The 123,134-nt window shown below is 42.3% G+C and overlaps 34 protein-coding genes across 34 annotated transcripts in view; 17 read left to right on the top strand and 17 right to left on the bottom strand.

Moving 5' to 3' along the window:
• Positions 1 to 2,190: 2,190 nt before the first annotated feature.
• Positions 2,191 to 2,902, top strand: BDB00DRAFT_850274 (uncharacterized protein; the record flags this gene model as incomplete). Its single annotated transcript, XM_053125425.1, has 1 exon — positions 2,191 to 2,902. One exon carries the CDS (start codon positions 2,191 to 2,193, stop codon positions 2,740 to 2,742), a length of 552 nt encoding a protein of 183 aa, XP_052974350.1. The 3' UTR covers positions 2,743 to 2,902.
• Positions 2,866 to 3,829, top strand: BDB00DRAFT_877855 (uncharacterized protein; the record flags this gene model as incomplete). Its single annotated transcript, XM_053127663.1, has 3 exons — positions 2,866 to 3,457; positions 3,543 to 3,634; positions 3,773 to 3,829. The coding sequence occupies 3 exons, from the start codon at positions 2,866 to 2,868 to the stop codon at positions 3,827 to 3,829; spliced, it is 741 nt and encodes a 246-aa protein (XP_052974349.1).
• Positions 3,830 to 4,829: 1,000 nt separating this feature from the next.
• BDB00DRAFT_850265 (uncharacterized protein) lies at positions 4,830 to 5,103 on the top strand (the record flags this gene model as incomplete). The annotated part of the gene is made up of 1 exon (XM_053125424.1): positions 4,830 to 5,103. A coding segment is annotated over one exon (252 nt), but the record flags the coding sequence as incomplete, so codon positions are not given.
• Positions 5,104 to 11,579: 6,476 nt separating this feature from the next.
• Positions 11,580 to 16,147, top strand: BDB00DRAFT_850246 (Nrap protein). The gene is made up of 11 exons (XM_053125423.1): positions 11,580 to 11,684; positions 11,761 to 12,060; positions 12,147 to 12,263; positions 12,331 to 12,531; positions 12,607 to 12,778; positions 12,854 to 13,303; positions 13,374 to 13,429; positions 13,507 to 15,306; positions 15,381 to 15,566; positions 15,650 to 15,805; positions 15,911 to 16,147. Exons 1-11 carry the CDS (start codon positions 11,625 to 11,627, stop codon positions 16,037 to 16,039), a joined length of 3,627 nt encoding a protein of 1,208 aa, XP_052974347.1. The 5' UTR covers positions 11,580 to 11,624; the 3' UTR covers positions 16,040 to 16,147.
• A 672-nt stretch (positions 16,148 to 16,819) lies between these two features.
• Positions 16,820 to 20,650, top strand: BDB00DRAFT_947755 (Retinoic acid induced 16-like protein-domain-containing protein). Its single transcript, XM_053129538.1, has 3 exons — positions 16,820 to 16,888; positions 16,969 to 17,195; positions 17,369 to 20,650. Exons 2-3 carry the CDS (start codon positions 17,091 to 17,093, stop codon positions 20,291 to 20,293), a joined length of 3,030 nt encoding a protein of 1,009 aa, XP_052974346.1. The 5' UTR covers positions 16,820 to 16,888; positions 16,969 to 17,090; the 3' UTR covers positions 20,294 to 20,650.
• Positions 20,651 to 23,462: 2,812 nt separating this feature from the next.
• Positions 23,463 to 25,574, top strand: BDB00DRAFT_850242 (ubiquitin fusion degradation protein UFD1-domain-containing protein; the record flags this gene model as incomplete). Its single annotated transcript, XM_053125422.1, has 9 exons — positions 23,463 to 23,597; positions 23,727 to 23,904; positions 24,039 to 24,071; positions 24,158 to 24,279; positions 24,378 to 24,508; positions 24,606 to 24,759; positions 24,872 to 24,943; positions 25,028 to 25,125; positions 25,244 to 25,574. Coding segments are annotated over exons 1-9 (1,055 nt in total), but the record flags the coding sequence as incomplete, so codon positions are not given.
• Positions 25,575 to 25,960: 386 nt separating this feature from the next.
• On the bottom strand, positions 25,961 to 28,377 carry BDB00DRAFT_850236 (Alpha/Beta hydrolase protein). Its single transcript, XM_053125421.1, has 10 exons — positions 27,996 to 28,377; positions 27,727 to 27,886; positions 27,581 to 27,648; positions 27,364 to 27,497; positions 27,154 to 27,240; positions 26,948 to 27,086; positions 26,783 to 26,851; positions 26,429 to 26,704; positions 26,276 to 26,331; positions 25,961 to 26,193 (listed from the first exon to the last, which is right to left on the bottom strand). Exons 1-10 carry the CDS (start codon positions 28,237 to 28,239, stop codon positions 26,092 to 26,094), a joined length of 1,335 nt encoding a protein of 444 aa, XP_052974344.1. The 5' UTR covers positions 28,240 to 28,377; the 3' UTR covers positions 25,961 to 26,091.
• A 318-nt stretch (positions 28,378 to 28,695) lies between these two features.
• BDB00DRAFT_850234 (diacylglycerol acyltransferase type 2B) lies at positions 28,696 to 30,617 on the top strand (the record flags this gene model as incomplete). The annotated part of the gene is made up of 5 exons (XM_053125420.1): positions 28,696 to 29,090; positions 29,214 to 29,365; positions 29,436 to 29,806; positions 29,877 to 29,921; positions 30,057 to 30,617. Coding segments are annotated over exons 1-5 (1,022 nt in total), but the record flags the coding sequence as incomplete, so codon positions are not given.
• A 1,392-nt stretch (positions 30,618 to 32,009) lies between these two features.
• Positions 32,010 to 32,625, top strand: BDB00DRAFT_850226 (uncharacterized protein). Its single transcript, XM_053125419.1, has 2 exons — positions 32,010 to 32,147; positions 32,234 to 32,625. The coding sequence occupies exon 2, from the start codon at positions 32,246 to 32,248 to the stop codon at positions 32,447 to 32,449; it is 204 nt and encodes a 67-aa protein (XP_052974342.1). The 5' UTR covers positions 32,010 to 32,147; positions 32,234 to 32,245; the 3' UTR covers positions 32,450 to 32,625.
• A 602-nt stretch (positions 32,626 to 33,227) lies between these two features.
• On the top strand, positions 33,228 to 34,056 carry BDB00DRAFT_749907 (P-loop containing nucleoside triphosphate hydrolase protein; the record flags this gene model as incomplete). Its single annotated transcript, XM_053118597.1, has 3 exons — positions 33,228 to 33,307; positions 33,401 to 33,538; positions 33,648 to 34,056. Coding segments are annotated over 3 exons (627 nt in total), but the record flags the coding sequence as incomplete, so codon positions are not given.
• Positions 34,057 to 34,825: 769 nt separating this feature from the next.
• Positions 34,826 to 35,842, top strand: BDB00DRAFT_850222 (uncharacterized protein). The gene is made up of 3 exons (XM_053125418.1): positions 34,826 to 34,926; positions 35,091 to 35,213; positions 35,362 to 35,842. Exons 1-3 carry the CDS (start codon positions 34,891 to 34,893, stop codon positions 35,533 to 35,535), a joined length of 333 nt encoding a protein of 110 aa, XP_052974340.1. The 5' UTR covers positions 34,826 to 34,890; the 3' UTR covers positions 35,536 to 35,842.
• Positions 35,843 to 38,694: 2,852 nt separating this feature from the next.
• Positions 38,695 to 40,860, top strand: BDB00DRAFT_69255 (uncharacterized protein). Its single transcript, XM_053118171.1, has 2 exons — positions 38,695 to 39,788; positions 39,869 to 40,860. The coding sequence occupies exons 1-2, from the start codon at positions 38,834 to 38,836 to the stop codon at positions 40,750 to 40,752; spliced, it is 1,839 nt and encodes a 612-aa protein (XP_052974339.1). The 5' UTR covers positions 38,695 to 38,833; the 3' UTR covers positions 40,753 to 40,860.
• A 439-nt stretch (positions 40,861 to 41,299) lies between these two features.
• BDB00DRAFT_792175 (uncharacterized protein) lies at positions 41,300 to 43,698 on the bottom strand (the record flags this gene model as incomplete). Its single annotated transcript, XM_053121101.1, has 4 exons — positions 41,300 to 42,596; positions 42,699 to 42,771; positions 43,027 to 43,303; positions 43,483 to 43,698. 4 exons carry the CDS (start codon positions 43,696 to 43,698, stop codon positions 41,300 to 41,302), a joined length of 1,863 nt encoding a protein of 620 aa, XP_052974338.1.
• A 1,350-nt stretch (positions 43,699 to 45,048) lies between these two features.
• BDB00DRAFT_850212 (4-dihydrotrisporin dehydrogenase) lies at positions 45,049 to 46,268 on the bottom strand. Its single transcript, XM_053125417.1, has 4 exons — positions 46,040 to 46,268; positions 45,842 to 45,942; positions 45,596 to 45,761; positions 45,049 to 45,458 (listed from the first exon to the last, which is right to left on the bottom strand). Exons 1-4 carry the CDS (start codon positions 46,232 to 46,234, stop codon positions 45,219 to 45,221), a joined length of 702 nt encoding a protein of 233 aa, XP_052974337.1. The 5' UTR covers positions 46,235 to 46,268; the 3' UTR covers positions 45,049 to 45,218.
• Positions 46,269 to 52,002: 5,734 nt separating this feature from the next.
• On the bottom strand, positions 52,003 to 56,377 carry BDB00DRAFT_792173 (uncharacterized protein; the record flags this gene model as incomplete). Its single annotated transcript, XM_053121100.1, has 5 exons — positions 52,003 to 53,549; positions 53,634 to 54,537; positions 54,629 to 54,704; positions 54,789 to 54,937; positions 55,016 to 56,377. The coding sequence occupies 5 exons, from the start codon at positions 56,375 to 56,377 to the stop codon at positions 52,003 to 52,005; spliced, it is 4,038 nt and encodes a 1,345-aa protein (XP_052974336.1).
• Positions 56,378 to 58,721: 2,344 nt separating this feature from the next.
• On the bottom strand, positions 58,722 to 59,345 carry BDB00DRAFT_773235 (60S ribosomal protein L24; the record flags this gene model as incomplete). The annotated part of the gene is made up of 3 exons (XM_053120084.1): positions 58,722 to 59,018; position 59,163; positions 59,257 to 59,345. The coding sequence occupies 3 exons, from the start codon at positions 59,343 to 59,345 to the stop codon at positions 58,722 to 58,724; spliced, it is 387 nt and encodes a 128-aa protein (XP_052974335.1).
• A 164-nt stretch (positions 59,346 to 59,509) lies between these two features.
• Positions 59,510 to 62,260, bottom strand: BDB00DRAFT_68954 (Cation/H+ exchanger). Its single transcript, XM_053118170.1, has 10 exons — positions 61,993 to 62,260; positions 61,744 to 61,862; positions 61,485 to 61,628; positions 61,357 to 61,401; positions 61,195 to 61,277; positions 60,882 to 61,067; positions 60,729 to 60,777; positions 60,454 to 60,636; positions 59,950 to 60,354; positions 59,510 to 59,873 (listed from the first exon to the last, which is right to left on the bottom strand). Exons 1-10 carry the CDS (start codon positions 62,102 to 62,104, stop codon positions 59,826 to 59,828), a joined length of 1,374 nt encoding a protein of 457 aa, XP_052974334.1. The 5' UTR covers positions 62,105 to 62,260; the 3' UTR covers positions 59,510 to 59,825.
• A 2,859-nt stretch (positions 62,261 to 65,119) lies between these two features.
• On the bottom strand, positions 65,120 to 67,682 carry BDB00DRAFT_942536 (uncharacterized protein; the record flags this gene model as incomplete). Its single annotated transcript, XM_053129407.1, has 4 exons — positions 65,120 to 66,406; positions 66,485 to 66,576; positions 66,705 to 67,179; positions 67,639 to 67,682. The coding sequence occupies 4 exons, from the start codon at positions 67,680 to 67,682 to the stop codon at positions 65,467 to 65,469; spliced, it is 1,551 nt and encodes a 516-aa protein (XP_052974333.1). The 3' UTR covers positions 65,120 to 65,466.
• A 256-nt stretch (positions 67,683 to 67,938) lies between these two features.
• Positions 67,939 to 70,125, top strand: BDB00DRAFT_850201 (TLD-domain-containing protein). The gene is made up of 2 exons (XM_053125416.1): positions 67,939 to 68,323; positions 68,434 to 70,125. Exons 1-2 carry the CDS (start codon positions 68,039 to 68,041, stop codon positions 70,033 to 70,035), a joined length of 1,887 nt encoding a protein of 628 aa, XP_052974332.1. The 5' UTR covers positions 67,939 to 68,038; the 3' UTR covers positions 70,036 to 70,125.
• A 201-nt stretch (positions 70,126 to 70,326) lies between these two features.
• On the top strand, positions 70,327 to 72,696 carry BDB00DRAFT_942534 (glycosyl hydrolases family 18-domain-containing protein; the record flags this gene model as incomplete). The annotated part of the gene is made up of 7 exons (XM_053129406.1): positions 70,327 to 70,403; positions 70,481 to 70,557; positions 70,634 to 70,879; positions 70,972 to 71,211; positions 71,291 to 71,380; positions 71,489 to 71,915; positions 72,002 to 72,696. 7 exons carry the CDS (start codon positions 70,327 to 70,329, stop codon positions 72,504 to 72,506), a joined length of 1,662 nt encoding a protein of 553 aa, XP_052974331.1. The 3' UTR covers positions 72,507 to 72,696.
• BDB00DRAFT_942533 (uncharacterized protein) lies at positions 72,614 to 74,608 on the bottom strand. Its single transcript, XM_053129405.1, has 3 exons — positions 74,462 to 74,608; positions 73,169 to 74,320; positions 72,614 to 73,104 (listed from the first exon to the last, which is right to left on the bottom strand). Exons 1-3 carry the CDS (start codon positions 74,552 to 74,554, stop codon positions 72,805 to 72,807), a joined length of 1,545 nt encoding a protein of 514 aa, XP_052974330.1. The 5' UTR covers positions 74,555 to 74,608; the 3' UTR covers positions 72,614 to 72,804.
• Positions 74,609 to 78,098: 3,490 nt separating this feature from the next.
• BDB00DRAFT_68803 (uncharacterized protein) lies at positions 78,099 to 79,917 on the top strand. Its single transcript, XM_053118169.1, has 3 exons — positions 78,099 to 78,211; positions 78,328 to 78,481; positions 78,608 to 79,917. The coding sequence occupies exons 1-3, from the start codon at positions 78,209 to 78,211 to the stop codon at positions 79,618 to 79,620; spliced, it is 1,170 nt and encodes a 389-aa protein (XP_052974329.1). The 5' UTR covers positions 78,099 to 78,208; the 3' UTR covers positions 79,621 to 79,917.
• Positions 79,918 to 80,213: 296 nt separating this feature from the next.
• On the bottom strand, positions 80,214 to 82,366 carry BDB00DRAFT_877836 (ATP-NAD kinase-like domain-containing protein; the record flags this gene model as incomplete). The annotated part of the gene is made up of 6 exons (XM_053127662.1): positions 80,214 to 80,707; positions 80,820 to 81,009; positions 81,102 to 81,713; positions 81,825 to 81,969; positions 82,041 to 82,188; positions 82,264 to 82,366. The coding sequence occupies 6 exons, from the start codon at positions 82,364 to 82,366 to the stop codon at positions 80,214 to 80,216; spliced, it is 1,692 nt and encodes a 563-aa protein (XP_052974328.1).
• Positions 82,367 to 82,833: 467 nt separating this feature from the next.
• BDB00DRAFT_773242 (origin recognition complex subunit 2-domain-containing protein) lies at positions 82,834 to 84,096 on the bottom strand (the record flags this gene model as incomplete). Its single annotated transcript, XM_053120086.1, has 1 exon — positions 82,834 to 84,096. One exon carries the CDS (start codon positions 84,094 to 84,096, stop codon positions 82,834 to 82,836), a length of 1,263 nt encoding a protein of 420 aa, XP_052974327.1.
• A 696-nt stretch (positions 84,097 to 84,792) lies between these two features.
• Positions 84,793 to 87,100, bottom strand: BDB00DRAFT_68786 (uncharacterized protein). Its single transcript, XM_053118168.1, has 3 exons — positions 86,981 to 87,100; positions 85,623 to 86,905; positions 84,793 to 85,527 (listed from the first exon to the last, which is right to left on the bottom strand). Exons 2-3 carry the CDS (start codon positions 86,778 to 86,780, stop codon positions 85,039 to 85,041), a joined length of 1,647 nt encoding a protein of 548 aa, XP_052974326.1. The 5' UTR covers positions 86,781 to 86,905; positions 86,981 to 87,100; the 3' UTR covers positions 84,793 to 85,038.
• BDB00DRAFT_68752 (uncharacterized protein) lies at positions 86,879 to 88,047 on the bottom strand. Its single transcript, XM_053118167.1, has 3 exons — positions 88,007 to 88,047; positions 87,240 to 87,896; positions 86,879 to 87,152 (listed from the first exon to the last, which is right to left on the bottom strand). Exons 2-3 carry the CDS (start codon positions 87,622 to 87,624, stop codon positions 86,977 to 86,979), a joined length of 561 nt encoding a protein of 186 aa, XP_052974325.1. The 5' UTR covers positions 87,625 to 87,896; positions 88,007 to 88,047; the 3' UTR covers positions 86,879 to 86,976.
• Positions 87,740 to 90,783, bottom strand: BDB00DRAFT_68721 (fungal-specific transcription factor domain-containing protein). Its single transcript, XM_053118166.1, has 9 exons — positions 90,413 to 90,783; positions 90,287 to 90,314; positions 90,119 to 90,188; positions 90,001 to 90,029; positions 89,617 to 89,901; positions 89,169 to 89,547; positions 88,433 to 89,084; positions 88,007 to 88,342; positions 87,740 to 87,896 (listed from the first exon to the last, which is right to left on the bottom strand). Exons 1-9 carry the CDS (start codon positions 90,654 to 90,656, stop codon positions 87,856 to 87,858), a joined length of 2,064 nt encoding a protein of 687 aa, XP_052974324.1. The 5' UTR covers positions 90,657 to 90,783; the 3' UTR covers positions 87,740 to 87,855.
• Positions 90,784 to 92,245: 1,462 nt separating this feature from the next.
• On the top strand, positions 92,246 to 95,789 carry BDB00DRAFT_850189 (WD40-repeat-containing domain protein). Its single transcript, XM_053125415.1, has 11 exons — positions 92,246 to 92,538; positions 92,629 to 92,742; positions 92,831 to 92,914; positions 93,033 to 93,268; positions 93,347 to 93,683; positions 93,757 to 94,343; positions 94,421 to 94,606; positions 94,679 to 94,775; positions 94,858 to 94,943; positions 95,021 to 95,136; positions 95,196 to 95,789. Exons 1-11 carry the CDS (start codon positions 92,307 to 92,309, stop codon positions 95,401 to 95,403), a joined length of 2,283 nt encoding a protein of 760 aa, XP_052974323.1. The 5' UTR covers positions 92,246 to 92,306; the 3' UTR covers positions 95,404 to 95,789.
• A 1,736-nt stretch (positions 95,790 to 97,525) lies between these two features.
• BDB00DRAFT_850186 (uncharacterized protein) lies at positions 97,526 to 99,876 on the bottom strand. Its single transcript, XM_053125414.1, has 10 exons — positions 99,691 to 99,876; positions 99,525 to 99,594; positions 99,389 to 99,409; positions 99,193 to 99,285; positions 98,922 to 99,106; positions 98,679 to 98,836; positions 98,431 to 98,550; positions 98,263 to 98,347; positions 98,104 to 98,179; positions 97,526 to 98,004 (listed from the first exon to the last, which is right to left on the bottom strand). Exons 1-10 carry the CDS (start codon positions 99,774 to 99,776, stop codon positions 97,681 to 97,683), a joined length of 1,218 nt encoding a protein of 405 aa, XP_052974322.1. The 5' UTR covers positions 99,777 to 99,876; the 3' UTR covers positions 97,526 to 97,680.
• A 1,503-nt stretch (positions 99,877 to 101,379) lies between these two features.
• BDB00DRAFT_68567 (small GTPase superfamily) lies at positions 101,380 to 102,774 on the top strand. Its single transcript, XM_053118165.1, has 5 exons — positions 101,380 to 101,595; positions 101,709 to 101,796; positions 101,936 to 102,171; positions 102,263 to 102,374; positions 102,492 to 102,774. The coding sequence occupies exons 1-5, from the start codon at positions 101,479 to 101,481 to the stop codon at positions 102,542 to 102,544; spliced, it is 606 nt and encodes a 201-aa protein (XP_052974321.1). The 5' UTR covers positions 101,380 to 101,478; the 3' UTR covers positions 102,545 to 102,774.
• A 1,266-nt stretch (positions 102,775 to 104,040) lies between these two features.
• On the bottom strand, positions 104,041 to 107,785 carry BDB00DRAFT_850177 (rab-GTPase-TBC domain-containing protein). Its single transcript, XM_053125413.1, has 11 exons — positions 107,578 to 107,785; positions 107,380 to 107,491; positions 107,080 to 107,259; positions 106,925 to 106,992; positions 106,612 to 106,791; positions 106,379 to 106,514; positions 106,256 to 106,288; positions 106,054 to 106,178; positions 105,834 to 105,976; positions 105,377 to 105,732; positions 104,041 to 105,284 (listed from the first exon to the last, which is right to left on the bottom strand). The coding sequence occupies exons 1-11, from the start codon at positions 107,715 to 107,717 to the stop codon at positions 104,112 to 104,114; spliced, it is 2,646 nt and encodes an 881-aa protein (XP_052974320.1). The 5' UTR covers positions 107,718 to 107,785; the 3' UTR covers positions 104,041 to 104,111.
• Positions 107,786 to 109,738: 1,953 nt separating this feature from the next.
• On the bottom strand, positions 109,739 to 110,571 carry BDB00DRAFT_68488 (uncharacterized protein). Its single transcript, XM_053118164.1, has 4 exons — positions 110,486 to 110,571; positions 110,275 to 110,412; positions 109,954 to 110,198; positions 109,739 to 109,839 (listed from the first exon to the last, which is right to left on the bottom strand). Exons 1-4 carry the CDS (start codon positions 110,487 to 110,489, stop codon positions 109,834 to 109,836), a joined length of 393 nt encoding a protein of 130 aa, XP_052974319.1. The 5' UTR covers positions 110,490 to 110,571; the 3' UTR covers positions 109,739 to 109,833.
• A 9,290-nt stretch (positions 110,572 to 119,861) lies between these two features.
• BDB00DRAFT_773260 (fungal-specific transcription factor domain-containing protein) lies at positions 119,862 to 122,260 on the top strand (the record flags this gene model as incomplete). Its single annotated transcript, XM_053120088.1, has 7 exons — positions 119,862 to 120,307; positions 120,385 to 120,748; positions 120,838 to 120,849; positions 120,913 to 120,994; positions 121,065 to 121,132; positions 121,215 to 121,584; positions 121,656 to 122,260. 7 exons carry the CDS (start codon positions 119,862 to 119,864, stop codon positions 122,258 to 122,260), a joined length of 1,947 nt encoding a protein of 648 aa, XP_052974318.1.
• Positions 122,261 to 123,058: 798 nt separating this feature from the next.
• BDB00DRAFT_773287 (phosphatase 2C-like domain-containing protein) overlaps positions 123,059 to 123,134 on the bottom strand; it is a gene marked incomplete at both ends in the record, with an annotated part of 1,616 nt that continues 1,540 nt past the window's right edge. The window contains one exon of the mRNA XM_053120089.1: positions 123,059 to 123,134. This exon is cut by the window's right edge and continues 703 nt beyond it. Coding sequence (XP_052974317.1) covers positions 123,059 to 123,134 — 76 coding nt within the window.

The following is a 123,134-nucleotide window of genomic DNA, read 5'->3' as shown; positions in this document are numbered from 1 at the left end:
TTAAATGAAAGCGAAAGGATTAGGAGCTAAAGTGTGGCTATATTTTCAAGTAAGGTACCTGCAACGCAACTCTTCTTCTGTATATCTCACAATACTTTGACATCATAAATTGCAAAGCAGTTATCCTGGGCTACATCGTTATACATAATGAGCCATAAAACTACACTTTGTACAAAGATGTTTGGATGTGAAGTAGTAGTCAGAGTAGCCTTCATAAGAGGTGACATTAGGAATGGAGCTATGATATCACTGTAAGAGGGCGATTTGTATGGTTATGATTTTCCCCTAAGAATCCAGTGAAACGACATATCTCAGAACGATGATGATCAATATGTTTCTCACGCAATCAATACTACCATGCTTTCTATGTAACAAAGCAAGAGAATGATTCCTACCATATCTACCACTTGTTCAGAAAATGAGAATGGGAGTATATAATTACATCGCAAGAGTACCGTATAATAGAATACAGACTTCTTGCAATGGCTACTGTAGCAGCATGATGAACGTGCTGCTGTACATATTACGTGGACAGCATACTACGTCTAATCATGAAAGTGTCTTGAGGACTGCACCAAAAGATGACTTTAGGCTGGTAGATTACTAAAAAAAATATGCACAACGCTCTGAAGGGCACGGAGTAGCAGCCTGTGGTGTACTTTGGATGAATAAATGTTGAAGCACGCTAAGAAATCTCAGTTATTTTGCAACACTCACACCAAAGCTGCGTAGCTTAAACGTACATGCATCATCTACACATTTCCAAAATGTCGTCACGAATGTCTTCCAGCGTTTGTGTTATTATTTCACATATAGGCACTGATCCATACTTAATAGCTCTCTTCCACAGCGTTATTCTTCATATAGAATTCCACCGTTGAATTTCCGGATCAAAATGACAGTAGTATCAGTCTATTAAGTAGGATGCCTTAGCGACAGGACTTCCCGGATTATATATCGACATATCATGGTATAAGAGCACCTGCAGCGGTCGCTGTTAAGAACCTGTTATGTTAAATTTAACAGTTTATTTAACAGCCAGACCTTGCAGCGGTTGCTGTTAACGTCCTGTTAAATTTAACAGCCCGAACAAAAACTGTTAAATTTAACAGTTTCTTGAATCGAGAAAAAGGACTTGAAAAATAAAGCTATATCTCACTTCATTCTTTGTTTGTATTCTTCAAATTGAACAACGCTACTTCTAACGCCACTCGCCTGTCTGACGTTTCTGCCGCTGCCCCCTGCTCAGGAGAAAGGGCAAAGCTTTCATTGAAACCAACGACGTGTGAAGTTAACAGCTTCGTAACAGTAACCGCTGCACGAAATGCCCTGTTAAGCTGTTACGCACTGTTAAGCGGGCTGTTAAACTCTGAAATTTAACAGTTTCGTAACAGCGACCGCTGCAGGTGCTCTAAGAAGCTTCTGACTAGTAATTTACTGCGCTTTGTCTCTACCATGTGCTAATTTCGATCGGGAGGAAAGGAATTCGTTGCATGACTCTTATACAATCTCACGACAAGACATCTAGATAGCAAGTATTACATATGTAGCCGTTACATTATACGTTCCAATATGCCCACCCTTTCCTCTTCGCCTTCAGCTCCTTGTTTCCTCTACATTCGTGAACCAAAGGAAGCATTTCTCTTTAAAAACAGTGAAAACTACTGGCATACCTTATAGACTTCGAACGTTTTATATAAATACGTCAGGCCTATAAGATAATTTGAATAATTCAAAAGTGGAAGCGGACGATTTTCACAAGATCTCAAAAGTCCAGTGGTAATAATTCGATCGTTGCTGCTAACAGATGCCTGTGCATATCTTAACTACCCTGACTTGTGGCTAACAACATTTGCGGTGTTTCTATTGTAAAGTTCCCTTCTCGCTGACGCACTGGCCAAGAAACCTTGACACGGTGCCTGGAAGATCTAAGCGGAGACCCGTATGTGAAACATTCCACGCATAAAGCGGCGCCATATAACGATGACAACAATAGCACTCGTCCTTCATTGCCCCTTCTACTTGTTCACTTTTTTTCCCGAACGAGTATCTTTTCTACGCTCAAAACGAGCAAAAAAAAAGTTGTTACGTCACGCGTTCAGCGGGATTTCAATTGTTTTTGCTCTCATGGTCATAAAAAGAGTCGTTTTTCTTTTTTTTTTCTTCTTCACCCGCGTTTTTCAAGTTACCATGTCCCACATGAGCGAATCTACCAAGTCCTCCAAGTCTCACAAGAGCAAGTCGCGCAAGAGCAAGTCGCGCAAGACAAGCAGTAAGTCAATCTTTTCAAGCATGACGATGCCCACCATCACCATCCCCAGCATGACGATGCCGAGCAAGAACCAATGCGGTTTAGCCGCTTTCCGCACCGTTGTTGCCCTCATTTTCCTTCTCGTCAATCTTGCCCTTGCCTTTATTGTGAGATTCGCAGTGTACCACCCCTTGTGGGCCTGCTTTATCAGTGCAATGGTCATCATTTTCACCGTCCCGGGTTACGAGAATGCGCGCTACGATGTGATCTTTGTTGCCAAGCTTGCTGCTCTTCTGGCTTGCATAGTTGTGCTTTTCGTTGCGTTCGTCTTGTGGAAGCTCATCAACCACTTCCATCCCTTGCCTCCGATTACATTCTCGCTCATGTCGCTCCTACCCTACCTCTGTCCCGATTCCTCGCCGCGTCCCTTCCCGCCTCCTCCTCGATCTGATGATGATCAGGAGCTAGGTGCTGCCACAGAGCGCGCCTAAACAGAAAAAAAGTACGACGACGAGAAAGCCGCGAAGGACGACGCATTCCGCGCACAAGTACGACGCCGAAGCCGCGAGGGAGGTGCCGCGCAAAGTACGACGACGAGAAAGCCGCGAAGGACGATGCATTCCGCGCACAAGTACGACGCCGAAGCCGCGAGGGAGGTGCCGCGCAAAGTACGACGACGAGAAAGCCGCGAAGGACGACGCATTCCGCGCACAAGTACGACGCCGAAGCCGCGAGGGAGGTGCCGCGCAAAGTACGACGACGAGAAAGCCGCGAAGGACGATGCATTCCGCGCACAAGTACGACGCCGAAGCCGCGAAGGTCGATGCCGCGCAAAGTACGACGACGAGAAAGCCGCGAAGGACGACGCATTCCGCGCACAAGTACGACGCCGAAGCCGCGAGGGAGGTGCCGCGCAAAGTACGACGACGAGAAAGCCGCGAAGGACGACGCATTCCGCGCACGAGTACGACGCCAAAGCCGCGAAGGACGATGCCGCGCAAACGTACGACGAAGAGAAAGCCGCGAAGGACGAATTCCGCGCACTATGCCACCTATGCCCACCTATGCCACCTATGCCACTTATGCTGTCTTCGTCCCTTTTTCCTGGTGCTGTCCATCACTTTCCGCCGTTACTGCCGTCGTCTCCATTTGCTCCGCTTTTTTTCTTCTTGTTTTCCGGTGTCTGTTTGCGTGCGTTCTGCTGGGGTAAATATTCGATCTTGTGTTGAGCCCTATTTGCTTGATCTGCATAGAATACTAACCAATAATATTATCATCTCGTTTCAAGTAGAGCGTACTCTGTTGTTCGGTGGTGTCTGGCGGTTTCCGCCTTCGTCAGGCGTTGGGGAGCGGTCCGGCCATCCCAGTGGATGTTTCTTCGAGGTAAAGGCAGGATTGAGTTGGCAGTGGCAGTGGCACTGCTACAGCCACCGGGGGTTGAAGGGATGTGGGGGGGCACATGGGGATAGCGATGATGGTAGAGCCGGTGGTGGGGAGGGGAACAACGCTCTGGTTGTGTAGGCAGCAGGAATATACCATCGTGTCACATGTACAGCGGCGATTCTTGACAGCAAATGACAACCCAAGGCGCCGAGCTTGTATAATTACGGTACGTACTTGCTTTCTTTAATACCTACAACCATCTTTATAAGAAGAGGCTTACTAACTGATATAGCCTTTTTCCTTTCATTCTTTCCTTCTTCGTACTGCATTCAACTCGGATGTGGTTTGAAGAAGGCTACTAGAAACTTAAGGAATTTATTCCTTTCCCAGGGTTGTCATTCCAGTCAGTTCCAGCTCATGTGGATGGTGTTCCTGCAGAAGTCCTACCTGTACCAGGGCAATGTTGTTCCTCCAATCCCCGCCACCCGCTCAACCGGAGTTATCCTCGCCCTTTCCATGTCCTGGATCCCCCACCGGTTGTAGTCAGTGTCCTGTCATGTAAGTCCAACTCCTTCCTTCACCTTTGCCTCGGGGATTCCTGAAGCTGGGGTGTCCGGACTGGGGTGTTTGGCCAGCGGTGTGTGTGGTACGCCGCGATGGAAAGTGTCAGCTTTCCAGGCTAGCCGAGTAAGAACTTCGGGGTGTTGTGAGAATCCCGTCTTTGGCTTGATCACATCGTCTCGTGTGGTGTTGGTGGATGAATCATGGTGATTATGCTGCTACAGGTGGCGTCAGACTTCCAGGGCTTGGTTTCGAAACGAGGATTGACAGAATCCCGTCTTTGGCTTGATTATGCCATCTCATGTGGTCTTAGTGGATGAATCAGACGGAAAGTCATGGTGACTATGCTGCTACGGGTGGCGTCAGATTTCCAGGCTAGCCGAGTAAAAACAACCTCTTTTACTTGGTGTCGGTTCGAGGATAGACAGAATCCCGTCTTTGGCTTGACCATGCCGTCTCCTATGGTATTGGTGGACGTATCTGACGAGCAGTCATGGTGGTTATGCTGCTACAGGTGGCAACAGGGTTCCAGGGCTTGGTTTCGAATCGAGGATTGGCAGAATTCCGTCTTTGGCTTGATCAGTCTATTGGCAGCACATTATCAAATACACAACATGCGAAATTTTTTTGACGGTTTTTTTCTGATCTGACGTTCTTGATCATTACAACAACACCAACGACAGCGACAACGACATCGAACAAGCGTGCGTCCAAGGACAAGCAACATCCATTCAAACGACGAATCGACATATTAGGGAAGGAGCAGATTTACTATCTACTGGTGATGCTATGGCGACAAGTACTTTTCAAACGGATGCGGGTATCTGCACTCAAGATCCTCATCAAAAGGCGGTACATACATTCAAAACTTGCATGGGCGAATTAACTGCAAGTCATCGTGTACAAACTCTGACATCAACTATTGTGGGTGGACAAAACGACCGAGACAAAAAAACGACACGTGTCTTTTGCGCGAATCGGACAGCAGTCGTTGACCTGTGGACATCGGCATGGAAGGAATTCTGAGCTGGTCAAAAAAATCGGCAACAGTGGAATATAACAATTATTTCAGTCCGTCGGAAATCAATAAGGTGGCAACAAAACAATGTCATTCGAGGCAACATCTTTTAATATGGTGGCTATTAAAAGCATAGGACATGAACTTGGAAGTCGGCAACAGCATGCATGATAGCTTGTCAAGTTGGTCAACGATGTTTTTGTTATAAAGATGGCAACATTTATTTATCCCTGCTTATGACAACGAAAACAACAGAGATTAACAACCATCAATCAAACCAAGAACAGTACTGTCTGTTGGCAGATAACCTGTGGCTACCGATGTGGCGGCAATCACACACAAGAAGCAAAAGCGACAAGGAATTACGAGAGATAGGCAATGCACGATATGATATGACGTTATCTTGGCGAACCAGAGTTATTACACCACATATACGGCGGGAATACTCATGGCATCAACAATTTAGGCGGCAACACAGGGTCAATCGATTTTACACTGTGTGACAGCACAAATCAAGCAGCAGCAAGGGCGGAAATGGTGACAAATCTACAGGGCAGCAAGGAGTACAAAACTCAAACGACAGAAAAAAGCAACATTGACGACACATTCGAAATGACAACAAGACCAAAGCTTTCATCAACAGTTGCAAGCTATAAAAAGGCAGAATTGACAACAAACGCGAGCGACATGAATCGCACAAAAGCAATGACAGCAAAAGGCAAAAGCATCAGCAAGATTTAGGTGAAACTGACAACATTTCACACGACCGTTTAGTGGATACAAAATAATAGTAAGTGTACAGTACGTGACTATTTGATCAGGCCAATACTTAATTAAACAGGGAATGATACTTATATACATCTCCTCTTAGTAAACAAGGCGGCAAAGGTGGCACAAAAAGTCGGCGATGAAGAGTCATAAAAAACATCGGTATGTGCAGCAGGGATATCACGGACAGCAATGCTCAGAGCTTTTTGAACAAGCCAGTATTCATATTAGCCAGTATCCTTTCTGCTTTGGTGGGTCTATGTAACACGGTGGCAAATGAACAAGCAGCAGGCAGTGGCAGCAAAAACAAAAAAAACCGCCCAAGGGCATTCTACAAGACATTGCCTCTAAGGACAGTATCAGCAAGTGATTGATGGAACGACACGACGGCACTTTCACAATATCAATGGCCGAACGAAGCTGGCTCGTCATTCATATACAACTGTCAAATATACAACAACAAGCAAGCAACGAACATTAAAGCGCGTCCGAAAACCACTACACGACGAGGGAAACAATCAAGGTCTCTTGATGCACAGAAGAACAAGACAAGACATGTGATCAAGATCTACACACTATGGACTTCCAAGCATACTCATTGGTTTACGGCAGCAATACAATCATTAGTAGGAGACTAACAGGTAATTTGAATGTCGATGATGTGAGGCTGAAACAGAAATATGATGCAATTAGTACCACTGGGAATACATACTTATCAAGCTCAAATGAATCTAATAGTGAAAACAGCGACCAATGTAGCCGGGCATGATGCAGACAAGGAAGTACACTTGTTATCATCCTTTCCTTGTCATGCGTTGGCAGCAACAAGAAACATCACTAGAAAGAGATGGTGGCAGTCTCTATTCCAGTTGTGAATAATAGTGCAAATCAAAAAGGAGAACAATCACGTATAGTAGTATCGTGGTAAGGAAACCCAACGCACTTTATGCTCATTACTTTTGTAAACACTTGTGCTCACTGTGATTTTACTCTATCTTCTTTATTAGTGAAGGTCTCTTTCCACAAATCAAGATCCGCCAAAATTTACATCTATTCTTTGTCTGACAGATTGCTAGTAAGTTATTTTCTATGTAATGATGGCCCCCCCAAAAAAAGCAAGAAATCGAAAAAAAAAAAAAAAGAGAACAGAAAAAAAAAGTAGTGTTAGTATAGTTTAAAAAAATATACAGTAATCAGCAAAACCAAGTCCGTGACACAAAACGCGAAGCTCAAGCCGATGTCAAGAAACGAAAAGGCGTCACGGACTTTTGATGGAGCACGAGGCCAAGAAGGCACACAAAAGAGGACATCAGTCGTATCATCGAATGGGCTTATTCATATCACACGCACAACAGCAGCGTTAAAACAAGTCTTGACAGATATGTTATACAAGCATATTCAGGAACCATCAACAAAACAAAGAGAAATCAACACGCAGAACAGCCAATTCTATTATCCACATCATACACAAAAACAACGTCAAGCCATGGCCAACACGAACACGCCATCAAGTTAAACTGCACAGGACGAGCGAAGGGATTGGTAATATTGACAGTACGTACAAACAGAAAACAGCAACAGGTGCTCAAATTTCATCTAATCGTCACTATCTAACATAAAAAGCTCTTTGACGTTCATCTGTTTAGGTCTAAGACTATTTCCATCGCCAAAATAACCTCAACAATCATCAGTGCAAGACATAGATTCGAAGCATAGGAGTTCAACTTTCAAGTCGCAACTCAGGACAACGCCGTCTATGCAAAAGAGCGAAGTCAAGATGATCAACTAGGAAATGCGAAAATACGGTTCGTGGCTCAAAAAAAACAACAGACAAACTGACGGCAATATGGGCTACTGAAAAATCGACAACACATCAAGACAGAAAGGCAGAACCAAGCAGCGAAGTGCCTGTACTAGTACTTTTGTATAGATCTTAAAAAAACAAGCAAAAAAAAAAGAACAGGGGGCTGTCATTACTTAGGACGGAAACTTACTAACATTTGCAGTACCAGCTTATTCCTCTTATTCTAAACTCGAAATATCACTTGGGTAGAAACAGATAAAAATTTCATACATATCATACATTTAAAATAAATTTTTCAAGTACAATACATACTATCGTGCATCAATTATATGGTTTGTAAAAATAAGATTATTAGATTAAGTATGTAAGCGACCTCAGCAGGACGATGTTATGTATCTTTCTCAAAAGCTCATGCATATGAAGCAGTTTACCTCTTTTTAGCTATGTATAGAAACACGCGCTGTGTTATTTTCTGTTATTGTGGAAAGTATAATTATGCTGCTGTCGACATGATTATGACAATTATCCAACTGTTAACTCCCGCTTCCATCACATTTTAAGAATGAATTAAATGAAAAAAAGCAATACAGTACATAAACAGAAACTTAATAAACATGAAACAACTGTTGTATACATGTCAAGTACGTAGAGTGTATGAAGTACGTAAAAGAAAACCATTATCATATCTCTATCAAACCTCCTGTGATTATTCCCACACATGATTAGGAAAAAGGGAACACGCTCAAAGCGATAACTCATAGCTCGATCCATCTTCAAAATAATGCGAAGAATAACGTTGGGATCCCAGGAGGGTGGGTAAACCACTCAGCCACGCTGGTGTCACGACGGTAATAATCAAGAACAGAAACTCGCCGAGAAGAGTACAGGATCTGTATATTTAGGTAATTAACACTTTGATGCATTCAGGGTCGTCTTTGATATGAGAAATTCGAGACACTTACTATACTGTCCAAAAATCCAAGAGTTCACAACACTTGATGGCCAGCTGGGATTAATATAACGAATGTAATTGTGCATATCACAAACAACAACAGCAACTAGCAATTTTATTTAGCATCCACTCAAACCACCTACACATGCTGACGTTCTTTGTATTGTCTGCCCAAAATTTGATTCTGCGTCTCTTTATAATAAGCTCCATATCATAAAATATGCGGAACGGCTACGTTACTCTTTCAGATCCGTACATATATCTGAAGCCGCCTGGTAGATTTTTCTCCAGCACGATTGTCAAAAGTTTCCACTCGTATCCCACAGCGAGATGATGCATGGGAAAAAAAGAAGTTACTGAGAGACAACTTTGGTGCAAGCACCGAAACACCGGATCTTGTTGAGATTATGCCTTTCAACACCTCAAAAAAAACTATCTGGTTTATGTCCAAACATTCAAGAAAATCCAAAAGATATGAGAGAACACACATTCAGTCAAATTCGGTTTGATTGTGCTTTTAAGCACTATGCACTATATAACTATTTGAAAGTACATATGTAAGCAAAGCCAATACAGCAGCAAAATAGATGTACGTGTACTTGCATTTTTAGCATATACTTCTTTTCCCAAGATGCTTGTTTTGAAAGTTTGGGTTTACATAAGCACTAGATGATCACGTACCTCAATGATCGGTACCACCAAATATACCTCACTCATTGAACGTTGTCGGGGTAGTTACGAAGACTGTGGATATGTGGTTTACGTTTGCTTATTGAATAATCTTGCGTTGCTTTCGTTCTTATTGCCGCTGTTACATGGCGATATCTATCACGAGGCACAAGATATGGTCATTTTTTGACAACAGAACAGAAATGCGTACTCTTTGATGAGCTTAAAGTAAAATTACACTTTTAACGACATGACCTTGGTATGCTTCCAATGAATAATTAGCTACATGCAGTATCCAACTTACAAATAATTGTCTCTGCAAAATATTTCTGTGGGTACCTCATATAGGACGCCTATCATATTAAATATCCGTTGCTGCTCAATTCCTAAAAGCAGTGAAAGTGTTAGAATAGCTCAAATAAAAGCGATTGTGTGTATATTATTCTACACTCCTTGTTACGTGTCTGTATGTCTTTTTTCGCTAGATTTTGACCGCTAATACTTTCCAAGTAGATTCCGGTGTCTGACAGATTGGATTTGCCATAAATTGATCGCTGTATTACCATCCTGGCAACTGGCATTTGTCAATCCTAGCCTTTTTGAGTATGGTTTTCCGCTCCTGGTACCCTGGAAGAAGCGGGCGGGTGCTGTATGTTTTTTTACACACACAGAAATTCGCCGATAATTGTACGCTGAAACAATACATCGTCTCCCGTATTGAATACAGTATGTCATAGAATACATAATTTGAGTATGTAGGTTATTGGATCTGCTCGAGAACTATTTCTTGCATTGAGTTTGTCAGGCCAAAGATATGTACGGCAGCATTTCTACTATTAAAATAACGTAGCTCCAGAAGAAGGAGCTAGAGCAAACGGCAGCGTAGTATTATTCATTTATAAATAAAAACATAGAATGGCTGAAGTTAAGCGAGCAATGTACTTCAAGTTTGCTGTCTGGGAAAAAACGGTTATGTAATAAAGGGATTCTCATGCTTTAAACAGGTTTAATATTATATAATATAATCTCTGAACGATCAGTCGTGGAACAGGTTACCCTGAAAGAAGAAGAGAAATTACGTATTCCTTGATGAGCTTCCACTACTCTGGTACATAGCGTGGCCCCTGTAATAGCATACTGCTGACATAATTTTCTTGTACCGGTGAATAAATGATTCCGAACAGAAATATGACCGTGTAGAAGAGAAAAGCAAGAGCTAGAGCACTAACCTATATTAAACTTTATCAGAAAATGATAAAAGAAAGTATATAAACTGTTGCGATTAATGCTAGAACTGCAATAACCACCATACCCAATTTCTATTGTCGATGTTAGTGAAAATTTCAAAACATCTTCGGATGTAGAATTCAATGCACTCTGAAATAATGCTGATCATCATTACTATATAACAGAAACTATACTCTCCAAAAATGGTTGCCTCCCGTGTCAAGAATCTTTTTATAATTACCTTGGTTGCTGTAATCGCCGTCGCTAACGGTCTCGAGACCCCTGAAAAACGTGCTTGTTTGAATGCCGGCCTTGCTTGCAATGTCGATACCAACGGGTCTGGACACGTCTACTGCTGCAGTCTCGAATGTGCTCCCAGCAGCCCAGGTTCTAACTCTGGAACATGCACTGCGCCGTAAAGAGTAGAGTTTTTGTCAACGTGCAAGCGAAAAACTGATGACTTGTATATTTGTCATCTCTTTATTATGCTATCTCTTTTGATTGCAGCACTCATAACGGCAATACACATTCTAGCAACTCAGTAATAAAGCTTTTTGACTGTGTATGTATACAATGCTTTCTCTCATATCAGTGCTGTCACTTTTGCTTATTAGTTCCAGTGGCAGTGCAGATAGTAACATGCTTGAATTTGCATACAGTTTAAGACACTTTAGCATATATGTTACGCTCAACGTAGCATACATTCTTAGGTAGTATAGCAACTTACTTTAGAGCTCATTGGTAACGTTGCCTGCCTGTCGACATGTTGCGTTGTACATAACGAGAAACATAGCGGAGTTACTGTCTAGTAGAAGTGCATGAAAATCCCAGCCAAGCCCTGGGATGAGGAAACCGCGTCACGAAAATCCGGGCAATGGAAGGATGTGTGCCTAGTAATTTGAGATAAAGCGTGAGCGGGCTGAGGAATCCAAAAATCCCGCCTTTTTTTTCTTGTTCTTTTTAACTCTTTGTTTCGAGAACAACTTTAATAATGGCTGCAAAAAGAAAAGTGAATCGCTCGACACCTGCCAATGCTGCTGCAACGAAAAAGGTAACTTACATTTTGACAACAAAGTGGCATGTAAATGGAAATAATTGACTTGAGAGAGTTTTTTTTTCTACTTCAGGCCAAAGTCGAGAAACCTGCAACAACAACGATCGATGAGATCGAAGACGACGACCAAGATCTTATGGCTGCTTCTGCCAATTACATTGACGACGATGACGACGATGAAGGTGACGATGACGATTGGGAAGAACAAACAGACGAAGATGGATCAGACAGTGACGAAGACGCAACAGGTGAGGGCGAGTCTAAGAAAAAGCGCAACAAAACCGACCATGACGACGACGCTGTCGCTGGTGGTGAATTAGAAGGATTGAAGGAAACGGCTGAATTGTACAAGTCGAATATCTTCAAACTGGAGGTGAGATTTTTTATAAATTCACGAGTTTTCTTGCTTATTAGTCGCTGATAAAACTGACCAACAAAACACTGTTTGGTAAATCCCAGATTGATGAACTTTTGCAAGAAGTCAGCGTCGACTACGACAAGCACAAAAAATTGATGAACGCTCTTCATCAACTCAAAACGATCTTTGAAAATATACCAGAAGGAAAAGAAGAGCTTGTAAGTTTTTTTTTTTAAATTGGATGATACATGAAACAAGAATTGACTTTTCTTCCATGTAAATTAGGTCAATGATTATATCATAAAGATGGGCAAAAAGCAAAAGGTGACAGCACCTATCTTGCAGGCACCTCCTTTCAAAGACGCATTGTACAAATTCAAGTTTGAAAAGCCTGCATCTGTCAAAGTGGTAGGAAGCTATGCTCTCAAGACCGTCACGAAGCTGAAGCGTCCTTTCAATGTTGACGTTGCCGTTGAAATGCCCTCGGTGAGTCTGTAATCAAATGGATACTCTATTTCTATGTACGTTTTGTATACGCTAACATCAGAGCGTGGCTCATAGAGCATCTTTCAAGAAAAAGATTATACCAACAACCGTTACTTTTACAAACGAGCATGCTACCTCGCAACGTTAGCCCATGCAATCCAAAAATCCAAAAAGAACTTTCAAGTGGAATTCAGCACATTCAATGGTGATGCCCACCGTCCTATTCTTATTGTGAAACCTGCTGGCGGTAAGTTCCTCACTTTCATTCTTTTTTATTTTGAGAGAGAAGAGAGAATACGTGGTACTTACGGCTTTTCCTTAGACAAGAGCGATGTCGATTTTTCGAAAACAAAATGCACCATCCGTATCCTTCCATCCATTTCGCAAGATCTCTTCCCACCTTATCGTCTCGCTCCTAACCGCAATAATATTCGACATGCCAACGACGACACCTCCACCACCACATTGGCAGATTCACCAACACCACAATACAATGCTTCCATCTTGATGGATACAACATTCTCCTCCAGTCTAGCGTTCTTGTACGAGCACAGTAAAAGTTGTGCTGCCTTTAAGGATGCCATCATGCTTGCTCGGACTTGGCTGTATCAGCGAGAATTAGAGTCGAATCGTACTGGCTCTGGATTTAGCGCATTTTTATTTGCCATGGTGATGGGCTATTTGTTGCAAGGTGGTCTTGCTGAAGGTGGTCGCAAGTTGTCAACAGGTCACAGTTCGTACCAGTTACTGCGAGGAACCATGGACTTTTTGAGTAAGTTTTTATTTTCATTGTCGTCCTATTGCTTACGGTAAAGGAAATTGTAACTCACCGAAACGTACAGGCACCCACGATTTTGAAAAGAACCCAGTGATGATTGGAAAATCAGACCACCCAGATGTATGTTTTCTAGGAAAACGAAACGAGATCCTATTATCATGTATTATATCCCCATGCTAAATATCGATTATAAATAGTTTGCCGTCCATCATTTCCAAGAAAACTACCCGGTCACCATCGTTGATCCTTCCGGCACAGTCAACCTGGCAGCCAACTTGAGCAAGTCTGGCCTTGCTCAGGTACAGTACGAAGCTAAGCTCGCCATGGCTGCATTCAACGACACCGTCGATCGATTCGATACACTCTTCCTCCGCAGCGTCAATGACATCAAGACAAGATTCGACAACGCCTTTACCATTCCTGTCCCAGAAGCACTCAAAAGCTATGATGATGTTGCCAAATCCGAACATCCTTTGCACATTGACTTTTTCGCCAAATCCGTATACGACGTGTTGAAGCGTGGTTTGACCAACCGTGCTGAATTGGTCGCTGTTCAATATGATGCAGAACTGGCATGGGGTACCAATGATGTGGCATCATCTTCACCTTCCCATATCAAAATCGGACTTGTGCTCAACGCCGATTACTCGCCGCGCATCGTGGATCAAGGTCCTGACGCTCAACAGAAAGAAGCATGCGACGCGTTCCGAGCATTCTGGGGCGATAAGGCCGAATTGCGTCGTTTCAAGGATGGCAGTATTGTCGAGAGTGTTGTATGGGAAGTGCAAGGATACGAGAATCGTACGTTGATTGTCAAGTACATCGTGCAGCATTTGCTCCAACATCATTTCCACACCGAGCCAGAGCTTGTTTGGACGGGTCAGCAAGTGTATCCATACTTGCACTTATCGAAACATGTCCCAGCCAGCCTTTTCAGTCGTCAGCTCGAAATCAGCGGATTCCAGCCTGTCATGACTGCCTACAATCAATTTGCAAAGTCGCTTCGTGACGTCGATACAAACTTGCCTCTCTTGATCAGCAACGTGTATCCTGCTTCTTCCGGATTACGATACACGTCCGCTTGTTTGCCTCATCCTATCGATTTCGATCTTGCTGCCAGCTATCCAACAACAGCACGCTACATTGATGCCATGGACGTCATTGTACAGCTCGAACGATCCACCAAGTGGCCCGATGATCTCGCTGCACTCCAAAAAGTGAAGTATGCGTTCTACTTGAAGATTGCTCAAGAGTTGAAGTCCCGTCTCGGTACAGAATCGATCGTGGTGAGTCCGTTGACGGATCCAGAGAACAACAATGAGAACAAGCTGCTCGCCCAAGGGTATATTGACGTGTTCTACTACGGGTACATTTTCCGCTGTCATTTGCACGTGCCTCAAGAAAGCGATGCCCTCAAAAACACCATCACTGACAAGAAAAGTACCGACGTAAAATTAAAGGCCCATGCTCAGGAAGCTTTACGGGTACACGAATTACGCTTCCATTACCAACAACGACACACATTTTACATCCAGGCAGTGTGCGTCAAGTTCCCTGCGTACTCTGCCACTGTACGCCTCATGAAGCGATGGTTTGGCGCTCATTTGTTATCCTTGCAAATCTCGGAGGAGCTGATTGAATTAATATGTGCCCATGTATTCTTGGAGGCCCATCCATGGCAGCCTCCTGTCAATGCAATTACCGGTATGGCCCGTGTTCTTGGGCTATTGGCCACTTGGGACTGGCGCAAGACACCCTTGGTGGTCGATATCGAGGGCGAGCTGACAGAAGCCGACCGCGACACTATCTCACAACGATTCACAAAAAAGAGCGCACACGCTACCCTGGTTGTGGCTACGGCAAAGGATTTGGATGGCTTAAGGTGGTCCAGTCCCAAACCCAACAAGGCTGTGGCTGCACGTGTACAGATGCTGGCACGAGCATCAGTTGCTGCATTGGACCAGGCAATCCAATCAGGCCAAGACAAGGATATCAAGGTAAGATAAAGAAAGAGTTGCTTGGTAACGTTGTCATTTTACTTACTCTGTTTGGTTCCTTTTTACACACACAGAGTTTGTTTGTTACACCCATGCAAGATTATCATGCAGTAATTCAATTGAAAACCGATCGATGCACACGCTACTACCAGAACTTACGCCCTCAGCACAAGCTTTTGGAATCTGAAGAGGATCCCATCTTGGGCGACACTGTACATGCAAAGTTCAATCCTGTGGCTGAATATATCAGCGAACTCGAGGTAAAACTGAATTCAATTGCATTGACAAGGGACTGGATCACTGAAGAAAAAAGGGATTAAACAATGTGTGTGTGTGTAATTAGCGTATATACGGTGACATTGTCCTGTTGTTCCATGACCAATTTGGTGGTGACAAGATCGGTATTGTCTGGAATCCAATGACAGCTGCACCCAAACAATGGAAAGTCAATCTTGGTTACAACAGCATCCCTGTTGATATGAACCAGGATGGATATTTGGTGAGCATTTTTTTATATTCAAATTGAGAGTACAAGAGAACCCGCCATTCCTACCTAGTTACAAGTGAATTCTAACATTTTGGTCTTTTTTTATATATATAAAAGGAACCGGCTAAAGGAAAGAAAGAGATATCCAAACTAGTGAAACCCAACTTTGAAGCCATCGTGCGGGAGATGGAACGTCTCGGCACTGGCATCGTAGAAAGCATTCAGTTATCATCATCATCATCATAATTACATTCAGCAAACACACAAAAAAAAAGTACATGATCATTTCCCCAGTTCAATTTCCATTAATGTAAAACCTTCTATAATTAAAAGTTTAAAGTTCTGTATTGTCTTTCATCATTTGAACTAAATGTTTTATTATACTGACTAATCCCTCTGCCTGATTCTTTGAGTGACATTGGCTGCTTTGAATTTGTTATATCATACTGATTGATCGGAAGGTTGGTACAGAAACAGTGATACTAAGAACTGTGTGTATATGCACTTGTGTGTTTGGGCGTTGCTGGTCATAACTGTTGTTGTTGGCGGCCATCGCTATGTGTCACGGACAACACAGGATTCGCTTATGCTCAAGGATTGAAGGGTTAGGGAATAAAAGTACTCCGATACAAATCATGCAGCTGAAATAAAAAAAGGAAAGAAAAAGATGTGTATGATATGTAGGTCGTTATATTACCGCACCCACGCCAAAAACATGTTTAGGTTACTGATTTCCCGCTGTCAAGAAGCGTTTTGTAAAGAGTTTAACCTCATTCCGCGAGCCCAAAGTTTTTTTATAAGTAAAAATGAAAAACTACCCCTGCAGGGGTAGAGCCGAGAAAACGACAAAATATCATAAACATGTGTTACCATGGTGAGCTTATTGCCATGCAGATATTGCAACCATCCAGTTTCGAAAGTGTATAACATACAGTGAAGACGCATGTTCATTATTGGTGTGTAAGCCGTGCTTCTTATTTTTATTGCAACTATAATTACACTATCATACAGCTAATTGGCCGACAAAGAAAAACACAGTAAAGAATTCATCAAACGAATGTCAACACTATTCCGCGCTACCACAATGGAAACGAAGTAAGAAAAGAGTGTTATTAATTAATTCTGGAAAACATTTCAACACGAAAATATATTAAAGTGTGGAGAGTGCCTTACAGCCAATCATTTATTAGTAATGCAAAAATCCCGAAAGGCACCACACGCAGAGTTAAAGTTTTCTGTCAATTTTTGGTAGTAGTAGTAGTGGTAATAGGTTCTCTTTTTACTTTTTCCATTCTTTATGGACTATTTCGCCAAATTTAAAAAGAGGATTACACCTCTAAGGCAACAGCCGACACCGGCCATGCAATTGACCAAGTTCCACAAGTGTTGGGATTACGTCCATGTACGTCACTTGTTTTATTTTTTACCCTTACTCTCAATCCGAGAAAAAGAAACGAGATGGGGGGCACTACCTATTTGAAACAATCATGAAAACAAAAAGTGCCATTCTCATTATTTGTTTTCTTTTCTTATTCTTACCTGTTTCCAATTCCCCTCCCTCTTTCGTATATATAGAACATCTTGATGGTGGAAGACCGTAAGGCCAATGTACACGTGCAACAAACCGAGATTCCGAGCAAATTGCGACAAATGATGGACATGCTAGTGGATGAAGAGGCACGACAAGAAGACAACACGACGGGTGTGTGTATGGAATACTTTTTAAAGAACGGTATTCTGCAATATCTCGTCAACGTATCCGAGAAATCAGATAATCCTGTGGGTATACATGGCGAGGCCATCCGTACGATCGCGAATATGGTGGATCTGCTTGACGACCGGTTCCTTGTCCACAATGCCGTCCATAAACCGACCATCAAATTGCTGCGCTTCTGCGTGATCGACGAACGGCAAAGCGACTTGTATCACGAAGACCTGGTTGATCTGATGTATATCATTTGCTCGAAAATCCATGGGTTCCCTGCATTGCTCAATATTTTCTTTCACGACAAACAATGGTTGACAACACCACAAAAGACGCATACGCCAGTAAAGCTCGTTGACAACACTCACAATAATAACAACGGCAGCACTGTTGATCCACAGCACCAAAAGCAACAACCACAGCCCAAAAAACCCGAGTACGAGTTTCTACTTTTCACATACTTGTTGCGATTCGTACATCGTGAAGGAAGGACAGGCGATTTTGCACGTACTGGCTTATTATTCCTTATGGAAATGGCAACGCATCAACTCGGCGACTTTATTATTGAATCGGATTTCGCGACCATCATGGCAGCCGGACTGGGCGCGCTGTATTCCCAACTGCCGCGTAAACTCATGATCAAGGACGAGGCCGAACTGAACAGTAACTTGGCATCCTATTTGATCGGTCAGGATATTGTTGATCCACGTTACGCGATGCCGGGCGTTGTCGAAAAGTCAAGCTCGCACGAATTCAAGTACCAGCTCGACTCGTTTTTGAAACTCTTTGAGTTTTGTCAGGACGTATTGACACGATGTCCCAATGCCGAAATCTCGATGCGGTTGTTACAGTCAATTCGGACGATCTTTTTGGAGAATATCCTGTATCCGTCGATTCTCGAGTGTTCCGACACGGATGGCTCTTCGGTTGCAGTTATAAGTTATATCGATTTGATTCTCCAGATATTGCAGCAGGATGATCTGGCCAATGTGGTGGTAGGGTTTTTGATGGACGAGGATAATTATGGGATCCAGCAACAGGCAGCGGATGGGACATCAGCACCGTCTACGCCCTATGGGAACAATGTGTTTGCCGGAATCGAACTCGACCAATTCAAGAGCTCGCCTTACTTTACAGCCGCTGAGCGGTTTACTCTCAAGGACTTGATCTTTAGCCGGCTCAAATCAAGTTCACAACCTACAGTCGTCGCCACGTTAAAGTTGCTCAAAACACTCGTCACTCGACATTGTCGCTACGCGCTCAAGCTGTTGTCCATTTATCCAGACAACAAGCAGCAAACACTCGACGACAAGGCCACCATCATCTCACACCATTTGCGGGAAATTGAGCTGTATTTCTCCTTGATCACAGCAGTCGATCAGACCCACGCAGAGGATATCATGTCGTTTGGATACGAGAATTACTTGCAGGACATTGAGACGGTTATGGACAATGACATGTGCTACCATACATTTACCGGGGTTACGCCAAGTAATGGCAACAAGAATGGTGCAAAGACCACCAAGAGTGAGAGACGGAGGAGCTTCAAGTATGGCCAACGATTTGACCACAAAGAGGTCAAGGAGCAGCAACAACAACAGCAGCAGCAGCAGCAGCAACAACAAATACAACCAAGTAGTCGAACAAAAATGTTCAAACATAGGATCAGATCGACGGATCCATTGCTTCAGATATTACTCGGCTTGTTGAGCCATTTCTTTGCACAGTCGCCCGAGTTGAACTTGGTGTTGACAGGTGTGATTTCGGCACTTGCCGTCTGCCCTTATCGAAGTTTGGAAGGCTGGATTGCTTTTCAAGAAAGTGATCGAACCAAGCCGGACGATGTGCTCGTACTTGACGCAAGCGATCAATTGCAACGCGCACACATTAGCAATGGTATTGACAAAAGTGATGATGGTAAAAACAACAAGAGCGATTCGATTCGTGCCAAAGATATTTACGCACAGTTTGAAACGACGGCTGTGGATGAAGATGCCGATGATGACGACCGGTCTGTGGATTTTGGCGTCGATCGCAACTCTACAAAAATGACGCAGCCTATACAATTCAAATCGTTCCCGCCGTTCTTTACATTGTTCCGTACGCTTACACAACAAATCGATTATTATCGGTCCGAGGTGGATGGGTTTGATCGATTGTTACAGGAACGACGGAATGGATTGATGGTGGGAGATACACAGACGGATGCACAAGTCGGTATGGTGACTTCATCATCGACATCCACACGACAACAGCAGCCACCGTCATCTGTACCACCTAATAACGATGTTCGACGCGCTTCAGTTATGATGCGGCCATCCATATCCAGTTCTACTACCACCACTACTACTACTACTACCGCAGCAGCAGCAGCTGCAGGTGCTGCAGCTGTTAATGGCAGCAGTAGTAATGCTAGCAGCAGCCCGATCAAACCTACCAGATCCATTTCATCATCCACCACATCGTCTCCTCCACTCTCATTACAACAGCATCCAATGTCACCACTCGCCATCCATGCCAAAAGAGCCCAAACGATCCGTATCCAGCCCTTGTTCCCTTCCAATTTCGTCACCGAGATCGAAGAGCCAATCCTGGATCTAGACGAAGATGATGAAGATACGTTTGCACCCAAGGCTGCTAACCCTTCGCAACAGCGCCGTATGGACAAATCCACCGAAATTACATTGTCAACGCTGTTGAACAATGTTGTGATTCTCGAAGAAACTATCAAGGAGTTAGTGGCAATCATGCAAGTTAGACGATCTGTTGGCATTGACGTTATCCGTTATGCATAATCATATATATTCATACAATCATATATTTATTATATTGTTGTTTTGTTGCTTTGTTGTTTGTTGTTTTCTGTCTGTAATAATCCTCTTTATATATATGTATATCACCCATCTTTTTTTTTTCTTGTCTCACACATCCCTTATAACTTTCACAATTCGCCGCCCCTTGGAACAAACCCCATCCCCTCCTTTCAGTAGTAACTACCTACTATATAGCACGCACTCTACAACCTTCAAATCAAGTCAACCGCCCTCTCTTCATTCTTGCCGTCATAAAAAGCGAGAAAAAAAACTTTTGAGTCAAAAGAATTATAGCAATAAAATTAATTGCACAATGACTTTGTGTCTTTTTGATCTGGCGGTGCTTTATCAACCATCACCATCCTCTGGTTCTTGTTCCACATACATAGATCATCACCACCATACGGGTTTAATGTATAACAGTACTAATATTGTATAACAGCAACGTGTCATCAAGTATTATTGGTATTGTTTCTGTTATATAGATGACAAATAGTTAATCGAGCTGTATTATTGTTATAGCGTCATTATTGGTTCCAGCCGCTTTGTAAATGTGTTTGAAAGCAAACTTTGTCCCAGGTTTTTTCAGTGCTACAAGCGAACCAAACTCGGATTGCATCATTTGTATTCTTCCGATATTTAATTTACGAGCCATCTTCTTCATGGTTCTTTTGAGATATTAGAGATGTATAGCAAATCCTTACCGAAAAAAGCGAATCCATGATCATTGCAGTTTTGTAAAAGAACGAGAGAAAAGGGCAAACGTGACTGTACACTATGCGCCGTTATGTAGCATGTATTGCATAGTCAGCCTACTCCTGCTGGGATGGTGCTGCTGACGATGATAAATAAAGTCTTGCTGCATGCTTGAATCATCCTGTATGATTTGCTTGTTTATGCTGTGCGTGCCCGTAAGACACTAAGAGAGGCTGTCCAAGTGTGTGTGCGAGAGAAAAGAAGACCATGCACAGTCCTCCTTATTATGCACACACACACACACACACACACACCCCACTGAATGCGTGTGCGTGATGGTTTTAAAAGCTTTTTTTTCCCTCACTCCACTCCCCTCTTTAACATCTCCTACTCCCACCCCTCCTCATCCTCCTCCTCCTCCCCCTCTCTCTTTTCTCCTCCGTTTCTCACATTGTCTTTTTTTTTTCTTTACGAAAACAACAACAGCCTGTCCTCTCTCCTCTTCTTTCTCTTTCTTTTCTTTTCAACCACGCAACGCACGCTCCCGGTATTCCTTCATCCTACTTCCCCCTTTCTTCTACTACTTTCAGAAAAGCAAATAACCATGTTTTTCTTCAAAAAGAAGAAAAATGAAGGAAAAAGTGAAAAGATCAAGAACGCGTTCCCGCCACTTCCAACGACCCGGGTCATCAGTGAACGATTGCTCGGAACAGCAGTCGACAAGACCAATATTGTGATTAATGGCAATAAATTCACTGCTACGTCAACAACAACAACAACCACATTAGCTGCTACTACATCATCATCATCATCTCCTTCCGATAGCGCTATTGCTGAATGTGTATCGCCAACAAAGTATGGACACACACTCTCTCCTGTATAATATGATTGGGAATGACCGCCCCCCATTCTTATTCCGCTAACAGTAGTAATCTTTCAAAACCTGTAAATAATAGCTTTAGCTTTAAAGAAACAAGTTCAAAAGAGCCTAGCTTGAACGAGCAACACCAGCAACAACAAGATTCGCGATTGGATGAAGAACATCAAGAGCGTCTTGATGATGACCACTGTAACAGCGATAGCAAGAAACAACAACACCACCAAGAAAAGTGTATGGCCAAAGAAGAAGAAGAAAAACCAGTAGTAGACGACGACGACAACAGCAATGATGACAACAAGGAGGACAAGGAGAAGATAGATGAAAAGGTCTATCCAAACGATGACGGCGAGAAGGGATGCATCAACACTGGGAGAAAGACTCCCACTAGCAGTGATGACCGGCTTGACGAGCAAGAAGAGGAAGAAGAAGCCTGTGTTGAACCAGTACTGGTACAAGAGAATCGGGGGACACTGTCAAAGGATTCTTCAGCTCCAAGCTTACGACGAACGAAGGAGGAGCACCCTCCAGTTTGTAAAGCAAGCCCGAGTTCCAGCACTATCGGCAGCAACAATAGCACAAGTAGTAGCAGTAGCAGTAGTACTAAAAGTACTAGTAGCAACAGAAGCAAGGTGTATGCACCCACGCTCAATATGGAAGATATCATGCAGCGAGATGAACAAACAGCAACGCATCAGCTGCTGCTGCTGACGACGACGACGACCACAACGACAACGGCGCCTGCAGCAGCAGCAGCAGCCAAACCAGCTGAGGAATCATCATCATCGTCAGCAACTGAGGAAGAAGAGAACATGATCACCACCAGCACCACCAACGATACAAGTAATGATGAACAAGAAGAGGAGTCGAAAGCACCAATAGCAACCACCACAACAAGTAGCAGTACCACTCGTAGCAACAGTATTGGTACCGCACGGTCTTCACCCACAAGACTCAGGGGACCACCACGGATTCCTAGACTGACAACGAGAAAAATACCGCCACCATCCCCACCACAGTCTCCTGTCACTGCTGCTTTTGCAAACAACACAACAAACACTGCAAACAATAAGGATCCGCTGCTTACCCCCATCACGAATACTTCTACTACTACTACTACTACTGGCAATAACAAAAAGGTCTCATCCACAAGCCATCTTCCAGTACCTATCAATGGTCCACAGAAACGAACGGACATTGTTGTTGCTGCTGTTGCTGCTGCCCGCTCTAATATTAAGAAACCTCCTGGTGTTGTTGCTGCTGCTGCTGCTGCTGCTGGACCACGATGTGGATTACCCGTTGCTTGCAATCATAATAATAACACATCCACCACCAAACTCCCTGTCCGCCGTACTACTTAATCCATTTTTTTTACGCTACTCAAGCCAGTATGAGAAAAAAAAACCACCCTTGTGCCATATAATACTTGTGAACAAATTAAAAATAATAAATTTGCCCTTAACAACATTGCGTCACTGCCACAAAGACCCAAACGGACACGCATGACGGACAAGAAGGTCGGAGTCGGAAAAAAGTAGGACGGGAACAGACACGACACACAAATGCATACATCTCTCTCTCTTCTCTCTCCCCTTTTTGCTTTTTCTTCAATCGTCCTCTTTCTTTTTCAGCAAAGGAAAAAATACACACACATACTCGTACAACAACAAACCCAAAGAAACCCTATCATAAAGAGAGAAAATACACAAAATGGTGAGATAGAGACCTACTTCAAAGATCTACAAAAAGAACGATCGAGTTTTCTTTTTGGGCCGTCGTCATTGAGTATATATACACACAAACTCACGAATATATATATGTATACATGCACGCATACAATAGTATAACGGTGATTTCGACGATGAAAACCCTTTTTCACCTGGATTTTTCGGTAGCTTGGGTCACCCTATATCTGGCTTGATGAATCCTAACCGAGGCTTTTCTGAATTCTATCGTTGCTATCCGATCGCAATGATGCAGAGTGGCAGTGACAGAGAAAACGTCAATTATGGTGGCAAAAGTAAATACTATGAAATAATGGGCAGCTTTATAGATATATATATATATTTCTATTACTACTCTCTCTCTGTGTGTGTCTGATATCTCGTCCTGGGGTTTTTTTTACTAACAATCGCTTGTTAATCATCATTTCAGTTATTCTTCCGCAGTCTGCATTGGAAAAACTCTGTAAGCTTCTCTTAGTTAAAGACGCATGGAGGTGTTCGGTGGGGGGGGGTTATTGGAATCCGTGGATACTGATGATGAATTTATAGCTCAACTCAACATTTCATACCCTATGCTGTTTCGATTGATTAATGCAAGCAAGGGCAAGAGCAGCCATGCTGGTGTGCTTGAATTTGTCGCCGAAGAAGGACGCGCGTACTTTCCACAATGGGTAAAAACAGACACACAGACACACATGCAATATAGACCTGTATTCATTTTCGGGATCACTACTAAACAATACTTGATATTCTCATTGTTCTTGATTAGATGATGGAAACGTTGGATTTGGAACCAAACGATATGATAGAAATCAAGAATACCACATTGCCATTGGGTTCTTTTGTAAAAATACAACCACAATCGACTGATTTTCTCGATATCAGTGATCCAAAAGCAGTGTAAGGAAATTTATCATTTCTCTTTTCGTGTGTGTACGTGTTAAAGTGGAGAGACAGAGAGCCTAATACCGTGATTGGTTTTCTTTTTTTATGATAGACTTGAAAATGCATTACGTAATTTCTCCACACTGACGTTGGGTGACATCATTCAAATCAATTACAACGACAAAGTGTATGCGATTAGAGTATTGGATGTCAAACCTAATTTTGAAGAGCATTCAGGCATATCCATTGTGGAAACTGATTTGGAGGTTAGCAGAATTGTCCAATTTTTCTGTTCTGTTCACTGGGGCGTAATACAAAAATTTAAAAAGTGGAGAGAGGGTTTAACCTGAATGAGCGTGTGTATATATATATATATAGGTTGATTTCGCTCCACCTGTTGGTTATGTCGAGCCCTCAGCACAAAGAGCAGCAACCCCAACATCAACAATGGTAATTTGGACGAGAAAAAAAAAAGAAAAACACGGGTGATTTAAAGATTACTGTACTAAATACCCATTTTGGTATATCTTGTAGAAGAGCCAAATGCTCAATGATGAAAAATTACAGCCAAAGAAGCCGAGATTTGCAGTATTTGAAGGCAAAGGTCAATCATTGCGAGGCAAAGGAAAAGAGTAAGTTATTCAAAGATTTGGATCATCTCAGGGAGGGGTGAGGATTACTATTAGCACTACTTAGATGACACCGCTATTTTAAAGGTTTACTGATACTAATAACGCCAAAACTATTTAGACCTGCTCGATCGAACAAAAAGGCATTCGAGAACGGCAATAATGACAAAATGGATACGGATGAGGATGGCGAGCCACAGTTTGATCCTAATGATGATGGGCCGTTGGCGTTACCGTTTGGTCAGCTGTTCTTTGGATTCCCTGTAGTATTGCCAAAACCTTCAGAACAAGAGGATGAAAAGCCGACACATGTGTTTGCAGGCGCGGGCCAGACATTAAGAGGAAAGAAAGGTGGCTCTTCTAAACGGGATGGGAAACTTAGTAAGTAGTAAAGGTAGCGGGTCAATCTTATGTGTATGTGTATATACATATAATAAAGTGTTATTAACCTGATTTTCTGTTATTATCTTGAAAAAAAACACAATAGGCGGCTCGTCTAGATAGAAGAAAGAGAGTCTTTTCCTCTTCTTTTCTTTTGTGATCTTTCTTTTGCTTTTCATCCTAGATTCCAAATTGGATTGATTTCACACCACTGATAATCATCGTTAGATTACTTTTTTTTTCTTCCTTTCTATTGTCAACACTTACAAGAAAACGACAGCAACAACAACGCTCTTTGGCTCTTATTCTACCTCTCTTTCTCTCTCTCTCATCCTCTCTATCTTTGATCCTATCCTATCCAATCTCCACCGTTGTATAAGGCCCCCAAAAAGAAATAGGAAACACAATTGCACATTTGACCCTCTTTCAACTCACACATTAACAATTATATATAAAGATATAAACCACGCACACACACACACACACACGCACACATGGTACATAAGAAAAAGAAAAAGGAAATGTAATTGTATTGCGATGGGTTTGGGAGGGTGAAGTGGAGGTGGATATACAACGAGAGAGAGGTGATCATTTGTGTTTGTTGTAGAATAGTTGACACCAGACTTGAATCAGGCGTGAAACATAAATACTGCGTGGAGACCAGCTGAGGTGGCAGATGTGATGGGCAGCCTTGATTTTCATAGAAAAACCAGAATATATGAGTTCTTACGTGATCAAAGAGTGCAGAGCGACAATGAAGTTAGTTGCTTACCGGGAGTTCTACTAGTGTGCATTGAGATGCAACCGTGTTTGCCTTTTCACCTAGAGCTAGAAAAAACAACACATACGTTTAATAACAAGACTTTGCTCCCCTCCTTACTTACTTATCCGGTAGCTATACAAATATCTTTATAGTCCCTTTTACCTAGATCATAGTTCTTTTTGAATCGACGTCCAATGGAGCAATCCACAATAGCATCTCTACTTCCAGTGATGACCAGAAAAGGAACGAGCAGACCGTCCTGGTTAGCCTTATCCACAAGATCAACGGGCGAATGTTTGCCCAAGAACTCTGGATCCACTTTGTCCTTCAGTGCCACTTTATGAGAAAAGTATTCGCCTCGAGATTTGTCGCTTTGTACATCCAAAGCTCCATTGATAGTAATCACACCTTTGACAGTTGTGTCTGCATCTTCAAAGCCTATAAAGTGTGGGGGTTTTCCATTGTAAGAAGCAGTGAGAGGACGAAAAAAATAATAATCTTGGCCTAGTTACTAACCAGGTTGGTATTGAGGATCATTTGCTGTGAATGCAGCCATAGCAGCAAGATGGCCACCGGCAGAATCGCCTGATTTAAAATGGGTAGGTTGATCAGACACATCATTGGGTAACATACGTTGTTAGCATACGGATTTTTTTTTTTCCAAAAACGTTAGTTAATTACCTGACAATACAATAAGGTTTGGATCACCACCAAATGCACTGATGCACTTTTTCAGATAGCGTAAAGCACGTTTGACATCGATAAGATGAGTAGGGTATGCGTTCTTAGGCGCCAGTCTATAACCAATGTTGACCACAAGCTATGGTACGTTGTATATGAATTAGATAAGGGGAACCACATATAAAAAGGAGAAATATTATTTTTACCCAGTTTTCCTCAGTCACCAAAGTCTTTTCATGCGGGTACAACCATCCTTTGCCGCCCATCCGCCAAGCTCCGCCATGGATGTGGACCTAGTTGAAAACATGATAAATAATCACATGAGGGTGGGTTCCCATTGGCACAGACACGTTCTGTCAGCATGTATAACATTTTGTGTGTCGCGATGAAAAAAGAAAAAAGGTCATGATCTTCACCAGGACAGGCCGTAATCCCGAGTTTTTGGGTGCTTTAGACCATTTGTAGATATCTAGCGCCATTTTACGCGGTTGGTCGTAATCGTTGGTAAGCTCAATGGCTTCGGTAGTTTCTTCGTTTGTTGCATAGGTGACTTGAAAAAGATAGACAATTAGGGGAGGGTTTTTCCATACACACACACACACACACACACACTATTAGTTTCTTTTAACCTACTATTGGGATACATGACAATATCCTTCGGAGTCCATATAGGGTTCAGGATACGTCTTACATTATTCGCGCTATGCTCGTGGTTAGGAACAGTTTAAATAAAAGCGGCTGACAAAAAGTTCAACATGGAAAATTGAAAGAGTGGGTACCTCATGATACTATCGACCGTATCAGCAGGATCTCCACCCGCCAAATCCTTGATAGCCTCTTCAACAACAGCATCCTCTTTCCAACTTTCAACAAACAGCATGAGTAGAAAACCGAGGATAACATAGTCTACATAAGAGAGCAGCCATGCGAGTGTGTAACCTATTCCAGAAAAGAAAAAGACAGTGCGGTTCCGTTAAACTTTTTTTTTGACATTTTTTTTTTTTTGTAAATAATACAAATGGGTTGGGTTATAAAGACTGCTCCTTACCAAAGCCGCCGACGCAGTGAGTCAGTTGAATAGTGATCCATTTGAGAGCCAAGACATGCAATGGCAGTTCGCTCAATGTCGAAGCAGATGAATCGGCAGCAATAAGGAATTTGCGCATGAACGCATTCCCGCCAAACACTTCTTGCGTCACTTGTTTGTGGAAAGCAAGTGCGGTGAGTAGGCCGGAAACGAGGACATTGAGTACATAGGCCGCTGCTGGCAACGAGGTAATGAAAGCAAGCATGTTCCTTTCCCTGAGAAATAACAATTTCTCTTTTTTCGAATGGTTGGTGTGAAGAGTTATAAAGAGGGGGTGGGTGGGTGTTAAATACTGCAGAACAGGGCAATGGCCGGGCCGTGTATTCTTAAAGGGAAGAGCTGGGATTTTTGTTAAACGGTGTGTGTGGGTGTGTAAAATGCCTTTACGAGAGGGCAGCTTAATGCGGAATAGTGTGTGACATGAGTTATTTTGCACGCGGGTCTACATGTGCCGGAGTATGTGTGCCGTGCAGCAGTAATAAGCTTGTGTCTCTCGTATTATTAGGGTAAGCAAGAAAAGGTTGCTGCTGCTGCTTTGGAAAATCATCATCATGTGAAAACAAGCTATTAATACGATCAGAGCGCTGGGCTGGCAGCAAACGTGAGCCAAGCGTTTCTTGTTCTCTTTCTCCACTCTAACACACTACTCTCTCTCCTCCCTCCCCCCCCCCACCAACAACTTCATATTCTTCTTCTTCCCTTTCCCACTTTTTTTTTATCTGCACGCTTCTTGATTACTGTTCGAGTATTATTATTATTATTATTAGCATGACAGACACAATGCCCCAAGTGCGGTGGGCACCACTCCATGGCATTCCATTCGAACGACGCTTGCAAATGTTTGCCGTCTGCTGCTGGATCTTTATGCTTTTCATATGTCTTGTCATATTCGCCTCCCTCTTCACGCACCCGGTCCTCTGGCCGCTCTTGATAGCCTATATCTCATTCCTCTACACCGACAAGGCTCCAGAAAACGGGGGACGACGCTACGATCGGCCCAGACGATGGAAGCTCTGGACCTACTTTGTCGATTATTTTCCTGTCAAACTCATCAAAGTAAAATGAAAAACCCTTCATTGCTGCTGTTGTTGTCGTCGTCGTCGTCGAGCACTGTACATGTCACTGTATCAAAGAGTCTCTCCTAATTTAATTTGGCAACAATTTTTTTTGTCTCTTCAGGAACAAGATTTGGACCCAAAGCACAACTATGTCTTTGGCTATCATCCTCATGGCATTATCTCCATGGGCGCCTTTGCTAACTTTGCCACTGAAGCCACGGGATTCTCCGACAAGTTCCCGGGCATTGTTCCTAGCTTGTTAACTCTGGCCAGGTAAAAAAAAAAAATCCATTGACTACTACTACTATCATGTTCATGCCATTGCTTATCCAATCCCATACAGCAACTTTCGATTACCACTTTATCGCGACTTGATTTTGTCTCTGGGCATTGCATCCGTTTCTCGACACTCGTGTGAATCCATTCTGTCGTCAGGTCCAGGTCGATCCATTGTCATTGTCATTGGTGGAGCAGCCGAGTCATTGAGCGCGCGTCCAGGCACAACCGATCTGACCCTGAAGCGTCGGCTCGGGTTTATCCGACTCGCTATCAAACATAATGCAGCGCTTGTCCCGGTCTTTTCATTCGGCGAAAACGATATTTATGAACAAGTCGATAATGACAAAGGGACCACGCTTTGGAAGGTTCAAAAGAAAATGCAATCTTTGCTTGGCTTTACTATGCCATTGTTCCATGCGCGCGGGATATTTAACTGTAGGTGTTTCACTATACACAACCTGAAAGATGTATTGAAACAAGTTACTAATAAGTGATATGTTACTAGATGATGTGGGGATAATTCCTTTTAGACACCCCATCGTTACTGTTGGTAAAGTGCCATGACAAGTGTGGGATATGTAATGATGGTCACCAGAGCATTGTCATGCTTCCCATATAAAAACAGCCTTCTTCTTCAGTCAACACTGTTTTTTTTTTCTAATAAGCAATGACGTGTTTTCAATAGTCGGCAAGCCTATTCCCGTACCAAAGCTGGAAAAGGATCAGAAGGAACCTACACAAGAGCAATTACTTGAAGTTCAGAAGCAATATATTGCTGGATTGGAGGACATATTTAACAAGTACAAGGATGAGTATGCCAAGGATCGAAAGCAGGATCTTCGTATCATTGACTAACAATTCCACACACACACACACACACACACCGTATAATCCTCCCACATTACACTCACACACACACTAACCACACCCTCGCATACACATACTCTCATACAACAACACAGTAGCATATCATTTTGATGTATATCCCCCTTTTACCCCCCATCACCCTTTCTCTAATGAAAGCAGCTCAGTCGCTCTCACTCATATACGACGAGTGCACGTACACGCTTTTTAAAAAAAACCCTGCAGACTGGTCTTCTTTTTCTGCTAACTTTTTCGCATAATATTTTAAATCACTATATACAAAGTCTTAAGTATGGTATCTAATTAACCGCACTTGAAATAATGCTAGTATGTCATATCTATTGACGCTGCTGATGCGTTAAATAACTTGCAGCGACGGCATGTCTCTCTCTTTCTTTTTTTATTATTATTATGTGTTAAACGGATGATCACCAGGAAGAACTGTATTTGCAATCTGGCTGGATACAGCTGTGGGGCATCGTCTACAAGACATTGAAGCACACATCCTCCCCATTTTACATTCCTCAAGAAAGAGCTTTTATTGATACAATGATCACACCTCTGTCCATTTAGGTGTCTTTTATGTTGGTAGTCTTTTTATGTTCCTGATGTTCGTCAAACGGCCAACACTTCCTTACGTATGCAGATAAAAACAAACTCATATAATTCTGTTTGCAATGTCACCATCTAAACAATTTGCTGCAGGGGACTCCTCAAGGTCTCTCTGGCGTAAGATCTACACGTGTACATATCTTTGATAGATTGTCAATGTCAGAATTGATATCGGCACATCCTCAGGAGGAAGAACAGCTGTTGGATGTTCTTTTGGCATGTAATTGTTCAATTTATTAGTGTCTTTCTTTTTTTCCATACGTGACCGTTGGTCTATATACACCGCGTGTAAATCAAGTTTTTTACTTGATGGCATGACTTTTGCTACATCTCGTGCTAAAACATAGAAGCATAAGCGCTAGGAAAAACCGACCGCTAATTCTAAGGAAGAAAACATTGTATACAACTCACCAGAGGACTCTGTAGCCTTCGGCGGTCGGTATTATTGAGTCTCTCCACTTGTTGTCGTGTCTTGGATCTATCAGGGCTGCATCTCGACTATGTACTCACTACACATCCACTTGCCTGATTGCTGGTCTGTATAAAATGTATATTAAAAAAGATTACCCAACAAGAGAGAGACCAAATTATATGACTCGCGCTGTCTTCCGCGCCGTCGTTACACATTGCAAAGCAGTGTCACCCCATCCCTATAAGCTCAACGAATTACTCCGTTTCTGTGCTGATATATTATTATCCGGGAGTCGAGCATGCGTACTGTACATTCATCAATATATACCCGGGAGGACTCACACGGTACAACCTAGGCAGTACATACTTCACATTATATCCGAGGATCTGATATAAACGCGAAAATAAAATTTGGACTTATGCAAATACGGTTAGAGGTCATTGCCATGTACAACTTCCAAAACTTTTGACGATGGAGTGTAACATCGTTTTACGGATGTCCCTATCTTTAAAATCACTCAAACATGAGCCAAGAGTACATGATAATAATAACGGATAACTATAGGTTTTCTTTTTTTTTTTACTATTGTCATGCTGATGATTCTTTTCTTTTGAAAATAAAGCAGGACAAGCCGACATTGAGGTAGCTTTTTTTCAAACGCACTAGGTGCCCCTGGAATTTAGCTTGTTCAGGTAAATTCGGTACAAAAGGGCGCATTACGCGGGAATCTATATAAAGATTACATAACGCTTTTATAATAAGCGCGTGTCGAAGGAACGCTCTAATCGAAAAAAAATAATAATAAAAAGGGCGATACATGTTTTTTAGAGGTTTGGAATCGCTACCAAAAGTACCACACTACTACCATCAACTTGCAGCTTTACTTACGTGAGTACAGTATCATCTTATTTTTTACTTTAAATGCGTTCTAGCAATTATTTACACTATAGCACGTTTATTACTGTCACTTGTAGAGAAATAAAAAAATGTTTCCTGTCAAGAGCCTCTTGTTCCTCACTTTGATTACCCTCGTCGCCATTGTTAACGGTGCCGCTATGCCTGTTGAAAAGCGCTGCAAGGCTGCTGGTAATGTCTGCAACCCTGGTGGCGCTGGAGAGGCATGCTGCAGTAACATCTGCCTTCCTCAAGGAGCAAACACTGCTATTGGAACTTGTGCTGCCTCTGCCTAAACAGCCGAACCCTTGCTACTGTGGGCTGCACCAAAAACAGAGCAATTGAGACGACCATGTTCTTTCTCCTTTTGTTTCTCATTCAACCCCGTCAAGAATCATCTTATGTTGCTAAATATGTATCGCTGCACTGACGGTGTCAATAATAATAAAAAAAGTGTTATGAAACAAATGGCTCGTTATTTATATATATACACAATCAGTGGACATGTAATATGATTCGCTGTATGTTATTTGACTTTATACATTACATGTTGCGCCTTACATGTATAGAAGAGGTAAGAGCAAACCCATGTCCCTGGATTGGTAGAAAAATACTTCTATACTATATAAACCGGCTTAAGTTTTGCACATATTCTACACATTGATCGTTATTATTCAGAGCGAAAAAAAAATACACCACGTAAGCATTAATACTGTATGGTGTTTGTGGCCCTAGTTGTTAACATATGCCTATCGGAGATGTATGATGGTCCCTCAGCCCCATCTAAATGCTGTTGTGAGACAATCGATGGACAGAGAAGATGCCATAGATACATAGCGCGTATACCATATGTTCAGTAAGTTCATAACAGCAATGGCTCTTGTTGCAGAAAAGTGGTTACACAAGAAATAAGCTTTGATAAGTTTCAATCAGTTTGGACGATCACCGTTTTCTCACAGTGCTTATAATTGAGTCAGCAGCTCTCAAACTTTTTTTTTGTTTAAAAAAGAGCACAAATCGGGTGCTTGTTCTTCTTTCTGCTTTACTCATTTTACCTCTTGTGCGCACCTTATAATGGCCCCGTTAGAAGTGATAGGTGCTGCCTATAGTAGATCTGGATCAAAAAGTCTACGTGATGCTCTAAACATACTTGGGTATGATATGTAGTTAGGACGTAACAATAGCATAGCTACATATGTACTAATTCTTATTGGACCAAATCCTCATTGTACTATACATAACTGCAGCTACCGCACACTTCACGGCGGAAACATGATCCGGGAACGTGTTGGAAACACTGAACTTATAGAAAACGCGTATGACCATCCCGACAAGTCCGTGGACTGGAATCCTCTTTTCGATGGCTATAATGCAGCCGTAGAATTGTAAAGTATATAGGATGATAACAAGATTAGCATAAGCTAATTTAGATGATTATGTGCTACAGCATTTGCATAAGGCGATTAACCATGCTTTGTATTTCATAATTTTTAGCCCAGCGGTGTGCTTTGTCCAATCTCTTTTGGAAGCGTATCCGGACGCCAAGGTTATTCTTATTGAGCGAGATGCAGACAGCTGGTACGAATCTATCAAGGATACTGTTTGCAAGTTATGTGAAACCACCGGGACGCGTGAACTTACAGAAAATGCTACACACCTGATGCACGTATTTTCGAAATTATGGCTCGATGGTGTTTTGCTCGATTCCAAGTTGATGGCAGATGCAGAGGCAGTGAAAGCAAGATACAAAGCGTATAATGCGTGGGTCAAGGAGTGTGTGCCACAGGAACGGTTGCTGGCATTGAAGCTTGAAGAAGGCATTGACTGGAATAAGATTTGTGCGTTCCTTGGAAAGCCTGTACCCGTAGAACCGTATCCGCGTATTAATTCTCGCAAGCAATTTCACGAGAATATGCCAGACCTTATTGAGCATCTGGATGGTCTGTGATGACATTGTTGTTCTTGTTGAAAATAATAAACTTTTATTTGAGACACTGATAACATTTTTTTCTTTCTAAATAAAATGTGTTTTTAAGCACTTATCATAAGCAATTGAAGAAAGCTACCTTTTTGTTGAAAAGCACCATACTGACATTTGTTCCTTCAGTGGATCAATCTTGGTATAATGTTGTATACTACGGTGGCGCTTGCAATTCTAAAGTATGTAAAAGATACTTTGAGTGAGCTTGATAAAGAGAATTGCGCTGAACTTGTTGATGGTTTATTAGTGTATGATAGAGCTCTTGGCTGGTGCTGCTGGTGCAAAGCCGTCGTTCAAAAGCATTGTTCAGTGCGGATATTTATAATTGCCAAATAAGAAAGCTAAGTAAGCGTGGGGAAACTTCTAGCACTACATAGTACGAGTAATGATATATACATCATCTTTAAGAGTAAGGTGACAATAATAGTAGTTATCAGCTCCAAGTGGTTATTTTGAAAGGAACCTGCGGGTTGTAGAGGGCGTAATTGCATATTGCTGCCGTCGTGTCCGTGGGTTATTGGGTTAGAACAATATCCCCCCCTTTTCTTGTTTGCTGTTAGGTAGTGGCTAGTGGGTGTAATGCTATTGCAGCTGCTGTTCATTAACAAAGCACGTGCTTGGCAAATCACGCCAACACGTCCAGTAAGTAACAAACAAAAGGGATATTTTTTGCATGTGAAAATCTACCACACTTATCACACACACTCACTCTCTTTGTCTCTCCTTTTCTCTTCACATCTTTCTAATTTTTTTCTCATGGCCTCCCAAGTTGCAGGATATACCGTACTTCAAGTAAGAGAGACGATACCTATCCTACCCATTCTTTCATTAATGACGACGATGACCTCCCCTACCCCAAACACACACCTTATTGTAGTCCTCTTTCCCTGTTAATGGTTTTTTTTTACCGAGAGTGAGATAATTAAATGTCCAAAAAAACATCCGCGATACTTTAGAGTACCAACTTGAACTTTAGTGTCGATGAAGCCATCGTCCAAGCAAACCGTTCGGGAACGTTTCTTGCTGAAATGTTGCGAATGCTCGAACCTCAACAAGTCAAGTCGAATGAAACCGTTAAAGTAATTACATTTTAAAAGCAATTTGCTATTTTGTCGCCGCGAATGGTGCTCAAACGATTCTCATGACAACAGCATTTGAAATCGTTTTAAACTTTAAACTCTTTTCTAACGCCACTTTTTTTATACTACCGTGTGTGCGTTAACTTAGGACACATATAACGAGTGCCTTAAACTCAGAGAATTCATGTCGGAAAAGCTGTGGGCTGTGTCAGATAATGAGCGCATCACATCGATGCAAGCTTCAGTCGAATCACTCCAAACAGTTTGCACTCAGTACGAAGCTTTAAAAAAGTGTGCCGATGACGAAGAAGGAGATTGGTAAGGAAAGAAATGAAACTTATATGCAGCTCGCCCCATCTGACACTGCACTTGATGTATGTTGCTGTAGGGAATTCGTCGATATTGCCAAATACAATGCTTGATTATCCCTACTTTTCTACTTAATTAGCTCCATCTCCTGTATAGTCTACCTTCTCCAAACACACACGTCCCCTCTCTAAAGAATCATTTCGTATGAAAGAACACGCTTTCTCTTAAAACCTTAAATTTCTTGGTTGCTGTGCGCATGTGTGCTGTGTCACCTTGACCTCTACTACCGGACATTCACAATTCCGAGGAAAATCAGCTTAGTAGGTACTAGCCAATCTAATTGTCAGTTTCTAAATAGCAACTGTCAATGCAGTGTTTCCAACAACAAATGTCGCAGCCATTGAAGAAATTGGCAGACTTGAACCTATGGATTACATTGTTTATCAGAATCCTTTTGCACTTGAATCGCTCACATCACTCACCGAATATTTGCAAAATATAGTTTCCACCAGTACTACACACGTCAGTGTGGAGCATTTAAATCATATAAGGGAGGAAAGAGATGAAGTCTTGTATATTAGATAAATTACCTGAAAAACGTTCATATACTCTATATATTAATGAGGATAAGGCCAATTGTCTTAAACTGAAGATTGCTTATCAGTTAAAACTCACGAAAACCAGCATCCCCATTGCCGAAAAACGCTTCAAACCTTTTAAAGACGAATACGGAAAATGTCATTTGCGGGACTCACTTGTACCAATCATTGCATTGAAGAAATCAGTCAAAGGCCACAGATCTGGCTGCCATGAATACAAGGATCGGGATGAATCAAATACAAATATTACCGTCGGACAGTTTGAAGGATGAGCAAACGAAACCAAGGCATACAAGGATCGAATCCGTTTTGACTTCAATCAGTGAAGAATGGTTCATGTGTAGCTAGTCCAAAATCTTTTTACATCTTTCAATTTTTGTAATGTAATACATTATTGTTTTTCGTATCTGTTAATACAAAAAGGTGTATCAATGGATAAAAAAGGTATTAACGTGTTCTTTGAACTGGTAGCAACAAATAAAATTTCTGTATGCTATGTGTAGCAGGACATAAGACCCGAAGGGACAAAGAGGAGGGTGGGGGGGCAACGATCAAATATAACGCTTGTTTGGACTACAGTATTATCAAGGGACAAGTGATGCAGTAGGGTCCTAGTCATAGCTGCCGACTTGGATAGTCGGATTTTAGTTGCGGTATTATCGAGGAAGAGCTCGACAAATAGCCGCAACCGCAACCGCAAGTGCGGGGTCTACAGTGTTGATTTTTCGCCAGGGCGAAAATAGGCGAAAATTAGAGGCGAAAAATCTAAATCAGTTGAAAGGAGGGGGTGAAAAGTGTATTTATAAGATTTGTTTTCTGCTGGGTGCACTTGTATGTCAGGAGTTTCAGCTGTTTCGTCGTCAACTTCACCGTCAAGATCCAAGAATCCCTAATTTTCGCCAGGCGAAAATTATGAAGCACTATTTTTCGCCACTTTGCGAAAATTGCACTTGGCGAAATTCGTCAACACTGGTCTACATTATGCACCTGTGCACGCTTGCCATTTGTAGCTGTTACCGCCAGTAGTTTATCATGATACACCCCTCTTATTAAACAATCAAATGCCTGAACTCGGTGAAAACGCAAAAGAATTTTGGAGTAGTCCACAACTATGGGACGAGAAGCTTACTCACACGATCTCTTTGATTAAACCTAATGTTTCCAATACGCGAGCTCAGATCACACCAACTGACACCAACGAAAATGAATGGGTCAATGTCAGTGATAATCTATCCGTCATGCGTAAAAAAAAGAGAGCAGACGAACGTGCCCAGGAATGGGACGAGCTCTCACCTTTAACACTTACTGCAAAAAGTGCCCCAAACATTCGCTGCCACTTGTCATGATGCGCCGTCATCTTTTTCCTTTGACACCATCTGATCCGCAGCACGCTATCTACATTGAGCAAATGCAAAGTTTCCACTTTAAGGTACAAACGGTTTGATAGATGGAAAGATAAGTTACAGGATACATTAAATATGATTACATTCTTATTTGTTTAGCTTCCTATACCTGCATCGTTCAAGCAACGACTGACTGAAGCTCTTCCAATCTATGGGTATCATAGAAGCAGCTACTACATATACTTGCAAACTAATCATTTTACAACGAATACGATTGATGCTAGTTTCTGTGTGATATGTAGTAAAAGATATATGTATATATATATATTATGTATACCATTATCTTTGAATAATAAAGCATCAGACACTTATCTTATTCCTTGTTTCTTCCCTCATCATGTGGTCTCTTACCTTCAGGTTTCCTTCTTGTCTTGTTCTGTTTTTGCTGAAAGCACCTAACGCATTCTTGTCCGGTCTTTCTGTTTTTGTCTTGTCTTGTTTCTGTCCGCACCTTATAAGTATTTACATTTTTTACAGTGCGCAAGTATTCAAAATATTACTTGCTGCCGAGTGACCTTGATAATGGCATACAGCGCTAATATTTACTGGCTGCGACATTTGTTGTTGGAAACAGACTGTAATCGTTCCTGTAACATTTAAAGTTTCCCATAGACCTTGAACAAGTGAAAAATATAGTGTAGCAACAGATTACAAGAAGGATTTATAACTACATATTAGACATTTACGTCGCTCATATCTACCGATATCACTTAGTCATCAATTGCTGGTTACTACTATCACCGCCCCCTTCTTTTGTAAGTGTACACCCACTGTCGTTATCTTCTGTCTTTTCTGACCTTATCAGCAAGTCGCCCAAGAAGAAAGCTTATGATAGCGTGTAATGACGTTAGGCTGTAGTAAGGTACAAGTTGCCCGCATGACGGTCGTAGAAGCAAACCGAACCGGGCCCCATACGTCCCCGGAAAAAAAGTGTGACTTGTTGGTCCAATGAGCAAAAAAAATTAATGACATTTCCAGCGCGGGCGGAATGTCGGCTTTCCTTTTTGTTTTCCCACCGGAACTTGCCTTAACGTACGGCTCGCACCACCCTCGCCAATTCGACGATTAACGCAACGCAACGACAATAAAGTTTGATATCAAGTCCAACCAGACGACCACGCATACAAAGCATAACCGCGTTGACAAGGAACACACAGGCTCTCTTTCTCTTGCTTTTCTTTCTCTGGGCCATCGTCCAGTCACTACAAAAAAAGTTAACACAAACAACGCTCTCAAGAGAGAGACCTTTTTTATCCAACGAAGTCACTCTATACTACACTTCCCCCCCTCCCCTTTATTTCTTTAATAAATGGAACCCGGGTCATCACCACAAGATACGTTCCGCGTCAGCAACATGTCAAATACAAACAATAACAACAGCGGCAATACAGTTGTTGGTGCTAGCGATAATAACAACAACAACAATAGTATCAACAACAATCCAGCAACACCATCTACCCCTTCATCATCAACAAACAATAACAGCAACCCACAGCAGCAACAGCAGCATCCTCAGCTAGACGATTGCCTGTTTTTATCACCCACGCTAGCCGACATTCTCAGCGACGACCGTATCTTGCGCTTCTATCAATGTGTTAAAGACATCAAAACACAGCGCTCGCCCATGCAAACAGCCGCCATGTTCTTTGCCCTCTGTCATGCACTGGGCGACAATGTTGTCTTTTTAAAGGTGCCCCATATGCCCAAAGTCATGTTTCGCCAAGAAAATCAAGTTTATGCCGTCAATGTGAGCGGAACAACAACAACACAGCAGGATCATCATCTTTTCACAAACACCACCACTGCAAACGTCAGCAACAATAGTAATAATAGCCTTCATCACAATCATCAACATGAATATGATCCCTTCAAGATGGCTGCTCTCGCCGCTGCCGCTGCCGCCTCCACCTCTTCTTCATCGACTCCGTCACCGTCACCATCCATGGCAACTTCCATGTTTCAACAAATACAACAATTACAACAACAGCAACATCCGATTCAACAAGACATGTTTTCTGCTGCGGCAGCGGCAGCGGCGGCAGCAGCAGCCGCCGCCGCAGGCACAGAAGCATCGCCCCAGCAATTACTACAGGCGGCATTAGCTTCGGTCTCGTCACCGGCAGCAGCAGCTGCCGTCGGTGCAACCGGAAAACGCAAGATCAGCAATAATGACGACAAGGCCATTACCCCTAATACTACTACTACCAGTACTACCAAACGAACCAAAAAAGCGAGTCCACGCGACAAGGAATATTCTGTTCGAAGTAAAGTATTTTCACTTTCAGGGGTGTGCGAGATATAGGACATGATGACGCCAACTGACAACAACAACTTTACAAATTAGGAAACGACATCATTCAAGACTTACTCAAAGTATCAGAAGCCGATCTATTCCACCAAGCCAATGTCGTTGACAATGACGTCAAACTGATCATTCAAGACCAAGCGCACAACTTGCTGTCCCCACTCCATCGGTTCGCTACATTTGCCAACCTACCAGCCCATTACGATTGTGACTTTGCTCCACGCAACGCAGGCGTTTATTTCAACTATGAGTATTTCCAATTATTCTTGGCTTATCGTGCCTTGGAATTGGAACGTCAACAACAACAACAAGGAGGAGGAGCAGGACACCAGCATGATACACGGCCGATTTTAGTGCAGTGTCGCTCCGAGATTGAAAAAGTGTTGGTGAATACGAATTGGGAAGCGATTCGACGTCGGTTGACGATTGGTGAACGTATTTGGCAAATGTGTTCTGTTGTTGGCCGTGGTTTCTTATTGTTGAGCAAACAAGTCTCGGGCCGAAAGTTGCTGCACAATTTCAATACCGGCGAATGGGCCGAATTCATGCGCGAGTTCCAGCGATCAGAGAATCAGACTTTGTTGCAGACGTTACAAACAAAGTACTCGCCTCATCGATTCTATGGTAGTAATAGTGGTGCTAACGCTGGTGCTACTGCTGCTTCAGCAGTACCTGATTCGTCTGTCATGATACCATCATCATCATCTCCATCATCTCCAGCTACCATAACAACCGCCACAGCAACAAGTGCTACGATACCACCCACTACCACGACTGCTAGTACAGCAACATCTACGCCAATGGCAAGTACTGCCATGAATTTAGGACAAGAAATACCGGTCGTAGTACAGCACCAAGCAGATGTCAAACAACAACAACAGCAGATGACTACTGCTTCACCAATACCACAACAACCATCATGATCCAACGAGCCAGACTATCGGGCCCCTCCGCAATAACAACATTCCAAAGCATGCATATGTCATATATACGTCTTGTCAGTCTGCACTCATATATACTAAACTACATTCCTGCAATCCAGGTACAAATCCTGTTTGTCGATTTCATATTTCGCTTTGTCACCAACTTTTAATAAACCCCTTTGCGCTACATCCACCTACAGGCATCACAACATCCAATGCCCTTTTCTCTCTTTCTCCTCCGTGTACACAATGTATATATAATAGATAAGCTTGCAAAATTCTACATTTTATTTTTTCTAAATAATGGAGCAATAGTAAAGAGTGGTGGCTGGGCAATAAGAGAGAATGAGATAGAGATAGAGAGCTGGGAAGAGAGAGAAAGAGAGAGATTGAGAGTACGACAAGAAGAATAAAGGATCTATACACTTTTGATGGGGCGAGTCTGATGTACTGTATATTACGTTCGAAGAGAAAAGAAAAAGCAAAATAATTGATGGGGAGAACAGTGAGGTTTAATCATGGGGAAGAAGAAGGAGAATATACGCATTTAGCTCCACACATCTTCTTGGTATCGGCCACTGTTTCTGAGGTTCTTGACATAATCATGAGCTTTTTCTTCAGACTGACCGCCAAACTCGATGGCAAAGTTGACGAACGTCTGGTTCACATCACGCGCCATGTTCTTTGCATCACCGCAAACATAGATGTACGCGCCCTTTTGCAACAAGTTCCACAACTCCTGGCCATTCTCCTGTAATCGGTGCTGGACATACACCTTTTGCGGTGTTTCACGAGAGAACGCCGTGATCATGCGAGACTCTTCGCCCAAGGTTTCGAATAAGCCAGGCCATTCTTCAGAATAGAGGAAATCCTGCTGTGAGTTGCGACAGCCAAAGAACAACAGGGTAGGGCCCACAGGCTTTCCCTCGGCCTTTTGAGCAGCACGCTCACGTACGAAACCACGGAAGGGGGCAACACCGGTACCAGGACCAACCATGATGACAGGCACAGTGGGGTTACGGGGCAACTTGAACTGCGATCGACGGATATGGACGGGGACCTTGACGCCCTGCAAAGCATTGCGCGGACCTGCCAAATCATAGACGGGATACTTTTGACCATCGTCAACGTTGTGTGTAGCAGCGTGCATTTGCCACAAGTAGTTGGTGGCGACACCATAGACGGTGCGTTCAGGCGTAGGATCAGGGTTGTATGTGAGCGTGACCGCAGTGACGGCGATTGACTTGGGGGACTCCTTGGCCGAGGACGAGATCGAGTAATAACGCGGCTGGAGACGCGATATGCTTTCGACGATCAAATCAAAAGGCACAGTAGAGAAAAAGCCAGGGCGCGATTCACTGCCGGCTGCAAATTCAAGCACTTCGCCCAGGTTGCGGACAGCCTCGCCCACCTTGAGTCGGTACTCGTCCTTGTCCTTGGACAATGTGCGCAACGTTTCCTTGGTTTCTTCATTTGGCGCGTACTCGACCAATGACATCAAGGTCTGTCGGGATGCAGGTGCGCAGATATCGAGATAGTGGCGGAAAATGGAACGGTATGTGGCAGGGGCAGGGAAGGGGTACTGCTTGGATGCGGTCGAGTCGATAGCTTTCACCATCACGGGCATATCGAGCTTGTCGGCCAGACCGAGAATGGAGGCCAGACGTGTAACTTCGTCATCACTGTTGGTGGGCCAGATGGCAATGTGGTCGCCCGTCTGGTAGCTCAGGTTGGAGTCGGAAACATCCACTTCAATATGCAGACAGTGGCGATCCGTATTGTGGAACAAGTCGCGCGAAGTGATCGGTGCATTGTAAGGTCTCTTTGCATCGTATACGATTTTACTAAAGAAAATCATTCAGGTTAGCCAATTTCTTGACTCTAGTTTGGACCTCTCTCCATTCTGATGCCCTTAAACCACCCAAAATTAGAACAAAGAAACTTACGCGCCCTCCTTTAACTTTTCGCCAATTTCACCCAGATAGATGTTTTCCGACTCATATTCGGCAAGTTCTTCGACTGAATACGTGGCCTGACGAGGACCGCTCGAGGCACTGCTCTCATCCACGCCCAGGGCATCACAAAACACCGGCCACATATTATCCTGCCAGGCCAAGAAATCCTCCTCGAGCGACGCATCGTCATCACCCTCACCACGTTCACCAATCCGTTTGGCGCCAAACTTGGCAAGACGTCGATCCAGGTTGCGAGCCACCTCGTTATAATGTTCATACGTCTTGTTGCCGAGACCGAAAATGCTGTAACGCAAGTTACCTAATGCATCACCCTCCGAAAACTGAGGCTCGTCTTCGGTCACAAGTTCCCAGAAATCAACGGCATTGTCCGTAGGCTCACCTTCACCATAGGTGGCCATGATAAAGAACACAAGGTAATCTTCAGGTACCGTGTCCAAGTACGTCAGATCGTACAGTTCAATGTCGGCCGTCATGCAGCTCACACCGTATTTTTGCTGACATTCCTTGGCGAGACGTGATGCATAGTCTTCAGCCGTACCGGTTTGTGAGCCATAGAAAAAGATGACTTTGCGACCCTACAATTCGAAGGTTGTAGGATTAACATTCTGATATATGTATATGCCTATAGACCCTGGTATATAAACTTCCCTTTTACAACCCATATCCCATACCCTTCAACAACACACCATCCTCCAACACCCATGCCATCACCATCTTGCTAGAAAAACCAATATTCCATTTCGTTATTCTTTACCTGCTCTTGCATGACCTTGACAAAGTTACGTTCTCGTTTAGGTGGGGCGGATGCCTGGCCATTCCCATTTAGCTTTGCAGAAGCATCCTGATCCTTTGATCCAAAAATCTTTTCAGCAATCTGGCGACGAGCAAACCAGGCAATGGTACCGAGACCAATGGTACCAAGGAACACGATATCCAGGGTGTCGAGTAAGGCAGGTGACGGTTGCGCCATTGGTTGTTTTCTTGGTTGTTTCAAAGAAAGTTGACAAAGAAAATCAAAAAAGGGGTGGGTGGGTGTGTGGGCGAATGTGACAAGGCGCTCTCAGAAATTTACACACAGTAAAAAAAACTCAGGTACACTATTATATTACTACTACTACTACTACTACTATCTCAAGTAAGAAGGAGGGACAAAGCGTTCGGCACCTCTGTCCGCTGTCGCGGTGATTAGGTTCGGCTTTAAAAAAAGATTTCTCAGTTTCTCGGGTTCCATGTAAAGAAGAGCATAAACTGAAATCTTTCTTTCCATCAGTCCAAGCCGGTCAGTCGATCGGTCAGCCAGCTAGCTATTGAGCATAACTGTAGTGGCTGCGATCTATTAGTGATAAGGGTCGTTCTTCGTCGGTGACTGCACAATCTATCATGACATGATCTATCATCTTTGTCTTTCGTATTACCTAACGTTATTCCACGCTTTCTCGTGGGGCCCGCAGGAATAGCAAGGCAATTAAGCGAGCATACCTTATTATCTTTTATGCTCATGTGCAGTAACAGAATGATTAATGTATTGCTCGCCTGCAGCTCAGAGTAGAAAGGAGAAGAATCGAGATAAGTAGTTCGGTGTCGTGTGCTCACCCCTTGCAAAGTACGCCATACTTGCATACATGATATTTTTTTTTAAAGTTTAAAATTCATTGTCAGCATACACAAACAGAATGAGAAGAGACACCGTTCTTCGGTTACTACTTATTACTGCATTCAGTGCTGCTGTTCGGATACTGCTTTCTATCATGCTGTCACATGATATTAATATATAGACGCAGCTTGATTATCACTTTAGGGTACTCCCCGTACTATATCTTGCGCTGCGCTTAATTACCAATGTCATCATATGTTTCTCGCACCATTTTGAAATTAAAGGAATAAAGAACGTCACGCACATATGGTAATCTTGTTCATAACATAACGCGATGAGGGCGGTTCTGGAAGAAGAAGAAGAAGAAGAAGAAGAAAAGAGCCGAATTGAATTGTTGTGAGAAGATGTCTAGAGTGAATGAAGATCACAGCAAGTGATGTGACACAACCCTGCTATTATTGCTTATGCGGAGCAAGTGCCCGACCATTGCAGAGGAAGAGTTGGTAAACGGTACGTAGGCGTGCTCGAACCACATCTGACATGTAGTAGAATTGAACAACAAAGTAACGTAGTAGTACCCGATCTCTGCATATAAAAAAAGCCATGCGACCTTATGTATAATGCTTTCCCGCCTATAATGTACATCAGATAACAGCAGTGACGTGTATCACACAGCAACTAGCATCAATGGTATTTATTGTGAAATGATTAGTTTTGTAGTAGCTGCTTCTATGTACTCGACACTCATTTGAATATTCTTCTTTTTTATGCTACTACTACGACCATGGACCGTTGTATTTCATATCTGAGAAAGACAAGAATCAATATATTCATTTTCTATTCTTACTAAAAGTAACATGAACAATCTATTTTATGTATGTATGTCCCTTTCTTTACTACCACTTGAGCTCTTCGCCTTCGAATGACAAGAACTTGCCGTTTGTTTCTTTAGACATGTTTTCGATCACCGAGAGCATACCACTGATCGATTGTTCTGGGGTAACTGGAGCCTTCGATGTGCCCATGTCTGTCTGGACCCATCCGGGATGCATGGCCAAAACCACAAACGATTCTTCGCCAAGTTGACCAGCCCAACCTCTGCTTAGCATGTTCTCGGCCGCTTTGGATATACGATACTAGTATAACATGGAAAAAGGAGAAAAAACAATACAGTTTCGTTAGCAAAATTGAAAGCATCATGTATTGATAGTAGTAGTAGTAATAGTAGTCGTTATAAAGAGTAATCAAATACTACATGTAGAAATAAACTTACGGCTGGAGAACTACCGGTGGTAGTAAAATCGTTAGAGCCAAGGATGGAAGTAATATTCACAATTTTGCGCGTGTTGCGCTTACGGAGCCATGGCAAAAGTGCTTGGGTGACATTCGACGTACCAACCACGTTGGTTTCAAAGACATTGATGTAATTTTCTCCCGTGCTATAAATAAAAAAAATGTGATTGGGGTTTGCTGCTGCCTGTACACAATAACAACTATCATTGCCAAGTTATTCACTTACGCATTTGTTACGTCCTGAGTATGGTCGCCTACAATACCAGAGTTATTAATCAATACATCCACGCCACTCGGGGCCAATTCTTGAATTTTATCGGCTGCTGCCTTTTTAGAATATTTTGTTTGTAAATTGATTAGAAAAGAATGAAACCCGTGACCGAATCAACCTGTCAAAAAATAAAAAATTTCATGCTCTTTTTACCTTGACGGAGTCTAGTTTCACAGTATCCAAGCTGACAGCAAACACGGTCTTATTGTTCACCAAAGCTTGGAGCTGTTCAGATTTGTCAGGGTTGCGAGCACATGCAATGACAGTATGGCCCTTGGCAGAAAGTTGCTTGACGAACTCAACGCCAAGTCCTCGAGATGCACCGGTGACAACAAAAGTTAAAGCCATTTTTTGTTTGTTTGTTCGTTTGTTTGTATTTAGAGATAAATAAGGGAAAGAAATGACGTTTCTTCTTTTTGTTGCGGAGAGGCTCTCTTTTATATTTATACGCGCAGAGCATTACAAAGCGTGAGTTTACGTGCCGAAACGTCAGGTATCAGCATTGAAGAAATTTTTGTAATTGCGTAGCGACGACTGGACGGTTGGGCGGCGGCCGGAGTGTAATATACACGGAGAAACTCCTGCTACCGTCAAATTAAACATTTAGTCGGAATGAGCGATACAAGTAACAAATACAGCTAGCTATACTACAATGTTTGCACGACGACTAGACATAGTCAAATGCCTTCCCGGAAAGAATAGTCGTATAGCGTTATCTTGATCATTATCATTTCGTGAGAGGTGGAGGTGAGTGAGGGGGTGGGGGACTTTCGGGAAACCCCAGGAAACGCAAGCGGAGCGAGTATATTCAAGCCAGCAGTTTCAGACCGAACGAGAAAGACCGCTCTTTATTACTGCTAGAGCGTGCTTATTAATCTACCACGCTACTATATAGTGCACATTGAAAACGATTTCACTTTCTAGCAAAAGGAAGACATGGTTAGTCTTCTGTGTTTTCTCCATTCGGTAGCAGAGTTTAATACCTACAGCCAAAGCTGCTAGGTGCTCGATTTGATGAATCGTGAAGGCTGGATGTACTTTTCAGTAGGTTATTGTGGAAAATTACAGTGGTGATCTGCTGTGCCTAATTAGGCATATATTCGTATATCTGCAGCGGTGCTAACTGAAACCACCTACCACCATTACTGGGGTCAAAAAGTTTGAAGGAAAACGTGCTATTTTTGCATTAACTTGTGTGGTTTCTTGCCATCGTAATATAGGGCGGTTGATTAGTCCGGAAACGTGGTACAAGTGACGCTGCAGAATTGCAATGCTGGATGTGTTTATATATAGGCAAACGTAGACATTAAGCAAACAAATCGTTAATTGGTATTCAGAAATCATCCTGCTATTATCGACCCGTTCAGCTTTTTAGACATAGTTTGCTGTAATAAATGCAGAAGCATTGGTCAGTCAAAATTGTAGTATCATAGCTAATAAGTGTTGATCGCGATAGTGTTGAAATTTACGTTGCTTTCTTTTGATGGCAACATGCAAAGCCTAGAAGATCGCTTCGGAAAATACAATTGCCGTAAATTTGACGTGCATTGCTATAGATCGTTACGTGCTGGTGCTGGCATCTCAGACGATGGGGTGCTTGATTTTTGTGCCCACTATTAAACGAGCTGTTGTTGGGACAAGAACTATTTATTTCTACTGCAGCAATGAAGGCTGGTGGTTTTCTAACGCTGGACGTGCTGGTCCGAGTTGTTTATATGAATTATTGCCGTATTGAGTATGTTTAAAAGTGCATCAGTTAAAACGCGATCTGCAACTTCTCAAAGAACTTCGAAATACAACCAGTGTCTTTATTAATGAGATATGTGTAGGGATATTAATGCTCTACATTCTACTATTATGTTACTATACCATTGAATTGCTATAATAAATTTACTGTTGACAACAAAAGATAAAAGCGACATATAGATTCATGTAGAAGTTGCTGTCGATAGGACGAAATTTTATCATAAAATGAGACCCAACCGGTTTATTGTGTGAGCGGTATGCTGCAATAACTATTTAGCAGCAGTATTTACCAAATCCCAATAAGAGTTTAACAATACCAATCCTCTTTTTTATAGATTATAAACGGATATCAAATTTATTATGAAATTCATAATACGATAACAAGCTGTATAGCAGGTAAAGTCGACGCTGGAGAGCATCTGTTGTTACTGAGATTAACAGTCTACTATTCATATGATAGTACTGCAACCTTATTGGCAGCGACGAACGTTAATGGCGTCGGTGTCATCTGCAACGCATGACAAACCATCGCAGCAGCTGTCGGATCCGGTGAGGGAGCAGATAACTCCGGATGCAAGGCAGCCAACATCTTCAATGCGGTTTTCTTGTTCCTGGGCGCGAACCTGAGCCACCAAACCCATAGCGAAGAAGAGCATCACCATGAAGATGAAAGTGTTCTTGATATCGAAGAGAGCCATTTTTGATAAAAGGTACTGTGGCATAATATCAATTGGACGAAAGCATAGGTTTAGTGATGTAGATCTAAAGTCGATAGTGAGACCTGGTCTTTTCAATGATTGTACTTACGTTGAAACTGTAGTAGTAGTAGTAGTAGTAGTGGTAGTAGTTGTTGTTGTTGTGATATTGATTTTTTTCAACGCGCGATTTAGATCTTTTATATAGTTTTTTTTTGTTTGTGAAAACAGCTGACATCGCTTAGAAAAAAGTAGATTGAACCAATCCATACCATGCAAAAATCTACGGTTGTGGATATGCTTATGGAAGAATTAGAACATAGTTTCTGTTGAGCATTGAGAAAATAAAGAAGAAGTAATGAGCATTCTTTTCCTGTTCTTCTTCTCCTTGTTTAAGTTATTGTTGTTGTACTCACAGACGTGCATATTAGTATCTCAAAAGTTTAAAATACTTACTGGTTGAATTCTAGGTTATGAAAACGGAGAAACATACTTGATAGCCCCGCATAAAAAAGAAATTCTAGTCAAGAGTTAAATGCTAGAAAATATTCTACGCAGATGCAACATACAGCCAATGTTCTTCTTTGCAGCAATAATAAGCTACGTGAAGTGAGAGCTTCCTATACATTTATTTTAAGAGGTGGTCTTAATAGTAATTAACTTGACATGTATTTGCGCGGTATATACAAAGATGCATTCTGTCTTCATGTGTACATTAGGGTTGCATATGAATTTGCCAGTGACTGTTACTATTACTAGCACTATACTGTCAAGCGTCGTGCCTGATATCCGCAGCTACATTATGCATATGGTTAATGCAAAAAGCAACGTTCATCATCTTTATGGTCAAAGAATGCTACTACCATTGATATGTCAACCAGACATTATCCTTCTACTTTATTATCATGCAGTCGCAAGGTGGATTTTTTTGAATTTTAAAGGAGCCTACTGCACAAATATTCCGCTGTATAACAACAGCGCACAACAAGACCCACATATATGCTGTTATATTAAGTTGACTGTATTCAAAACGAGAACTCTACTTCCAGTCAATTTGAAAAAAAAAACACAGCGCCTAAAGCAAAACCTTCTATTAGGTCTTCTCCTTGGAAAGCGAGCATAGGAAAGGCTCACAAAGCGTGGACCAATAAGAGTCAGAATGCTCATGCTTGTAACTAAAGCAGAATGTTGCCAGAATCATTAAAATTAATTATCAGCATAATCAGTCGGTATTATAGCAGCTCATAAATTTTAAATAGTATGCATTGATCTCTTATCAGGTTTATTTTGAACTTGCTTTATCAATTTTGGTATATCGTCATGAATGGACTTTTGCCTGATTATGCAATTGAATTAGAAGCCCAGATACAATGGATTAGGAAGGGTAGATTTATGCTCATTAATGCTGAATATTGCAGAAATGGCATCTGAACCCTCTTAGCTCTATCAAACATTAAAGCGGTGCCAAGGATTGCGGTTGCTTTGATTGGCTTCTATGGATGCTCTGTGCGGCCGACAAAGAGGGAACCGTTAGCACTGTAAAAACGTATTCAGTTGATTCAGAATAGAAACTGAGCAACCTGTGCCGCGTGTAAAAATTTTAGTATAGAATGTACCATGTTTGTGTTGTTCCATTCTTCGTTCAAGCGGCACACAGAATTTGGTGCTTTTTTTGGGGTGGATACTTTTTTAGATATAGACAACAGCCAAAATACGCATGTTAATAGTCACTCTCTTAAAGAGGCATAAAGGAGCAGATGCCAAGAAGTATATTACAGGCGACCCCCGTTAATTTCAAAGAACTTGAAGGAACGGTAAGAATGACATAAGAGATTTCCCACACCCTCATTTATTTCACTTTCAAAGGTGTAGAAGGGATTGACCTTTAACCGGGTAGTGAAAAGAGCGATTCTGTTTATTTAAGCAAATGAAAGCGAGAAAAGAAGTCTACTTCTTAGAATATATTGATGAAAAAACTGGGTTAATAAGTGTGACTTTGTAACTAAGCGAGGTGTGTAGAATGTTTGCAGTTTGTCTTGCAAAGCGATCAATTTTACAACAAGCTTAAGATCAATGTCATCTTCGTCGCATGTGTCCTAGAAAACCAACACTATGTCCAAGATCATGGGTACGACAGGCAGATAATATGTATCTGTGGGATGATGTTAAATTCGGCAAAAAATCAAGCTCTTTCATATTCTAGCCATTAAACCAAGGCAGCAATATTCAATGGTCCGGCTGGTACATAGGTAAACGTATGTACTATGATGACTGATCAGAAACTCAACAGAACTTGTGTACAAGTCGCTAATAAATCGGGACAGCTATTCAATGCCGGCATTAGCTGGTGTGTGGTCACACCACTTGTTGAGAGGCTCATCATTGTCATATTTACATAAGCTGGGTTATCGGATTAGAAGGTCTCCATACTCTGCATAGCCCAAATAGATTGTAATTACGCTACTATAATGCTTAACCGCTTGCCGTAGTAGCTATCTGTGTACAGTATATGCTGTTGATCATTAACCTAAAATAATTATCAAATAGTAAATAATGTGGTTCACTACAGTGAACTTATATATTACGTTTTCATCTTAGGTTTTTTATATAACGCATGCATGGCATCTAGTGCCTTTTGGATATGTGGCTACTAGGATTTAACGTGGAAAGATTCACGCGGATCCGTTAACTTCCACACCCGTCAATTTCACATAAAAGAACAGGAATCTCAACTTTAAAATTAACGCGGTCCGAATGTAAAGAGTAACAGCAAACAGTTTTAAGAAAACGACCATATCTACTACGGCTATTGTGCGGAAGATTATGATTGCATGTAAAAGCAACGAAACAATTTGAATTTTACACAAATTCTGTCAGTTGACATAGTAGTACTTCTCAGAGCTTTTGTTTTGAGTTGCCATATCGACGATGCTGCATCTTTTTCAACCCTATTCTATCACGTAGGCCGGCATACGTTCACCCTCCACATATTGCTATGCAGAGCTGCAGTATGCAAAAACATTATGGCATATTACGCGGTAACTAAAAAGAGAAATTCAATAGTAGACCGTCCTGTTCTTTTTTACAACATTGATCATCACACGCGGTAACCATAGTTTTCTTTTCTACCCATTCGAATAATTTATAATCTCGCAACAACGGGAAGAGAAAGCTTGGCATGTATAGCTCTGCTGTGAGCACATTCATTACTTCGTCTTTATATCCCGTCGGCACTACATACTTATTGTACCTTCCTAAGCAGTTGTTGTTACAAAATGATTTGACAACAAGTATTTGGCAGTAGATATACCCTCTCTCCCGCAATCAACCCTCGAACTGCATGAAGATAATTATGAATAAGGGAATTGATTAAAAACCAAGTTTGACTGGATAGTAAGGAAAGTTTCTTTTTTATGTACACATAACAAATCAATAAATAGTGAAACAAGAAATGAGTTGAAAGAGGGAAAGTGAAAGGGTAGTGGAACTGGAGGAGAAACAGTGTAGAAAAGAACAGAAAAAGGTGTAAGAAATGGAAATGACAATAATAGAGAAAATGGGAGAGAAAAACACACAGAGAGAAATTTTATAACGTGATGATAAAGATGGGTGGATAAGAGGGGGTGTGTGTGGAGGAGGAGGAGGAAAAAGATACTTGTACAACAAAAAGTAAGCTCATTTATACCGTTCTAGTAAATTAATATCGTACAATCCTTCATTAGGGCCGACCGTTGGATTCTCTAAGCTCTTAGTGTTTGTATGCTTTCCCTTCTTTTGCACCAGCTCAATCTCACGAACAATATCATTGTCGTAAGGTCGATATTGATGCAGCAAATGCAACGCTATAAAGCGAGGAATGTAACAGGCCACCATTGTGAGAATGAACACGAGCCAATACATGCCAGTGGCAAAGACTCGACTGTGACCAGCAAAAATAAACGTATTGAACTGGGCATAGATGCAGACGAATGCATAATAGATTAAGATGGACAAGGCAATTATGCCGACCTGGATCCACGTAAAACTGTACAACGAACAGGCGACAAAGAAATTGGCGACGCAGACGGCAATACTGGAAACGATGGTACCGATCTCATACACGCCATTCTGGTCCAAACCAATCGGATCGACGCCGCCACCGACCAACAACATGTAAGGGAAAAAGAAACAGACTGCGGACTGATAGATCGAGTCCAACATGGTCAACCAGAACCGCCAGGTCTTGAACAAGTCGTTACGCAGACCCATCCGGTACAATTCAGGATACAACAATGAAATCTTGGCGCTCAAGTCTTGGTCCCAAATACCCAAAAAGATAATCGGTACCGACGTAAAGACCACGTTGTACAGCGTGACAAGAGCATACTCGAACATCATGCTGCCGGTGAATTGGCAGAAGATTTGGTACCAGAACAAGACGAACGTCCAGACAATGTTTTTGTAAAAGAAGCCCATGATCATTTCCGATGTTCGAATGTAAGACCATCGACCGTGCACCAACAATAACTTGTGCAAGAACCGGAATTGGGCGATAGCATAGTCGGATGCCATGACTGCTTGACGACCCTCGAGGCCAGAGATACCAATGCCAATGTTGGCTTCTTGGATCATGGAAACGTCGTTTGCGCCGTCGCCGATGGCTAGGGTCATGACCTTGAGTCCTTTCTTGACCAGCGCGACCACTTGAGCCTTCTGTTTTGGCGAGACACGACAGCACAAGACGCTGTTACAGCGCATGCCTAGGGTCAACACCATGTTCTTGGCCTTGGGCTCCAAAGCATATTTCAGGGTCGTGCCATCAATCACCAACGCGCGTTTTCGTTCTTCGTTGGTGTTGCTTGTCGTTGTCAGCGCCTCTTGCAATTGTGCGGTAGTTTCTTCACGCGTCTGGCCCTTGATAATGATCAGATCCATGTCTTGTGAGAGGAGATTGCATGCAAACCCGATATTGACGGCTGTTTCGGTCTTGTCGCCTGTCAGCACCCAGAGTTTGACGCCGGATTTGGCCAGCTCGGCAATCGTTTCGGGCACACCGACTTGAAGACGATCTTCAATAGCAGTACCGCCCATGAGCAGCATGTTGGACTCTATCGCCTCACATACTTCATCGATCTTTTCTTCACGGTTGTAAATACTAGCAGAGGCATCCAAGTAACTCTCGTTCCAGGGCTCGTACTCTTCCATGGAGATAAAACGGTATGACAAACACAATGTACGCAGACCTGTAGTAGTTTTTGTGTCAGTGTTAGGGTGTTGTTGTTCTTTTCATCAAATCATCGCTGAAACTCTAAAAGCATAGTACATACCTTCATTGGCAAAGTCTTCCAAGTGAGCACTGGTGTTATTACGAATCTCTTCTTGTGTAGTTTGCAATTCCTTTTGGTCGCCAAAGTCATTACACAACCGTTCATAAATGATCGAATCGGCACCTTTACACAGCAGGATAATTTTGTCACTATCATGAGGTTTCAAGATGACACTCATGCGCTTTCTGGTCGAGTTAAACTCTAGCACATTGAGGATTTCGAAATACTTGTCCTCTCCCTTGATCTTCACGTGAATCGTGTTTGCTTCACGACCAACAAACACGAACCCACAGTCTCTTGCCGTAGCGACCAAGGCAGCTTCGTCGGGACTCTGTGCCTTGTACTCGATTCTATTTGGGTCATTCTCCGAATCGGGCCGTTCAGCAATGACGGTATGACATAGTGCAAGTGTCATGAAAAAGTGAGTGATAAAAATGGACTGTGAAACTTCGGTCTCTGCCAAATCGTCAAAGAGTTTTGGATCGATAAACGTCGGGTTTGGACCAACGTGGTCGTTTTGAAACAATTGTGCTTGTTTGGCATACATTTCCTTTTTGGCCTGCTCGAGTGCTGCTGTACCATCGTTGTTGTTGTTCAATGTACTGCTGCTATTATCGTTTAAAACATCAATATCGTCGCGGTCGATCTGGTGCTTGGTTTGTCGCTTTTCCACGGCTTCACGGATCTTGGCGCCCATGGATGCTTCTGTAGTGCCTAGACCATACTTGACACCATTGATGGTACATTTGCGATATTCCATGACGTTCTGCGTCAACGTGCCAGTTTTGTCAGAAAAAATGTATTCGATCTGGCCCAAGTCGTCGGAAATGTTCCATGTTTTGGCGACACATGGCGTGTCAGTTTCTGGATGATACATGTCGATATCCGAATAAATAAAGTAGGCCTGTCGACATGTAGTTTTATGTTAGTTTATGTATAGTCTAATACTGTCAGTAAAGAATTTAAAAGACTAATTATGCTAGCATAAGACTTACAGCAAATGTCTTGACAATTTCAACGGAAATGTACAGTGAGATAGGGACAATGTTCTGATACAGAATTAGTGTAACCCTAGAAACAAACAAGAAAGCTTTTGTTATTAGAAAAAATGCGCATATTTGTAAAAGGTAAGAAGAGGAGAGAAAGAGAACATACCAAAATGTCAAGAAACCATCATAGGACGCATTTGTTCCACTGATTTCAAAGTCAAAGAACCGAGCAGATCCTTCAGATCTGAACAGGATGCTATCCATCACTGAACTGATGATACATATAACAGCCAAGATGACAAAATTGGCAATTACCTAAAATAAAGTATACTCCCAAAAAGTTAATAAGGTGTGTACACATTAATGATTAGAAAATAGCGAGACGAAGCTTACGTGCGGATTGGTCTTTTTAGCCATCTTGCTTCGCTTGGAAGGCGTACGACCGGTATTCATCATGATCTTGGTTTCATCACCAGTGTACACGACGACACCAATGACCCACTCGGTGTTACGGACAACACAACCACGCAACAGAATATTATTGTACGTCACCGCCTCTGTCTTTTCATGGGCCACTTGAGACTCCATGGTCTGTTGGTTCTGGATCTGCCACTTGAGAACACCGCTGTACTGATACAAGTTGACGTGGGGTGGTTCGCTCTCGATATAAAACTCGGCAAGCTGACAATCCTTGACGGAATTGACTTCGCTCGTTGCAACAAGAGCTTGGCGTACTTTTAAGTTGGTTTCGCCATCCAGGTTTTGCGTCTCAATGTAGCAGATGTGGTCTGGATCGGATGTCGACAAGATGACAATATCTGCAGGCACGTCTTCGTCATTTCTAATCAAGATATAGTCGCCCGGATTGACGTCTTTCCATGCCGTCGGCTTCCATGCAACATCGCCGTTGGCTGCCAGAGGGCCTTCCAAATGTGTTTTAACCGGCGGTAGCAATGCTGGGTGGACCGTAGAGTCACGGCGTGAGGAAGGTCCAGGCGTGCTATCGATGCGATACAAGACTGAGTGACGAATTTTGTTTGGATTATACGGTTTGTTGCGAAACATGGATCGCAGTGTATTGGACCGTAGCCTGAACCTGCTATTCTGGCGCATGGGTCGACTGTTATTGTGATGGTGGTTATCAGGGATTTCTTGATGAATAGTGTTGGTTCGCTCGGACTGATGCTGAGAGGACGCAGATGAAGAGGGCAAGTTCAATTCCGTCAATGGCAACTTATCCTCAGTGCCTCGGCGGGATCGTTCCTTTTTCATCTTCTTCTTTTGGCCACCATTGCTTTTCCGCTTGGCCAAGAATGCTCTATAAGCCTGTGCATACTTGTTTTCGACACCGGCCATGACATAAAAGAAACCAATGAAGCTAGCAAAGAACCCACCCGCATTATCGGGCATGTTGACATTGCGCCAATTCGTCAGAGTAAGTGTTTTTGCATTATTCACGCGGTCGTCGCTCTGATTACGCTTCCAGTCCTCTATGGCGTCCTTGATAGCGGTAATAACCAAGATTGCTATCAGCGGCAGGGCCGAGACGGCCGGCTCAACTACACCGAAAATTGGAATACACTGCAAGATGACGAGAAACAAGAAATACAGGTTGGCGACGTTTCTGAACTGCTCAAACAAATTCTTGGGTATGAATGACAGCGGCGTGTATTTGGCTGTCCGAATACGGTTCGAGATATTGATCTTTTGCTTGCGTCGTCCCTTTTCGTCAAACTCGGTCGCCGGTAGGTCCATGTTAACATAGACACTGCGGCGTTGTTGCATGTACGACGATCGGGAATCCATACGTCGCAAACCCCCGGATGCATCAGTGTCATCGTCGTCATTTTCGTCATTGCCATGTTTTCGTCGTCGGAACGCGGACTTGAACCGTACTCGTTTGCTGCTCATGAGTTTGTGTGCGTATATGGAGAGAGTGTTTTCAGCGGTGTCTGTGTGAGAATGGAAGAGTCGGGAGGAAAATGAAACTATATTGTCGAGCAGGAAGAAATCCAGATTAGTTTTATATGGTTTCTTTGGTTTCCATGCCGTGTATGTATGTATGCACGTTGGTTGAGTTGGTTTACCTGGCAGCTGGTAGTAGTATGATGTAGAAAAATGTTATTGCATGAACAAAAGGGGGTGCGCGCAGGGTTCAAGTTTCTTTTTGGCGGGTAGAGGAAGAGGAGAATAAAGGAAAGTATTTGGTCGACACCTCGTCTTTTTATAAGTAGGTGAGGTCGAGAGAGAAAAAGGAAAGGATAGAGAGGTGTGGGAGTGAGGGAAAGACTAAAGGAGAGTATAGCGAGTTAAAACAGGTACGAAAATAAGAATGCCAAACGGTGAGCGGGAAAATAAAACATTGTTTTTGTTTTTTCAAGCTCCACGTGAGGAAATAAAAAAAGGGTCATTGCTGTCGATCCTGCTATTCTATTCTCTTTCGGATAAAAAGAATCCCGAGTTTTGGGTACACACGACCCACAGTGTCCAGTTGAGCTGGTTGCACGTCAATTTCTTATTTTATGTCGTACATCATTTACTTCAGGTTACTTTGATTGAAGTGTACTTAACCCATCATATGTGGAAATAAGGAAGCGGGGCATAACGCATATCCAGCAATTGAAGATCTGTCTTTTTTTTTTCTGTTTCAGACTCATCTAACCGGACATGGGCGTTAAATATTTAAAACAGGTGTAAAATTAGCGGATCACTTTCTGATGTCAGCGTTTCGATTTTACTTCAAAAACTTTGAATCAAAGTATTTTTGTATCCTTGAATAACTTTTACTTGTTTCACCAAGATGTATCAAGGAAAAAGATGAACGCAATGGGGCTGACTGCTATGGCAACATAAAATTTTGGTTACAGTTGCCAAGACAGACAACAGTCATACAGTAAACTTATCTCGTCAAGATTTGCCAAAGGAATCCAAGAACGCAAATCATTTTGGCCTATTTCTGGGCCTTGCTCGGACTGATTGCTATGGCAACATTAAATCTTGGTTACAGTTGCCAAGACAGACAATAGTTACCGTAAATTTGCTCCGTCAAGATGTACCAGAGAAAAAGAAGAACGCAATGGGGCTGATTGCTGTGGCAACATAGAAATCCTGGTTACAATTGCCAAGACAGTAAACAGTTACCGCAAATTTATTTCATCAAGATGTACCAAAGAAACCTATTTATGGGTCTTGTTGGGACTGATTGCTATGGCAACATAAATTCCTGGTTACAGTTGCCAAGACAGTTAAAAGTCAACGTTAATTTATTTCGTCAAGATGTACCAAAGAAACAGAAGAACGCAATGGGGCTGATTGCTGTGGCAACATATAATCCTGGTTACAGTCGCCAAGACAGTTGACAGTTACCATGGTAACAACATATTGATCACACGATTGATTAGATCAGCCAGCCACACATACTGTAGTACCGTACACAATTATGCAAATACCACATCTTTCCAATGTAAATTGTAGCTATAAATGTATGTATTACTAAGCGATTTATCTTATCCCCTCGACATCAACTGAGTTATCGAGGTCAACTTTAAAAATTACTCCCGTTTTCTGTCGCCGCATGCTGTATCCCTGCATCCCCATCAAGTACATTTGCATCTATGATGTGATACACACCTCCACCTCCACAACAACCACCAGATCGGTATTTTCTTTTGTTCCCTGTCAACGATACATCTTTATTTTCTTAAGCATGCACCACAGGTCCGGAAAAAGATCAACCATGTCCTCTTTTCATTCTTCCATCTCTCCGTTTCAACCATTGTACTCAGACACCTCGAGCTCCAACATAAAGAAACACGAGCAAGCCAGGTGCCTTATTTTAAAACACGCATCCACAGGAAAAAAGAAAAATAGAGTTGAGAGAGAACAGAGGTCGTTTTATTATGCGTAGGATAGGAGGGGCAATTTGACGTTTTTGTCCAGAAGCAGTTTATAAAAGATATTTTTACTGCTTACCAGCCTAAACAAACAAGACAACAACCAGGTAAGTTATCAATATACAATAAGCCCAATTCATAATTTTTAAAAAAAACACCCATTCCAGGATTTATCAGTGAGCAACCCCACAAAGATTAGCGAGTTACTATACCTTCTTGGCAGCACCCTTGGCCTTAGCCTTCTCCTTGCTCTTCTCAATAGCGGCCTGACGAGCAGCAGCACGGACTTCGGGCTTCTCGGCACGCTTGGCGCGGATTTCATCCCACGAGGAACCACCAACGGCACGCTCGGCCTTGACGGTGCGGCGGGTGCGCTTCTTGACAACCTGTTCAGTGACACCCTTCTTGTTGAGGCGACGGTAGATTTGAGTCCATCGGATCTTACGGGGGCTCAAACGCTGAAGGAAGTACGATTCGGCCTTACCGTTGAGGAAACGGAAGGTCTAATAATTTTTTTTTGAATACACAGCAACGATTAATTAATTTTTTTTTCTTCACTGTTTAAATTTTCGCGTTGTTTTTTTTCGTTTCGTTTTTTTCGATTGCGCATGATCGTGAATGGGGAAGAAAATTGTTGAATTACTCACTCTATTTTTTTAATTTAAACATAAAAAGTTATAAAAGTGTTCATAAATGTATAAAATACCCCGCATTGTATTTCAAAAGAGTTTAATAATTTACCTGCTGTCGCTGCGAACGTAAACCTTACCCTTGGAGGGGTAGATCTTGTAGCCGGAGAAGGAGCAAATCTCGAGCCTATAGAGTTCCATTCATCCATCCATCCAATATAAACGCATCAATACATCCGTCCGTCTAATCCATGTATCCATTCAATCGTGGCGTTCGTTTTAACCTAACATAGCCCTCATCATGTTCTTACTTCATCGTTGCCGTGGATATGCAAAAAGAGAAGGAGTATTAGCTTTCAAGGAGTCCTCTCACTTGTCAAGCTCAGCCCCGGCTCGGACCACCCGCCCATCGCCCCGCCCTTACTTCCTCCGGTCTTTGAATTTTTGTTTGTTGCCCACTTTGATTATCATGTTATTGTGGATTAAGTACATATATTTATAATCTCTTGCTAAAGCTACAATTGATAACAAGTGAGGGGTTTGAGATGAGGGTATACTCAATCTATATGTAGAAATGATGAACGCTAAAAGGAAAGAGAAGTAACCAAGAAAACAAGGTATATGTATATATGCTATGTGTGTAGTATGTGTTCCAAGCTGCACCAACAGCAGTTGACGACGCTACTCAGACGAAGATGATCCATAACTAGCGCTACGACCATAATTGATCTGTTGATATAAGTAAGCAAGTTAGTGTGGGGCGTCACAGTGCAAAATACAAGAGCCATAGTAAAGAATATCTTACCGGAGCACGTTCCAGATCAGAATAATGATGACCTCCTTGTTGTCGCACAGCAGCAACATGCTTGACTGTGTGCTTGGTTGCTTGGTATACGGGGATACTGAGACCATGTACAATAATGGATGACAGAACAATGAAATACACGACTGGTTCAAGATATTGTGCGGCTTCATATGAGATACTTCTATTGCCGTCAGCATTCATGATCTCGACTGCTACTGCGCAATAAAACACGGATCCCACACCCATGGGACCGAACCAGCCAGAAAACACGGCTTCAGAAAAGGATCGAATCGACGGAATGAATTTATATGCCAGTAGCATTGCGGGTAGACGACGGAACAGGTGAACCAGTACTGCAAGTAACAAAAGTCGTGACAAACCCAACTCGATCCACGATGTCCATGGCTATATAATAATAAAAAAGGTTCAGTGGTTTGCTTACTACATTAATAACGTGTGTGGAGAAATAAGGTGCGAAATATCAAGCTGCGAAAGGTAAATTACCATGATGAAACCAATGTACATGAACATGCCCAAGTTCAATAACATATCCATGGCTTGCATCACACCAGCTGCGTTTTTGGTTTCGACGTGATACCATCCGTCCCATGTGAACGCGTTTCCTGCGATGAAACAAGCCAACAGGTCATCGCTTCCCAAAAGTCCTACGGCTCCCGTCAAGAACAACTACAAAATTTACATATGTACATTTAAATATGTCTTGAGCTTCTCTTACATTTTTTAGAATGTCATAAAGCATAATATGCACTTTGACTTACTGCAAGCACAAGTGGATATACAGCGAATGATTCTTCATCCACTAGTTTCCTAATATACACGTACGTTTGTAAAAAGTCAGTAATCATTTAGCTGTAGCTTATGTTACACACACTGCCCACACACAAGTTGTATGCATTAGGAATGATGCTTACTTTTCATGGGAGAATCGGAGTACTTTCCGTGCCAAATAACCAACAGCTATGCCACACACGATCGAGAATGCAATCTCATAAAACATGATATGATAACTCCATTCCAACAAAGCGTTGCCGGCCGATAGTTGGATCAAGTAAGTGGCAAGGAATAAGAACGGGAATCCTAAACCGTCATTAGCGCCACTAGTATGAGAAAAAGATAAAGTGAGAAAACGATGTTTTTTTTTGTTTCAGCCTTCTTGGCGCGTTTTACATGTCATCTGTAACGATAACACGAACGGATAAATCGTGTAGTGTAACGATGTATTACCTTTCTGCAGCCAGCATATTGCGAATATGAACGGGAACGTATTTTTCCGCGAAGCGCCCTTGCACGATCGAGTTGGCAAGTACCTTGATGAAATATGTTTTTTAATACAAAACAGAAAAAGATCATACAGTACAACCACAAGAAAGAAAGAAAACACTTTACTGGATCGGTTGGCGTAAAACATGATGCAATCATCAAGGCTTCCAACTACGTATTACAGAAGTTTCAAAGTTGTAACAGTTAGTTTCAGGATACAGTTTTTTCTGTCTTAAAAAAAACGGTGAACTTACAAATTTCAGGTTGGGTATCATCCACCAGACACACAAACCGCTGACCATCCACATCCAGCTCATCACGGGCACGAGCAGCATGAACATCGATTTCCATTCTTTCCATAGATACTTTTTCGGTAACGCAACACCGGTAGCCATCACCTATTTTTTTTAAGAAAAATAAACGTATTCGTATATGAAAAAGAAGAAGAAATGAATTGGCAGTAAAACGCTCGTCATGAGCATGATGCCATTTTTTTTCGAAAAGGTACTTTACTTGCACAGCAATAACGATCCGACTAAACTGTCGGTTCAAGTCATTTTGATGCTCCCAAACCGGCATCGAGTCTTGTGTTGCTGCTAAACGGAAGAGCATTCCACATAATGTCGCCAGCACTGATAAGAAGAAGAAGAAGAAGAAAACACGTCAGTTTAAGAAAAAAGTTCAAGTTTGACCAAGTCAGGCAGCAATAAGGATAGCAGTGAATAATATCATGCATGATTAATAAAAACAATGGCCACTCACCTGCTTCGGATATGTATAGTTTCTCTTTGATGGCGAGAGAATACAAGCCGTAAACGACAATAAATCCACCAAAAAGTGCTATTATGATCGAAACCAAGTCATCGCTATCCATGTTCTTATTTGCTGTTTGCGGACTGGATAGGTGTAAAAAAAAAACAAAGACACAAAAGAAAGAAGTAAAGAGGAAAAAAAAAGTTGCAGTCAATGCAAAATAATGGAGAAAGTGTGACACGCACAAACGAATAACAGAGTTTTAAATAGGGTAAAAATGTCACTTGTGCTCGCTCAATAACAAATAGTTCAAAGAACCACCTCCCCCTTAATAGGAACTCAGTAAGTAGTAAAAATGAAAATTCAGGCACACGCGCACAATAACACAAAATGCCCGAATATGTCAGTGCGCGAATTTTGCCATTGACTACTGGTCCGATTAGAACCCTGCATGACATGGTTAAAGGTGCCCTCTTTTTGCAAAGCACATATAATACGATTCTCGTGAACATTCATTATCAAACGCATACACTATCTCTATTTCGTTCTTGACGTTACAATTACGATAAAATAAGGAGAGGAAACTGGTTTGTTGATATTTTTATTATCTACATACTGTGGCCCAAAAAAGTTGTCGCCGCTTAGTACATACTCTACTCCGTTCTTACCCAAGAGAAATAAACTGCTGACTTTTTTTTCATCATCACCATCATCATAGATCTACATATACAGGATATCATGTACACGTGCGCATACTTTCGTACATACTTACATCATCATACAACATTGATATCTGTTCACGAACACCACAAGAAGTAACGAGGGGCTAATTGTATCAAGATCTTAAAATATTGTGTCGACAAGCTCTAGGTACAGCAGTAATCAAGATCTCTACGTTTGCTTTCTTCTCTACATGTACACTGATGAAATGATGCATGCTGAGTTGTGAAGGGAGTTACACAATAATTCTAATGACGACAGAGCTTTTTTTTTCTACTATCATAAAAGAATAAATGACGCTATACTTTCAAGTTTGTATCACCACATCTCGTCCATCGTGACACACCTTTGTATTCAGTAAGGTTTTCTATTTTTTCTCATCTTCAATATGGAGACGGTTTGTTAACAAAGTCCTCTTTTTTTTTTGGCCAGAGGGCAACAACAACTCTTTATGACAATGCTTAACTCGTATCCTTTACTTTTATTTAGGTCGCCAATCTCTTTTGTAAACCATCACTATGAAAAACTTGTCAAAGACAATACCGATAAGGTTTCTCCTCCTTGGTAAAGCAAAACTGTACCGGATATTGTTGTACAGAGCTTCTCTCTCTCTCCTATCCCGCTTGCTATAGATATCTGATCAATGTTTGCTCAAGAACTTACGAGAAATGCTGTAATGGTATCATCGTGGCACCACCTGCACAATCGTGGTAAAGCTGTGTTGGATGGAACCGAGGCATAATCTTTGGGCAGGCGACAATTGACTTTGTTGTCGCTTTTGTTTCTTTCTTGAACATAAAGCAGTATAAAGAACTAAAGAATAAGCAAACTCTAACATTGTGCTTACTCTTTTCTGAGTATTTCTCTTGCATAGCTTTTATTTGTTTGACTGTGAAGACGACTTGTATGTATACAACAGCAGAGAAAAATACATATCAGATAAAAAATGCTTAACCCAGTAGTCGTGATGTGTATATGTATGTTTTTAGATACTTGCTACTGCTGTACTAAAAAAATTCATCCTTTATATCTATTCCTGCCGGCTAGGTTGCGATCATTGAGAAAATTATAGCAAGTATGGTTTTTAAAGAATAAATACATGTATCTGAACACATCAACAACACAAATGCGTCGAAGGCAGATGGGGTCTAACAATGCTTATTCGGAACCATATGCATAATTTGAATGCTACTATGCACTTGGTTCCTCAAAAGGGACCTACATATACCAAAGATTGAAACAATTGTGGGTCTTACCCTGTTAACCAGTATGATGGTCTTTACGAACAGTTTCTATCCACCACATGTACAGGGGCCAAAGAAGGGGCATCTTACTTGTATCAGTCTATCATATGTTCTTTACTGATATGCGATTTGTGTCCCCGACTGTGCCGCTGCATAGATACTACTATGCGACAAAGTGACCATGACTTGAAATTCATAAGCAGTGACATAGCAAATAACTTGAATGTTTGTCTCAGCGAGCATATATATCATGCAAGCATTTTGTACTACAGTATATACACAAAATCGGGCATTTCTACCTCTTAGCTACTATTAATTCAAGCTCAAATCTATTTAAACGATATCTAAATAAATGCTTTAAATGGACCAAACGTGAATATATGGTCGAGTTGAGTTATTATATTGTATGTCATGTAAAAAAGATTACATCAACCGAAAGCATGGCAGAAACGGATTCAAGTCGCCGAATGGGGTAATCATCCATATACGACCACAGATCGTCTCTATGTATAATGAAAGTCATCTTTCAATAAATGAAGAATCTCATTACAACATAATGTCCTAGAAGTAACGTACATTCATGTAAAGCGAGTTTCAAAGAGATCAATCCCCTGTTTAACTTTCTTCATCGTCATCTAGACAGTACAATATTTCTCCATACAGGAAGTTTAGCGTTATATAGTAGTGGAGGCTCCTTTAGAGTGGGAAGTAATACATACAGCATCTCTTAGAAACAATCAAATGAAAGGACAGGCAATAAACAGAATTAGTATAATATAAATTTATCAAGACATCACTACAACCTATGTTTGTGCTCAAAGACTTTATGGTTTATGGATGGTAGGGTTTCCATCTGGATCCAAAACTGTCGAGCAAGACTCTGCCAACCGAGAAATAGAGAGTGGTGGTAGTGGTAGCGTTCCTGCTAGCGGCTCTATTTGGGCTCAGTTATCATCAAAACTGCTGCTGCTATGTGCCACGAAAGAGACAGTACAAATATCATCTTTCGTGTTTAGAGCATTCTTATACAACTTTGCTATGTTACTATATACTTATGATCATAGAGTTATTTACATATTTATATCGATGTTAGTTTCCCATATTTAGGTTGATCATTTTCCACAGTCTAGTGATTGGTAGTACCACTACCTAGAAGATTTACTTATTTTATGCCCTTTCAAAGTATGAGACAAACAAGAGACGAGTAAACTGACGCTTGCTCTTGCATATTCTATAACTTGATGATGTACAGTAGAAATTAAATTTTTATATAAAAAGATTATAATACACGAGTAGTGCAATAATGTAATGGGTGTATATCATAACGAAAAAAGGAATTAATTGAAATGTTGCATTAAATTAGCAAGTAGGGTGTATCTAGTATAGTAAAGGTATACAAATGATGAGCAAATGGTAAAGAAATGATGTGCATATCCTGTCGTAATGGGAATGTTGAATGCTATGTAAAAGAGTACAAGGATAATAAAATAGCAGACATGCTGTGTGTTAATGGTATGGCTTATTGCTGCTGCTTCTCGATATCGTCTGTGCTGTTGCGATTAGCTGAGCTTGTTGGGTACACACGCATCCATAGCCGGCGCCACCAAATCTTGGGACCTGGCCGATGATCAGCCGCCACTCCTGCTACTACATTCCTGCGGTCACCTTCTTGTTCTTCCTGTCCTTCTTGACCTTCCAATCGTTGCAGTTGCTGCGATGACTGAACACCTGACGCAACATCTTCACCCTGTTTTCCGCTAATGATAATATTATTGTCGTCGTCGTCGTCGTCGGCATCGGCAGTTGTCAGGGCATAGAGTGGTATTCGTGAAGGTGGCGGTGTTGGGAAATACTTGTAATAGGCATTGGCAATAGCAAAGATACCATAGATGATCAAACTCAAACCGAGAATGACCATAAAGAACAATCCGCCGGTGTGCGTTGACAACTTTCCAATGGCCGCAGCCACCACGTTGAGCTCGCCTGATTCATTGCGCTCGGCCAACGATTCCCAAAAAAAGCCAGAGAGCGTACCAAACATGGCAGCACGTCCACCAAACCCGATTCGGCCAAACAAATGGACCGTTCGGGCCTCCCATTTCCTAGCAGCCGTCGTCGTCGTCGTCGGCGTCGTCGTCGGGTCACTCGTGCTCAGGTCCGGAATAAAATTGCCGGTAATGGCATTGACAAGCTGGGTTGCAAAAGCAATCATAAAGGCGACACCAAAGATGCCAACAAAGGCACTGCCCACAGTCGTGTCGGTCCACGACGCAGGAAACTCGTTGCTCGAGGCGGTCTTTTGTTGCTCCTCTTCGGTTTGGTAGATCATTTGAATCAGATAGTACAGGTAGCCACAATACACAAGGCCGCTGACAATGGGCGAGAGCCGGTACCGGAAAAAGTTGGTTCGCTTGCTGAGCGTTGCATCGTACGCTTGACCCGTGATGGCCTCCCAGAATCTGTGCGTGCATATATGAATGATGGATTATGAGTGCTTAGGGACACGTCATTATCAACGATGGCTTTTTTAGGATTACCTCCAGCAAAGATATGTAATTAGGCCTATAGCCATGACAACAAGGATGGGTCTGCCAATAGCAGGAATGCCACCCAGTAACAAAAAGGCACCCTATCAATCCAAGAACATACGGCACTGTTAGGATAGGGGGCAATGATACGAAACACGGACACGGCAATGGATTAGCCGATCCAATGAGTGGGGAACGAAAAATGGAAAAAAAAACAGATTGGTCTAACCTGTGGCGATTCATTTCCTTGACTCCCATTGGGCGTGAACGTGCCTGACACATTGGTCATTATCAAGACGCCAATGATGCCATACACAACGCCCTTGGCAATGAAGCCGCAGCGGCCAATGAAGCGCACAATTCTGACATGTTTGGGTCGAACGCCTCCTTGATAGAATGGCAATTCCTTGGCTCGAACGATCCGTTGACGTAATTTCTTTCCGTTGTGTGTCGCGGAAACATGAACAGCGCTGCTGCTGCTGTTGTTTCTTTCATGGTCTTGTTGCCCTAGATGTTCGTTTCCTGAGCCATCCGCTGGTATTGACGACAGCGACGCTAATGATTCTGGTTGTTGATGTGGGTGCTGGAAAGACGGTGGTGGCACCTCTATGACGGTGGCGAGGTTGTTGTTGTTACTCGTTGCTGGTGCCGAGTCAGTGTCAGTATGCTTTGGACGATTGTCTGAATGATCGTCCTTCATTGACCTGTAAATGGGAGTGGTAGAATTAAAAAAGAGGTGTGTGGTAATCGTGATAGTGGTATGGGCATACGAAGAGAAGGAAGAAAAGTTATGCATGTGTGTGTCTCTCTCTCTTAAGAAAGAAAAAGACACTTTCCTCTTTTGGGGGCTGGTTCCGTATCCCAGCATAACCAATGAATTGTAAAACCATCATATGATCAGTCCACCGCCACTACCACTACTACTACCACCACCACTACTACTACTACTACTATTGCTACTACTGCTAATGCTGTTTTCAAAGAGTTACCCCCTCTCCTTGGGTTTCTCCCTGAAAGAAGGAGAAAAGTCGTCATTGCAGATTGTACTCTGAGCGCTGTCGATTGCGCATGCATCAAAACCCACGTATCCTACCGGAAAATGAGGCATTCAACAATGACATCAATGCTTGTGTAACAACGGCTGGTTGAGGCATTCTATATACCTTTCGGTCCACCCCAAAAGATGACACATCGGATCGTCATTCATGATTATTTTTTAGTAAAGCATGCTATTCCACAGCAATGATACACGACTTGTTGTTGTTTGATCATATTGGCATAGAAAAGAAACTCCATGGTCTATTATGTCACCCCAGGCAGACATATATAAAATGCCCATTCTTTAAACTTTTAAAAGCAATGAGCTCATAAGAAAAAAGCTCGACAATGGCACTCTTTGCGCAGTTATTTTCCCACCAAGCATAACGTAGCACCGAGACAGATATTTTTCTTTTGCATGGAAGCGGGCATACAACAAAAAAATGAAGCGCGCATAAAAAAAAAGAAAATTTAAAGCTTCGCCCCTCCTCACCACTCCTACTGTATGGATATGAAAAAGAAACAATGGGCCAACATCAATCCAAATCCAAAGAAGCAACAGTGAAAAACAACAGCAATATTACAGAGAGCCGACCATCCTCCGGTATTGGCGAAAACACGAGCACATTGTCGTTTGGCAAACACAGTACCACCGAATGCTCATCCTTGGGCGACCGGTCCAACGCGACACTGTTACAATTCAAACGCAAACTGAAACGCATTGAACTTTATTCCCTTCATCAAGTTTTTGACGAGCTGAAAACAGAATACCCTGACCATTTTGAATGCATTGAAGCTAAAAAGTTTTTGGTGAGTTCACACAACTCGTCCATTGCCCAATATAAAGCGAGGGAACCCTTCTCTTTTGTTTAATGTGAGTGGTGTGACGCTAACGTCAAAAGATATATGTATGTGTATAGGAACACTTGAACCTGCCACGTTCAGTTGAACAAGGAGGCATTCTGTTGTTCAAATCATTCTCATACCTCGGTTCATATCCAAACTGTTCGTCCGCGGTGCCTCTGACGTTTGAGGCGTTTCTTACAGCATTTGTGCTGCTTACGGGCAAGATGGATGACAGTGACAATCTCGACGCCTCGCTCTTTGAAGACATGTTTTTTGAATCACTGGCCGTTGTTCATTCAAAAGCAAGCAACAAACCCGCTAGTCCAACAGAAACAGAACAGGAACAACCCAACACACTACCGGTGCCGCAGCATGAAAAAGAAGAGGAGAAAAGAACAAAGGGGCTATCACTTGCTGATCTAGGCGTCAGTTTTGACGATTTGGATTTTGGCCAACAGGACGCCGAAAGGAAAAGCACAGCCGACGACGACGACAACGATGACGACGATGACGATGATTCAGCCATGATGCTCTGTCGTGACCTTGTCGAGTTATTTACGTTGATGCTGTATATTGTTCAAATGGAAAAGCAAGAACAAACCAAGATGGGTAGTGGAGATGATAAAAGTGTGGAGACACTGAGACGGATGGCACGCGCGATGGTGGATAGTATGCAGCCGACCAGCGACACCAGCAGCAGCAATAATGATGGCAGCGACAGCAACCAAGATCAAGTATCGCAACGGCATTTCTTTGCATGGAAACGACGTAATGCACCTTACCTGTTCAAAACGATCCAATCCTTCATCTATGGCAAATTTGCCTTGAGCGGCCAAACGTCGCTGACGACTGTATCGGACCTGATTCTTCCAGAAGACAGTGTATCCACACCAGATACATCTGACATCTTGACGCTACCTTATTGCGCACTGTTGTGCTGGTGTTTGCCAGAGATTGCGCGTCGTGTCAAGATGTGGCCGCGTCTCTATTCGGCCAACCAAGACGGGTTTGCGATGAACCGATTCGAACGCAACGTGTTTCGCTATCCGGGTCCCACACTGATGGTGATCCAAGGCGAGGAATTGCACACAAACAAATCGATTCTGATTGGCGCTTACATTTCCGAAGCATGGAAGCAGTCGTCGCGGCACTATTGGGGAAACGACGCATGTTTTGTGTTTGAACTGTGGCCGACGTTCCAAGTGTATCGCTCAACAAAACGCAACAACCAATATATTTACTATCACGACGACTTTGGCATTGCTATGGGTGGCACTTCTAAATCATCTGCTCCTCCGGTCTCCTCCTCGTCATCAATGCTCAACAAAAGACATCCGTCGTCTTCTTCTGTTAACTTTTTGTTGCAATTGGATAATACCCTTCAACAAGGCGTCTATGCTCAGGAACAATACCCATCTTTACCCACATTTGAAAACTCAGCCTGTACCCGTCAAAAGTCCGGATTCAATGTCAAGTTTGAAACGATTGATATCGAGGTGTTTGGTATGGGCAGCGAAAAGGCACGAAAGGTCCAGGAACGTGAATGGGAGTTTGAGAAGCGGGAAGCGGTACGACGTGCCGGCTTACAATTTCGACAAGCAGATGGAAACCAAGTGGACCGCGAACTTTTGCGGATGGCAGGCATTATTGATGACGACAATCGTCAGGAACGATAATGCAAAATTTCTTTCGTTGTTGTGTGTAATAAAAGACCTATCATCATCATCATCATCATCCGTACTCATGCTCTGTCGTTGATCCACATGCTCACGGATTACATCTTTATACATGACACACACTAGAACTTGTGTGCATTCTTTATGTTGGGTTTGCGGTGGGTGGATCATATTCTAAATTGCACTGGACATACCAGCTGTTGTATAAAAAATGATGACCCTTCTTCTCACTGTGATAACGCATACGTACGTCTCTTTTACATACTTTCTTACATCTCTCAGCGTTTACCAATGGCGGCGTTGTACACCTTGGTCGCGTTGCTTGTCGTACTGGTGTCTTCAGTATCGTCAAAGCATATGCTTATTGGGTGAGTCCATGTATCTTTTAAAAGGCCCATGTACATGGAATCAAGAACTGACACACCAAAAAAAAAAAAAAAATCAGCTACTTTCCAAACTGGCTTTATGCAAATTATCCTGTAGAACAAATCCCTTACACTGAATACACTCACATCAACTATGGTAAAAGATAATATGCAGCCCCACCCCCAAACCCAAAGCCAAGTGACGCTAATGATAAACATACATAACATACCAGCATTTTCAATGTTGAACGATGAAAGCAACTTGCCTTCCTTCCCGGATGACTGGGCCGTCGAAGCCTATTTGCCAAAGATTGTGGACTTGGCTCACCAAGCAGGCACCAAAATCTTACTTTCGATTGGTGGATGGACCGGCTCCCAACGGTTCAGTCCCATGGTAGCGTCTGCTGACGCTCGCAAAGCATTCATTGACTGGAATTTGAATTTCATCGAGACCTATCAAACGGACGGTGTTGATTTGGGTAAAAAAAAAGCTCTCTCTCTCTCTCTCTCTCTCTCTCTCTCACAAGAAAATCAACTATAATTCTCACACATTTGAGAAATGAATGGATAGATTGGGAGTATCCAGGCCGTCAAGGAGCCGGTTGTAATGAAGTCGCACCCAATGACGCAGAAAATTTCTTGCTGCTCTTGCAAGAACTTCGTCAGGCATTGGATCAGCGGTTCCCGGATAACCACAAGGAAGTCTCTATGGCCGTCCACGTTGATCCTTTTACCGGTCCTGATGGCACGCCCATGAAGGATGTGAGCGGCTTCGCTTCAGTCGTTGACCATATCAACTTGATGACTTATGGTAAAAAAGAACAACTGTTTATTGTGATGAACTGCTTTTTTGTATATTGACATGTGAGACGAACCCTCTTTTTCTTTAGATATCAATGGCGCATGGGCTGAAGAAACAGGTCCTAATGCACCTTTCCAATACGAAGACGGCAAGGGTGCCAGTTACTCTTTTGTTGAAAGTACGTCTATCTAGCTATTCCTTTTAAAAAAACAGAAGCGTCCCTTCCTATTTGGAATTTTGTAACTATAAAAAAAAAACTAACGAACCATCCAACACGGAAAAAAAGGCATTCGCAAGTGGAAAGAAGCAGGTATTCCAGGCGAAAAGCTGACAGCCGGTCTTGCGTTCTATGGTCGATCCATGCAAGCACAAGTGGACATGACCGAAAACCCATTGTCGCAATACCAAGCAGCCAAGGTCGGTGCACCCAAGGGCGATGCCGATGATGCTTACTGGAGCAACCCTTACTGTGCAGCAGATATCGATGGCACATCCGGTGTATGGAAGTGGCGCAACCTGCGATCGGAGGGTGTGATTTTGGATGATCTAAAGAGCCCCGGTGAGGGATGGCAACGTTATTGGGACGATGTCTCCAAGACCCCATGGCTCTTTAATGCTCAAAACAACATTTATATCTCGTACGATGATCCGCAATCGATTCAGATCAAGGTCGATCATGCTTTATGTGAAGATATTGCTGGTGTCATGGTTTGGTAAAGATTGTTTGTTTTTTGCCTCTCTTATTATCCCATCTTCTCTCTATTAATCACAATGACAACTTTCTTTAAACGCATCATAGGGACTTGCATCAAGATAATGGTGAGCTGCTCCGTGTGGCCAACACTATCCATAATGACGCCGCTCCAGAAAACTGCCCATCCGAAGCCAATACTGTCATCCATGCTTTTCCTCAAGAACAACAATCATCTGCACAAGTGGTTGCCTCTTCCTCTGTTGCTAGCATGTCTCAACAATCACCTGCTGTTGTTGTCCCCATTCCCAAAGCTTCATCCTCGGCATCCCAGGTCGCCGCCCAAAACAGCCGCACGTTCGCAGCCACATCAGGTCTGGCCATGCCAACAGCAGCAGCATCATCCAATCCCGCAGTAGCCGCATCGTCGCCTTCCTTGGTCGTCGCTCAAGAGGACTGCCCTGTCATTGGTGAGCAACGTTGTATCAGCAGTGGCCAGTCGGCTCACTGGCTTACTTGTAGCTTTAACAAGTGGGTCCAGCGCTCTTGCTCATCGGGATCGGTGTGCCATGATGATCAAGGTTTCTTGTTCTGTGGTTTCCCCAAAGTATAAATTTTATATTTTAGTTATTTTTCTGTGCTGCTATGGCTATTTATGTGATATATATATATATTTATATATACGATTTATTCATTTGAACGTTTATGCTGCTTTGAGGAGTGTGTGTGTGTGTGTGTGTGTGTGTGGCTTTTGGGATAAAAAGTAAATAATGTGCTGTGTGTGTTTATACAAAGAGCTGTCGCAGATATGTGCCAAAGAAAGATATACAAGCTTATAAACTAGAAAATGTACAAATTAAAAGGAATAGATGGGGGTTTTTTTTTTTGGAATAGAGAGTAGTGAGTTTTTTTTAAACCAAAGGCAATTGATCCTGCACATCTTCTTTGGTCCGCTTCAACCATATCGCCCTGTCGACAATGTATCTGAGCTCAACCGGATTGTTCCTGCCCGAATAGTCCCATCCAAAGACCTGCTGCGCCGCCTTACAGTAATGCTGGCCATAGCGTCGAAAGTCAGAAAACAGATCGGGCCGAAGAGCACTGAGTTGTGTGAACAATTCGATGGGTTTCTCGAAATTGAAATCGTCTGTCAGCATTACCAGTCGGTTGCAGGATTTTAGCATTGGCAGGTAGTGTTGGGCACGTTTTCTCTGTTAGAATGTAGAAAGGTGAGTATACTTTTTAAAAGGGAGGAAAAGAGTGGCTATTGCTTACTGGAAGATATTTGAGGTAGCTATGGCTTTTGTCACAAATAATCACACGGAAATGTCGTTCCAGCAACTGCTTGTGACATTTGTTCGCCAATTCATCATTGACGATGTGGATCTTGTGGGACGAGAAGAGTGATACATTGTATTTGTTTTCGCCGTCGTTGTTGTCGTCGTTGGTACCCATTATCTCTTCTTCTTCCTCTTCTTCCTCTTCTTCATCATCATCATCATCACCACTACTACTATCACTCGTGGCACTGGCTTGAGTCTGGATAAACCGCCGTGCCCTCCTTACTGTTGCCGACACTGTCTTCGTTTTTCTCTTTTTCGATTTGACCAAAAGACCCTTCTGTACGGCACTAGCAATGGTGCGCTTGCGCGTTTTGCCCAAAATATTCGTGACTGCAGTGGAGACATGGATATCTTTTTCCGTCACAGGCAACCAATCCATGACCAAACGATGCCATTCAGGCTGGTCATCTTTCGGACAGATGATCAAGAGGGGCCACTCGCTTTGGTACGCCAGAGCCACACTCAACGCTTGCAACTTTTTGCCAACCTGATCCGCAAGCAAAAGTCTTCCGTTACGTTTCAGAGCGCATCGTACTCCTTGTTGTTGGAACGGCTTGAGTGTCTTCCAAAGAGCCGAGTCACGTATGTTGCGAATCGTTTCCTCGACATCAGTTTCCCGAATATCCACCGTGTGATCCGACAAGCCCGTCTGTTCGTGCAAGACTTGTTTTAATGCGTTGGACAGCCGTATCACGTTCAGGTTTAAATTCGGGGCCAATGGGATCTGTTGGAGTGCGCGTGCATAGGCTTGCGACGTTGCAGGAAGGAGCCACCGTTGTAATGCTTCGTTCCACACGGCATTGCTAATGTTTTGTAGCGCTGGCAACAGGGTCGGATTGAGATCGGCGCGGATCGTGATTTCAGACGTGGAATGTAACCGGAATTCAATCTCGGTTTTCTTTTTGCTTGCCTTTTCGATAAAGTATTGTGCGTCCAGGTTGGGTTTGTTCATGAATCCTCCTGGTCCGCTTCCTCGACTCAGTGTCACTGCTGGTTGCGCTAGAGCATAGGCATTCGTAGGATGGACTGTGAATTTACTGGCAGACGTGTCCCATTTAAAGTATCCACACGCCTGAGTAGCACACTAATTAAATGTCGATGAGTGTCCAAAATAACAAGAATTGTTTTCCCAACTTGGAAACAATCGCACGAGATGGGGATGAACGGTGGCGTTCATTCATTCAAAAAAAAAAAAAACATATAGAAACTCTCTCAAGATGCTTACTCTCCAGAACCACTTGCCTCGATTAGGACCCGGTTTTCTCACTTCATAACTGACGCATTCTCGACCACAACGGCAATGAGGCGCGCTTGACATTTCGCTTTTCTTTTGGACAGCCGTTTGCAGACAAAAAGGAGGGTGGAGAGGACTTTGACTATATGCCGACCATCGCGCGTCTCTTTTTCGCGGGCAACCTGTTCGTGTCAAGAACGATTTTGATTGGCTAGGTCTGGTCCCTGTAATCTCTTTTCTTGTGACAATGAGGCGTCCCTACATACTACAGGCCAATGATGGGTAGAAAGGGACAAAAGTTACTGAGCCGTGCGTGGAAAAGCTTAAATATGAGACTGCTACTGCACAACAAGACAGTGAAAAGTCTGTCTATTATATACTCTATGCGGCCGCAGTAATAATGTCTAGCGATGGGGGATTTTTTCTTTAATTGAATCATTTGCCAAGGAAGAAAAAAACGTTGCTGCTGCAGCCATCAAGCCTTCAAGGGCTTTGACTTTGAGCATATTGACCAGCTTGGCTGATTTGAAAATCCAAGGAGAAGAGTATTTTTGTATACTTTAAATTAAACTTTTTTTTTCATTTACAGTCTCTTTGGAATGTTGTTCTTCTCGAAAATGTTTCTGAAGGAGAGAGAGAGAGAGAGCAAGCTTACAAGTACATAGCAAGTAGCAGATGCGAGCAAAGAGAAAGAGAGAGCAGCAGTTTTTCCATAGATCAGAAAAATGACTAAAGTATGATGATCCACTACACTACAAGCGTTTGATTCTCATGATGGAATGCAGCATCAAAGTGTAGTTACCACGCTTCGATATATGGATTAAAGTCCATAGCTATCATGCAGGATATCTCGTACCAAATGGGAACTGGGATGATCAACGCATCATTCGCTAGGTAAAAGTTTATTAATAAAAAGTGCATCAAGAATGTGTTTCATAATAACGACGTGATGATTAGTTTAAACGTAGAGAGGGCGGTTATGATGTTATCTTTGTCATTGCTATCCTTGGGGGTTTACATACTGTGGTATGAGTTACATTAGCATTGACGATGAGTTAATTTCCCACACACATACACACACACACACACACATACACGCAAAAGCATTCAAAATATTTGGGGTGCCATGAACAAGTGGGGATCGATATAAACAGTTACAGGTGGCAATAACAATGCGCTAATACTCGCCACAAGTGCATTACTTTAAAAAGAACAAGATGCATCGTTCTTTTTAAAATCATTTCTTTTGGGCACCTGCCAAAAACTTTGCTTGTATGTACGTACATGTCTCTATTCTTTCTATTACCGGATGACAAGTTATTGGAAGATTGACCTTACAATATGTAGCTTATAGGCGCAAAAGTAGTATATTACTTTTTCACGCAGAACGTATAGAAGAATGAAGCACTATCATGTTTTACGTACAAAATGAGCATGTATTCATGTTAGCAGGTATAGTAGTATTAGATAGCAATTTGATGCATTTCATTTGTTTTAAAAACTGACATCAGAAGAAGGTGTGTAAGTCTCCAAACAAACCTGCAAACTAAAATAAAAGAGCATGTATGTATGTGTATGTAATGGTGTATCTTTAGCAGCAGAAGCAGCCACCAGCAGGCATCTTATAATCTCACGACGACAAAGAAAACATCATCGTCTCAATCTCTTTCATTTCCTTTCAGCGGCTGCTTCATGTACTACTACTACTACTTGCTCTTCTCCTACAGGGCAACTCCTCTCTCTTCCCCCCCCTGCAAGTTCAGGTATTATAATTTCCTTTAATTTAACTATGAGTTAATAAGACAACGAGAGAGAGAGAGAGAGAGAGAGAGAGAGAGAGAGAGTCTCTTGTTCGGTTCTAGGGCGTGGTCAAGCAAGCAAAGTTTTCTATGTGACATCTTTCTCTCTAATTTCTTGTACATACATAATCATAGGTGGGGGGTTGCTTCTAACTCATCTTCGGAAGGGCCCTGCCTGCTGCTGCTATGTGCCAAGTAAAAAAAAGGATGTGTTTACCCTGTTGAAATAAAAAAACTGTTTTTTGTTTGTTTATTTTGTTTGTTTATGTTGTGGTTAGTATGTGCCTCGGTTGACTGCATCCCCGTCATAGCTGTCCATTGCGGTGGTGATGCGAAATAGTGGTGATAGTAGCAATAATCTCTTTTTGACATTTAAAAACTGTTTCTTACCCGTGTGACTTTTGTGCCACTGTTCGATAAACGTATTTCCTTCCCTCCTCTTTTCCTTTGGGTCGTATGCCCCGACCACCAAGCGACGATCGCTCTGATTCTTTTTTTTTGGCACATACACTTCCTTTGAGACCGGTGTTGTATATACATCATTCAGTCCTTGCCCTTGAAAGAACGTGCGACGTTGTGATCGCGCTAAGTAGACAGAAACTGACAGACGGAGATACTGCTGTATGTACGCATGTGTTTATAAAGTATAGTAGTGAGAATGGAATAGAATATTTCATTTTTTAGTGAGATTTGTGTTGCTGGCAATGGTGGTCCGCACAATATGCAGATGGGATTAAACAAAAGCAAGACCAAACATGGTTAGTACGAGGAAAAAAAAACTCAAAAAGAGAACACACACACTCCCCCAAAAAAGAAAGAGAAACCATACTCTGCCCACCCCCACACCCGTATTTGACATGCGCATACACGCACTCATAACAGAAAAGACACCCAGTTTCCCTGCTTTTTTTACCATTTTGGTTAAGCTCGCAAAAAAAGCCATCCGTCCAAAAGCCATCCAGACCTTTTTTACATGTAAGCTTTTGGTCAAGATTTGACTCTTCTTTTCTCCCCTCTCTTTCTCTCTTTCTCTCTTCTTTCTTCGTTTGTGTTGTGTTGCGCTTAGTCCATCTTACCCTTCCCCGCCAAACTTCTGTACAGTTCATCCCACCTCGCATCCCGTTCTTCTTCTTGTCTGCACACAACTCGTTCCCACTCTCCTCTCCCCGCCGCTCAAATATCATGAAAGAAGCTACTACTACTACTACTACTACTACTACTAACGCAAGGTAAAATGACACATTTGTTTATTTGACACACATAGAGAAACTCAAAGTGGGCCTGTCTTGTGTGTGTTATCTACTGCCACACATGCTATTCATTATACTAAAATGATCACTTAGCAATCAAGGTGAACTGCGTCAAAAGGATAGAAAGACGATGATGCGCCACAAGGTGTCAAAGCACCACGTCAGAACTTTTCAAATCGCAGTCAAACGACCTGCAGAAACATGCAGCAGGAGGAGTACAGCTCATCATCATCATCATCACACGACCACCACCACCACAACAACCCACGCTCAACCAGACATTCACGCTATCGCCAGGCAACTCAAGCAACGTCTCTCAAAAGCCTTGTCGAAACTCGCAGGTGCCCATGAAGATGATGATGATGATGGTAGTAGTGACGATAGTACCAGCAAACGCAACGACAACAACAACAACCCTACTGCTGTTACTGATGGTGCTAGCAGTGATGATGCTACGTCTGCTGTCATGGAAACAAAACCCTTGTTGTTATCGCGATTGAACAATCTGACGTTGCTAAAGCAATACTTGACGTTTGTTGCCCAGGAGACGGGTACTCGTGTGGATATCAAACAAACAGGCGACAATGGCTGTGGCGGCAACGGCAATAACCACAAGATTGAAATTACTGTACCAGAAAAAAGGTTAAAAGAAGAGAACAAGATCCGTACCTGTCTACGACGAGACAAAGATGGTGAGACTGCCACCATTAGCAACATGAAAAGGTGTGATGCTGCGCGTTTGGGTGCTCGTTTGATTGAATCGCATGTTCACAGCTATAATACAAGAATGCGTTCTGTGATTGACAAGGACACTGTGAGCACTACTACATCTTTTGCAAAGCAAAAAGAAGGATCCGACAAGAACAAGATCAGTCAAGTACCATCAACAACGGAACAAGGAGAAAAGGACGTACCAGAGAAAAAGAAGACAACAGCACCATCAGTCGTGCAAACAAGAGAAGGTAAAAAGCGAATGGCTCTCTCTCTCTCTCTCTGTGTGTGTTTGTGTAATGTGATACAAGTGGAGGGAAAAGTTGAAAGCGTGACAGACAGCAAGGACAGGTGCTAACTTTAGAAAAATCCCTCAGAAGAACAAAAACCAGCTAATGCACCCCGTTTGGCAACCCGGCGCAGTGCTTTATCGGATCGACGCCGGCGGCCCGGTCGACCACCGACCACGAAGCGACTTATGGAACAACAACAACAACAACCCGCACTTTTACGACGCAGCTCGCGCCATGTCATGTCTTACACAAGTGTTGTCAAATGCATTTGTGATACGCCGGATGAAGAGTTCGGACCTATGGTTCAATGCGACGACTGTCAGCGATGGCTCCATCTCGACTGTTTAAAAATGAGTGAAGCCGCATTGGGCAAAACGTTTCGATGTCCACTCTGCTTTGTTGCATTGGGCGGTTGCAAAGAAACGAACAAGCTTGTCAGTTCAATGACCTGGCGCTTTGCTGCACGTCGACAAAGTGAACAAATGGCCGCCGCTGCTGCCGCCGCTGCTGCAGCTGCTAAAAAGGGTCCAACCACCGATGATGATGATGATGTGTTGTCTTGCTCTTCTGATGGTGACGATGATTCAGAATCGAATGATTATAACTTGAACAATGCGCCTCCACCGCCACCTCTTTTGCAACAACGAGGACGCCGTCGTCATCGTCGCCGATTTGAAAAGCCACAACCATCTCAACAACAAGTAGGACGAGTCATGCTGTCCATTGTGACACCGCCATCATCATCGTCATCATCAACAGCAATTGAAGCATTGACCGCAGCAGAAGTAGCAGAACAGCACCATTCTACGGCCGCCATGGATTTGGATGATCACTGTAGTACAACCAGTAGCAGTGATGACAATAGCCCTAGTGAAGCCAGTACGCCTGAACAAACGTTCTATCCGACCGATCCGTTCGATGCCATGGATACCGACAATCAACAACAACAACAACAGCAAGAACCACAAGAAATGGCTTTGGATTTCGATAGCATCGAATTTCTTTCCCGTCTCGTTTATCTCCAATCATTGGATTCAATGCAAAAAGAAGTATTTGCTCCCAACGCATCTGATGTATTCTTGTATGAAGATTCGTAAGTTCTCTATCTCTCTCTCTGTTTGTGTGTATAAAGACACTCTGTCTTAAGACTAAATCTGTAATAGGAATAACAAGCGGGATACTGCTACCGCTACGACCTCGGGAGGAGCAGTAGGCGATCCGGCAACAGTGATTATGATGAAAAAGACAGTAGGAGGAGGCCTTAACACGCCAGGTGTCATCCCTAGGTACCCATCCGATACGTTGCCATCTTCAATGTGTCCTCAGCTATTGAAGGAATTCTCGTTCGATTCTGGTCCATTCTGGAAAACCATGCGTTGATTGTCCTTTAAAAGTCTCTTCTCTCCCCCACATCTCATGTTTGTATATGTATATACCCCAGTTTATAATTGTTTCCCAAAAATCACATCATCATCTTCATCTTTCATACAAAAAATATTTATTTTCAACCTCCCACCCACTTTTATTTTGTGTAATATAAAAAAAACCTTATGCTCTCGCCTCTCTCTCTCTCTCTTTACATTTCCTTCTAATCGAAAGAAAGACTTGCAGTTTTATGGAGAAAAAAAAATGATATTAATAAAACCATATAACATTGTAAATACTAATAATAATAATAAATATTTCCTTTCTATTTTTTAAGCAAAGTCATCATTTCTCGATACAATTCTTCTTCAGTCCAAGGCACTAGTTCAAAGCTTTCGTCTTCTTGGTCGTCCTCCTCGTCATCATCCTGATTGGATGTCTCGTCGCTGACCGGTTTTTGTTTCTTTGGATCCTCGTCTTGATCAATACATGCAAACACTTGTTCGCTACCACTCTCCGACGTTGTTGTTGTTGTTGTTGTTGAGGGTGTGTTTGTCCCTGAAGTAGTAGTAGCAGTTTTTGCTGTTGTTTGACCATCGCCGTGTTCACGTCCTCCTTCTTCTTCTTCTGTGACGATATGACGTTTAGTGTGCTTATTCTTTTTTTTATGGGATTCGACGACGACAAATGGCTTTTGTTGAGCCCGTTGGCTCCACATGAGACACTTTTGTAATGACTCGAACCAATCATGGTTTGTATCCTTACGAGAGATCGTCGGCATGGCATAACGTGAAAATGTGATGCTAATATGGTCACCACCTAAAAATAACACAACCAAAACCAAAGAATTCAGAGCCACAGACGTATATATACACGCATATCTGGTTATAATTTTTTGCTCAAGATGTAGGAGAAAAAGTATACTACTTACGTCTAAGCTCGACCCGATATTTGCCATCAAAGCTACAATACGCTGTAGACCGTGCGGTGGATCGTACTACCACACGGACCGTGGTTGTATGTGGCAGTAGCATGGGTCTAAAATTGAGCGTGTGAGCACAGATGGGTGTAATAAGGATAGCAGGTACGCATGGATGGCACAAAGATCCGCCCGCGGATAACTAACAGTTGGTGTTGTTCACTTTTAGCTTTTTTTTTTGGTTGCAATCCGTTTTCTTTTGGCAACTTTAGTGTGGTCTGTATTAATACTTACAGAATAAGCAGTGGAGCCAGTGGGGGTGGCTATCACCAATCCATCCGCTTCGACTGTACACAAGTGTTGTTCATCACCAAACAATTCCAACGTGGCCATATAAGACGACGGGCCTCGATCCACGACTAGTTCATTCAATACTTGGAAATTTTCACCAGGCACGGTCGTGTAGCATGGGATTGGTCGTGTGTGGCTATCATCGTCATCATTATTCTGAGTGGCCTCGTCGTTTGTCGCCTCTTGCTCTCCATCTTGGTTAATCACATGATCCTTCATCCACTCGGTTTCCATGAGCTGCCACTGACACCGCATGTCTTTGCCGTCACTTTGCGCTTTACGCGTCCATATAGCACCTGTAATAGCACACTGTTTGGCTTCACGGGTCTTGCAGTAGTCCGGATCATCCACATAGCGATAGATGGTGCATGAGAGACGCATCCTTAGTGCGATGCGTGGACCTTTCCCACTAAACACTTCGTGGAGCGACTTTTGATATTCCTTGAAAGGGAATGGTGTCAAAAAGCTAAGTGATCCGAGATGGAATGGAATGATAGGGGGTACGTAGGTCTGGAATAACCAAGACGTGAACAAAACGGTTCCATCGCCTCCTAACTGTCATGCCCCGTTATACACAATGGTTTAATAAGGTGATGTATATAAAAGGAAAGGGAGCTGTTTGCCATACAGTGCCGTTGCTGATGATACTTTAAAAAATGAACATACCAGAATAATCAAATGGAACATTTCTGGACTCTTGAAACATAGCTTGGGTGTCCAAAACTTGAGATGTTTTTTAAAAACGTCGTTTTGTTTTACTAATTCCTGATACCCAAATCGCTTTGAGTTTTCCAAGTGTCCATCCACATAACTTTTTGACGAAAAACTTTTTGTTAGATTCTTCTTTATCATTCAATGAGAACTAGAATTAATACACGTTACACTGTAAATGGCTCCTCCCTTCCAGACGATTGCGTGGTAATGATCCATTCGGCTACTTGACGTGTATATCGAACAAGCGAGTTATCATATGGCTTGGTCATGATCATGATTGTGTCCATATGCTTCTCCCAGTTCATCCAGTGCTTGACTTGATAAATAGGGTATAGTTAGGCTCGTATGTATGGATATTTTGTACAGTTAGTAGCATTTTCTTTAAACATACTATTAAGATTATTGCCGAGGTTTGTAATGCTTTGTTCCGTGAGTGGGGCCGCTGGTCCTGCAGTCCGATGTCTTTTGGATTCGTGTACGATTCCTTCTGCCATGTCTTTTTATTTTTTGACGTTACAGTCGTCGTCCGGATTGTGGGGAATATAGTAATAATAAGAAGAAAAGAGGGGCAGACGTAACAGCAATATTAGCTGGCAGGGGGCCTCGTTTGATGTCGGATGCCATGTAGTGTTTGTTATATATTTGGCTTTAGAAAAAATGGCCGCGGGTTGAAAAACATATTCCATTGTCATTTCAACTGACAGCATCATTCGATTTATGCTATCACGTATAGACAGTTCTGTTTGTTTGATGGTTACACAGCCATATGGAGTAAGCTTCTCCAGCACAAGTGTAAGGGATTGGGCTGAGCGAGTATAATATAAATGTATGTATTCAGTAAACCGAGAAAGTTAAAAGGGAGGGAGGGATATATATGGGGAATGAAAATGCCAGGGATGTAAAAGAAAGAAAGAAAGAAATGCTATGTACAAAAGTGAAAATGAAGTTCAAGATGAAACTACTACTGATCCGATATTTCTTCCAAGACATTGCACAGAGTCGACTTGTCCAAGGGTATGTAAAACACCTCTGTGCCATCCGCCGACCGTTTGGCATGAATGATCTTGTGATCAATGAATTCCGTGAGCAACGATCGCAATTGAGTGTCGTTTGACACCAAAAAGCTTTCACGACACGCATCATAATAGCGATGATACGGTAATCCCATCGACTCGTTAGCTCTTGCCGTATCGTTTCCTTCCATTTCCATCTCCATCAACTGATGTTCTGCCAATACCCGGAACACGCCACGGCCATTAGACGTCAAGGACCGCAACACATACTGGATGCCACGCGCACCGCCCAATTCTCCAGACCGCATCAACAATGAGTTTTCAAAGCTTGTTTCAACCAAATAATCATCAAATGTCGTTGCGTCGTGCCAGAGCCAATTGAATCGGGACGTCTTGACATTGTCCCACAACAACCCGGCATTGATATGATCAATCGTGGCAATCAAATGAATGTTGGGCGTGTCTGCCAACATTGATAATGCTTGTTGTGATCGTTCGTTACGTAATGTGCTGCCGTCAATGTTGTGGACAATCAGATAGAGGCGTTCGTAGCTACGGTTTTCATCCATGAAATAGTTGCTGATCAATGCTACAAGATCTTGCATTTGTGCGGGTGGGGAAGCAGTGACGTCCAGCGCATCGACGACCAGTTTGGATAAGCTAGCCTTGATGGTGATGGAAGGGAAAAATCCATTGATCATAAGGACGACACCATCGGTCATGGACGATTGCACAAAATCGTTGACAAGCCGTCGTTTCGAACCATAGCCATATAACAACAGATTGAACCCGGCATGGAGTTTAAAGTACCATTCGTTGAAATGTAACTTGTGCATTGAAAACAAGGTGGCAATGTCGTCAGCATGTTTGGCCAGTGCCATTGTCTCGAGAATGTCATAGAATTCTTGTGGTTCCAGCACAGGCAGTTTTGACATGGTGTTGTTGGACGTTTGGGATTTGCCCTGTAAGGCTTGGAAATAGCCTTCAGTTCCAACCAACACATCCGTGTCATGATCTTCTTCGTCGTCGCTTTCTTCCTCTTTTTCTTCATCGTCGTCTTCGTCACTTTGTCGGTCGTCTTTTAAAAGTTCAATCTGTCGTTGTATCCGTCGTCGTTTTCCGTGATCCACAGATTGTTTGGCAGTAGAGCGTTTACTACCACCCTTTCTTGTAGTAGTAGTAGTAGTAGTACTTTCTTGTTGCTCCTCCATAGCCTTTTTCATCATGGATTGCATAGACTTGCCATGTTGTTTCCTGAATCCAAATATCGATCGACCCGTATTGTTTTCTTTATCTTCGACAGCAGAATCTTCATCAGCCTCGTTGGTGTCGTCGTCGTCTTGGTCGGCGTCGTCATTTGCTGTTCCTTCTTTTTCATTTTGTTGACGCTGACGAGTACGTGAATGTTTCTGTGGATGCGTAGTACCTGACGATGCTTCATTGGAATGGGAACGTAAAAGGGTATAGTGATGTTCAACGTCTTCACTCATGCCTTGTTCTTCTCGTTCTTTCTGCTGTTGCTCTTGTTGTTTTTGTAATTGGAGTTGTTCTTGTAACTTGGCTTCATAATTACGACGACTGACACGAATCACTCGACTTGCTGCAGATCGTTTGGTCGTAGTTGTTGTTGATGCTTTTTCTTCCGTAAGGCCAAGTTCTGCAGCCTTGTCTACTCCCATTCGACGCGACGATAATGATCGTTTCTTTGTGCCTCCTCTTCCGCCTTTCCTCTTGATTTGTTTGCCCAATGCTTCTTCTTTCTGTATAGTTTCGGCATCGACAGCAGACACAATGTGCGTTTCGATCGCGTCGTCCCCTTGTATAATGACAGGTACAGTTGTTGAATCCGCCATTTATTTATCTTTTTACTTTTTACAGTGTGAAGAAGAGGAAAGTAAGGGCGTCTAACTTGAAATTATTATCAAATATTTTTTTTTTCAGGTCAGACACAGTACAATTAAAGCAAATGGGGAAATTTTTTGATTGTATATGTACAGTTTACAGATTAATAATATAGAACAAGTTGTTTTATGACAGTAGCAGTAAGTGTATGGATTGTTTGGAGAAGATGGAGATATGTATAGAAAACGACGGATTTGAGGATGAGGAGCAAGTGGTGGTACTGGCCGGGGGGATGGGGTGGGTGGCTATCTTTAGGCGAGATAATGCTTATACGATGACGATCTGATATTACCATTTGTTTCTTCATTGTAGAGATACTTGCTTCTTGTGGAGGATGATGGCTGTTTCTTTGTATAATGGTCGTCAGCAGCAATTGATAATCGATGCATACGACGAGTAATGCGATCTTCATCCACAATGTCATTGTCGACTTTATCATGATAGTCGAGCCCATTGGCTACGACTGTATTGCGTCGCATACGTAGCCGTGCTTGGCGTGCTTCTGCCTCTTGTTGTCGCTGTTCTTCATGCTGTGGGTGGTATTGATGGTATGTTGTTCGGGTAGCACGCGTAGTAGTAGTAGAAGTAGAAGAAGGATGGTGATGATGCTCAGCTGTGCTTTGACGTCGTTGTCGGATACTGTTCAAAAGTTCCTTTGCCGTTTCAGTGACCGATTTGCCTGTTGCCGTAGTAGGGGATGGTGGCAGGTCAAGGTCGCCTGCTGTGATAATTGTACTATGCTATGTGTTTTTGTTAGATAGTGCATTTAGCAACAAGATATTTAAGGTTCCCCCATCGTTAAACTATAACCGATATTTTGTTCGTTTTTTCTTACTCTCTTTCGTAATTTTTCTGCTGTCATCGTATGCTGCGGTTGTTGTTGTCCATTACCATAATTGCCACTACTAGTGCTACTGGTATTACGCGTGGGTGACAGCCGTCTTAATCGTCGCTTATTACGATCATCAGACATCAATTCAGTATTCATAGTACTGTTCGCGGCTGACGACGACAACGTGTGTCTCCTTGATGAGATTGATTGACGATACTGTGCGGATGGCTGCTGTTTGTTGGACATCTCTTTCACACTACTACTATGGTTGTCGTTGTTGTTGGTATTTTTACAAAGATCTGCACGACGCATGTACGACACACGTTCCGTTTGATTCTCAACCTCCATCTTCTTCTCTTCTCCTTTTTCTTCCACATGATGATTGTGGTGATAGTACTGCTTGTTATTGCCATGTGACAAAGCATCAGAGCCTGTTGCCGTGGCAGAAAAATAAGGAGATATTGTAGTAGCTTCTGAGTTTGATGATGATGAAGATAGAATGGGAGCTGTTGTTGTCTCTTCATGATAGGGTCTGCTCGTCTTTTCATGCCGGGTTTCTCGCATTGAGAGAGTTCGTGCCCGTACACTTTGAAAGACAGGCATACGATCGACAATGGGTTTATTGCTGGTATCCATGTTGTCAACACTGTCCTGAGGACGGTGAGAGGTTGTAGTTGTAGTCGGCGGTGGCGACGAGGGATTTTCTTCAATCGGCGTAAACGACCAACGACGTCGTCTCTTATCATTGTCATTCAGCTGTTGTTGATGCTCGTCTGTCTGCAACAGTTTATTGGCACGCACTTTAAGTAAAGAAAGTCGTCGTTCAATGATGGCATCACTATCGCGTCGCAAAGCCAACATGCCCTCCATATCCAAACTCTGCCGCTTTTGCTGGACTTTTTCTTCACTAGCAGAGATCATGCGTGTTCGCTGTTGTTGATTCCGAGGTTGTTGTGGTACTGCTACGAGTGGTGGTGGTGCTGCTCTGGTGTTATTATTCGTGGTAGTGATACTACTGTGTCTACGTTCATCAACCAGTTGTTGACGGCGAGTGGCGTACGTTTGCTCTGTTTTCAAAGATCGTTCCATGGCTTCAAGTAACTCGCGCGTCTTTTGTGCAGACTTGGATAGCATTTCGTTCATGCGTTCGTCGCTGTCCATATTGTGATCAGAGACTCCCGCTCTTGTAGTATTGGTAGCATTAGTGGTAGCTGGTGCTGGTGCTGGTGCTGCTGTGGATACGTTTGACGATGCGCGATGTTGTTTTTGCTGCTGCCTTTTACTGTCTTGTCTAATCTTCCTAATATGTTTATATCGGCTAAGTTGTAACTTTTTGCTTACAATATCAAGTTTTGTTTTACCTTTCCGGAATAGTCGGTGTTAGTGGAGGTTGTTGTCGTAGTTGCTGTTGGCCAGGAGTAGTAGATCGAGGCGCGCGACTTGCAGGCCGCGACATGATACCTTCCAGCATGACTGGATCGATAAAATCGTTAAGGTCACTTGCCACCAAGTCGAATGATACATCCTCATCACCTAATATCAAAAACCGTAACGCTCCATTTTGAGCACACCCGTCGATGATTGTAGATATTAACAAAAAAGAAGAAAAGATCTTTATACCATCGTTTATTTTCTTAAACAACATAACGCTTTCACTTCTATTGTTGTTTGGGTTACGACTGGACGAAGAATCACTGGCCTGAGAAGCCGTGTCATCATGTCGCTTAAGACGCCAATCGATATTTTCGGTGCTGCAAGGAGACCCGGACGAATAACGATGAGGCACTGGAGTGACTAGTGCACGCATAAGGCGATGCAATTCGTCATCGTCTACACTTTGGAAACTGATTCGATATCCATGATTGTTGCCATTGCTACTGTTGATGTTATTGCTATTATTGTAGTGGAGATTGGAACCAGGCGTGTAACGGCCATCCTGTTCAAGAATGCTGTCGAGGTCGGTGAAATCATCGCCAATGGCATCGACTCGACCACCATTCGGCATTACTATTATGGTTATTATTATTTATATTTGTGTGTGTTTGCGTGAGGGAGACTCGGAAAATGTGTGTTTAGACAACAAAGAAATAACAGGGGAAGAGAGGGTGGGTGAGTGAGAAAGAATTATAAAGAAATGGGTATTATGTACGCATTCACTCAAAAGCATGCTTTTTCTGTCACACACAAGCATTGCGAGTTTAGGGAGGGAATAGCGGCGCTTGGACCTCGAAAACAGTTACTGTTTTTGCAACAGCATGGATGGCGAGTGGTTCCACACTAACAATAGATAATGCATAAATACATGCGTGCGTTTCCTAGACACACAGAGAGACCACTAGCTATCATGACCAAGTAGTAGCAATAGGGCTCTCTTTGTTTTCACTTACCTGTCCAATTAATTTCACCCGCCCATCCCAGTTCATTAAGTGGAGGACCTGCAGAACCAAGTATCTGTCTCCATCTCTGATCGTTCTCTTCATCTTTTTGTTGGCCCTGCTCTTGCTGCTGCTGTTGCGCATATTTGGATCCTTCGGACTTGAGTAGTTCCATCGTAGATGCCATGATAAGCTTTATATCTGAAGCATCTGATAGCTCATCACAGAGCGGAATCAGGCACTCATCCACGGTGACACGGACATACTCGCGTCCTGCTGCTGCAGTTTTTAGATTCTCACTAAACATGTCATATACATGAATAAGCAATCCTTGATAGATTGAATATCCTATTGCAGACCATTCATATCAGTCAATCGATCTTTTTTTGTTGATTGTGTTTAAAAAAAGGGTCAGCAGAGAAGTATTGACCGTTTTACCTATAAAGATAAAACCAAAGCGTACGAGATCCAATTTGTTTGCTGCTCTGACAAGACTGGTCATTTTCCTTGCAATCTCGGAGCAATTTTCCGAAGCCCGGATATGATCGTACCGGCCATTACAAATGTTGTCAATGAAGGGTCTGTATAACATTAAGGTGACGCCGTAATAACAAACCGTCAGTGGCCACGCCTTTTCTTCTGGTATAATGTCTTGTGCTGAAAACGCGTCAAACCATCGTGTCAGTTCACACTGTAACCGTTGCAACAACTGTTCCACAGCCGCTGCTCCTGCTCCTGTGGTTGTTGTTGCTGTCGACGACGACGATGACGACGGTGATTGATGAAGATAGTACTTGGCCTGTGGCGTGTAAATTGTCCTTAAGATTTCACCAAGAATGCAGGATAGTTTTGTCAGATAGATAAAGATAACGTGATGGTGATAATCATCTGATGATGAATGCGGTAGCGTTGGCAAGGCAATGTCGCAGTCGGCATCGGCAATTGCAAGTGGACGACCCATGGCTGCAGCGTTCCATCGATCAATATTGTACACGGCGCACCATATTCGTTTGTACCAGTTCAGTTGCTTTTCGTCTTGGATGGTAGAAGGAGGATTTGTTGCTAGTCGGTGTAATCGAAACTCTTGAGCCTATATTCTCAATCAATTTAAAGTAATTTTTTTGGCTCATCATCTTGACAAGAACACATTACACAGTGGAACAATTGTGCTTACCATCCTGACAGCCAAGCCGCTAAAAACCCAGTTACGATTCTGATCGGTGGCCACAACGGGCTGTGCACAAATCAAGATAAGCGCTTGAACTGTTGCCAGTCGCGAAACGAAATATTCATCTTTGATGAGGTCGGCGGCCTTGTCCGTAAAGTATCTGAACGCAGTGTCGCGACTCGGTTTGTTAGTTTCAAACAAGGGATCCTTTGCTGATAGTCGATAGCAGGTGTAAGCGCACATGGCGTATACAAGTGATTGTGAAATCGTAGTAGCGCTAATGCAGTCACTGCTGCTAACATTGTTATGCTTCTTAGCATTATATATTGCAAAAAACGCGCTCTTGTCAATAACAGGCATCGTAATAGTATGGATGTTAAAAAACCTATGGTCCTTTAAAAATTAGAAAGGGGGTTTGTCTGTCATCCAACAATAAAACCTTTAGGATACGTACTTGTGGAGTAATGAATCGATCAAAGACGACTCCGTTGTTAATGTTCCTAGTTTGTATGATGGTGGTGGCGATGGCGATGATAGTGTGTTTCTTTTGACCGCAGGATGATCTTCGTCATCGCTTTCATCTTTGTCTTGCTTACTGTGTTCTTGATCGTCCTCGTCGGCTAGTATATTCTTTATACAGAGGGCAGAAGACGAATTGGGCCGCTTTCGTTTCTTATCTTGCATCTGCTGTAGCAAATGCTCCATTTTCTCCAGTCGTGTTTCGAGACTTTCGATGTATCTGGAGAATTTTGCAACAGTTGTAAATATATAAAGAAAACCATTAGATCAAGAGCCCTTGGCCATCTTTTCGATATCAACATCTGAAATTGTACTTTACCCTTTCGGTGGTCCTCGTTTTTTAGCTGTCTAAAAATGAAGTCGGTTAGGGATGGCAGTTGTAGTTAAATTTCGTTGTACTACTTTTTTTCTCCCTGGTAATACTTTTGTACATTTACATCATTAAAAGTGCAATTCCACTGGTATTGTCGACACGTAGTGCATGGCTGCGTCGTGTTTACATCACATCTATTGAGGAAAAGGGAGGAGGAGGGCAGGATTGTTACTAATTGCATCAAATGGATTACACGCCATAGTGAGTAAATAGCCGGCTGTGCGGATCATACTTTATCTTTTTCCGTCGACACGTGTCACCTGATATTTAAGTAGATGGTGCTTGATTTAGAAAAAGCCCAAGAAACAAAAAGACAGACAGACAGACAGACAGACAGAAAACTGATCTTATTGCTTACACGCTCGAGTAATACGCGTGCGACGAGGTGGCGTTGTCAGATCAATCGTCTCGGAATGGCTTTGTATAATAGTAGAAGAAGAACCACTCGTTGCAGTTATGGCAGGAGCGAGCAACGGCGGTGATTTGGAAATGGTATTGGTAGCAGCAGTAGTAGTAGTAGCAGTAGTGAAGGTTGGCTGAGGAGCTGCTGATTTAGTCGAATGACTTGTCGAATGTTGTTTGGATCGCAAAGTTGATTCCATGTTTTCCTTTAGAGTAACTATCAAGAATGTTGCAAGAATAAAATAGAAGGAAAGAAAGAGTGTGCGCAATAAAGAGGAAACGACAATATATTGTATATTGCATCGTTTTTGTACCTGTCTTTACCCGCTGGATGAAGAATGATTTCTCAGGAATCTTTTCCGAATCTTCCGTAACATTGGTGCGGTCAATCAGATTAGCCGCGTCGGGAGCCGAAGTGGCGGTTGTACGACTTGCCCTGTCTTGACAGATCAGATGTCCTGCATCATCGTCGTGTGATTCCCTTATTCGCTTGGTTACCAAAGAATTGCAGTCCTTTTTCTCTCACACGACTGGGAAAGGCTCCAATATAGGTGTATAACATTAACAGACACGACTATACTAACTTTTTACGTTTTTGTTTTCGTGTCGCCATTAATCCATAGATTTGGAAATTTCAATCGTCATTCGTAAGATCGAATTTGATCTGCTTAATGATAAAGCATACGATGTACAAGGAAGGAAGATTTTATAACTCACACATCTTTTTATGCTGTTTATTACTGATGAATGGATAAGAGCATCAGTTACGTGTATTGGATACCTGATACACTAAACCTGTCCGTATTATAGATATCGTGCTTCCAACGATGGTTAGAAAGCAAAACAGACAGAAGGAACAAAACAGCGATAAGCGTCACAGCAACATCTCTGATGATTGCCACCCTGTTTGTAAACAACGTCCGGAGCCAATTTCGTTGTCGCCTTTTTTTTTTCTCTTAAAAGCAAGGACCATGAACCTTACTGCGTACTGTATATTTTGCAATGTCTGATTTGATATCTTCGGCTATTATTTTCCGCAAATATTCGCTATCTAACAGATAGCCTATAATGTTCTATCGTCATCTTATTTATAAAGCAAGAAAAGAGATATCAGTAACTGTTGTTTTTTAGTTTGGTGATTGCTATGGCTGTGTTAACTATTACTGGATCGAGCATGAATTATATCAATAATTGATTACAAATAGCTCGAATTAAGCATAGTCAATTAATCATTCACCTCATTATCACATAACAATAAATATATCGATGCAACCGCTCATCGTGACGCCGGTCGAGCTTGCCCTTCGTGAAGTTTCTTTGTATGGTGCCACCTGTTTTGACCCCCAACTAAAAGCAATTAATATCTACTGAATTATTGGTATAAAAGTGTACAGGACGTCTTATTTGTGTTTCATCGTTATGTTGTTTTATCACTGATGTTTGCGATACTACCAAGAATATCTTTTGTGGTTGAGCACACTGCAAAATCTGAGATTTGGTTTGAGTGGGTCCTTGGAGGGACCTTCGTGCTCCTATTTGCTCTCTTGTGCATGGCCATGTCAACGAGGGCAATAAGTAACGCACATCCAGTAGCAGGAGAGATTATCGACAAGTGTACGTATACGGAGTACTGCCTCAATTAGAAATATGAAACGAGAGAAAGAGGAAGATTACTTTATAGTAGAAATTCAATAGTACACTCATGAACTATAGCATAACTGAACGTTGTTCGTGTAGTCTGTGCGCATTAAAGAGACAAGCCAAGAGGACCTCTTGATCCGCGGAGTTTGCCTCCCTTCGTTCGGAACCTTTTTCTTTTTCATCTATACATAAAAGACCTTGGAAATAATATGAACAGCATGCGCAAGTCCAATCGACCGAACTCTGCCGGATCAACAAGCAGTGGTCGCATGCAACGTATTGTTTCACAGGCAACAGCTCGACTTTCGTCAGATACAATAACTGAACCCGAGTATCACGATGGCAGCCACGATGGACTTGTTCGGTATCGCTTACAAGGTGCACTTACTGCAATCGCGATATCGCCTGACAGTGAAGCTGTAGCAGTAGCTGGACGTGATGGTACAAAAGGAATTACACGAAACTTTTCTTCATAATGACCCCTATCTAATAGTGTTTTACTGCAATTTTTATGATATTCTGTTTTTTCAGTTTTAAAGATCTTGGCTGTAAACCCAAACCAGGTACGCGAAGTATTAAATTTGCGTGCAGGTAGCCATTTAAGCACCAACTATAACAGCAACGACGTCAAATGGGGAAACAATGGTACACATGGAGTCTCTCTTTTATTGTAACCTTCGTGACTAAGTGCAATATGTCCTCGAGCTAACAAACTCTGTAACGTGTACTGCAGCAACGAAAACCAAGCTGGCAACAGCTGCAACAAACGGTGCAATTATTTTGTGGGATATCAACAGAACCACGGGTCGTCGGGCAGGTAAAGTACAAGAAGGGGGGGGGACTCAGTGATGTGAAAGAGTTAGGGTAAAATCATAATTGCACTCACTAAGCGAATAACAACAACTTATGCATAATTTTCTTGATTTCCACCACAGAACGTGTCATTAACGAACATTCGCGTGCTGTAAACCGTGTCTGCTTTCAACCGGACAATGGTAATATCCTGCTAAGCGCATCACAAGATGGAACCATGAAATGTTGGGATTTGCGTGACCCCAAGCTCGCTTCCCGGTATCGATTTGAGGGCAAGTCAGAATCAGTACGCGATGTACAATTCAATCCTGTTCATCAACATGAATTTGCTGCTGCGTTTGAAACGGGTACAATTCAGGTAAAATATAAGAAGGATCATGTGCGTTGTGTCTATAATGTGTGACATTAAATACTATGTATTCTTTTTTTATCTAAGAAATGGGATATGCGAAATCCAAAAGCTCTTTACGAACGCAAATTTAGCGCACATAATGGACCTTGTCTGACAGTGGATTGGCATCCATCAGGACGTTTCGTAGCTAGTGGAGGCCGCGACAAGACAATTAAAGTATGGGACATGAGTGTGGATAGTCGAAGGCCAATGTATACGATCCGAACAATGTCATCAGTATCTCGTATTCAGTGGCGACCTGGCAATGAGCATGAAATCACGTCATGTGCACTATTGACAGATAATCGTATACATGTCTGGGATATACGACGGCCTCATATTGCCAAATACGCTTTTGATATTCATGATACAGCGCCTACAGGTAGAGTCTTATTGTAGTTACTCCTGTAAGAAGCTTCACTCTAATCCTTTCGATATGTATACATTTATTATAGGGTTTCAATGGCTCAATTCTGATGTTTTATATTCATGCGCCTCCAAAGACAAAACCTTCATACGACAAGAGATTCACCACGCATATGAACCTATCAACGGATTACGACGAAACGGCACAGGATGGAATATTCAAGGCGATCTTGCTTTTACAGTGAACAGAAGTTCACGAGAAAATTTCGTTGATGAATCCCTCGTTCCTACCAAGCCGACACAGCCTAAGAAATGGAAAAAAACAAGCGCAAAACTGACCATTGAAGACGAGGTTATCCAGTATCTTCCACCCCAAAGTTGCGGCATTGCGCATTTACCTCTTTTCGACTTTGAAGCGTTCTCGTTGTTTGCGGAACATTATGATTGTTCCAGCGATGATATTTTGGCGTCATGTGAAAAGAATAGCGAGGTTGCTTGGAAATTGGGTCGATATCGGACATCACAAACATGGAAAATCATTGCTTTGCTTTTCCAGCCCGGTGAGGATGATGATGATGATGATGATGATGATGATGATGATGATGATGATGGAGAAAAAGAAACGGAAGAAGATAATGCTGTGGTGCAATCATTAGCGTCACAACATCAACAACAGGTAAAATGTTACTATTAGTTATTATTTATTTCCCATATCCTTTGTGTTTTATGCTCAGTATGTTAACGCTATATTAGACTGATGGATCAAGTGAATCTGAATCATCATCAGACGAAAATGATGATGACGATGGAACGGATAATAGTGCCGACGACTTAGAAACACAATCAAGCGCAGTCTATTCAGAAGACACGACCCATCTCTGGTCAATCTGGCAACATCAAGGCGTTGTAAATGACTTACTGGACTATTACACGGAAGAGGTACTTTCTGCGGAAAAGGATTTAGAGCTAGTGCATATACAAAAGATGATGAAGTTAAAAATGATTTTTTAGGGTGATGTGCAGATGTGTGTCACACTATATCTTGTCCTTCGACATCATATCCATGTTAATGCGGATCGCCTCGAAGACTGGTTCGCTGCTTATATTGGTGAATCTATGATCTGTTACTTAAAATGATATGATACGACCACGAATGATCTTTGCTAAATATGTTAACGCTCTATATGTAGATCTTCTTCACCGATTTAAGCTCTGGACAACTGCAACAGCAGTGATCAATTCTTGTCCAGTTGCACGGATAAGAGAGCGTAATGAGGTAAGTGCATCATTTCTTCTCGCAGGAAAACAAAATAGCTGTTGCGCTAAATGCGACTCAATTTTATTTATATCAAGAACGCTACTACAATCAATATTGCATGTAACAACTGTTTCAAGTTGGTGATGGGCACACCACAAGGTGCCTGGGCTTGTGACAAATGTCATCAACTGCTGAACCCATGCTCAATTTGGTAAATCAAAGTTTTTGTTGGGCGCTTTTAGAATGGTTGGATAACTTGTATATCTTTAGCCATCAAACGGTACGTGGATTGTATGTCTGGTGTCAAGGATGCAATCATGGTGGCCATTTAGAGCATATGCGTGAGTGGTTTAACCATGAATCCATGTGTCCCACAGGTTGTGGTCACTCTTGTACACTAAAACCATTGATTACGACCTTGAGCCATCTAAAATCAACGAATACCACTGGCATTACTACCACCGCAGCAGCCTCTTAAGAAATAGACGAACTTCTCTCTCTCTCTGTCTTTTGTACATAATATATACCCTCGCTTTCAATATTGGCGACTCTTCTTCTCCCTCGTTTACCCGTTCTCTTTAACCTGTCGCCTTATTTCAAGACTGAATTATTTTTTAAAATTTCCTAGCTAAAGCAAAAGAGGCTCTAATATTAGTTTTGCTCATTACCGCTTTTAACCGACTGTAATACTGTACTTATTGTACTTTCTTTTTACTCGAGTAGTTTATCTGGTGAGTGACTTCCACATCCTTTTTTTAGTTTACAAGCCGAGATTGGCGGTCTTTTCTTCTCGCGTGCATGGACATTCAACAGTTTCATTTTTATGATGTCAAATCCTAATAAAAATGAATATGCATCATGGGGTGATTAAAGCTGAAAGCACGTCGTCTATATTTGGCAAGAGAAGTGCTACGGGTATGAGTTTTTTTTCTTACGCGTACGAGGAATTCTAAGCGGGTTTTTACAGGTACGAGTATTTTGCTAAAGGGACTGAACAGCATATGCGTACGAGTCTTTGTCTATCCATCAATCTTCCGTTTTTTTGGATGGCCTTGTAGAATAATTAGCTATTGTCATACTTCTTGATGTAAAACTGCTCGCTAAATGAGTGCTATGGATTTAATTACGCTGTTTTTTTCGAGATCGTACAGGATTCTGTTCTGCCACTATACAGTAATGGCATATATAAGTTTTGCATTCCATCTTTTCTTTAAGTTCTTGGCCTTTTCCCAATATTAGATGGCACACTAAGCTCGATATCAGGATTTCAATCAATCAAGCAATTCATTTGTTTGTGTGGAGGGAGTTTTCTACCGAGTCCACATAGGTAACAATTACTTATAAAAGAACTCTGGGCAGCGCTCTTTTACGCGACGAGTTTTTTTTACCTGGTTTCACGTGTAAAGCATTCCCTGAGCATAAGCTGTTGCAGTAGGGAATCGGTGTTTATTATAAAAAGGTAAAAGGGAAAAGAAGACATAAGAGATTTAAGACGCTAATTCGTGTGAGAGTAAGTATAAGGTGAATAACGGTAATTGCGTCTGAAAGAGAAAAATACAGTAGAATTGAGATAAACAAATGGGTTGTTACAACAGGAAAAAGGTAATGAAAACTGTCAGATACTATTTATACGTTTCTATAAACAATGGAGCGAAAATATGCACTTTTCCACATGCGAGTTCGTGCATAAGACGTGAGATCTTCAACACCTTCTATCTGCATTAGATCCTATTCATTTGGATTTTTGCTCCTTTTACCTTCTTCTAGATCTTTAGCTATAGATAAAATGGCTGTTTCGGGTGCAAGGATCATTTGAATGTATGTAAGACATGTATGTAAGGCGCAATGTTTCGATGTTGTAGTCTTGGTCTTATTATGAAGTAAGAAGCCAGCACTTATCCTCACTATAGTTTCTACTTAATATGTTACATCAGAGTCTTTTTACATTTGAAAAGTATATAGTACTCGAAAGTACAGTGAGCAAGTTTCCTGTGAAACTTCCACTTCCTATGGAACGGTCTTCAGATTAACAATTAACTCACTGTAACCAGGCTTAAGAAAACTCGTACGCGTAAGCAGATAGCTGTCAAAATTTGTCCCAGCTGGTTATGATCCACGTGGAACCAGGTTAAAGAAACTCTTAAGCGTAAAAGAGCGCTGCCCAGAGTTTTTTCATAAGTGATTAAATCCATTGCACTCATTTAGCGAGCAGTTTTACATATGCTGTTCAGTCCCTTTAGCAAAAAACTCGTACCTGTAAGACGGCAATCGGATTGGCTATTTAAGGTTTCACAACACAACCACTTTAAAATCCCGCTTAGAATTACTCGTACGCGTAAGAAAAAAAACTCGTTCCAGTCGTGCAATACAGGCACAAAGGGGAGAAATTCTGTTAAGATTAAGAAAGCAGTGGTGTGGCCGCTGTAAGCGAGTGTAATAGGTTCTTGGTAGTGAGTATATCATACGACTCTCTGTACTTTACAGGAATAAACGTTAGTTTTGCAGTGGATAACATTGACGTTTTGCAAGCGCGAGTTTTCAAACAAGTGAACAGCCCTGAGAGCATTGTCGTTACGATGCCACATAGCACCGACCCCTTCCAACCACAATGTATCAAAACGAAAACAAGACCTGTGAGTTTTTTCCTTTTTTTGAGTAATGAAAGTAGATCCAGTAAAAAATATTAGATTGTATTTTTCTGTTTGTTTCATTGTTTGCAACGTTGTTACTGCAACTACAAGTGCTACTGCTACTGCTACTGCGAGGATGTTTGCTGGTTACTCCACTGAGTAGCCATGGTTGGCGGTACGGAAGCTTGAGTGCCACCTGCATGGGGATCCAAACTAGCAAGCGAATTCGGTGCAGGGGAATCTGAAAACACATTTTCACTGATATTGGATTTGTTGTAATGGCTGCTGTTGTGGTTGTTTTGATGTCCTTGGTAAGAGAAACCTCGGGTGTTGTGGCCCGCTCTACCGGCGTACAGATTGTGGCCATGGTGATGATGATTGTCATTATTGTTACCATAGTGATGGTTGCCACCTTGTTGCTGCTGTGTCCGGTCACGTCCCCATGACAACTGGAATAGTTTACACCGCGTATTGGGAGTAAAGTAGTAAGTAATAAATAGTATTATTTAGAGCACACTTTTCCACACAGAGCAGAGCATAACTCTCACCTTTGCTGGACGCCCATTAACGTTGATATTTTGAAGTTGAACGATAGCTTTTGCTGCGTTCTCATGGGAATCCATCCTGTAAGTGTTATTTTTATGTGTGTAAGCTCCAAATTACGAAACCAAGTGTCGTCTTTTTTTTTCTCTTGGAATATTCCTTACTTGATAAAGGCATATCCGCGTTCAGCTTGCAAACGGACTTCTTGCACATTACCGATTTGCTGGAAAGGCTGGCTCACGTCATTTTCTGCAAAAGACCCACCGCGTTAATGGGGGTGGTGGTTTGGACGATCCTTTCAATCCCGTTTCATGATCTCCTCCCTTATATACCTGCTGTATCCGGAGGCAGGTTTCCAACATAGACATTCGTGACTGAGGAAGGTGTCTGGTTAATGACAACTTCATATGGCAGTTGTTGGCCAGGCTGTGCAGGCGGTGTTGCCATTTGACCTAAACAATAAAATATATAGACACATCGAAGCAGAGAGAGATGAGTGTCGATCGTTACTTTTACTTCTTCACCTGTTTATAACATATACATCTCCTTTACACAGGTATAGCTACTACTATTGCCTTACCCTTTTGTGTGGCCCAGTTACAACGAATCATTCTGGATCCCAGCCACTCGCCGTTCATGGTTGCAATTGCCTGCTCGGCATCCGTCTTATCTTTGAAAGCAACGAAACCATAGCCTCTTGAGTTACCCGATGCCGCATCCCACATCACATGCGCTTCCCTATAAATAAAGGTGTCATATATAATACCGATTCATGGTTTAATCTGCTGGTCCACCTTTTCTTGGATAATAGAAAGATACATACGACATGGTAGCAAAGTTTCCAAACGCCTTGGAAAGCATCTCGTCATTGACTTCTCTGGCAAGATCACCGACAAACACATGGAAGTGGTCAGCCATGTCATCCTTTTGCTGTTGTTGCTGAGGTTGCTGTTGCTGCTGAGGTTGATGCTGTTGCGTGCTTTGTTGTGCCCAGTTGAGCCTGATTTCCTTTTTGCCACCCAAAAAAAAACCATCATCAGGAAAAAATTTACTCCTTTTTTTTATCGCATAGTGTATGCGATCTGCTTTCTTACATGGTTGAATATCATGCGACCGTTCATATCACGCAAGGCTTGTTCGGCTGCCTGCTTATTCTCAAACTCGACAAATCCATAGTTTACGGTTGGCTATACACACATGCATACATACAGACACGGCCATAGTTAGATAAGTACTGTTTTTTCCCCATCCCACCTTTGAACACCCCCCCCCACTAAATCGACTACTTACATAATGTCCGTGTCGTCGTGCCTAGATAATTTTTTTTGTAGTTTCGATTGTGAGCCTCTTCATTTACAGAAATGGATGGAAGCCAACACGTTGAGGAGCGTTAAGCAGAAAAAGGTAGATAAAATGACACGCTTACCATTACAATCTTGACGTTACTGACAGGTCCAATGGTAGCAAACAAGTCATGCAGCATCGTGTCAGTTACTCTATACAATAGAATTCCAAATGTTTTAGTATAAAAATATTTTCTGTGGTGGAAATAGCACACACACTAGAAGGCAAAGTGTAACTTTTCTACAAACCTTTGGTCGAGGTTGCCGACGTAAATGGTGCCAGGATCTGATGCGGATTCTGTAGCCATTGAGACAGATTCATTGTTATTGGACATTGTCAAGATTTTTTTTTCTGTTCACGAACGCGCGAAGGTCACGTAAGGGGGGTGGGGGTGGGGCAAGTGAAAGAAAGCGAATAATAATACTCAAATAATTTTTCACTTTTTTTTTGTGAGCCAGCGCGCGCATACGAAGATTTTTATACTGCTTTTTTATGTTTGTCTCTGCTAAATCAACACTGTTTTCTTTTTTTATTTGAATCTTGGTATAAGAGTTTGAGTGGGATAGATACGTCTTTACTTGTTCTTGAACGCGTTTCCCGGGCTTCTGGTTCTTCCACCTCCTCCACCATGTTTAGGTCAGTCATTATAATTCAGTTGCTAGTTCTGTGTACGGTGTACTCGCCTTGAAAAGTCCACCCACCTACGTCATTCGACAAGATCCTGCTTAACAAAAACAAAGGCGTTGTTGTTGTTGTTGTCTCTCTGAGGCTTCTCTTTGGTGTGATTGCTATCCTGCCTGTTTTCCAGTTGTTTAACATACGACTTTACTAATGACCGACACACTGCTGTCAAGTTAACGATTTAAATTTGTGACGCGTACATTGTACGGATGTTGCGCTGACTTTGTGGTAGAATAAAAATTCTTCGCTGAGGCATAGAACAAGCAAAATGTGTGTTACCCTTGGGATCACTTATTTCGAATGGAATAGCACATAAGGATTATAGTAGTAATGCTGTGATAGCTCTAAAACCTATAGTACTTGCTTGAGTTACGGGTGAAAAAGAAAGGGGTAAGTTTATTTTACTTATCTGGTTCGCTGCTATATCATGGCGTCGAATACAGTAACTGACATCATCATGCGACAAGACCTATTGAAATACTGCAGATCACTTTCCCACTTTGGATGGATGATAGCGCCACACATACGGGGGTGTGTGGGATGCAAATAAGAATTGCAAGATGTTACTCTACTGACTCATTACTCGGTAACATGTGTATCCACTACATTCTATGTACTTAACAAATGATACTACTGCGAATGGGAAAGTTGTATATGCCCAGCGTTTTAGCCTGGGTTGTCATATGAATAACAGCTATAGCAGGACATGTAATGCATATCCAGAAGGCATCATGGCATATATATGTTGATCCTATGTGCTGTAGCACTGGTGGCAGTGCATAGCCGTCAAGCCAAGCTTGTTGGAGCTTTCAAAGGTATTTATCAGGGACTGGCCAATTATATTAAAGGCCGCGGCGGCGGCACCAGCCCACTATCTTTACCCCTGAAACATGTCAAAAACAGCTTGACCAATCAATCTTTCGGCATAAAAAAAAACAACCAGGACGAAGCTCCCATCTCACGTATCATGTATATCTCTCAAGTGTACATTCTTTATTTATTTGTAATGATGGTGATTGTCGTTGCTGCATGGTTTCTTTTATGTGTGTGTGCTTATATATTACATGTAGTATGTATCATCATGTCGTAATACTGTTCTTGTCGCACAGTGTGCCACGCAAAGCCCCAAATCGGTTTTTCAAAAATCAGGTTGGTCAGTCAGTGTGAGAGGTCAAAATGGATAGTGAGAGAGAGGGAGAGAGCCTGCGGAGGGGAAGAGGAAGAGGAAGAGCAGGGAGGGCGGGGAGGGGGGAGTTAGTCAGGGAAACGTTCCTCTTTCACTTTTTCTCACCTTTTTCTTTTTTCATCGTGTTCATTTTATACTAATTCTCGATCGACGGGCAAATTCATCTGTAATGCAATTGTGTGGAAAGACTGGCAAACCAGCTACTCGAAAACTAGTGATTTGTGGTGACGGCGCGACTGGCAAGACGACGTTGCTCAACGTGTTTACTCGTGGATACTTTCCCCAAGTACATAAGCATCCAAAGAACACTCTTTTTTTTTTATTTTATCAATCGACATGAAAGCATCGTAATTAATTCATCTGTTCGTATATTGCGCCATTATTATCAATTATCACAAGGTGTATGAACCGACAGTGTTTGAAAACTATGTACAAGAAGTTGTAGTCGATGGTCAAGAAGTAGAGCTCTCATTATGGGACACTGCAGGTAACAAGACTGCCCTACTGTTCTCATGCTTTCGACCTGGAGTAGCAAAGTCTTGAGAAAGAACAAGACATTCGAATGCATTGTATTAACTGCTTATTTTTTTTATGTTTGCACATGCAACAACAACAACAACAACCAGGCCAAGAGGAGTTTGATCGTTTACGATCGCTGTCATATGCAGAGACGCATGCAGTGATCATGTGCTTTTCTGTTGACAGCCGCGACTCGCTTGAAAACATCCCCAACCGATGGATGAACGAGATTGTAGAGCATTGTCCCGAAGCAAAGATTCTGTTGGTTGCACTCAAGTGTGACTTACGAGACAATGAAGAATTGCTTCGTCGAAAGAATATCAGCCCAGTGCTGTATGAAGAGGTACTTTTGCGAAAAATCCGATTTGTAGTGTGGTGGCCCCTTTGAAGAAAAAAGATCATGACTTTTTTTTATTTATTTTTCTTTTCAACAGGGACTAGAAGTAGCTCGAAGCATAAACGCTGTCCGTTACCTGGAGTGCTCGGCAAAACACAATCGTGGTATTCGAGAGTGCTTTGAGCAAGCAGCACGTGTATCTCTAAACGGTAAGATCAGTGCTTCTACCTGCATGATTGCATCGTAGCACCATAACACTTTTTCCACTTGAAGAAGAAGACTTGAAGCATTAATTTTCTTTTTCATATGCCGATCATATGTATTAGTCAAATTCAAGACATCGGCTGATGCAAAGCGGAATACGTGCCTCATCTTATGAAAAGAACTCTCATCCATCGTACCTCTTCTTGTCTCCCTCTTTGTTTCCCCAACTATTTCCCAAAGCGATATACCCTTCGTTGAATGTGCATCCCTCCTTTTACTCACCCAGTCCTACTTATATTCCCTACTCGCGACCCCACTATCACCAACACTCTGCCTCGATATGATGACCCTCACCCCTTTTCATAGAGTGGAAGATCATCATATCAAGAGGAACTTTTTGGTTTCTGTTTTATCCTTCCCGTCGGCCCATCGTATGTAATTATTTCTCTCTTTTGCTTGAAGATAGCAGTATTAATAATGTGTAGCTTTTATATCCAATATTTCTAATACACCAGTAGTATGTATGCCATCCAATATGTACGATGGTAGAGCTTATCATACAGCGATGATCGAAAGTTGATCAGGAGGTGGCGATCTACACTGCTACATACTCTATCAAAATCATAAAATTAGTCTATAAATGGCAAGAGCAAGAAGACAGCAAATCGTAATGATTTTCCATTGTCTGTAATAATCTCACAAAAAAGAGAAACCCAGTCCTTCCATGTAAATTCACGCGCGCACAAGAGAGAGGGGGAAGTAGATACTTGCGCAAAGCACCCCTAGAATTCACGAGGACCACCGTCGCGCTTTCGTACCCGTGGCTGGGGTATGGACATGATAAACTTACGCCCGGAGGCTGCTTGGGGATGAAGGATATACCGTTCGCATGAGGCGATGCAACATCCAAAGATAGATATGGAAGAGAGGCTTGTAGATGATTCCAGGAATAAAAGTGGGAGGAAGCTAAGATAAGGGAACCAGTAATATATATACAGCGCAAGGGGAATAGGCAACAAAAGAAACTGGCACTGAAATAAAGGGGGAGATTTAAGAATAGGCAGTAGAAAAAGATGAAGATTTTAATTGGCTTCCTCTAGCTCCATTCAAAGCAAAAGCAAAAGGGCACACGCAACCAGCGCGGCAGATGGATAGATCTCGAAGCACAGTACAGTAGGTGGGCCGCTTGTCAGATCACCATGCTGCAGCAGTACTGATACCGCCTGGGTCATTTACATGACCTGATGTACTTGATGGGAGTAGACTGCATTTGGAACGAAAATGATATTTATTGCTCAACTGAAAAGTGCTCTTCATCATGAAGACAAGCGCTACAACATCGAATTGCTATACAATACTTCCTGCATCATGCATAACAATAACTCTTTCCGCTTGTTCATCACCTCGATATACCCCAACTACAACTGACATATGTACATATTTACTTGATGCATATATCCACAAGCTAGGATTCAGTTTTGCTGTATAGAATAAGCATAGACATGGCCCGCAATCGTAGGTGATCATGAAAGACTTGCAACTACATTCTATATGAGTACAAGCTTTTGATATTGAACTATTGATACAGCCTCGCTCCAGAGGGAGAGTGGCGAGTTCTTGCGACGCATGCAAGTTGAATGGCGCAGAGCGAGGCAGGGACCGCTAGTATGTACCATATGCACAATAGAATAATAAAACTTATTTCTTTATTTTTACTGTTAAATGCCCTAAAAACAGCGTTTTCATTCGTTACTCTTTGCTCCCAAAGGATCTATGGCACTAGGACTCGCCATCATATTCGTAAGATCACTTGCAGACAGGCTAGCAGTAGGGGTGCGCTTGTTGTAGCTGGTATTCGTAGTGCGCAAAGGTGGCATTCGAGCGGTATCGGGTGAAGATGGTTTAAATTGCTGACGTCTTCTGTTGTTGTTGTTGTTTGACGAGAATTCATTCTCATCGTCGTTGTTTTGAAGAATCCATTTGAATTTGTTGCTATTAGAAGTATCTGAATCTTTCCGCTGTAGTGTAGGGTCAGATATTAAATCTTCAATCCGATACACGACACTTTGTTTGGCGGCAGTGGCACCAGTACCAGTAGTAGTATCAGAGGGCATCGTTGAAGAAGTAGAGCGAGCACTAGTAGTAGCAGTGGTGGCGGTGGTGGTGGTGGTAGCATGGTGCTCAACGCTTGACATATTGTTATTTGATTGCTGTAGTGGTGGCCACGGCTTGGTCTCCAGATGTTCGCTAGCAGACGACGTCGTTGTTTGTTTATCGCCATCGTCTGTCACAATCTCCCAATCTTTATCGTCTTTACTACCGACAGTGGCCACGTCGTCGATGGGAGGAACTTTGTTGCTGCTGCTTATCGCCGTCGTCGTTGGTTCTGCGTCTGTTGGTGCTGGCGTTGTCACATACGCAGCTGACAAAGCATCCAAATCAAATGATTGCTTGCCTGACAATACATCACGTATGTGCTTGATCCCAGTCAATGCACTTATCAACACGGCCTGGTCTGGTTCCTGTTTCTCTTGCGTTTTCTCGCCATCATGTCTTTCCGTGGATGTCGTTGACTGGCCCATGAACAATTCCGTTTCTAATACATCAATGCTTTTAGCTAGTACGTCTGCCATTTGTCGATTGGCTGCTGCTATTTTCTCGATCACGTTTTGGGGTTGCTGCTGTTGTTGTTCGAGATCTTGCGCTTGTGGAGGCTGAGATGATGGTCTCGCACTGGCCAGGCGTGGTGGTGCAGCTGGCTCTGAACGTACAACGGTAGGACGATTGTTGGCTGCAGTAAAATGTCGGTCAATATCGGATGGAAATTCGGACGAAACTGTCAGTCGTCGACGTGAAGAAGACGGGGTAGCATCAAGACTGTTCCGAACATTATCACCAAACATATTCACGTTTTTCTACAAAGAATCATGTTTAAGTTTTTCCTTTGCAACGATTATCCCCTCTCTCTCTTCGGAGGGCACAACTTGCGCAATATAAATCTATTTACTTGGACTGTTCCCATAACACCTGCGATCGCTCGATTCAGGTCTCGAACTTGAGGACTCTTCATGACACCGCGGGTGATACTCGCAAGGTTATCCAAGTTGGCATGAGATCTTCTGTGAGCAATACGGTTTGGCGACATTGTTTGATGCATTTCCTGCTGTTGTTGGATGCCTTCCCACAGGGAATGTCGTGGAGGTTTACCCTGTCGTAGATCATTCTGCTGCAAAACATGCAAACCTCCTCCTTCGGATAGATCGTTTTGCAAATACTTTGCCTGTTCAACAAGACTGGTAGGGTTTCCGACCTGGGGAGCACGCATAAGTAACGTAAGGCATTCTGCATAATCGCTTGCAAGTACTAGAAATTATGTTGGGGGAAAAGATATTTTAATGTTTTTCAAAGACGGAGGGGGGGGGACACATACAAAGTTTACTGCTATTGATGCTGTTGTTGCTTACATTGATCATGCATGCGTAAAAGAATCGTCAAGCAAACATATTCGGCAATCTGCAGTGAAGGATCGGTTGCAAACATGGCATCCCATAATTTTAATAGTTCATGGAACTCGAATTCGCGGCCAAACAGTAAACGAAGCCAACGCCTAAAAAAAGGTTCCATTCAATACCTTCTTCTTGTCCGCGCGAAAGCCGTTTTTCTACTATTAAAGTAGTAACTTACATTCCATATAGCTGTGGCTCGATATTAAAACGTTCAAGGTGCTCATAAAGAACAGGATCTGTGCTGCGAAGGTATTTATGATGGATTCGCTGACACGACAGTACTACAGGATTGAGTTTCGTGTTCTGCGAGAGATACCCGTTAAAAAAAAGAGACCAAAAACGGTGTAGCACAACGCGTCGACAATGCAAATGTTACTTACTGCAGATTTGGGTATATTGTTTCGCAAGTCGCCCTTTGTTTTTTTAAACAATCAAAAATGAGCATGGCCGATAAGTCTTTTTTTTTCTGCGAGGTTTTTTAAATTTTGTCAAGTCAATGGTACCTGCGATTTGGTGGATATCCGTTCGTTGAACTCGTACCATGGCTTTGCGTATTTCATTATCTTATCAAACAACACGTAGGCGTCATGCTCGATAAAAGCCGAATCCAACGTTTGTGCAATCAACTTATCTGCCGGTCTATTAGACAAATGTTAGGAGTGAATGAGTATCTTGCAGCACCTCCCCTTATACTCTCACCATGTCTTTTTCTTGCCCACATCCCAAAACAACTTACTCTGACGGATCCGCATCCTTCGGCCAAGATTCATGAGTCAACACCCAATAGAATGGTGCAAGAAGCTCGTGCATTCCTTGTCGATACGATACGTCTTCATTTAATTTACAGTAGATGAACAGTACATCCGTCATCTTCTCTTGAACATCTGAGTTGCGAAAGAACTCGACATCAGGGAACCTAGTTTTCTTGCGCATGTAAGAATATGTTATCCAACTCATATTTTATAACCATCCATCTTCTTTGCAAAAGTCATTAAGTAACAACTCCCCCCACCCACTGCAGCGCCAAAGAGGTATACACACACACTCACGTTCGATCTACATCCTGTCGGATCGTTTTTCTTATCTCAGAATCTTCAAAATACTGTTGCCAAGGATTCTATGTACGATATTCATTGCCCACCACGCAGCAAACTTTGTTAGAAATTCAGAATACTTTGATATCCGAAACATTTGCCTGACTTACGTTATCATTTAATGCAAGCGGGTTATTGTCTGTAAGATCTTGGTTGCTGTTGCTCTGTTTAATCATCTCGGCCGGTTCCTCAATGAACGTTTGTTTCAATTTACTATAATGCTGTCGGTGTTCGGCTTGACTGTCTGCCCATGTTGACAATTCCAAGCTGGGAAAGTAGCCAGTGTAAATCTATGTATTTTTTGAATTTAGTATTCATGCCGCACATTCTATTATTATTTTTTTGAGGAGGAAAGTATTGAGCCGGCATTCAGTTATGCTCACACGGGAGCAGCATGCACTAAACTTTACCTTCCAACACACGGATCGTAATCCTGATTGACACACTGCGCCAACGATACCTCGGTGTCGTATTGATTCAGTAGATAAATTAGGGTCGTCAAAGATGGTATGCCAACCGCGCCTAATTTTTAAATATATATAAATGTCGAACGTGTTTTCTTTAGCTCACCATATGAAGCAAACTAAATTCTGTCCTACTTTTTATACCTTCTGGACTGAGCAACGTCTGTCATTCTGTTTCTTTTGGGGTAAAGAGTGTTTGGCAGGTTCAAACAGAGAGGAAAGCGCACTCGGAGCGAGTTTCCCAAAACAGCCTGTTCGGACTTAGCACTGTTTTCAGCAAACATGCATTGATTGGGAAAACCTAGGGGTTCGTGCCAGAGCCTCACGTAGGGATGTTTGCGGTTTATAGTTTAACCGAACGACGAAGAGAGACAAAAAGCAAAATAGGAAAGAACAGATTTAAAGTCTCAACTTATGCTGTATTACACGTTACGTCAATAGAAGCCAGTTTGTCATGCGATAAGATGTGAAAGATATGATCGAACTCGAATTCATAATAGGTAACGCTGACTGATAATACACGAATTTTCCTAATGGTTGGCAGAGCGTTTTATTATTTTGGCGTGAGCGTTCAGTGGCAGCTGTAATTTTAAATTGATGGCAGAGTTATTAAAACCTGATGGCGGCTATAGATTGTAACTCACGCTACAATATCCCCTCTCCTTCCCTGCACTTCAAAAGAAAAGCAAATAGAGAATGTTTGTAGGATCGATATGTTATTTGAATTTATTATTAGGATGTATTAATGACTTATCAGACCTCAATATATGATTATTTGAGCATAACAAGATGTCGTTGTTACGAAAAATACGCACAAGGTATTTCTGCTCATGAGAATCAGAAAAGTTGGCATATATAATGTCTCTATACAGAGTACACAAAAAGTACAACGTTGAAAGTTGAATTCAACCATCCAAGGTAGAACCGATTTTTTTTATTTGGACGACGTTTTCAAACTTGGGTACCTGAACAAAATTGAGCCAAGAAAGCATGGGTCAGCCAAATTCAGATGGCCATATCATTAAAAACATATGTACCATCATATCTTTTATGTATTATGTTGACTGGATAAAGAAGCACAAGAAATCAATTAGTCTTAGTAAGCAGCCAAGATGCTACAAACCCTGTGGTTATTGGAAAGTTGGAATGGATGTTGAAATATGCAACTAATCACTACAATTTCAGTTATTTTAAAAGCGTATGTATACATAATACGTATATATAGTGTACCTGGCTAATTGTAAAAACAAGCTATTTAAATTTTATCATCTTTATAAAACAGAAGTAACAAGAATACCAGCTTGTTCATGTAATTGAATTAATCCATGTTTACACGGCCTTCGGCAATACACCACCAGATCAAGGCAAAGAGCTACATATCATCGATCAGATCAAGAACATACTACCACGTTCCGATATAGGATTGTCTCGCGGCAAATGGATAACGACCTGGCTGGCACCACTTTGTGTGCTGCGTGAAATCGCCAAATTTAGCTACTCGGGTACTGACTACGACACAAATGAACCAGTACCCAAGGAAGCGCTAGAGCTAGGCAATGTGGCATCTTCGTCATCCCCCACATCCCTCACTACACTCATAACGTCTATAGACAGCTCTTCTCTCGCACTCTCTTACATCTTCACTTCTCTCTTCCCTTTCTTATTTAATTTTTTACTTTGTTACCTCTCCTCACCAAACACCGTGACCCAGCATGACTTCTTCCCTCTCTAGAAGGGTTCTTTTCAGTTGAAACAACGCCTCTACTATGTATTCTTTTTCTTCTCAATCACCGCACTGCAAGGAAGCGACAAGAATGCTATAAGCGTATCGTCATTAGCCTTCCAATAAATATAAGCTTTGAACTAATCTAGGCTAATTTATCGACCATTAATGAAGAAGAAAAAGATAAAAAAAGATTTATGGCGACCTATAAAAGTAGGTGAAAATTAACACACAAAAAGTGAAGCGACTTATGGCTACTTAACCATCACATTCATGTTACTCACAAAGCAACTGCTACACTTTCTACTATGGTATGATAGATTACTCGCTGAGTCCTGTTTCTTTGATATCTCTGACCCAACTGGCAGCTGATGTATTGTGTGCACTATTTGTCATAGTGAACGATTGCATGGTTGTTTTGCTGCTTGTATAAAACAACCATGCAATCGATTTTAATTTGTATTTCACGCGAGTGGCTAGCATCTAGGAGAAAAGTCAGAATTACTAGTCTCAAAGAAACAAAACAAAACAAATTACCTAGAAAGTATGAAGCAGCTGGACAACCGGTTCCATCGACTCAAAAAGGGTCGTAGGATCTCCATCGATGGTGCAATTGGCTACCTTATAGAGAACGTAAGCCCCACTTGAAACCAATCTTATGTTTGAGGTTTCTGCTTCTAATCCTATTCGATTGAATTATCTTGAGAAAATTAGAAATCAACGAAGCAAAAGGTAGCAGTAACTTTTTCAATCGTAGCTAAAATCATACCCATTATTTGCACCATTGGCAATACTACCTCCTTGACATCTTCTTGCGTCAGCTTCAAAGCCTTGACAAACGTAATCAATTGTGCTTTGTTGCACACGATCATTTTGGCCCTGTCAGTTAAGTACTTGGTGCTTTGAGCTGATTTCGCAAACTCCCCCACGCCCAAGTCGGCGGCATCAACATCGGTTGCCATGCACATCAACCTCAAGTCCATTTTTCTAGGCCTAGTTGTTTGCTTGTTCTTGCCTTTGAAATTATCTGGTACAGTGTCACCTATACAATTGCTAGAATTAGAGCGAGCGATTATGCACACCGATCCACACCCAATCAAATCGAAGCCAATACCTACCATTGACAGAGAATTTCGGTACACGCCATGGCTTTTTCAATAAGTGGCCCCTAAATTTAAACAATATAGGAACATTCGAACAATTTCGGGAGGATTCCGGCGTTAAAAACGAGGTTTTTGTATAAATGTAGTTCCACACTATCAAAACAGCCATCAGCATCATATATAACAGCTTAATAGGTAACAGAAATATAAAGACAAAAATACGTACACATGACAATACAGGTGTGCCACCAACGCCTTGGATCCCCTAGTGTTGGATAAGTACAAGTAGATCTTGGACAGAGCCTTCTTGACTTTTCTGCGTGAATCGATCCTCTAAAGTCATTGAATCACACTGATTACTGTAGTGGGTGCTGTGATGGTTCGCACAACTGCATTAGACCTTGGTTGTCGATGGGTATGTTCGTGAGACGCATTTTTTCAAGCTGTTGCAAACGTCGAAGCGGAGTAAGATCGCAAAGAGGATTCTCGCTGAACATGTGAAGGAAATTTCGCAAGGAAAGTATACGGAGCCGTTGCAGCGTACCGATGGTTGCGATAATGCTGTTCAGATACTGCGTTATTCCAGCGCGATTTCCAACTTCCAAGATCTCATTTTGTTGCTGCATGAGCAAAATCTGGGACCAATCTTCGCTTGACATACCAGTGATGTCCGTCAACCCCAAACTTGTCAGCTGTGTGAATTGGTTGCGTGCCAAGACATCCCAGCAATGAATATCAGAAAGACCACAGGCGACTATACGTAAATGTTCTAGTATCGGCTGCGATTTTACTACTATCGGCATGATCCTCTCGTGTCCCTTGCCGTTGAATAGCAGTTCATAAGCCATACTGCCTTCCTCGCCATCATTCGATGCTTTCCTTTCAGTTACTTAATATAAGCACTCGTGCTTCTTGATAGTGAAATCCATCTGTCTGCTATGACTGGTTCGCTGCATTCCCACATAATGTAGCGTAATAGAGGGCACAGCTCATAAGCTGTATAGATGTTGGTTGGAGATACGTTGTTGAATCGTGAGTAAGGCGATAATATCAAGTACTTGATGTGGGAGCAACGCTGCAATAAGGGACGGATCCGGTATTTAAAACTGAGAACACCGTCCAGTCTTAAGAAGATAATGTTGTGTATCGGTGGCCTTTTGTGTCTGCTTCTGCCATCAACTTGTTCAAGAGTAGCGTCTGATAAGTTAGTGCGGCCATCAAACATCACTGAAAGATGCGTTAATGACGGCAAGAAGTCCAGTAGCATTGGCAGCGAGATATCGCAAGTGTGAAATGAAATCGTCAGAGCAGTTAGCGTATGCGAGAAATATCTGATGAATCCTGGCAGTAACGTGCTACTGTCGAAAATAGGTTGTAATTGTTTGCTATGCACATGGTTGCTGATGTCTTATTTTTTTTTATTGAAAACAAAGAAAAAGCTTTAGTATATCTTTTGCGCATAAGCAGTAGTAAGTACTACCGAATACGCGATCCTCTTAACGCAAAAAAAAAGAGTATCGTTTTACTTCACCAAGGAAGCGAATGCTGTATCTTCGCCAAGCAAGTCGTTCCAGTACTTTATACGTGGCTTGAGTTTGATGTATACTGATTCGACTTGTTGTCCCAAACATTGAAGCATCGCGTCGCTCCTTTTGTTCCATGCATCAGGCGAGATTCCCACCAGTGTCCACAGGGCTGTCTGGTAAGTGGGGATCGCGTATAACCAGCGGCGACATACTTTCACACATTCGACACAGCCCGCTGTCCGATAAACGAGAAGATGTACTGAATGATTCGGGAGGCAAAATCGAGATCAAATCAGTCATATTACGTGTATGTGAAAGGGGACGCGCGAAAAGAAATTTGGCACGAGGCTTTTAATCGAACAAAGCCTGTATAACATAATCCGGACTCGTGAAATAATATGTCCGACAAAGGAAAAGCAAGTCGAACCAGGTAGCTCACCTGAATTTTATTTGGAAAAGGGGGACCCTGAAGATTGATCTATTGTAACCACCAGTAACTTCATTAAATCTATGCTATCATAGCGATACGCAGATACACATTAGAACAGGCTCTTTCTAAAACCATCGACTTCTCGATACGAAGGAAAAGGCTTCAATCAATACTCGGGTTTATTGTTTGCGAGCCGCAAAAGTCATATATAAGTAACGAATCGCTTGGCCTGGAAAACACAGCATCCCTGTGTGTGTGGGTGCGTGCATGTTTTGGTAGAGCAAATATATCATATCTTCAACAGGTCCCCCTGATATCTTTGGTGAGCGATCATCACTTTCAAATAGGTAACGCATACCTTGAAAATATGTAACGAAGTAAAGTTAAATAAGAAAAGGAAGAGAGAAGTGAAGGTGTAAGGGGAGGGAAAGAGCTGTTACAAGAATCACGCTTTAAAGGCAGGCACATCGGAAAGATTAGTGCAAGCTTTTCGATCCAGGTGAAACCCAAAATGATAAGAAAATTGTGTTGTGATAAGCTACGTGCAGGAAGAGTGAGAGAGACGAACAGCTGAAAAAAAAAACATTCCAATTTTTTACAGATCTGACAATTATACAGGTCTGCTGGCGTATGCTCTGGCGTTGCCTCTTATAAAATAACCGACCATATCCTCGATAACAATTTTTTTCTTGACAATTGCTTTGGCAATTTAGGCGAACACAGAAAGTGAAAAAGAGTGCCAAAGCATTGTGATCGTGTTACTTTCGGCTACGATACAGAGCCACTGTCACTGTTCCCCGCTTTGTTTAGCACGGAGCTGTGAATGGATGGAGGGGGGAGTAATTAGCTTTTTGTTCGCGAAAAAAGAAAAAGGAACTTGTCGTGCACATAAAAAAAAGGCGAGGCAAAAGCGGTAAAACGTTTATAAGAAGAGTGCGAAAAAGAAAAATATATTTTTATTTTGTTTATCATTTTCTTATTTGTGTGTAATAAATAATAAAAAAAAGTTCGTTTTAATTATCCCAACATATACCGTTGGCATCACATGCACCCGAAGGTTCACGATCGGCTGCCGGAGTATATGACCACATTCCCACTGGTATATATTGCAAATTTTCTTTCAGGGCGGACCACTGAATCTGCCGATCATCAAAAGAATTATGACAATAGCCCAGCACAAGCAATGACCTGGTCATGGCACCAAACAGTGCCTTGTACTACAGACCAAAGCTGTACCAAAACGAACTGAAGAGAAGAGAAAAAAGAAAGGCGAAATTGCTCGCTTTATATAGACATTTTTCTCGTTCGGGACTTCAAATCCCCGTGAATTCTCATTGGCCCAGATAACGGGTTGCGTATCAACTTGTGGGTTGCCTACTATGGCATAACAAAAGATACAGCACCAAAGGAAATGAAAGGAGGAGTGGTACCTGATGGTCAAGTAGACAAGCGTGCTTCGGCGGTAGTGGTACGTGTCTCTCACCCTGGGCTGCTGTACCTCCGATGCTGTCGCCGCTTGGTTGTGAGGGGGTCCGTGCACGGCACCGTGTCAAGCGAAAACAAAGACACGAATGTGAATGAGCATGTAGATTCACGGAAGAAATGCTTTTCTGTGAGCAATCAAATGGCAATACAGGAGTGATTGACAAGGTAAACAACTTAACAGATTCTACGGCATCAGTTGTTCCTCATCCAGCATTAGTAAACATTAAGAACACGATCCTCCCAGCAGCCAGTTTCTATTCTTCACCCAACAAGGTAAACAGCATGAGTATAGAGCGTAGTCCACAGACTATTCCATTTGATCAGTATCTTTTGATTGCATGTGCTGTGTGCGGGAATAGATACAACACACACTTGACTCCAACGCTGCAGTATATAAAAAAAGATCGTTATCTTTTACTGTGAAGCGTGCTTGTCTACTACTGTTGCTTTATAATTTTCGCCATCCCTCTGAACTACGCCGTGTAACCTCCCTCCATCCACTCCGAATTCATACTCTATCCAAGTGTGCTGCCGCAGATAAGCTGACCGCTCATGGTAAGTATACGCTGCCACTAGTGAAACTGACTCACCCTTCATTGATTTTCATTGCTGCTGATAAAGTTAATCGGTTCGTTTGTTTTTGTGCGGGTTCTACGTTTTTTTTAGCAGCTTTCAAGATCCATTGGGACGATCAGAAGAATAACACCATAAACGATGACTTCCTACTGTACATCTTTTGACCCTTTTGCGCGTAACTCGTTGCTCCATTGATCACCTTGTTCACCCGCCATTCCTTTGTGCACTTTGAGTACCAAGTAAATTGGCCAAATCGTTGCGTAACAATGCGCTTTCACTCTACGGAGTTTTCGTTTCAAGGGAAAGCTGTTGGAACGTTCGAGGTTTGACACACGCATCACTTGTCACTATCCAAAGAAGAAAGATCTGTGTTGCGCTCTTCCTGAGCTCCTCGTTCCTAGACTACCTTTGCTTCCTGCTGACTCACGTCAGTACTGTATATTCGAGCACACACTGAATTGACAGCACAACAACACCACGACACTCACTGGCCCAACAACAGCAATATCAAAATTAGCACTCTACTTAACGCCAATGACGTCGCGCTTTTTGCTCACATAGCGATATAATAACACTGCTTGCACACTGGCCGAACGACACTCGCGGCAACACAGTTATCGATGGAGTCCGAGTAAATGTAGCGCTGTCAACGCACAGGATACGACTCATTGGAGCTGTACAATCAAGAATCAACCACTAGCGCGTGCTCGTCACTTTAATTACCTGGGACTCCCTTTCAACGAAACGGTATCGACACCACTGAAGCTGTTCGTTCAACCGGCAACAAAGCTATGCCAGCCATGAGTTTTGCGATCCATATGCGTCCACATGTATGGCTTTGGAGTATATGCAGCAACCAAATTGTACAAATTTTCATCCGACCCATTATGGAATTCAGGCTGGCTATCTTTCCTCTTCACCAGAAACAGCGACAAATACTCGAGTCGACGCAAATTAATTATCTTCGCCTTGCACTGAACATTAGGAGCATTAAACCAGCAGCAACAATAGCGATATACCGCATATGAGCAGCGTACCGTCAATGGCCACCCGCCTACAGATATAGTATTACAACTTAAATCTCTTACCCGTGTTACAATCATTTCTGACTCAACGCTCCTGAAAAGCATAATATGCATACGCAGTTTACTCCACTCAATTTCAGCAGTTCCTCAATGGAAAAAAAGCTTAATAAACGCAACCAGATGCGTCAGGACTGTTCAGCATTTACGAACCAGCAGCCTCTACCAAGAAACCGCTCAACTAGATGATTCGACAGCAGCTTACGGCCGACTATAATGAGAGACACTCGAAATCTAAAGTTGTCACCAGAGCAAGGCAAAATCAAAAATCGGATCCTATCCTTTATCTACTTGTAACATCAAAACAACGACACCGCTTAATAAAATGGCGCACCCATTGGCTCCCATCTTACCCACACCAAACATGTCGATGTGAGTGAGCACCAGCAAACCGAAAATATTTTACGCAATGTCCACTCCTGGAAGGTATGATTCAAAGCTCCAACCAAGGCCCTACCGATACCCATCATTGAACCACCTCCTCAACACGCTACCCCTATCTCCTAGTGGACCGAAAAATAGCCACTAGAAACAAACTTGGCCGATGATACTGAACATTTTTTGACCAAATGAAAGATTTAATAAAAGTTCGTAATAGTTTATTTTACAATATAGACATTCCCCCACCACCTCATATCCGCATATACTCTCTTTTCCTTTTCTTACCCAATCCCTACTATCATATCTCTTAATACCACGATTATGTAGGCATAACTTTATAGCTCCTACTTCATTATTAACTTTCTGATGTCCTTTCCTTAGTCGTCCCTCCCGACACCAACCTTTTTTTATTTGCTGTTCCCTTCGGGTTCTTTGTTTAGGCTAGCACCGTTTTCCACGGGTTTATCCGTTTTGACAAACCTTTCCTTTTTTAAAGCATTTCTCTAGGACCACCGGCTTATGCTTTATAGCGCTGGCCCTCTTAAACTATACTGGACGTCCTGCCAGCAAACGGATATCTTATTTTTTCTTCTTTTTTGTATGGATGCAAGACAAGAATAAAGTTGCCGCAACCTATTATATGTACGGATAACATTTTTTTCAAGAACAAAATTGGAATGATGCTAGGTCAAGAATTTCGTGACTTACTTCTTATTGACGCTTGCAGGGAACCTTGACGACAGTATTACAAAACACGGAAAGCTCATAACTTCCGGTGGTTGTGCTAGTTGGTAGTGAAACTCGCTGCTATTATTATTATATTTATAGACTACCATAGCAAAAAGCAATGCGAGGACAAATCCACGATGTTAAGAGGAGGAAGGGAGCTTTATAATCGTACACCGAAAAAATGCGATATAGCGTATCCACACTTAAAACTTTGCAGTATTTCGTCAACTGTCGTTGTAACTCATTGCTCGCTCATGTATAAAACATAGAAAACGCCAGTTACGGGGCATGTACTATGTAAGAATCCATAATCTGCACAATAAAAGAGTATATTATTACTGTATATGGTACATATGTTGAACAAAGTATACTCCAATCTCCAATGATATGATATGGCCGTCAGGATTTGGCTGATTCATGCTTTCTTAGTTCAGATTTGTTTAGGTACCCAATTATGAAAACGTGACCCATTTTTAAGAAACGGTTCTATCTTGCATGGCCAAATTCAACTTTTAACGCTGTATCTTTTATAAATATGTACTCCACATTAGAGACCTCATATATGCCAGCTTTTGTGATTCTCATGAGCAAAATTACCTTGTTATGCTCAAATCATATACCTGTGGATTGTGTACCAAAATATTTTTAGATCTGATAAGTCACCAATTCATTCTAGTAATAAATTCAGATAACATTCGATCCTACAAACATTCTCTACTGTATTTGCGTTTATTTTGAAGTGCAGGGAAAGAGGGGATGTAATGCCGAGGCAAATTCTGTGACAGCAACAGACCTGAGTGGAAAAAGCCTTGCCATATGAGCCAAATATAGGGGATATGTACAAACAAAACAACAAAGTCCTAACTACTTGAGTAACTGTCTGAAAGTGATATGATCGTACAGCAACTCTCACTGAGATTCGGGATACAACCCAGGGAAAAATACAGTACAAAGCAATACAATAGGGGATTTGCGAACACTAACTACAATAAAAAACCAAGGCTCTCTATGACTACGGGGGACACTCACACGCAGGGCCCTTTCAACAAATCCGTGGAAGAGCCGTCTCATCTTAACTCTTCAATAATTTTAGCTGTTCATATGAGTACTACATCGCGTGACAATATCTTTATAGAGAGAGGTGGCACTACGTTGTTGTTCCCCGTTCGGGTCGACTATGTGTGTGGGTGCTGTTAGATCAGTGCTTATTTTCCACCTTCCGCTACAAGGGGGTGTTGTTGCGAGAGTTACAATCTATAGCCACCATCAATTAAAATTACAGCTGCCATTGGAATTTTTCTCACGCTGTAATGCCGAGGAAAATTTTGTAGCAGCGACAGGACCTGATAGGAAAAGCACTGCCACGTGAGCCAAGTATAGGGGATATAACAAAACACAATAAAACCAACTACGTTAATGAACGTCTGAATATAGTCGAATCGTACAGCAACTCTTTGAAGGAATTGGAATACAATCAAACGAAAAGTACAATACAAGATTGTATAGGGGATGATATACGAGGGCTTCACTACTATTACAATACAACTAAAAATATCGGAAGAACATATAAGTATCCAGACAGTACTCTATCTCTACGGGGATACTCACCAGCAGGGCCTTCCCAACAAATCTGTGGAAGAGAAGTCTGTTCTTTATTTCTTAGAGGGACGTGGATATATATATGAGTAATATATGGTGTGACAAATATTATGAAGAGAGGGTGATACTATGGTGGTGTGTACAATATTATAATTCAGTGCCGGCTAGTGCTATTACTATCGGCCTACAATTGTGTGAGAGTGCGTTGGTCTTCAAGGTTATTAGCGTCCTGTCACTACAACGCCAAAATAAAAAATTTCCAGGCACCATGATGTAAAAAAACCGCTCTGCCAGCCAATATGAAAAACCTTGTGAGTCTTTCATTTACCAAGTAGTTCAGAAGTACAGACACTTCCGCCATGTACTTTTTTTGACGAACAGCAATGAGTAAAGCTACGGACTGTAAGGCTCGACAGCCGCAGAAATCAAAAAGCTGGGGAAAGTTTAGGATGAATAAATACGGGGTGCTGCTATTCATAGAAGGGTGTCGTACAAGGCTCATTATTTGGCACCATAAAAAGACATTCCTTTAAAATTTTCTCGCTCAACTGTGAAGTCCAAGTTGTTGTTGCCCCGTTAATGCAACTCTTAAAGGTGTATCTCTTAACATATTGAGTCGTTGCTGCTGAATAAAAACACCGTGTTACTTCCTATCTGTATTATTGAGCAACATCGAGAATCATGGGTCAATTGAGTATATTTGAGGGTTCGCAGCATCATGTGCAATATCGTTGTATCTACAGGGATATAGTAAGCTCACAACTGTCTTCGACTTGCTATCATATTTGCTTGCTTGGTTACTTCATTTAACTGCCTACAAAAGACTTTACTCTGTTCTACACTTCGCTCCTCCCTCTTCATCAACCAGCAACCAACGTCTTTGAAGCACACCAAAAAAATCAGATTATACAGAATGATGCTAAGATACTCTCTTTAATTTTACTGCTTCAACTACATACAAGAGGGGATCAGCTCTGCTAGCTATGATATCACTTCAATAAGTAATAATGTAGCTTTGAATAATCATCGATTGCATGTTTACAAGCTAGCTACGGAGTTTTCACAACTGCAAACGAAAACATGCTTGCAGGACGATCCATTAAGCTAGTACCACCTTCTACTGATTATGAAAGGTCTTTTTGCTCAGTTAAAATGATGCGTGTCACCATGTTGATGGCACAGACCCAGCTTATTACGGATGATGAGCGGAACCTGTTTTCGCGGGGATAGAGCTCAGGCTCTCTCCGCGCAAAATGCCCTTTGTACTTTTATCCTTTTCCAGTTCTACGATTTTTCATGAGCGATCAACGAAAACGACGTGTGAAAACTCGAACACTTCGGGCGTGGTAAGCTACTCTTGCATTTAACCCGCCATTCATGTGCCAAAAATGCTGTACTTAATGTCGTTTCTATTCACAGTGATCTTTGCAAACGCAGAAAAATCCGGTGCCACTTTACACCAGGGCAACCTTGTTTTAATTGTGTTGCTTATGAAGTTGATTGCGTTTTTACAGACGAGTAAGTTGTCTCTCAACTATAATTACAGCTAAACATACCAGCTTTTGACCACGAAAAAAAACATGGGTTATATATAGCGTGCGAAAACGTGGGCCTCCGAAAGGGTAAGAAAGCATTTAGAATAAACAAATAATAAACGGCTTGTGCGATAGACTTGATATATAATCCTAAATTGATACTAGACGTGCGGAACAACTAGAGAAACGGATTCAGGAACTCAATGAAATTCTCTACGACGCTACTGGAAGAACGGATATTGATGAGCTGTTGAAAGATATGGAGGAACCAGAAATCATACATGAACAGCAAACAAAGGGGAAAAAGCGGAAGCGTCGTGACGATGATACAACCAGACGACAAGATCGCCAATCTGTGCTGTCGCGCGAGTTTACAGAAAACATTGACGCACTCCATTCACGTATATGGCCTCCGGGCGCACGCTACAACGATATCATCTATCTCGGGGACATGGACAGTTTCCAGCTCTTTTCGAAAAAACTGCGGCTCAACAAAGATGACAAATGGAAAGGCCATTTCATACGCAAATATGGTGATACTGTTGTGCTTGTATCAGATGATTCAGGTGCACGAAAACCGGATAGTAAGATCCCCAAGTTCAAGTGGAAGTGGAATACCTTTGCACCGTCATTACGGGGTATCCATCAATACATCTATCTCATTACGGGCCTGGATCAGTATACCAGCACACGGCTTTTGAAAATGTAGTTACTATTTTTGGATCGCGTCTGTATGTGTTCATTGGTTACTGGGGGTTCTAACGACAACCTGAATTTCCTAGATACTTTGCAAACATTCATCCAATCCTGCCAGTAATTGATAAACAAGAATTTCTAGAACAGTATCGCGATCAGTGTTCAAGCTATCCGACAGGCGATTTAATTAATGCCATGTTTGGTGCTGCAGCACGTTTTGTGGAAACTGAAAGTCTCGATCAAGAACGAAGGCAGCGGGTACCACTAGATGCTCAGTGGGACCTGCCAATAGGATGGAGCGATCACTTTTTTGACCAGGCACAAAAGATTATTTCGGATGGAATCTTGGGCCCAGCAACGATATCGACAGTTCAGGCAATCGTGTTAATCCAAAATCAACGAGCTACTGTGGATACAAAATCATCGACATGCTGGTTGACTGGTGGTTTTGTAAGTTGAGAAGCAAGCAGAAAAGATGTCAAGTGAGGAAAGAAGGGTTCTCGAGATATTCATGCGTTATATGTTTTCTGACTATGTAGGGTGTACGACTTGTAAGTTCTCTTACCCGAAGCCGTAAAAAATATATTTGCAAGGAACTAATTAAGGAGGTCTAGGCACAAGGATTAGGGATGAATAGAAACTGTGATGATTGGGACATACCCGATCATGACAAAGAAACACGAAAGCGAACGTGGTGTAAGTGTCTGCATTATAAATGAAATTTAGCCAAGTACTCACAATGTTTGCGTCTGTGTAAACAATTTAGGGGCACTTTTCATTTGCGATCGCTTTCAAAGTGCTCTAAATGGTCGACCGCTAGGTATTGACGACGATGTAAGTTTCTGCATGGAAGATAATTCTTTCAGACTAGAGAGTAGTAGTGTGATCAAAACTAATTGAAAAACGGTATCACTAGGATAATGATGTTGGTTACCCAAGTGCAAAAGCTGATTGGAAAGAAGTACTCGACTTGCCTGATGATCCTGACGACGAATACTGTGGCCCTCGATTTCCTTCTGCAAGTTACCGCCCTGAATCTACTGATGGTCAGGTCTGCATATATCAGTTATTCGTCGAGCTTGCTAAGCTATCGGAGATCCTTGGTCATATCATACAAGGACTATACACGCCTGAGGCAAAAATGATCAGCGTTCAACAGCGACGTGATGAGACGATCAGAAAACTCGATCGGGAGCTTACCGAGTGGCGCTTTGCTTTTGGGCGATCCATCAAACACACAAATTTCTCTGACTACAAAGAAAATGGTTTATTTTCCGGTGTTGTTGGTAAATATTCACTCTACTTGTGCGACGGTCCTCTCTTTCTCTAACTGTATACACTAAATTATGCTTGATAGCAACAACGGTATTATTTTACTTTACAACATTGATTCTACTACATCGTCCATTCATCAAATCGAACGTATCACATGCTGTCGGCTCAAAACAACCCGAGTTCTCATCCTTTTGGATATGTACAAGCGCTGCCACTCACGGAATACGGATAGCAGCAGCACTATCGATGGGTGACTTTATGCTGACACCATATGCGTTTAGCTTGTATCCTGTTCTACAGTGCTGCTTGATTCTCATGTACAACACCAAGAACCAAGATCCACATATCTCGGTAGCGGCTAAAGAGGATCTGGAAAAGGGTATTGCGTTGATCGATCGTATCCACGAATGCTCGAGCACTGCACAGACGCTTAAGGTGCTATTTCACAGTATTATGGACAAAAAGAATATCGATACTGTCACTGGCCCGCTGGAGATGGACTATAAAGATCTGGACGAATCCAAACGAGGTGAAAACCAATTCGGCAAATCAACCAAGAGACACACACAAACCAAACACGATCAAAGAAGGAATAAAATTTCAATATCATCGTTGATTGATACGTTCCTTTTACAACAAGATATTTCGGTGGATTCTTGGATTTCGCGGGCTAGTACTCCAGGTTAGTAAAGAGACCATAGGCTGAGCATTGGTGCCCGTTTTGCGTTTTTAAAAAAGGAATATAAGTGTAAGGATTAGCTTGCTTAATGATAATTCTTTGATTAGTTTCCATGGTCCCTTTACAACCAACACAGGAAGAGGCATTCACATTGTTACAGTTTGGCTTAAACTCTGAACCACACGAGAAGAATGCTACCTCGATACCAAGAGCTAATACGGCATCTCCAGTGTTGTTCTCGCCTTCACTAAACCAAGAGAACGAGTTCTATCCCTCCCATTCTGCACCAAGTATGTCGCTTGATTCCAACGACCAACCTCTTCCAGCGACAGCAACCACGACAACCAACCCGATACCAGCCCCAGCTACATTAGCTTCTGAGGCGGGAACTTTCACTTTAAGTGCTCCAGTAGTATCAGCTATACCAACCAGCAGCGGCATAATGAGTGGCTCATCACTGACGAACCAGGCATTGGCATTGGAAAACGGCACAGCAAGTGTGTTTCAGAGTGCTCCGGACAATCCGTTTTGGAGTATCCCGTCCTCAATCAATTGGACCGAGTGGCACGAATGGTATCGACATACTCAGGCTTCTTCTGCTTGGGACACTCTAAATGGGTGAAAAAAGAAATAACCAAATGTACTGTTGTTATTGTTTTTGCCTTGTAAATAAACGTTGTTATAGTGGATATAAATGCATTTCACTTTTTGTATTATGAAGTGTCCTTTTCATTCTTCAAGCGTTTCAGTTGAAACTAGTACTAAGTATTCAATGAGAACGCTTTCCATGGGTACATAGATCTACACTAGAGACGCGACCATATCCATCCAGAGTACCAACTGGACTTGTGAGGTTCACATAGACGAGGTTGCGATACGTCC

Source organism: Zychaea mexicana, assembly GCF_025766255.1.
Source record: "Zychaea mexicana strain RSA 1403 chromosome Unknown BDB00scaffold_118, whole genome shotgun sequence".
Taxonomy (NCBI): Eukaryota; Fungi; Mucoromycota; class Mucoromycetes; order Mucorales; family Lichtheimiaceae; genus Zychaea; species Zychaea mexicana.
This window is presented reverse-complemented; position numbering and strand designations above follow the sequence as displayed.

Coding starts and splice junctions, on each gene's coding strand:
- BDB00DRAFT_850246 (XM_053125423.1), top strand. CDS start 11,625: ATGGCTGCAAAAAGAAAAGTGAATCGCTCGACACCTGCCAATGCTGCT. Junction 12,061..12,146: donor CGAATATCTTCAAACTGGAG/GTGAGATTTTTT, acceptor GGTAAATCCCAG/ATTGATGAACTTTTGCAAGA. Junction 15,806..15,910: donor TGAACCAGGATGGATATTTG/GTGAGCATTTTT, acceptor TATATATAAAAG/GAACCGGCTAAAGGAAAGAA.
- BDB00DRAFT_947755 (XM_053129538.1), top strand. CDS start 17,091: ATGGACTATTTCGCCAAATTTAAAAAGAGGATTACACCTCTAAGGCAA. Junction 17,196..17,368: donor AGTGTTGGGATTACGTCCAT/GTACGTCACTTG, acceptor TCGTATATATAG/AACATCTTGATGGTGGAAGA.
- BDB00DRAFT_850236 (XM_053125421.1), bottom strand. CDS start 28,239: ATGCTTGCTTTCATTACCTCGTTGCCAGCAGCGGCCTATGTACTCAAT. Junction 27,887..27,995: donor TCACTGCGTCGGCGGCTTTG/GTAAGGAGCAGT, acceptor TTTCTGGAATAG/GTTACACACTCGCATGGCTG. Junction 26,332..26,428: donor CAAAAAGAACTATGATCTAG/GTAAAAGGGACT, acceptor TGTTTTTTCTAG/CTCTAGGTGAAAAGGCAAAC.
- BDB00DRAFT_850226 (XM_053125419.1), top strand. CDS start 32,246: ATGTTTCCTGTCAAGAGCCTCTTGTTCCTCACTTTGATTACCCTCGTC.
- BDB00DRAFT_850222 (XM_053125418.1), top strand. CDS start 34,891: ATGGCCTCCCAAGTTGCAGGATATACCGTACTTCAA. Junction 34,927..35,090: donor CAGGATATACCGTACTTCAA/GTAAGAGAGACG, acceptor GCGATACTTTAG/AGTACCAACTTGAACTTTAG. Junction 35,214..35,361: donor AGTCGAATGAAACCGTTAAA/GTAATTACATTT, acceptor GCGTTAACTTAG/GACACATATAACGAGTGCCT.
- BDB00DRAFT_69255 (XM_053118171.1), top strand. CDS start 38,834: ATGGAACCCGGGTCATCACCACAAGATACGTTCCGCGTCAGCAACATG. Junction 39,789..39,868: donor CAAGGAATATTCTGTTCGAA/GTAAAGTATTTT, acceptor TTTACAAATTAG/GAAACGACATCATTCAAGAC.
- BDB00DRAFT_850212 (XM_053125417.1), bottom strand. CDS start 46,234: ATGGCTTTAACTTTTGTTGTCACCGGTGCATCTCGAGGACTTGGCGTT. Junction 45,762..45,841: donor ACTCAGGACGTAACAAATGC/GTAAGTGAATAA, acceptor TTTTATTTATAG/CACGGGAGAAAATTACATCA. Junction 45,459..45,595: donor CCACCGGTAGTTCTCCAGCC/GTAAGTTTATTT, acceptor ATGTTATACTAG/TATCGTATATCCAAAGCGGC.
- BDB00DRAFT_68954 (XM_053118170.1), bottom strand. CDS start 62,104: ATGGATAGCGATGACTTGGTTTCGATCATAATAGCACTTTTTGGTGGA. Junction 61,863..61,992: donor ACTATACATATCCGAAGCAG/GTGAGTGGCCAT, acceptor TCTTCTTATCAG/TGCTGGCGACATTATGTGGA. Junction 60,778..60,881: donor CTCCGATTCTCCCATGAAAA/GTAAGCATCATT, acceptor CGTGTATATTAG/GAAACTAGTGGATGAAGAAT.
- BDB00DRAFT_850201 (XM_053125416.1), top strand. CDS start 68,039: ATGGGCCAACATCAATCCAAATCCAAAGAAGCAACAGTGAAAAACAAC. Junction 68,324..68,433: donor TTGAAGCTAAAAAGTTTTTG/GTGAGTTCACAC, acceptor GTATGTGTATAG/GAACACTTGAACCTGCCACG.
- BDB00DRAFT_942533 (XM_053129405.1), bottom strand. CDS start 74,554: ATGTCAAGCGCGCCTCATTGCCGTTGTGGTCGAGAATGCGTCAGTTAT. Junction 74,321..74,461: donor GAGGCAAGTGGTTCTGGAGA/GTAAGCATCTTG, acceptor ACATTTAATTAG/TGTGCTACTCAGGCGTGTGG. Junction 73,105..73,168: donor GCTACCTCAAATATCTTCCA/GTAAGCAATAGC, acceptor ACATTCTAACAG/AGAAAACGTGCCCAACACTA.
- BDB00DRAFT_68803 (XM_053118169.1), top strand. Junction 78,482..78,607: donor AGTCGTGCAAACAAGAGAAG/GTAAAAAGCGAA, acceptor AAAATCCCTCAG/AAGAACAAAAACCAGCTAAT.
- BDB00DRAFT_68786 (XM_053118168.1), bottom strand. CDS start 86,780: ATGGACAGCGACGAACGCATGAACGAAATGCTATCCAAGTCTGCACAA. Junction 85,528..85,622: donor CAGAAAAATTACGAAAGAGA/GTAAGAAAAAAC, acceptor AAAAACACATAG/CATAGTACAATTATCACAGC.
- BDB00DRAFT_68752 (XM_053118167.1), bottom strand. CDS start 87,624: ATGCCGAATGGTGGTCGAGTCGATGCCATTGGCGATGATTTCACCGAC. Junction 87,153..87,239: donor GTTTAAGAAAATAAACGATG/GTATAAAGATCT, acceptor TTTTGATATTAG/GTGATGAGGATGTATCATTC.
- BDB00DRAFT_68721 (XM_053118166.1), bottom strand. CDS start 90,656: ATGGAATCAACTTTGCGATCCAAACAACATTCGACAAGTCATTCGACT. Junction 90,315..90,412: donor CACGCGTATTACTCGAGCGT/GTAAGCAATAAG, acceptor CTTAAATATCAG/GTGACACGTGTCGACGGAAA. Junction 89,548..89,616: donor ATCGATTCATTACTCCACAA/GTACGTATCCTA, acceptor AAAGGACCATAG/GTTTTTTAACATCCATACTA.
- BDB00DRAFT_850189 (XM_053125415.1), top strand. CDS start 92,307: ATGAACAGCATGCGCAAGTCCAATCGACCGAACTCTGCCGGATCAACA. Junction 92,743..92,830: donor CGTCAAATGGGGAAACAATG/GTACACATGGAG, acceptor CGTGTACTGCAG/CAACGAAAACCAAGCTGGCA. Junction 92,915..93,032: donor AACCACGGGTCGTCGGGCAG/GTAAAGTACAAG, acceptor TTTCCACCACAG/AACGTGTCATTAACGAACAT.
- BDB00DRAFT_850186 (XM_053125414.1), bottom strand. CDS start 99,776: ATGTCCAATAACAATGAATCTGTCTCAATGGCTACAGAATCCGCATCA. Junction 99,286..99,388: donor CACGACGACACGGACATTAT/GTAAGTAGTCGA, acceptor ATGTGTGTATAG/CCAACCGTAAACTATGGATT. Junction 98,005..98,103: donor TTAATGGGCGTCCAGCAAAG/GTGAGAGTTATG, acceptor AAACTATTCCAG/TTGTCATGGGGACGTGACCG.
- BDB00DRAFT_68567 (XM_053118165.1), top strand. CDS start 101,479: ATGCAATTGTGTGGAAAGACTGGCAAACCAGCTACTCGAAAACTAGTG. Junction 101,797..101,935: donor CTCATTATGGGACACTGCAG/GTAACAAGACTG, acceptor AACAACAACCAG/GCCAAGAGGAGTTTGATCGT. Junction 102,375..102,491: donor AGCACGTGTATCTCTAAACG/GTAAGATCAGTG, acceptor CATATGTATTAG/TCAAATTCAAGACATCGGCT.
- BDB00DRAFT_850177 (XM_053125413.1), bottom strand. CDS start 107,717: ATGTTTGCTGAAAACAGTGCTAAGTCCGAACAGGCTGTTTTGGGAAAC. Junction 107,492..107,577: donor GACGTTGCTCAGTCCAGAAG/GTATAAAAAGTA, acceptor TTTAAAAATTAG/GCGCGGTTGGCATACCATCT. Junction 106,993..107,079: donor CGCTTGCATTAAATGATAAC/GTAAGTCAGGCA, acceptor TATCGTACATAG/AATCCTTGGCAACAGTATTT.
- BDB00DRAFT_68488 (XM_053118164.1), bottom strand. Junction 110,199..110,274: donor ACCGAAATTCTCTGTCAATG/GTAGGTATTGGC, acceptor GCAATTGTATAG/GTGACACTGTACCAGATAAT.